General features: G+C 39.0%; 11 protein-coding genes across 22 annotated transcripts in view; 7 read left to right on the top strand and 4 right to left on the bottom strand.

Annotated features, from left to right (window-relative positions):
* Nucleotides 1–1585: 1585 nt before the first annotated feature.
* Nucleotides 1586–8751, top strand: LOC113568294 (heat shock cognate 71 kDa protein-like). Of its 4 annotated transcripts, XM_026996477.2 has the most exons (11): nt 1586–1746; nt 1965–2003; nt 3036–3245; nt 3602–3670; nt 3964–4169; nt 5249–5401; nt 5658–6213; nt 6349–6551; nt 6725–6923; nt 7005–7237; nt 7655–8751. In XM_026996477.2, exons 3-11 carry the CDS (start codon nt 3041–3043, stop codon nt 7838–7840), a joined length of 2010 nt encoding a protein of 669 aa, XP_026852278.1. In that variant the 5' UTR covers nt 1586–1746; nt 1965–2003; nt 3036–3040; the 3' UTR covers nt 7841–8751. The 4 variants fall into 4 exon arrangements, with proteins under 4 accessions (XP_026852278.1, XP_035389927.1, XP_026852279.1 ...); XM_035534034.1 differs by lacking the exon at nt 1965–2003 and having other exon boundaries at nt 1586–1745; nt 3034–3245; XM_026996478.2 differs by lacking the exons at nt 1965–2003; nt 3602–3670 and having other exon boundaries at nt 1588–1746.
* Nucleotides 8752–9458: 707 nt separating this feature from the next.
* On the top strand, nt 9459–11912 carry LOC113568296 (chymotrypsin-like protease CTRL-1). The gene is made up of 6 exons (XM_026996480.2): nt 9459–9870; nt 10088–10167; nt 10260–10341; nt 10656–10836; nt 11326–11456; nt 11594–11912. Exons 1-6 carry the CDS (start codon nt 9712–9714, stop codon nt 11756–11758), a joined length of 798 nt encoding a protein of 265 aa, XP_026852281.1. The 5' UTR covers nt 9459–9711; the 3' UTR covers nt 11759–11912.
* On the top strand, nt 11762–16963 carry LOC113569077 (C3a anaphylatoxin chemotactic receptor-like). The gene is made up of 3 exons (XM_035534035.1): nt 11762–11840; nt 13089–14681; nt 15503–16963. The coding sequence occupies exons 2-3, from the start codon at nt 14678–14680 to the stop codon at nt 16594–16596; spliced, it is 1098 nt and encodes a 365-aa protein (XP_035389928.1). The 5' UTR covers nt 11762–11840; nt 13089–14677; the 3' UTR covers nt 16597–16963.
* A 546-nt stretch (nt 16964–17509) lies between these two features.
* lin37 (lin-37 DREAM MuvB core complex component) lies at nt 17510–25887 on the bottom strand. Its single transcript, XM_035534036.1, has 10 exons — nt 25579–25887; nt 24826–24934; nt 24622–24697; nt 22795–22845; nt 22461–22490; nt 21975–22060; nt 20994–21154; nt 18995–19126; nt 18730–18794; nt 17510–18566 (listed from the first exon to the last, which is right to left on the bottom strand). Exons 2-10 carry the CDS (start codon nt 24857–24859, stop codon nt 18488–18490), a joined length of 714 nt encoding a protein of 237 aa, XP_035389929.1. The 5' UTR covers nt 24860–24934; nt 25579–25887; the 3' UTR covers nt 17510–18487.
* Nucleotides 25888–26028: 141 nt separating this feature from the next.
* proser3 (proline and serine rich 3) lies at nt 26029–35393 on the top strand. 4 transcript variants are annotated; one of them, XM_027024493.2, is made up of 13 exons: nt 26029–26550; nt 26648–26753; nt 26888–27171; nt 27378–27532; nt 28061–28164; nt 29153–29238; nt 29772–29911; nt 32047–32252; nt 32407–32885; nt 33715–33913; nt 34419–34569; nt 34925–35006; nt 35216–35393. In XM_027024493.2, the coding sequence occupies exons 1-13, from the start codon at nt 26540–26542 to the stop codon at nt 35253–35255; spliced, it is 2043 nt and encodes a 680-aa protein (XP_026880294.2). In that variant the 5' UTR covers nt 26029–26539; the 3' UTR covers nt 35256–35393. The 4 variants fall into 4 exon arrangements, with proteins under 4 accessions (XP_026880294.2, XP_026880293.2, XP_035390359.1 ...); XM_027024492.2 differs by having other exon boundaries at nt 34419–34593; XM_035534466.1 differs by lacking the exon at nt 35216–35393 and adding an exon at nt 34181–34212.
* A 57-nt stretch (nt 35394–35450) lies between these two features.
* On the bottom strand, nt 35451–38378 carry hspb6 (heat shock protein, alpha-crystallin-related, b6). 4 transcript variants are annotated; one of them, XM_027024501.2, is made up of 5 exons: nt 38036–38378; nt 37803–37872; nt 36463–36639; nt 36236–36358; nt 35451–36098 (listed from the first exon to the last, which is right to left on the bottom strand). In XM_027024501.2, the coding sequence occupies exons 3-5, from the start codon at nt 36619–36621 to the stop codon at nt 35931–35933; spliced, it is 450 nt and encodes a 149-aa protein (XP_026880302.1). In that variant the 5' UTR covers nt 36622–36639; nt 37803–37872; nt 38036–38378; the 3' UTR covers nt 35451–35930. The 4 variants fall into 4 exon arrangements, with proteins under 4 accessions (XP_026880302.1, XP_026880304.1, XP_026880305.1 ...); XM_027024503.2 differs by lacking the exon at nt 37803–37872; XM_027024504.2 differs by lacking the exons at nt 37803–37872; nt 38036–38378 and adding an exon at nt 36887–37420.
* A 99-nt stretch (nt 38379–38477) lies between these two features.
* psenen (presenilin enhancer, gamma-secretase subunit) lies at nt 38478–40448 on the bottom strand. 2 transcript variants are annotated; one of them, XM_027024507.2, is made up of 4 exons: nt 40328–40420; nt 39696–39762; nt 39053–39157; nt 38478–38843 (listed from the first exon to the last, which is right to left on the bottom strand). In XM_027024507.2, exons 2-4 carry the CDS (start codon nt 39754–39756, stop codon nt 38704–38706), a joined length of 306 nt encoding a protein of 101 aa, XP_026880308.1. In that variant the 5' UTR covers nt 39757–39762; nt 40328–40420; the 3' UTR covers nt 38478–38703. The 2 variants fall into 2 exon arrangements, with proteins under 2 accessions (XP_026880308.1, XP_026880307.1); XM_027024506.1 differs by lacking the exon at nt 39696–39762 and having other exon boundaries at nt 40328–40448.
* Nucleotides 40449–41111: 663 nt separating this feature from the next.
* Nucleotides 41112–72090, top strand: kmt2bb (lysine (K)-specific methyltransferase 2Bb). Of its 2 annotated transcripts, XM_027024468.2 has the most exons (38): nt 41112–41417; nt 43278–43356; nt 44130–45419; nt 46254–48215; nt 48324–48535; nt 49035–49139; nt 49414–49570; nt 49687–49900; nt 50115–50179; nt 50288–50548; nt 50673–50779; nt 50904–51014; nt 51569–51682; nt 53932–54078; nt 54377–54469; nt 54860–54977; nt 56869–56982; nt 57440–57651; nt 57854–57964; nt 58146–58256; nt 58571–58647; nt 58872–59095; nt 59336–59439; nt 59681–59818; nt 60513–60671; nt 60772–60889; nt 61009–61087; nt 61438–61598; nt 61687–61839; nt 62374–65527; nt 66197–66295; nt 66479–66588; nt 66750–66887; nt 67591–67843; nt 68008–68115; nt 68553–68636; nt 68943–69072; nt 69294–72090. In XM_027024468.2, the coding sequence occupies exons 1-38, from the start codon at nt 41112–41114 to the stop codon at nt 69567–69569; spliced, it is 11454 nt and encodes a 3817-aa protein (XP_026880269.2). In that variant the 3' UTR covers nt 69570–72090. The 2 variants fall into 2 exon arrangements, with proteins under 2 accessions (XP_026880269.2, XP_035389807.1); XM_035533914.1 differs by lacking the exons at nt 41112–41417; nt 43278–43356; nt 44130–45419 and having other exon boundaries at nt 46541–48215; nt 66200–66295.
* Nucleotides 72091–72376: 286 nt separating this feature from the next.
* Nucleotides 72377–76772, bottom strand: igflr1 (IGF-like family receptor 1). The gene is made up of 7 exons (XM_027024481.2): nt 76460–76772; nt 76185–76374; nt 75864–75927; nt 75020–75101; nt 74828–74920; nt 74346–74471; nt 72377–74064 (listed from the first exon to the last, which is right to left on the bottom strand). The coding sequence occupies exons 1-7, from the start codon at nt 76542–76544 to the stop codon at nt 73739–73741; spliced, it is 966 nt and encodes a 321-aa protein (XP_026880282.2). The 5' UTR covers nt 76545–76772; the 3' UTR covers nt 72377–73738.
* A 30898-nt stretch (nt 76773–107670) lies between these two features.
* Nucleotides 107671–112778, top strand: lta (lymphotoxin alpha (TNF superfamily, member 1)). Its single transcript, XM_035534317.1, has 6 exons — nt 107671–107693; nt 108961–109083; nt 109263–109293; nt 109565–109597; nt 109748–109792; nt 111219–112778. Exons 2-6 carry the CDS (start codon nt 108967–108969, stop codon nt 111596–111598), a joined length of 606 nt encoding a protein of 201 aa, XP_035390210.1. The 5' UTR covers nt 107671–107693; nt 108961–108966; the 3' UTR covers nt 111599–112778.
* An 8658-nt stretch (nt 112779–121436) lies between these two features.
* tnfb (tumor necrosis factor b (TNF superfamily, member 2)) overlaps nt 121437–121896 on the top strand; it is a 2320-nt gene continuing 1860 nt past the window's right edge. The window contains exons 1-2 of the mRNA XM_027024484.2: nt 121437–121778; nt 121895–121896. The exon at nt 121895–121896 is cut by the window's right edge and continues 53 nt beyond it. Of these exons, the coding sequence (XP_026880285.1) occupies nt 121617–121778; nt 121895–121896 (164 nt within the window). The 5' untranslated portion in view covers nt 121437–121616. The remainder of the gene's footprint in view (nt 121779–121894) is intronic.

Here is a 121896-nt window from a genome sequence, read left to right as displayed (position 1 = left end):
GCAAAATTATATTCTACATATGAAAAAGAATTTCACACTTTGGCACTACCTACCATACAAGAGAGAAGAAGCTCACGGTAAGGAGATTACTTTTAGCGTTTTAAATTCCCCCTTTCAAAGAATGGCTACCACCCTCTGGGGCTCAGACACCTGATCAGCAAAAAAGGAATTAAAAAATAAATTGAAGATCCCAAAAATGATATCATAAATCACCCATCCCATTCTAAACAAAAGCAGTTACTACACATTATATATACTTAGAGGAGGTATTTCTTTGTATATTAGATTTTAATTATTCATTTTAAGATAATTTTGTAAATACTCAGTTTCAGTTTTGTAAAACTTCTATGTGAGTCTAATATAATAAATCCAAATCCAGTCTGCGGAAGTTTGTGCTGAAGCACTTCTGTGCCTGAAAATCTGATGCGGGCTGCCCTCTGAGTAAGATTAGAACACTGTGTAATAATAGAAACACACACGCAGCTTGGGCTCATAGTTCTAAGAAAGCTTGTGTGTAAGAGGAGCATAAAATTGCTCCTTCTAGAAGAGACTCTGCAGTGTTGTGCTCAAGTATCAGTGGGTTGGAAATAGCCTTGCATGTGGAGACCCCAGTGGAGCTCCTTCCATTTCGGAGCAGTTGTCCTGCTCAAAGCCTGCTGAAACTCAGCTGGAGGTTATGTAAAGAAAATAAAAAGCAAATAAAGAGGAGTGTTTAGAAAATAAATAAGTATTTATAAAATGAATATTTATATATTTATAAATAAAATAGTTTATTTTTTGGAAAAGTTGAGGGGAAATCTTGATTGTGTGTGTGTGTGTGTGTGTGTGTGTGTGTGTGTGTGTGTGTGTGTGTGTTTGTGTGTGTGCACGTGTGCATGCACACGTGTGTGCGTGCGTGCGTGTGTGTATTGAGAGACAAAGGGACTGTCATTTGGGTTTTATTTTAAGATTACTGTGTGACATTTAAGCAACCTTTCCTTCAGGTGACCTCTAGAAGAACAGGCCAGAGAGTGCATATGCCTGCACTGCTTCTGTCGTGACCTGGATATGGAGATGATGTTCACATGAAAACAGGTGGTGGTATGCCTTTCTTTTCTGGAACTCTCCCTTTTCATGCTGGTCAGAACTGATTGGCCTTCTATTAGTCCCTATCATTTTGCATACAATGTAAATGGAGAGTAATTTATATGTATATCCTTTTTCTCTGTGAATCCCAGACACCTTCTGAGTTTCAGTGGCTAGTTCTGCTTGTCACATTTGTGCATGTGGTTATCTAACCTACAGCAGCCAAGGGTGTCTGCTCAGTCAATACCTTTCAAAGAACTCATATTTTAATATATTCAGTCCAGACCCATTATTAAGAACTATGGACATACTATATTTGTGCAAAGAAAAAAAAAAGTGACTCTATGTAGTGTCCCTGTCTTAGTATTAGCAGTGGACTGTTAACTGCACTTGTGTTCAGACAGAGCACTAGGCCAAGCCAAAGCACATGAGCAAAGCAGTCTGGAACTTTCTCTGGGAGGGAGGGTCAGGTGACTGCCTGAAGGAATCTCTCTGGCTGCTGTGGGTATATACACAGCAGAGTCTGGAGGCTCTGCCTCTGATGTCCAGTGGAGCAGAAAGGCGAGAGGTGCAAGCTAAACTCCAGCACATCTTAAGCCAGGACCACACTAGTGCTGTTCGTGGGCTGGGGACGACATACGCAAGTTCTGTGCAGTGCAACTTGGCTAAACAGAAAAAAAGGTAAAAGGTTCTCGTGGAGGTTTTGCAAGAGGCCTGCAGAAGTGGCTTGTGTCTGCTTGTCCCATTTATAGTCTGTTATGTCCACTTATGTTTCTCTCTTTCTCTCTCTCTCTCTCTCTCTCTCTCTCTCTTTTTTTTTTGTTGTTTTTTTGTTTGTTTATATGGGTTTTTTGTCTTGGTTTTCTTTCTATTTTGGCTGTTGACTTTTGCTTTGCCAGCTGAATCTGTATTGTTCTGTGGTGTTACCAAATTGTACAGTATGTGCTTGTATGCATCACAACAAATAAAGGAAATTATGTGAAAGTAATGCTTATAGCTAATCTTAGAAAAATGTACCTCATGATTGAATTAATGTAGTTAGTCATGCGATAGAATTGTAGTATCTGTGGGAGGCATGACTATTCCCTTAGTAAAAATGCGATCAAATATAGTTTGACGTTAGATAATTTATGGTTAGAAAAGACGGAAAAGGCTGAACACTGAGCCTATATCTGTATATCAAAAGTCAAGACGTTTCCCTAGCTATGTTTTCGACCTTACATGTACTAGTATCTAACATTCTCTCTCTTTCTCTGTCCTCCTCCACTCCTCTTTCTTTCTCTCTCTCAATTTTACTGTTCCACACCCATTTGCTTTGCGCTGTCTTACATTTGCTGGGTAAACAAGATCCTGTAGCTTATCTCAGCTAACATATACAAAACATTGTGCACTCTAGAAACACAGGGTTAAGCTCACAGAAAGGCAGTTTTAATAATTTTATGTTACACACTGTCGGATCATGTGTATAATTCAAATCACATGATCACACTGGCTAAGGAGAAGGAACATTCTGTTTGCTTCCAGCAATGTGGTCATGTCTCATTAGATTGCTTTAGAGAAAAAAGCCTGCAGCTTAAAGACAGCTTCATTTCTCCTGAAAATGTGACAGTTCATCTGATTGTCAAAGCTTTTTTGAGAAGTACTGAATGCAGTGGATTATGAATGACAGTCTGTTAGGGAGTTCACGGGGTGGGTTTAGAGGCTGGCAGATTCTTTAGTGGAAATGTATGTTTGCTATTTCAAGAGTCACAGATACACACACGCACACATACTGACACATACCCACACCCATATATCTGGCCTGTAGCCAAGCAGATGCTCACACTAGGGCTTTCTAGAGCAGTTGAGAGCTGGCCGGGGGGTGGGGGTTGGGGGGGTTGGGTGAAGGGTTGGAGAGGAGGTGGAGGGGGTGAAGGGGAGCAAGAGAACCATCTCTCCCTCTCTCTGAATTTCCACTTTTTCCATCTTAGACAAAATGTCTAAAGGTCCAGCAGTAGGCATTGACCTGGGCACCACCTACTCATGCGTTGGCATCTTTCAGCATGGCAAGGTGGAGATCATTGCCAATGACCAGGGGAACAGGACCACGCCGAGCTACGTAGCCTTCACAGACACAGAGAGGCTTATTGGCGATGCTGCAAAGAACCAGGTGGCCATGAACCCTAACAACACTGTGTTTGGTAAGACAGTGTACACTTTGGGGAGCTTGGTGCTTATGTCTCTTAATCAGCCTCTGATGCTCATGTGAGGGGCTTTGTTGGTAAAGTGCCTAGACCTTGCAAGACCTCCTCATACAAGGGCATTAGAAAGTAAACCTGCTGTCTACATATGTGGACATCACTTTTTTACACAGATTTCTCCCTCTGCATAGAAATTGATTGATTTTCATCTAGGCAGAATGGAAGGGGGGGGGAAAAAACTGCACAAAACAACATTCTGGGTATCAGGAGAATATGTGTTGCAAACAAGTTATGCATATTAGGTGAAAGATCTTTCTGTGGAGAAAGAGCTATCAGTTTTTGTTTTTTTCATGTAGTAAACATTCTAATCCACTGGATGGCATTGCAAACACCTAGAGGACTACTGCTGAACAAACATAAACTGGGTGACCAAACATTTTGTCCACTGCAGTGAACATGTAGCAGCATGGTAGTGAGTGTTAGACTAGTCTGAATTTCTGGATATGTCAATGTTACAGCTGAGCTGAGAGTAGTTATGAGCTAGGTGTTTATAATAATTAAATATATTTATTTATAGAGACAGTATAAAATGCAATGTAGTACACAGGGTTTCCAGAACAACAGGACATTTCAATCAGAGGTCTTTCATCAGCTTATACATATGTCTCATAATTTAGAGACCATTTTAAGTATAATATAATATTGTTTTTTTGCCAAGATGCCAAGCGCCTGATTGGCCGGCGGTTTGATGACCCTGTGGTACAGTCAGACATGAAACACTGGCCATTCAAGGTGATTAGTGATGGAGGCAAGCCAAAGGTGGAGGTGGAGTACAAGGGAGACATGAAGACTTTTTATCCTGAGGAGGTGTCCTCCATGGTCCTCACAAAGATGAAGGAGATCGCTGAAGCTTATCTGGGCAAGGTAAGAGATGTGGCCAGGCAAATGTTCTGATAACTAAAAGCTTCACTACTGTGGTTCAACATTAGCAAGATCACTAGAATGGTTTTCAAACCACATAGCTTGCCCACAAAAACAACAGAATATTATCACTGCATCCTAAGTTACAGTACAACCCAAGACACAAAGAAAACCAGTTGTGTTTAAACAATTATTACTATTATTATTATTTGCATTTGCATTTGCATTTGCATTTACATTTATATAGTGCCTTTCTCAGACTCAAGGACTCTTTATAGACAGTTTTTTAAGATCACACACACACACACACACACACACACACACACACACACACACCGATGAGAACCGGCAGCAAATTTGCGCACAGCCCCCTGGGGGACTGCACAGGATACAGGGAAAGGTGAGGAGGTTAATATACCAGGACAGAGCACCAACCATCACTGGACATACATGCACACATTCACACATTCACACACACACACACACACACACATATATATGTATATACACACAGGTCGTAGTCACACAGGACAATTTAGAGTATCCAATTAAACTAACCTCCATGTTTTTGGACTGTGGGAGGAAACTGGAGACCCCGGAGGAAATCCATGCAGGCACAGGGAGAACATGGAAACTCCACCCAGAAAGTTAGAAAACAGTGCTTCATGACATCCCTTCAGCCTTACAGAAAATGCTGTAAAAGCACCATTAAATAGATTTAATATATAAATTAGTATTTATATATTAGGGCATTTCCACATAGCAAACCACAGAAACTGGTTCTTGTTGTTGTTAGACAGTTCACCACAGATGCTTATCAGGTGTCAAGTACGTTTCCATGAGTGCAAAGGTTTTCCTGTTTAAAAAGAAATGTAAGCATGATTTCTGATACATACAAGGGCCTTTTTTTCTTAAGATCTGCTTAAATTTGACCAGATTTACCAGAACCAGGATTTAATTTCATAGATGTCAGTCCACAGTCTGAAAGTTAATAGTTTCAATTATTAGTTTGAAAACCCATGTTGCACCAAGAGTGTGCTGAGCATAAAGTTTGGTTTTGTACTTGTTTTCTTTCTCTTCAGTCTGTAACAAATGCAGTCATCACTGTACCTGCCTACTTCAATGACTCCCAGCGGCAAGCTACCAAAGATGCTGGCACTATTTCTGGCCTGAATGTTCTCCGCATTATCAATGAGCCAACAGCAGCAGCCATTGCCTATGGACTGGACAAAAAGGTTATTTTCACTAAAACCAAATGTGAAGAGAAACATGATGTAATGATTGATGATGTGTAAAATTCAGTATGCTGACATGAATCTGGTATCTCCAACAAGTAGCAGGCAGTATCTGGACTACAAGTTACTTGCACTTGTTTCTGATTATATCAAATGCATGTAATCTGACTATAACAGAAGAAGTAATTATTTTTGGCTAAATGAGGGCAATCTTTCCCATATTTGCAAAGCTCAAAGTGTAATCTCCTTGTCTTAGGTCGGCAGTGAGCGCAATGTCCTCATCTTTGACTTGGGGGGTGGCACCTTTGATGTATCCATTCTGACCATTGAAGATGGCATCTTTGAAGTGAAGGCCACAGCTGGAGACACTCACCTTGGGGGCGAGGATTTTGACAATCGCATGGTCAACCACTTTGTTGCTGAGTTTAAACGTAAATACAAGAAGGACATCACGGGAAATAAGCGTGCGGTGCGTCGTCTGAGGACAGCTTGCGAGCGGGCCAAGCGTACTCTTTCCTCTAGCACGCAGGCCAGCATCGAGATCGATTCACTCTACGAGGGTGCTGACTTCTACACCTCCATTACGAGGGCCCGCTTCGAGGAGCTCAATGCCGACCTCTTCCGTGGAACACTTGAGCCTGTGGAGAAGGCCCTGCGTGATGCCAAGATGGACAAGACCCAGATCCATGACATTGTGCTTGTTGGAGGCTCCACTCGTATTCCAAAGATCCAGAAATTACTGCAAGATTTTTTCAATGGTCGTGATCTCAATAAGAGTATTAACCCTGATGAAGCAGTAGCTTATGGGGCAGGTTGGTGATTTCATACGGTTTCCAATTTGTTTCTATAATAATTTTTATAACATTTTTATAAAATTGTAAAATAGATTTATTTATATATCCCACATTAAATATATGTGCACAGCGACACTCTAATCAACTTTACAGCTGTCCAAGCAGCCATCCTGTCAGGTGACAAGTCAGAAAATGTCCAGGACCTCCTGCTCTTGGATGTTACACCTTTATCTCTGGGCATTGAGACAGCTGGAGGTGTCATGACAGTGCTCATAAAGAGAAACACCACTATCCCCACCAAGCAGACCCAGACCTTCACCACCTACTCAGACAACCAGCCTGGAGTACTAATTCAGGTACACCTTACTGAAGATATACAAATTAATTAGAGGTATTAATAAGTCCATTACAAGAATAGGTGCTACTTCTTTTTAGGCTTTTTTGATGTTAGCTTTCATGTGGCTACGCCAAGGCTGAGTGCTTTGTTTTGTAGAATGCTACAGTAAAACCTTTTTCATCCGTCCATCAGGTTTATGAAGGGGAGAGAGCCATGACAAAGGATAACAATATTCTAGGAAAGTTCGAACTGACAGGCATCCCCCCTGCCCCCCGAGGTGTGCCACAGATTGAAGTGACCTTTGACATTGATGCCAATGGAATTCTCAATGTTTCCGCAGTGGACAAGAGCACTGGCAAGGAGAACAAGATCACCATCACTAACGACAAAGGTACCAACACAAATGAAGCCTGGAGCTTGTGAAATAGGCTTTGTTCTTCTGTGGCTCTCTTTTCATCTCTGCCTGTTTCAGGACGGCTGTCTAAGGAGGATATTGAACGCATGGTGCAGGAGGCTGACAGGTACCGTTCAGAGGATGAAGCACAGAGGGAAAAGGTCACAGCCAAGAACACTCTGGAGTCGCTGGCCTTCAACATGAAGAGCACAGTAGAGGATGAGAAGCTCAAGGACAAACTCAGTGCAGATGATAAAAAGGCAATCGTGGACAAGTGCAATGAGGTCATTGCATGGCTGGACAGGAACCAGGTAAAGACACTGAGACCTAAATCCAGTTTTACAGGTCTGAAAGTCTTTCCTGTTAAAGTTCTTTAACTTAAGGGGCTGTGCAAGACTTAAATAGAAGAAGGAGGTTAGAAGATTCTCATGATTTGCTAATGATAATATTTGTAATGTTCTCACTTTGGGAAAATACATAGTGCATACAGGTGTAATAGTGTGAAAACTAACAGGAATAGAAAGAGTAGTTATTAGGACCCAACAATCCATTGATCAATATTATCATGAATGTGATAATACAAAACTAAATCCATGACATCTCTACTTGGCCTGCTTTGCCATTCTGAGAATTAAAAGAGTATTTCTGAGAATTAAGGACACAAAAGCTTGAAAAATGTTGAACTTCTCATCCATAAGTTCATCACTGTTGTTCACACTGTGCCACAGACTGCTGAAAAGGATGAATATGAACACCAGCAGAAGGAGCTGGAGAAAGTCTGCAACCCCATTATCACCAAGCTGTACCAGGGTGCTGGGGGCATGCCAGGAGGAATGCCTGGGGGTCCGGGAGGTTTCCCCGGAGGAGCAGGTGGTGGTGCCTCCTCTGGCCCCACCATTGAGGAGGTCGACTAAACCTAAACCACGAGACAATTCGAGCAAGACGTCCATACACCAATGGCAACATCCAAGAGCCCTGTTCTTCAGCACATCTCTCACAACGTCTTTCAGGAAATTTCACAGAATTTGTTAATGACAGCCAAGTGCCACCTGAGACCAACATAGAGCTAGTGACCAAATCAGTGGGGCACAACCAGAATTTATACACGCATTAGCTTGTTGGTATTTTGTAAGTTTGTTTGTTTGGTTTTTTAAGCCAACTCTTATCCATTTTGTAATAAATGTAAGGTTCTGTAACCTCTTGCCTTGCTCCAGTGCAGCCCCAGTGCAGAGGCCACTCCTCTCTGTCCAGTCCATTCTCTCTACAAGCTCAGACCCCAAATCAAGAGGCCAGAGTGGATGTAATCAGAGACGCTCTAGTTTATTAGCAGCAAAGTATTTGTAGGACTGAGTCGTGCAAGGAGGAGGGAAGTAGTGCGGGGGCGAGAAAGCAGAGTGTAGGTGTCTATGTGTGATCAGAGGTGTGATAAGAAGTAGAGTTCGTTGAATGTAGCTGTAGATTAGTCAACTGCTACCAGTTATCATAAGATAACAGTACTTACCAAAAATAACATAACTCTTTTCATCCTAGACTGAGTGATTTTATTCTTGCAGTCACACTGTGTTTTAGGAACTGGAAACATTTAGCTTGTGCCCTGACTTCTTATTTTGTAGCTGTACACTTCTTATGTGACTTCCTGCTGTGTATACTCAGCTCTCACCTCAAGCTTAACAGTTCTGTGGTAAACATTACTCCAGTCACTTGAATAAAATAAGATCGATTCTCGTCATCTGCTTGTCTTGTGATGGGTGCGACCAATACAGTTATCACCAAATATGCATGTAATGACATATTACCAAATAATCACCAGTCTGTCATGATTCAATGCTGTTTCTTGGTTGTTTTATTTATTTATTCACACCATTTATATATATATTATATATATATATATATATATTTATTTTTATAAAAAAGGCAAACTTTACAAAATCAGTTTTTGGCTTTGCATTTGCATTTCTACTATATGGAAAGAAATTTAGCACCTGTAAATAAGCCAGATCCACAGAGCTATTCAAAAATAAGACAGATGTTGCTTGGGGTCAAAGTTCAAGTGACTTCTTTAAAATGTTTGTGTATCAATATTCTCATAGTTGTCAAAAAATGTATAATAAAAGGGCAATTAACAGGGCACCTAAGATGACTGCACCATACCCTGCCATACCCTGTAATCCTATTGCAGAGACATTTGTAATTTGTATGTTACTGTATAACATTCCAGTAAAATATAATGAAAAGTATTATTCAAATGCATAAATTTTAAGCATTTAATTTTTGCTTTTTGAGAAAAGGCCATGTGGTTGGTCTAAGGTATTACACTTTTAATTCCACTACCACTCTTACAGCGAAACCAATTTAAGAATTACAATGTATTGATACACCACACATACAATGAAACACAAAACCTTAATACATGTAAAGTAAACACATAGTTTCATTGCAATGTTACGCAATGTTGTTATTCAGTATTACATCTGTGCAGTAGTCACCCAGAATATATCTGACAGATATAAATTTTCAGGAGTGATATGAATTTTCCAGAGTTGTGGGATTCTTCCAGGTGTTCTACAACACCTTGTTGTTTTCCCAGCTGTATCAGATTGCGGGAGGTCTATAAAGCAGGGCCTGGCATTCTAGGTGCAACCAAGTAACTTGTCACAATGCTCTGGCTCATTAGCTGTCTTGCCCTGGTGGCATCCACAGTGGGTAAGTGGTCTGTAGGCTCATGTCCAGCTAGGGTTCCATATTATCGTGATAACTTTGCATGCCTTTATGAAACACGGACTATATGCCCAATTTACAAATTTATTACTTCTGTACAAATATTTTGTTATTTTTTACAGGTTGTGGTGTACCTGCCCTAAAACCACAGATTAGTGGCTACAACAGGATTGTGAATGGAGAGAATGCAGTGTCTGGATCGTGGCCCTGGCAGGTGTCCCTCCAGGTAACACATGCAATTTCAAGAAGTACTAACATTATTAATTTGCCAACTTAATACTTTTATTACTTAATTTTCACTGACACAGAACATTCTTTCAGAAAATATTAATCCTGTTTAAATTCGTTGTTGACAATTAGGATCAGTGCTTGTTATTATATGTTATTCTATTAAACTCCCAGATGATTATCTTTGATAGTGGTTTCATTTATCCTCAAACTAGGACACAACTGGCTTCCATTTCTGTGGAGGATCCCTCATCAGCCAGTACTGGGTTGTCACTGCTGCCCACTGTCGTGTCATGTATAATCACACTACATCAGCACTGTGATGCCGAATGGTATCTGACTGTGGGACTTGGCTCACTTTAACCTCAACTCCATTCTGTTCTGCAGACCTGGACGCCACCGTGCCGTCCTTGGAGAGCACGATCGCGGCTCCAGTGCTGAGCCTCTTCAGATCTTGAACATTGCTAAGGTATCAGTCCTACATCTGTGACTTTCTTACTGCTAGTTATGTTAATGTCTAGAATGGAGAAACACGTGTGAAACAGAAAATGTTTGATGCCACCAATAGCATGCATTCATGCATTCTATTGAATTCCATAACCCAGCTGGCACATAGTTTGACCTCTTACAATGGGTCAACATTTGATGACTCTCGTTCAGCTGCCCAACACTAAAGCCAAAATACTACAGAAAACTTTTACATTTAGGCTCAGATTTCCACTGCTCAACAGATTTCCACTGGTCATCAGCTAATGCATGTATTCTCATTTGCCTTATTCTTAGGCTATTAGCCACCGTTATTACAACAGTCAAACCTTCAACAATGACATCACACTCTTGAGGCTAGTCTCTCCAGCTCAGATGACCAATCGTGTGTCCCCTGTGTGTTTGGCCACTTCTACCATCAGTGTACCTGCAGGCACTCGCTGTGTCACCACTGGCTGGGGCAAAACTCAAACTACCTGTGAATGCATTCACTGTGTGATTCTGTTTCATAAATTACTAGAGAACTTCAGGACACAGAGATCTGACAAATGTCAGATAATACAGTCTGATTTATTAACACCTTTCAAGATACCCAAGGACACTGAGAATAGACACTTATTCAGAGGAGAAACAAATCAGCCATTAGTTAACATATAGCAATACAGGTTAAAGTAGGCCTGATTTTATAGAATGTCATTACTATTTTTTAACAAACCTTGCAGGAGGATTATAGACCCATATGATCACTCTCATAGTTAGTCAATGCATGTTTGTTCCTGCAAAATTACAGCACAAAATCTCTGGAAGACCCTAAACATTTACACTCATTTTCCAAAGATGTTTTTAATAGCATTCTTGGATTTGTTAGTGATAACACCAGTGGCCCTTAAAATATATTCCACTCTTTGCTCTGTACCAAGCACTCTGATCATGTGTTTCTCTTTTCTCATGTCTATTTTTTGGTTAGCAACCCCCCGTATTCTGCAGCAGACTGCTCTGCCCATCCTGAGCCAAGCTCAGTGCAGGCAGTACTGGGGCCAGAACAGGATTACAGAAGCTATGATCTGTGCCGGAGCTTCTGGAGTGTCCTCGTGTCAGGTCTGTGGATGGATTGGCATGCACACACTCACTGAGAGAAAGAGAGACAGAGAGAGATAGAGAGAGACTGGATGGGTTTTGTGTTGTGGAGTAATTATTTCCTCATTCTCCTAATTCCTTGTATGGCTTTTCTATAGGGTGACTCTGGTGGCCCTCTGGTCTGTGAGAACAGTAATCATGTCTGGATTCAGGTGGGCATTGTGTCCTGGGGTACCACCAACTGCAATGTCCGAGCACCTGCTGTCTACGCCCGCATCTCTTACCTGCGTGGCTGGATCGACCAGACCATCGCCTCCAACTAGAGACTCCATTCAGCAGCAGTAATAGTGATCGGGGAACCTTGCCACCTCTACAGAATGCATTACAAGTACACAGAGGGCTGAGGTTATATTATTTTAATTTTCCCCCTGTTTGAATATTGTAAGTGTATTAAGAATAAAGGCCTAAGAGGCAATACACTCAGAGTTTGTGTTATAATGAAGCCTCAGGATTGGGTGATATATATCAGTCTGCTAACAGAGAAATTATTTGACACTTAGATGCCAAAAAATCCCCAGTATCATTTTTCATTTGAGATCTATGAAACCTATATATGATAATACATTCATGACTGTGAGGACAAATTTTGTAAACACAAATGAAAAGTGAGGATAGCAAAATGCTGGTGGAACAGGTATGTGCTCCTGTAGCTCTCCTGGTGGTGCAGGTAGTACCAAATGCTAGCCACACCAAGATTGTGTGTTCAGTTCCCAGGCAGCACATTGTCATTCAGATAAATACATGTAGGTTGCTCTGAATCTGCTAATTGGGAAAATGAATAGTTACACTAAGCTCTTTGGTTTAACCAGAACATCAGCATTTGAGAAAATTAGTTATGAGGCTTCTAATGATTTATGGGGTTTTAAGGTCTAGAAAAAATGTGTTACGGAAATACCCATTGGCAGGCCCCTGGCTGTGGTACATATTGTGAATATATACACTAATATTTTTGTTCATTAACCTGCTGCTCAACTCCAGATTAAAATACAGATATATTTCACAAAATAAATAAAATAAGACCATATATTAGTATATGGATAATTAATTAAGGGATCCTTTAGTAGGTCAATGATGGGCAGTGATTTTTTTTAAACAATGTTCAGTTCTTCTTTTGATTAATGATCAGGGAACTCCAGAGATGAAGTATCGTTGAACAGGGGATTCCAGATATGGGGAGTCATTATTGATTAAGGAACTTGACAGATGAGTTTAGCAAATACTTGCTTGTTTACCATATATTCTAAGAATAGTATATAAAGTAGACTGTACAAATTAATATGGAGCAGATCAATTTATAATAAAAAAAACATGAGACATTGTGAGATTGAAATAACTGAAACATTTGTCATCTTTCCATGTTTTACGTAACCAGGTACATTAGTCAAAAACTATACCCAACCTATATGTAATAGCAATATCTTTGAAGAATATTTCTAATATATATTTACACCAACTTCTCAACTACATTATTTTGCATTTTATCATGGTGCGCCAAGTTGGAAGGACACACCCACTGACACACATGCTGCACCTACCCAGTTCAAAAACTGATCAGTTACCTGTTCCTTGTTTGCTTTTCTTATTTAAACATAGGTTCCTAATTCCAGTGCTGTGCCTTGACTTCAACACATGAAGGAAGACACTAATGTTTGCCTTTTCTGGGATTCAAGCATTTACTGCCAGCGACTTTTCTCTTTCTTTATAGCCAGCCTCACACTGTACTATTGTACTATTTTTTGGGGGAAAAACTCCTTTATCACACTTGTGTCTCGCTCCCTACCGTCATCACAAAATGCACAGCCACAAGTGGGGAACGCACTTGATCAGAGCCCTGTAGCATCTTTGGCAGGGTTCTTGTTTGGTAGTGGACTAATCCATGGAATTCAGGACACTGGCCAATATCACGCTGGAATGAGCCAGCACTTAGTGGACGCCTTTGTGGAAAGTCCACGTGGGGAGCTACAGGTGGAACTTGCCTGTTGTGATGGAAAATATTATTTGATCATGTATTATCGTGTACCACACTGTAAACAGGAGGCTGCGACAATGAATGAGGTGGGGCATCTCACACTCACAATGAACCTACTGGAGGTGCATCTTGAGTTTCAGCACCCTGGCCAGACCCCTGACCCACCTGCTCTGAGGGAAGGCCAACTGCCTGAAGTGGACACCAGAGACTGCTGAAACATTCACGACACCGATGAGGGCCTTCACCAGTGCGCTGGTGCTGCAGCAGCCTGAGCCAAGGCAGCCTTTTGTCATAAAGATTGACACCTCTAATGTGAGTAGAAGCCATGCTGTCTCAACGGGCAAGGACGCCCCAGGAAGCTGATGGCGGCTGAGAGAAACTATGGAGTCGGCGACAGAGAGTTGTTGGCCATGAAGCTGGCCTTCTAGGAATATACAACCTCTGGCTAGAGGGAGAGTGGCACCCCTTCACGGTCATTACAGATCAAAAAAACCTGGAGTACCTACAAACAACAAAGTGGATGAACTCCAGACAAGCCAGGTGGTATGTGTTCCTCTGAACATCACAGTAGGTTGCACATCCATCTACCTTCCCCAGCTAACGGACAGGTTCCTGTAGCTTTACTGCCAGGAGCACCCTGAAATGTGGTGCTCCTACCTGCCCTGGGAAGAATATGCTCAGAACACTCTCTGCCATACAGAGATGAAGCTTACCCCTTTTGAGTGTGCTTTTCGTTTCCAGCCCCCTCTCTACATGTGGACCCAAATTATCCTTTTAACTCAAGGAATATATTTATGATGCTTATTATTATGAAACATGTAAACATTGGATTATCAATATGGCACATGACCAAATTATTTAAAAATGTAAAGAATGTAAAATAACAATATAAGATGAAATCATAGATACACTTGACTGCTGATTAATGTAATTAAATGTTTGGCCTCAAACCTTCTCTCGTCTTCACTGTGTGTTTTTCTTGTTTCCATGTAGCAACAGAACCTCCTATTCACACTACTCTGGTTGGATAAAAAGCCCCACCCTCTGTCATATTAACCCTGCTTTCTTTTCTCCTCCTCGTCTCTGTCAGCGTCTCTCACATGCCCTGAAGACAGCGTCCTGCACCCAGGTCAAACTGCTGGCTCCTGTCAGCAAAGAAATCAAACTTTTGTGGACTAAGACCGTACTCTCTGAAGAGTTAAAAGAAAACTAAATGGGTAAGTGCTGTGTCTTATTCTTGACAATTACTCAAGGAATGTTTTCATAACTGTCATGCCACCAGTAAATGCATTCAAACTGCCTTGTATTTTACAGCATTGTTTTATATCATTTTGTATTTCTTAATGTAGGTTTCAGCACTGACTCTTGTTTCTGGCATTATCTGTTTAAGGGTCATTTACTGTATGTAGTGTCTGAGGACACTTTTCTGAGTAGACATTATGCACTTTTGTAAGCTGCTCAGGATAAGAGTGTATGCTAAATGCTACAAATATAAATGAAAATGTATGTAGGCACCAATTGAACAGGAGATATAAAAGGGTTCTCTAATAAATTCAAATGAAACTGACAAACCCTCCTACAAATTAAAGAACAGCATATTAAATAATAGCAAATTGTCTCATGCAGATTAAATAACAGCAAGTTGTCTGAAGGAGACAGAAGAACTAAATTTTCAGTGCAAATTATTTGTCATCAACTGGTTTGCTCCTCCTTCAATATATAATAAAGCAGCTATACTTTCTCATGCCACATCTTCAGAAAAACTGTTTTTCTGTCTTTAGCTGCTCGTGTACAAGATGTGGCTGGTAGAGATAGGAGAAATAAAGAATATCGATGACAATGTACTTTTTGTTTTGTTCATGAGGACATACCTAACCTTTTGATATTGGAATGATGGTTTAATTGCTTAACCTATTGTTTTTATTGGCTGACTTGACTTCACTGAAATGTACCTGAGACCAGAAAATAATGCAACAAATATTATAACAGTTACAGCTTAATGTAAATATAAATAACTTTTCTCTTCTTCATTATGCAGAGCCAACATTTGCCCCATGTAATGTGACTGCATCTACTCTCATGCAAAGTATAAACATCACCAAAGGAAGTCAAAAACCAGACCCAACATATATAAAGCCCATCAACCTAATCTTGTACACAGCAGTGTTTCTACTTGGCACAGTTGGCAATAGCCTAGTCATTTATGTCACAGGCTACAAGATGAAGACAACAGTCAATTCCATTTGGTTTCTCAACCTGGCTGTGGCAGACCTCCTGTTCACATCTTTTTTAGTACTGAACATTGTGTCTCTCTTTAATAATCATGATTGGCCCTTTGGTTTCTACATGTGCAAATTTCATACCTTGGTATCTGTACTCAACATGTTCACTAGCATTTTCCTGCTGACAGGTATCAGTCTTGACCGCTGCCTGTCTACATGGGTGGTCATTTGGGTCCACAACAAACGTACCCCAAACAAAGCTAGGATCGCATGCTTCCTTATATGGACGGCAGGCATAATGTGCAGCATCCCCTTTGTTAAATACCGCCAATTGTTCCCATACACTCATGCTACATACTGTGGCACTAATGCCACAGCTGAAGTGAAAAGGAATCTGGCCACATTCCGATTTGTGGCTGGCTTCTTCATTCCATTCATCATCATCATCTGTTCATATATTGCGATTGGAGTGAAGGCTAGACGCCTCAAGAGGCAGAACAGGCTAAAGCCTTTGCGAGTCATCTTGACTGTGATACTCGCCTTCTTTCTGTGCTGGTTTCCATTCCACATCCACCAGTTCTGCATCCTCCGAGGGAACAGCAGTATGGCCACAAGTGTACTTATAACCATGGGACCATTTCTGGTGAGCCTGGCATACTTGAACAGCTGCCTCAATCCCATCCTATACGTGTTCATGTGCAAGGAGTGCAAGACCACATTGAAGACGTCCGTGCTGCTTGTATTGGAGAAGGCGCTCACTGAGGAGCACCTGGCCCTCTTCAGCTCTCGCCGCTCAACCACTTCAAGCTACTCAGAGATCCTGATGAAGAGAAATGATACTGGTACTGTCCTTGTCAGCCAGCTAGACAGAACCACATCTTCAGAGGATAAAAGCAATGTACTTTCATGAATTTAGTTGAATGCATTTCTGAATAAATACATCACACCATTTATATGTTGAAAGTAATATTCAGAGGACACCGAGTAAAAGTATTACTTAGCAGAGCAGTGATGCAATCCACATCTTATGGACTGGTTTGGGTAGTGTGGTTTTATGTTCACAATTAACCCCCCCCCCCCCCCACACACACACACACACACACACACACACACACAAACAATCTTAGCTTTGGCTGTATTTTTCAAGCATTTTATACTATAAAATGGGAATGAAGGTTACCCCACTTTACTGTAATCTTAAAATGCATCTCTGGCCAGTCCTTTGTAAGTTATTGTATACAGTTATATTAGCCTATAAAAATACATTTTATATGTGGCATCTTTTGTGTATTATTATTAGTGGCTTTAAAGAACTTTGGCTACCTGTTGCTTAATAAATAATAATCTTGCTTTTCATATACATCTTTATCTCTTGTTTAGATCTAGGGCAGATAGAATGCCTTTGTCATATAAACACATGTACAGTACAATGAAATGCTTCTTTTCCACATATCCCAGCTTCTTTGGAAGCTGGAGTCCAAGTACAGGGTCAGGCCTGGAGATGCGAGGGCCGCCCAATAGTAGCTGCATGGAACATAAACATTTAAAAACAAATGGATGGATATCATGACATGCTCTCTCTCCATGAAGAGGAGCTCTTTGATTTCTAAAAACTTGGTCAACAGTACAAATGTGCATGTCAAATAATATTTTGAACTGATTTGAGCTATACATAAAATGCAATACCATCCTGATACATCAACTTGTAGGTGACCCTGTACAATTCACTCTTTATTCTGCAGCCATTTTGAGAGTATGATTTTTTTTCTTGGAAATAACTTCTAAATATATAATCTTGATTAACAGAGATGAGTTTTTAGAGGTTTAAGAATTTACGTTTTATACCTTTTTATTTGTGTTTTGACAAGAACCTGCTCTAAGTTTTTAGATATGCATTAGGCTTTTCTTAAACAAAATCTATATAGCACTGGTCTGCTGCAATATTAGCATGGCAATTTAATTCAGAATAATTAAAATATAATACAATTGCATAATATACCCAGTGCTATGGCTAGCTCCGTGGTAGTGCTGTAGGTTCAAACTACTTTGTCATAAGGGCATAATTTATTGTGTGTGACAAATACTGTAACATGGTAACTGTCTAATGTTATTAATGTTTATTGATTCTTTAATGGAGTTTCTTATTTCAAAATGTGTCACTGGGATTTCCAACTGAAGCTTGACTCAGGTTGAGAGGATAAGTATACTTTAAATTCATCATGGTTGAGCAAATGTAGTTGGTAAAGAGTCCCTCTAGGCTTGCTTTGGAAGACTACTAAGCCTTGCTCAGGTTTTAACAATTATGTGATTCTGAAGATTTTGAAACAATTATGACACAATCGTCATAATCCACTATCTTTGTATTTGCGATGAGGTCTTTTTTTATTTCTAATCTGCAAAGGCCCTACGTGTTTATAGGCCAACAAAACAACTATTTAAAACATGCATGGGAATATACACATTCACATCCCCACTCCTTAGTAATTTCTCCGCATTTTACAACCAGAGATCAAATACTTTACTCTGCATTTTCCTACACGACATCGCAACAAATGTTCATTTAAGAACTTAGTCTGATTGAAAATGCATCATGTCTGTGCTTTTGCAACATATACCAACGTCAAATTGCCAATAACCCAAAGATTAACCATTGAACAGACTTTCCTTTATAAAATAACTTCTGGCACTGGCAACAGCGGCACCATTTACTCCATTCCTTCCATCATAACCAAGTCTCCTTTTAACCTCCACTTCTCAAGAGCTCATAGTGGAAATCTCCTGATCAAGATGAAGAATGTCCACTAGCGTTCATACATCTCCTTTAGGATCTTAATGCTCTCACTGTATCTCAGCTGGTTCTTATTAGAAGCTTCTTTCCACCTATGGAAACATTATCTTGTGGTTAACCAATAAATTGTCATTGACATATCTGAATATCCATTTTAAAGCAGCTTCCTAATCCTACAAGGAACAATTCTCAAACAATTCAGAGAAACACTTAAAAAATAAATAAATAAATAATAATAATAAAAAAAAATCTTACTTTCGTCTAATTTTCTTCCAGTGTTTCAACATGAGAGAACCAGCCCCTGATGTCCCATCTGCAGACTACAGAAAAACAATTATGACTGATGAAACTCTGCTTCCCACAAATGAATGGAACATGTACTATTTTGCCCAGATTTGCAACAAAAATAAAACACATGAATGCTTAAAAAAAGCTTAAATAAACACATGACTGCTTAAAGTGTACTTGTGGCCTGTAGGGTTAAAGAGAACTCTTTGTGCATTTAACATTTAGGACTTACCTGGCTAGCCGTGGGTTTCTCAGTGGGTGGAATCCTCAAGCTGACAGGGTCACCTGACTCATTAAGTGGACAAGAAGCAGGTGGTGGAAGGCGATATACATTCTGACCTTTGCCATTTAACATGTCTGCTACCTGAAAGCAAGAAAAATACCTTATTTGCAGTTTCCCTTTGAAACTGAAAAATGAAAACTTTTATAACAGTTCATCATGAATTTAATAGCCCAGCACACTGCAAATTATATAAGGCAAGTGTGCCTTTGAACTCAAACTATTAAATCACTAATTAACTATATTTATATTTGAATTCAACACTCCTCAGGAACATTCAAATAATGATATCTGCATAATCTTTTAGACTGCCATGTGTGCAGGAATGTCACCACACCCACACTTCAGATGTCTTGAGTCACTACATATTTCAACAGTCTTGCAAACTGAGTCTTCATGGGGATTTATGAATAAGTTTTACATGAACAAGGGTGTACCTCTGAACTGGATCAATTTAAGGATCTAACTAGGCTACAGGTCTGAATTATGTAGACTAAAATAAATCAGAACGACTTGTGTAAAAGTGACACCTGGATTAGTCTCTAATGTTTAAAACAATAGCTAAATAATCATAATGCTTTAAAAGGGCAATACAAAAGTTCAATAAACACGGTTCAAAATATACTTGTGTCAGGCACAAAAATAAGATGAAATTGAACTTCCAGGGAAAAGCCAGAATTAGGAACTTGAAGGGAACATATTTAAACATATGTACACTTTAAAAGGTCTAAAATGAAAAGGAAACATCAATGGCAAACATAAGTTGCTGGCCCTTGAAATGCTTCTTCCACTTCACTGGTGTCCAGCTGAGCCTAACCGAATAGACTGAATATAGTTAGAAAAGGCACACACTTATCTATATATGGTTTCACAGATGATGGTGTATGTCAGAGTTAAATCTAAGGCATGAGGCTGGGAGAACTGTCCATAAAACGGTGAGACAGGATTGTGTCAACACTCAAATATAGGGAAGGATACAATTACATTTCTGTAGCACTGAACCTGCCCAAAAGCATGGTAGCCTTAACCATTCTCAAATGAAAGAAGCTTGGAACCACCACAGGTCTTCCTTGGTCTGCCTGGCAAGCCAAACTATGTAATCAAGGACCAAGGGTCTTGGTCAGACAGATAATCAAGAACCCAATGGTCACTATGAATGAGTGAGAGTTCCTTTGTGGAGATTCGAGAACCATCAGTGTAGCACTCCACCCATCAGGCCATTGTGGTACCGTCACCAGATGGGCCTTTTTAAGAGGAATGGCTTCCACTTGGGAGTTTGCCAAAATGTACCTGAACAAAATCAGTCCATAAGAAGCAAGATGCTCAGGTCTGGAACAAATACTGAATTATCTGGCCACACTTCACAGTCCCAGGTACAAAATCAGACAATGAGCAAGACCTCATTGAAGATCATCCCTACACTCAAACATGGTGGTGGCTACATCAGGCTGTGGAGATAGTTATCTGACAATGACTGGGAAACTAATCAAGATAAAGTGGAAAAATGGATGCTGAAAATGTGCAAAGATTCTCCATTTCTAATCTGTCTGAGCTTGAACACTTCTGCCAAAACTAAAGGGAGAAATATCCAAGAGATATGTGTGCCAAGCTTAAAGGATAATTTCCAAAAAGACTTAAAACTGTCCTAGCTACCAAAGGTGCTTCAACCAAGTACTTAATGAATGCTCTGAATACTTATGTCAATGGAATGGATTTTTTCATATTTTCAATAAATTTTTAAAACATCACAAAAACCTGTTTTTGCTGTCATCGTGGAGAAAAACAAATGAGATGAATTCATTTTATCATCTTTATCGTCTGAACAGACCAAAATGTAGAAAGCTTTCCAACACTGTAGATTACAATATAATTCAAATGAATTATGAATTATCATCATCATTACGAGAAAGAGTGAGTGCTCTGAAGGAGCACCAAGCAAGCCTGCTCTGACCTCTTCCTCACCCAGTCTGTGAGGTGGGCTAGCAGCAGCAGTTTTCTCTCGAACAGAAGGGTTGTTCCGCATCCAAGCTCTGCAGATGGGGTAGAGCGAGGTGCTCGTACTGAACTGGGCCAAATCCACACTGCGGTCAAACAGCTTGATGACGTATGCATCTGACAGAAATGAGACAAAAGTGATAAAAGCCCCAGTAAAACCTAAACCTGCTATTGCTTTCCAATCAGGCTAAAGCTGGACTTGCGGGCACCAAGTATGCAGGTACAAAGAATTAATAAATAGTGATTTTCCAACATACAAGTGCATTATCCCAATTCAAAACTGGTGGTGCTGCTTTTGTGTAAATTTCAGTGTGCTTAGCCACAAATCACTTTTCTTTCAAAATAACATGAATGAAACAATAATAATATATTTTTTTAAATTCTCAAAATTAGGAATGGTGGGTTTGTACACGAGGGATTGCATAATCAATATTTTCCTATCCTGTGCCATGATGTTTAGATCTGCTTATGTATTACTGTAGGTTGGTTGTCTTGGACAGAAGGGATACTAGCCATATGCTCATTAGAATGGTCTTTAAAATGTATTGATACAAAGTGCTGTCATTTTCTTTTAAGACATAGCTTTTACCCACATGAAAGAAAAATGCATTGTGGTCAGTGTTAAAGGATATGGCATGTTGCAGAGACTAAAGAAAATTTCTTCATATACATCTTTACCAGGCTGTAAAAAAAAAAAATAAATAAAAATAAATATATATATATATATATATATATATATATATATATATATATATATATATAAATAAATCAGTTTTTAGTCTGAAAAGGAGTCCATCTGAAATTTATACACGTTCCACAAATTTTCTTAATACATTCCTCAACATAAAATGTGCCATTTTAATTTTTACTAACATTAGTAAGAGTACCAGATTAAAGTACATGTTTTATTAGGTGGTTTTATAGTCAAGATGCCTACTTTGCTTGTGCGGGTTTGTCTCAGATAAGCCATCATCCATCTCTTTTCGTTTCTTTCTGCGGTGTTGTGGGAAACGTGATGATGGCCTGTGGTGGAGAAAGTTAACACTACTACTGTAAGGACTACCGAAATCCATAATGTATCCTACATGATTTCACACGCTAATGCACATAAAGAAGTTAGCCTAACAGTGCATGTGTGATCTAGAGTCGTATGCTAAAAATGCACTCTTACCCTTTGTACGTTTTTTTTTATTAGAAGTGCATTTCTACTTGGTATACTACTCTTTGGTCTGATCACCGTTGAGAGTCAAACTTAAAATTAAAAATATATATACACATTTGCTTTAAGTTGTCAGTGGAAAAAGTACCAAAAAGTCAAAGTGAAAAGATTTGGTGACGTACGCTGAGTGCTTAAGAATCACATGCATGTGGGTCTTCCCTAAAATAAATTAGCAAGCCACGAAATCAATGAAACTTTGCATACCTTTTTCCAACAGAGGAAGGAGATAAATCCCTACAAGGAGAAAATTGTCACACATCACTGATATTCCTACTGATACATTTTCTCTGTTGGAGAAATGTTTTAAAACACAGTGTATAAGCCTATATAAGGAAAGAAATGCCACAGAAATCCTGATTAAGACTGCCTTCTTAAAACAAGTTTAGAAAACTGATCACTTTGATCTTATAGGGGAACACAAAATGTTAATCTAAGGGTCTTTAGCTCACATAAATATGCATTATCCATTAGGTATAAATAAATGTTTTACTTAAATTTCTGATCTTGCTTATGTAAAAGAACCAACAGAAGGGCATACTTGCTCAAAGAGTCAGCTGCCATTTTTCCAGAATCATCTTCATTCTGATCTCTTAACAAAAAAGGAAGAGTGAGCATGAATATTTTACAGAAAAATTAACTGCTACAGCCGTTACACACTGCGGTTCCTTTCTGAGGAAACCACATTTCTTGAGAAACAGCTTATTCAGCTAGAAGCAAAGCCATTGCAATTATTACGCTAAACATACACTTGCATTTCCAAACCTGAAGCCCACATCCACACCAAAATGTACACAAAAAATGGATAAGTACATAGTTGCCATCTAATAAAAATAGAAAATAAGTAAACATAAGGAAAGCACTATCCATTAAATTAAGCAAACACTATTATAAATTATAACAAAGATGTGCAAATGATAAAAACACCTCAACAACTTGCTTCAGGAAGTGAGTCCTGAGCAAATAATGTACAATCGTGTTCATCATACCAAAAGACAGCAAAATATATATAAAGAAAGCGAAAGAAAGAAAATGCAAATAAAAGAAATACAATTAAAGGCAGAAACAATGAAAAACAAAGACACAAACCAGTTATTCCCTGAAATCTTCATATATGGTTCTTTGGAAACCTTGTGTATTAGTAGTTTTACATCTTTACCTACAGTAAGATGCATTTTCTTTACTCCCTATAATCTTCAAAGATTACATTACATTCACACACAGCTAAATTGTGTGACCCAGCCAAATTGTTAAATAAGGTTTTGCGGTCAAAATTTTAAATGCTATGTGTGGTGCCAGGGGCAGCTGTTATACTAGTGGGGCGAAGCCCTCCCTGTCTTGCAACTAACAAAGGTATCAGAATAATCTATCAGATTGCCATCTTATTTAGTGTTAAGAAATATCTTTGATTTGATCAAAGCAAATGATGCATGTTGCCAAATACAGCAAGATGCTGCAAAACAACTTGCTTCAACCTTCTAAAGCTTTGGAGAAGCTTGTGGTCCACAAGTGTCATCCAACCAACCCCAAAAACTTGGAGCAAATATGTTGGGATGAATGGGTGAAAATCATTCCCAAAGAGTGTGCAATATTGTATAAATGTGCCCCAAAGAACAAAGCAGGCAAACCTGATGACTAAAGGTGGCTGAATATTTTTGCAAGGTAGTGCAGATATATAGAGACAGACAGACATTATTGTCATCAGTCAATTCTATTGATTTGGAAATGGTGGGGGAAAACCTAAAAAGCCTCATCTTAGCCTCCCCCCTATATTGTCCCCACTAAACGAGATAGATGGTGATTGATTCTGGCCATAAACACTCTCCCCACAGCAATTTCTAGTGTAGAATTGGTATTATAACGAAATACATTTTAAATTAAATATTCATATATGATATAGAGGCTGGTTGATTAAACAACTAAATATTACACTTCTTTGCATACTATTCACTGGTGACAACATTTAAACACCATTATGTGGAGGCCGTTTTGCCTTCTGCCCTAGTAGGGCCCACATTCCATGTTGATTAGGAAAAACCCCACAGCATAAAGCAACAAAGATGCCCATGAAGTTTATAATGTGAACACTAGTGTTTTGGTTACTAACTGTGCTGTGTTTATACCCAATTCACTGATGTATAATTCAGAAAACAAATTAACTTGTTAAAGAATAAAATCCTTTCTCTGCAAGAGAAGTCACTAACAGGAAAAGCTTTTAGGGTAAACTCAATGAACATGTACAGCTCTCATTAGTTGAAACTGATCTGTTACAAAGAAGTATAATGTAAAAATCACTTGTGACCTCCAATTTCCTTCTGTCTGTGCAGAAATGAACTCAGTATCTATGAACTCAAACTGGGATACTGACCTCTCACTGTCACTTTTCTCCACCAGACCTTGCAACACTGCATCAAGACGATTCCGGGCACCTGCACCCTCAGAATCTTATACAAACAAATATATAAATAAAATGTATAAGAAGTCCTTTTTAAGTAACAATGAGACCAAAACACAAAGAGACAAAATAAATCATCATCATCTTTAAAACAAAAATAATTTACACATTCCTCACCATGTTTCTCTGTCTTAATTTTCATGTGAAGCATTTTGATTGCAGATCTATCTTCTCAGCAAAAATATCTTCCTCAAGAAGTCCATTACTCATCACCGCCGATGTTAAACTGGTCAAAACCAATACATACATACACTAAACTTTAAGATCTGTCCGATGTTGGCAACAGACATGCACACTGTTATGACACTCAAAGTGATTGCAATATAGCGAACTGGCGACAGTTTAAGAAAAGTCAGGATTGGAAGAGCCAAATTACAGGTAAACAGCCATAGCTCGCAGAGACCACCCAGAAATATCTGAACCTGTTTAAAACGCGCCCGAAGAACAAAACAGTGTTAGCTGGGACGCTAATTTACTCAGTGAACACTACGTAACACATTTGATAACTAACAAGATATGTTATACCACACATGCCAATGCTAGGTTAGCTAGCTCATTGGTTCCGAAAACGCTGGTTACTGATCACTGGATGGTCACATAAACTAGCCAGGTAGAGGTTTGTGGATAAATAACTGGGTAACTGCATTATCCAAACCTCATCCAAATTATGTAGGTTAGCTAACCTAGCGTTATCTTAGCTAGGATTAACAGTTAAACTGCTCCGTGTGGATATCCAACTCTAGCTAATTAGCCAGCAAGATACCTATAGCTCTCACGTTAACCTAACCATCTTAAATAATATGTTGGACCTATGCTCAAAACGATGAAGGCATATGAAAATGCCAACGGTGGCATAAACAATCAAAGTACCTCTATCTGACTCACAGTTGCTGATCAATGTAGCTGGTTTGACAAAGTGAAGTGTTTTTTGTTTTTTGTTTTTTACCACAGCGAGCTACGTAGGTTAGTACATGTAAACTGATAGCGTTAGCTAAGGTTATGCTACTGAAATCGTTCGAGTTACTTTGTCAACAACATATTTTCATGCCATACCCAGGTACTATGAGCAAGTAATATTATATAACTATATGCGGCCAATATTACGGAAACATGTATGTAAGCCTTTTAGCGCATAGCTAGGCTAGCAAGTTGTTCAGTCTTAACTCGACTTTCCTCTTCCGCGCGCAACTGCATTTCTGCTTCCTCATTGGTCCGCGCTTATACACGTTTTTCAATATTATTGGGTAAAATATCTGTCTGTCAGAAGCTACAAAACCGTATTGGTTGTTAGCGGTCCACTTAATTATGATAAACAAAATTCATGTAGCCAGGAGAGTCGTTTGTGTTTAGGGGATCCATTTTAACTTATTCCTAAGGCAGATTGGTAGTATGTACAGCTGTCTTTGTGATTTCCTACTTTGATGTTTTAGAATTTGAACTTTGTAGCTACACATTCACAATGTGTTAGCTGTTTAATTGAAGGTAATCAGAATTGCTAGCTAGCTAACTTATCACGTTAACCGTTAGCTAACTAGCCTAGCTAGGTTATTTGTTTGTTTTTTTTTGTTTTTATCAAATCTTGCTAGTTAAGTAGATAGGCGTATGACATGAAATTTGCAGGTTTTTTTTTTTAAAAAATTAGGTTAGCTAGCTAAGTTTCAACAGTATAATAACAACTACTAGAGGTAGATTCAATTCTCACTAGACAAAACACCAAGGCTTCTAGCGTTATCTAACAAATCTACCTGTGAAGCAATATGGTCAAGAGATATAGCTAGAATAGCTAACTTCGCTAGGCCTGGAAGTTGACACTTGACAGTCGGGTGTCATCATGAACTCCAGGTAACATAAAAGCTGAATCAATTTGGTTGTGATGATTTGAGATGAATATCAAACCTACGATGTAGCTAGCAATTAATATCCATATCTCCTCTTTTAGTAGTGCTGTTTTCACGAGACAGAATCCCTTTCCTCCAGAATCTCACGTGGCCAGAGTCCATTACAATCCGTCTCGAGCAAAGATTTCCAAGCCACAGAAAAAGCTGGTGAGAGAAAAAAACTCGTGCCTGTTGGGGTAGATTGTATTTATTTGAATTCACATGATGGATACACACACCTGCTTTTTGGGATGGGGGGCACTAAATTATGTAATGTCATATTTTCTTTCGACTCTCTCCAGGCACTGAGCCCTGTCAGGTTCTCTAGCCTGACAAGTCCTTCTGATGCTCCTCCTCAAAATACATCTCTGAGCCCTGAGGACCAGAATTTTCTTGAAGGGTCACACCGTGTTGTTTTCACTCCTCCATCTTTAAAAGAGGGCAAAACCTGTTCTGAGTACTGGCCCTCTGTTGACCTGGGTCCTTCGGTGCCTGTTGGCAGCTCCCCAGAGTCTCAGGCGTCACGATCACAACTACCTATAAACATGCCGATCAATGGAATTCAGGAGCCTTCAGTTCTGTCAAAGTATGTGACTTGAGTGTAGAGAATAACACTGCAAATATTTCTTTATTAAGGCTACTCTGTTTATGCCAGTGGATAAGCTGTTCTCTGAGTGGAGGCAACAATAATATGTTGTTTACCGATGAATGCTTTGCTCCCTCCCTATTCTCTGTGGTACTGAAGGTTTGCTGTTTTGAAAGATCAACCCTTTGTTTTAAAATCTCTCCCAGGTACATTGAGCGTTTCCGTTATGGGAGGCCACAAAGCCGGGAGGAAAGGCAGAGGTCAACAGCAGATGGAGTAGATGGCCAGACATTTTGGTGGATGTCCTCATCACCTCCATCTAGCTCCACTCCCACCCAGCCATCTGTGGAATGCCTTAGGGGTGTGTTACTTGTAAACAGCACAGCCTTAGGTGGCAAGCACATACAACAATTAAAACCAGTTTTCATTTGCTTTTTGCAGATGCTTTTTTTTTTTGTCATGAAGATTGTTTCCTTTTGGGCTTGTGTGTGTGTGTGTGTGTGTGTGTGTGTATAAATAAATAAATTTAAAAAGAGTATTAAATGCATACATTAGTACATTTAAAGGAACTGGAGAGGGCGTGAACAAGAGCACATTCAAGCTCAGCTAAAAGCATGTTCAGTCCACAGGAATCTAATTACATTGGCAGTTGGCTTTAGTGGAAGGAAAAATAACACTCCATAAATGTCCCAAGTGGAATTAGTTAGATACTGAAATCCTGTCTTATCTCCACACAACACTCAGGATTTACCCAAGCGTTTCGGTCAGGGTTGTTTCATCTCATTGCATAGACTAGTGGAAGACTGATGCTAGTGAGGTGAAGAAGGCAAACAAGAAGAAAACTTCCAGTTCTGAATTGGCTTTCTGGTTTTGTTCACTGTCTTGACAGGAACATTGGACAGGATTGATGACACTGGCAGCATTCACAGCCCAGTTGGACTTCCTCGGTCCTGCACTTTGCTCTCCCCGACCAGAGGCCTGTTTGATCTGAGTGTGCGTGTGAGACCTTTACTTTTTACTGTTATGCAATCTCGCGTGCTCTCTCTCTCTCTCTCTCTCTCTCTCTCTCTCTCTCTCTCTCTCTCTCTCTCTCTCTCTCTCTCTCTCTCTCTCTCTCTCTCTCTCTCTCTCTCTCTCTCTACCCCCCCAAAAAAAACTTGTGTAAGTTTTTGTAGTAATGCTACTGTTTGCACTTTTCATTTGTTACTTCCTACTCTATGTCTTGTTGCAAGAACATGCAAACATTTCTATGTTTTTGTTTGTTTGTTTGATGAACACAGTTATCACAAGATTTCCTTCTGTTTGTATCAGCGAATGTGGCACTGTTTACATGTGTAGGCTGAATGTTGCCTTTCTGTAAGCAGAAAGACCTCTCCCATAAATGGCCTTTGTTTGGAACCTGAGTTAAACAGATTGGCAGAGAAAGTGTTGGACGGTATTTGTTGTACAGTGCTCTGTGTTCTACTGGCATTTCCAGCCTTTGAATACCTTGACTTTAAAGGAAGAAGAGGAGCCTCTTGCCTCACTTCGCTGCACTAGCAGCTTATGGTGTATGGCTATGTTGGTGTTTCTTTCTAAATTCATGGACCTCACTGACCTGTTGGGCAGTCCTTGGTGTGGTTTTGGATTGTTGTTACAGCAATTGCATGTGATGCTAAAGAAATAGGCTCTGAAGTCTAACAGGGCCAAAGTCGTTTGTGAATGTCAAAATTTAAGCTATTATACTTGAGCATGTCATATCCTTATTACATACATGGTATTTTACCACTGAATGACTTCGGGCGGTTTTTGAGCTTGTTTGCCATGTTTATCCTAAGCCATTGGATTCTTGCGTTTTAGATGCCCGGCAGTACTGATGGTGCTCACTAAAAGGTTCATGATGGTATTCGGGCAACACACAGGAACTTCTAAGCAAACAGCTTAGTAAAGGTTTCAGGTGTATCTGTGTAAGTGGCTTGTTGGACTGCTACCTGTTTTCCAGGCCTTATCTGAGTCTTCTCACTGTGAGCCAGGAGAGTCCGAAGCCCTGCAGCTGCAGGAGCGAGCACGCAGGCTTCTGCAGAAGAGGTAATGTAATCATGGTGCTCTGACTGATATAAAAACAACAGCCTTCTGTATGGCACAGCAGTGCCCAACGGACCATATATCATCAGAGGTTTGAGGGCATCTTTTTTTAATCAGAAGAAAACTCTGAAATTGGTATGAAGACAAGTAATTGATCGCTAAAGTCTTTGTCATTATTCCATTATCTTAATAGTGACCAGAATATTATCAGAACAGTCGAAACACTGGAGAGTGCCTGTAAGAAGTATTTGAGAGTGGCACTTTTGAGCTTTGATAATACTAACAGAAAGTAAAGCAAACTAGTAAAGCAAACTAATAATTACAAAATGTGTTTGCATGGTGCATTTTAGATGGTTTGTAATAGCAGAGTTGTATGACTACACTGCTATGCTAGATTGCTAGATGTTCATAGCTTAAAAACTGCATTTGTTTTCTGTTTTGGTTGATTATATAACCTTTGCCAACTACATAATGTCTGATCATAGTTGTTTAACTCATTGTAGTAGCGTCTGCATAAGGTCTGTCATGTATTACAGTGAGCAGTCCATAAGCTGTGGATCTAGTGCAGTACCCATCAGCTCTGTGGGTCTGGGCTGCTCTGATTTCTCTTCCCCTGTAACTGTTGATGAGCCTATCCGACGGCCCATAACACCTGGATTTATGGACTCGGCCAATCGTAAGTTGTATGTGCCACACACAAAAATGTCAGCACTTATTGTTGCAAAATTTCCTCTTTTCCTATTTCTTCTTCCTCTGCATTTCTTAGTACAGTTCTTTGATGATTTCACCTTGCACCATATCCGCTGCATTGTGTAAGTTCTGCAGAGAATGAAGCAATAAGGCCTTACAGATAATTTGGATTAGTCAGCTAAACTTTTTGCAAGGCCAGCACCATTATTACTCCAGCACTTTAGTGCTCCTGTTGGTGGTGGTGGTGGTGGTGTTAATAATAATATTATTATTGTTGTTGTTGTTGTTACTTCTATAACTACTACTGCTATTCTATTACTGTTACTATTATTGTTACTGTTACTACTACTATTATTACTTCTACTACTATTTCTAACATATTTATAGAATTAATTCAGCTTTAGGCACTTAACACAGGCTCTGTGGAGCTTTTTATAGATCATTTTAGTGCTATTAACTTGAAGTTTGAAATCATTCTACTGAAATGAAGATTCATACTAGTAGTTTTCTACTAGTCAATCGTATGTAAGACCAAACAGCTTACCCCACACACACACAACCCCTGATGGTCTTCATCTGTGTTGCTTTTGTGTTTTGTGTTTTCTGTACCCCAATTCTCTTCTCCAACCTATAGTTTTTAACCAAAACAAAACTGCTCTTCATGCTGATGACACTCATGTCTGCTCTGCTGCTTCTTTCATCTCTTCGTTTTCACTAAGCCCAATGATTTTGATACTTGTTGAAATTCTCAGCTACTGCCATTGAACTTGGTATAAAGACTCAACTGCTTATCCAAAGCATAAAACTGCTTTTCATTTCATACTGATAACACTCATCATTTTAACCCTTATATTCTTTCTTCACCTGTTCCATGTAAGCTACCAGCTAAATTCCACCAACAAATGTTTAATTAGGCACTGATTATTTGAGCCAGGTGTGCTAGTAGTAAAATATTTAAGTGTGTGTTGAATGATAATTATAAATACAGAAGAGAGACTAAAGGATAAGTTTGAAAATTACTAATCTGACAGCCATAAACATAAGTTGTCAGAAAGGTTATAGTCAGTAAGCATTAGCCCACCAAACCCAAGGAGCATTGTCAAACCAACAAAGCAGTCTGCATCTGTTATCACCTCTGATGTGGTTTAAGGTCGCTTCCTTAAGGGATTGGAGAGAAATATTGTGTAGCATGTGGCAGTCATGTAGCATCAAAGTACATTACTCAACTGCAAACATAAGAATAAGATAATGTCTCATAGGGCATAATTCATGGGGAAAAGTATTGAGCAGAAGAGATTCCAATATGAGGAAGACCATAAAGCCTTGACTGCCAAACAGTGGTAGAAATTCTTATGGTATGATGAGTACAATTCTAAACATTTTTGGTTCACAAAGAAGCCAGTATGTCAGAAGAAGAAGAAATTATGAAAAATGCAATGGAACCTGTCTGTAGACCCTCCTGAAACATGGTAGAGGCATTTGCATTCCAGCCAGTGGTACAGGAGATCTAGTTAAACTTGATGGAATGATGAATACAGGGACATAAAACACACATTAAAATCATCATGATTGGCAAGCACTTTATCTTTAAGTCACATAGTGACAAAACACACTGCAATCACAGTTAAAGACAGCATTAGTTTGGGCAGCTCAGAACTACAGCTGTGTGGGATCACTTGGACAGGGAAAAGGACAACATGCAGCCAAAGTCAACAGCTTGGGAGACTTTACAACAAAACTTTTTAATTTTGCCTTTTTCACTGTAGAACCAAACGGTTCTGAGTACAGACAGTAACTATTCCAATCTCATTTCCTTAATGATGTAGGGATTCGCTGATTGGTTCTACACAGACAGTCCAATCAACACCAAATTACTCATCTCGTCAGACAAATGCAGCAACTGGAATTTTTACACCACAAATACCTCCTGGCCCTGATTTCTAGCATAACACTTGTAGAAAAATAAATCATAGCCGATCTCGGGAGTCCAAAATGGTGCAGAATGGTTTAACGTGGTCTTTGTAACTGTTTATTACCACATTCGAAAAGAGGCATTAATTGTGGTTTATAGCTTGAGGTTTTTACAGAGCACTGCATAATTCTCACATTTTCCTCCTCTAGTGCTGACAGTGCTCAAGCCATCTGAAGGAAGTCCCCTTTCTGCTCAGCCTGCTCTAGGGACTGAGGAGCAATGCTATCGCCCTGAGGGTGACATTTTGTTTCAGTGGCGTCTGAGGAGGAAGATGGAGCAGGCCAGAGAGTGGAGTCAGACCCCCTCCTATAGTTCACTTCTTCACAAGCCCTTACTGAGCAGACTGCCAGAGCAAGTAAATCCACAAGACAAATTCATTTGTGCTAGCACTTTAAAATACTCTCCATCCATTTTTAATTTAGCTGTATAAATACATGTGAGCAAAATAGCCAGCACTATAGCCAGTGCCATAGATGCTCATCTTGGCACGCTCTTTTGTGTCTCCACAGAAGACACAGCTGAGCCCTGTGTTTGCTGATCTGACCCAAAGAGCAAGCCTGTCTTTCACAGCTTCACCCAAAGAGGCGTCTTGCCCCCTGAGCACCCCAGTTACCCAAGAACCAGCACTCCACGTCTCCAACGCTGCTGTCCCTAAGCAAAGCCCTGAGTCCTGCAAGCAGACCTACCATGATTCTGTCACGTACAGTCACTCAGTTCCCCAGACCACTAAGGAAAGGGTCACTTGGCATCCACAGGCCCACTGCACTGTCCCACGACCCCACACAAGAGGACAGAACAACTCCTTGGAGAGTTCAGCAGAGCCTCGCAGCAAGCACCAGTCGCCCTGCTCACCACTGCTCCAGCACTCTCAGAGCACAGAAGGGAAGGAATATGGGCTTCAACATACAGGAGGGGTGGAGAGCACAGGTGTGGCACAGGTGAAAAGGGGCAGGAGAAAGACTGCACCATCCATCCAAAAGAAAAAAATGTATGTGACCTCATTCCTGGTGGTGGTAGTGGTGGTGTACTTGTGTGTGTTTTGTTTATCCCCTTATGGTTAAAACAAACAGGATAAGTCTGCTTTTTAGTTTAGTGTTCTCTTTAAGTAACAATGTCTAAATGCTGTCATAAATTGTGTTAAGTAAACACAATAATGCACAGAAATGAATGTTGGGGTCCTGAGCCAATCTGGGCTGGGTTTGAGAGGTTAAGGACATGGCTTAAGAGATGTGGAAGCGGCGGTGGACTGGGGCGCCATGTTGCAACGCTGCTGTAACAGCTTGATCTTAAATTCCACACTCAAAGGCACACTGGGAAAGGTCAGACAAAGGACCCTTGAACTTGAATCCATCCAATACTATCTTAACATCCTCTAGTGGGCAAAAAAGGCATGCAAAGCCCTTTGCCACAGATCTAATTCCATTGCACTGTAACCTTTAGTTCCCTTTTCCTATTCAGTGCGAATACATTTATACGTATAGACAACATTTACAACATGATAAACTTTTCTGCTGGTCTGAAGTCACAAAGCATTCAATAAGTAGATGGAGCACACAAATTAACAAGCGAAAGATCAAACTAATTGACCAGTATTATGTAATGCATGAAATTGCAGTACATCAGTCAAGGCAAAGGACAGTGTTATATAATAAACAACAAGGAACATGATGTAACTATTTTGTCAGTCAGTCCAGTAATGCACAGCAGTAGTTACGGAGTGGGACTGTACTAAATGTACTCTGTAGTTCATAGCAAATATACCTTTTTTATCTTTTCTGTTTATACTGTACAAGCTGATGGACAGTTTGTGTATGCAGACATGTTGGGGTTCAAGGTGGAATTCAGAGCAGCTGTCACAATGCCAAGGCCGGCCACAAGTGTGAAGGGGTCAGCCGTAAGACCAAAGAACCCAACCGCAAGAATGAGCGCCACAGTAGATGTCAAAGGTCAACAGAAGATGTTTGTTCAAGAGATCTTGCTCTGCCCCCCTCACCAATAAGCAACACACTAGGACAGGTCAGTGTGGTGGTGTGTTTTTGGTTTTTTTTGTTGTTGTTATTACATTACATTGCAGTGATTTCTGTGGATGTTTTTTAAAGAACTTGGTAAAAGTAAGAAGTTAAACTCTAGCCTGTTCCTGATTAAATTAACTTTTATGATGGTCCCACTTAGACTTAATGGCCATTGATGCGCGCACAGAGTCATTATCTTTGTTTAACCAAATAAACTAAATGAAAATATATAATCTTTGACAAAATCAATGGGACATAATTATGTGTACAGGAAATTTCATTGGGTTGGTTCCAGACTATAAGGCAAGTATGTTGTGTATTCCAGGCCAAACATCCTTGCATACATTCTTTCCCAAAAATTACAGGATTCACCCTTAAAACTATGGTTCATAATAAAAACAAATAATAAATTGACTGCAATTTTAGTTTTTCAGTAGTTTATTTATTTGTTTGTTTGTTTTTTACATGTATTTTGCACCAACCTACTGGATCTTGTATTGCTGTTACAGGTTGTGTCTGAGGTGCTGTTTCCTGGCCCTGATTCCCCAGCCCAGGCTAGGACCTCCTGTCCCTCATACACTCCCAGATATAGCTCCCCAACATCTCCACAGTCTCCTACCTTGCCCCCTCAAAGCATACCGCAGCCATGCGATGTCATAGGTGAGCTCATGCAGGAAGCACAAGGTACGGCATTTAGAAATGACTTGGCTTGGCTCTTTTTGGTGATATAATTTGACTTGTATCTAAGGTCATCTGACAGCAAAGTTAAACTGGTGTAGCCTTAAATAAAATTGAGAGTTGTCTAATATAACCTGTGACTTACTGTAATTTTATATTTACATTTAACATTTTACATGTAAATGTAAGTTTACACTATGTATAGCATGATACAAATTGTGAGTAACTTTAAATGTATACATAAAATCTTTATTCTGAATAACACTGCGCTATTTAAAGCATCAGTAGTTGTATCCTTTTGAACTTAGTTTCCTGTTTTATAATCTCCCCAATACAGACTCAGATGGGTTGGAATTTGAAGATGATCCCTTACTTTTAGTTCTCCGACAGCAGAGAAAATGGGTGAAAGAGCAAATTTGGTAAGAAAATCCATAATATTTGCGCTAAGAGCACACCAGAACTGTATAAGGTTATAATGATTACAACCCTTGTGATATGGAACATATAATCAGTAGATCTAGATCTCCACTTTGTCTTGCTAGTTTAAGAGGATTTTATGTAGTGGCTTTGAGAACTGATTTCTTGTGATTGTTGAATTCTAAAAAAAATGACTTATTTTCCCCTCCAGTGAGGTTGACGAGATGCTGGATGAACTCCATGAAGATTGACATATACTGTGAACTCAAGTAAGACAAGTGCACTTAAACAATCATGTGTATCCTTACAAATCAGTAGTTGTAGGTTGTATGTATTTTTTATCTGCAAAATTTGTGAATGCAATTACATTGTAAATAAAAATTGTAAATCAAAAATATTTGTCAAGATTTTATTTAAAGAATTTCACAATGCGTTATGTGCACACACACACACACACACACACACACACACACACACACACACACATATATAAAAATCTCACCCACTTAAAACAAACTATTTAGGAATATGTACAACAAGGAATCACTCATCAATCACAAATGGTTGGTGTTAACTGAGAAGTCCAGCCCTGATGTGTGCAAACATCAGTAGTAAATGGCAGCTACTATAAGTATTCCTGGAAATTCTGAGATGGGCTTGGATCTGGAGTCTTCAACATTCCAGAAAGCCTAAACCTGATGCAATACCAGATTAAAAGGATGACATGACATGTTTGACTTGCTACCAAATATGTTTGGGATAGGCATATTTGAATTGGACTCTCCAGCTTCAGTGTAGAGAAAAATTGGTCTGTTTTTTTTATCATGTTCACCTTTTTTAGTGAGTGAAACATCTCATGAAAGAATTCTAACAGTAGTGGAAGGTGTTGGCTTGTGTCACCATTGATGCCTGTGTTAGTCTATGCATCATGGTGCAGAGTGCACAAGTGATGAGGAGTTCTTGTCTTGTAACATGGGTGCAGAAATCACCAGCATTCCTTCTGGAGACACTGCAGACTCCAGGGCCATGGTATCCACACCATCTGGGATGCGGTACCTTCGGTTAAACTGTCGGGTCACCAGCCCTGATCCATCCTTTAAACAAATTATACCAGTGCGTAATTTTAAAGTAGTGTTTTATTTGGATGTCGTTATGTTTCTAAATGACTGGTTTTAATACATGCTTAAAGTTCACACGGAACAGGTCGCAATACTTAAAGGGAATTACTGACCTTTCTCTGTTCATGTTTTCCTTCTACCACAATGTAGTCCCCTGTGACTTTGACCAGGAGTTCCTCAGGGTTGAAGTGTCTTACGTCAAGTTGCACAGTAAATCCACTCTGGTCACAAACAACCTATATACGAATTGAACATATTACCCTCTAGCGATCATGATCTCATAAACTGTTAAAGGTCGGAGGCGTTCGGGATCGACTCATCGGCTGGATGTTCTACCAACCTGTGCCGCCCCTGCATGTTCAGAAACTGGAATGAGAAGATCGGACGGAGTCCATGAGTAAGGTCCTACGGTCCCGCTCAGACGAGGCAATAAGGGACGCAGAACCCGATCCCAAGGGATACCGCATACGGGCAAGTTAGGAAGCAAGTCGAAATCCATTCCTGCTCTGCGACTGAACTGCACAAATAAGAAAGAGAAATAAACGTGAGGTTTGTTCCACCGACTATTACAAAAAGCACACAGCGTTGCCTTCGTGCATGTATAGTTTAAAATCGCTTTCAACCCCCACCCGTTCGCAATGAAGTCAACTGCGATAAATAACGACTGGTCAGAGATCAGGAATCTTTATCCCAGGTGTCGTGGACAAGTTTAAGGTTTAAAATGTAGACTAAGTCTTAATCAACGCAGCTGCGTTCTAACTTACCAATATATTTATACAAATATAAATAATTTCTAAGGGGAAGACGCGTTGCTCTTATTCTGGCGAATCGTTCTCCCGGCTGGACGTTTTGCGCCCCTTTTATGTTTGAGGCTTCTGTTATGTAAAATGGTACCGCGGAACCTGTCCAAAGACTCCTTGATTGGTCATCAACTGTTTATTTTCCTAGGAAACATTTTTCTGCAGGGATGATTCCCCAGTTAATCTGTATACACTGCGTAATCCTATGCCTTTATGTTTATATTCTGATGGATCACCTAAAGATATAATTTTTACCCCGTGGCTATATTATCCGCTTAGTTAAGTAAAATGTGTTTGTCAGTGTCACTGTGACCTGTGTAACCGCCGGTATCACGTAATTGTGGGGTTCTTATGTGGAATGCAATAAGTTATTTTGTCGGCTTGAACCGTATCTAGTGGGCTATAAATAAGATAATAGCGTTATTAAGCGTGCTTGTCCCACATAGTGCAACACGTGAGGGGGAAAGCACCGTGCCCATCTTTTTAACCTCTGGGGATGTTCTGACAAATGAAAACTTCTGATGATTAAGGGCACCTTGTTGTGTCAGTTCAGTACAGGAAAGGATACTAACTTCAGAATTACATTTCATCTATTTTAGGCAGAAATGTCCACGCGTAATAATATTGCGTAATGTTTCTCTCCAGAACGTTTAAACGTTTCTTTTTTCCTACCAAAAACGCCCGGTTATTTAACGACATATAACTTTAATTATCCGGCTAATTAATTCAAGATACAAATAAAATTTATTCAAGTCTGGTGACGTCACACCTCTCTTTGGAAGTCTAGTTGGTTTTTTTTTTTAAACATAAAAACAAGTAGACACTGGTAATAAAAAATAAACACAAAAGTTTTTTTTTTTTTTTTAAAAGATGGCCTTACCTGAAGACACCTAACAGGAGCTGTACTGAGAGAACATGAGGTTTCAAGTCACCAAATCATGACCAATGATCTGACAAAGGAATGAACGCACTGACATTACTCTAGATTCTCAGTTACACTGGCATTATCACGTCATACCCTGAGTGTACAAAGCCCAAGCATACACACTTACAATGTGAGAGCACACTGACTTAATTCACAGCACCGTCAACTGCCATTTTATGATTACTTACTTGTCATAACTTGAAAAATACATCAAAGTCCATAGGCTTGCATGTAAAAGTCATCAATCTGTTACATTTACTTGCAGGAGTGCCAAGCAGTGACAAAGGGAAACATGTTCTGTCTGCTGTCAACACTCTGACTGCAGACTACTAAAAACAGCATCCACTAAGACCCTGGGGAGTGGGGGGGACTTAGAAATAGCCTTAAAGTAAGATTGAGTTTCAGAATAGGTGCCTGTAAAGAGTTATACATGAAAGAGGGGTTTCAGTGGATATTGCAGAGTCTGGTATTCTTGTCTGACTGTGGAGATTATGAGATTATGGTCTTCTATGTAAATTAGGGGACAGAGTAGAAATGGTACTCGTCATTCACATCTTATCCTATTCATAAGCCTCACTCACATCGTTTTATGCTTCATTGTTTTGCCTTCAGAAAAAATCAGTAAAGTTGAACATGATACATCCTGTGTTTATTTCTCAATACATTATTTATGAGGTAAAAAAAACTCGCCAGATCAAGTTACTTCAATCCCATACCACAATCATGATTACCAATGTCCCCCAAAAACGTTCTTATAAAGTATATAACATTGCCTAATCCATAAAATATCTATAATATAGCATTAGGAGAAGAGAAAAGGAAAACAGAAGGTTGTTGTATAGGTAGCTGAATCTCTTCATGGCATGCCAAGGGGAATGGTGAAGGAGAGGTAGTCAGCTACCTCTCCCCACTGGGCTCTGAAATGCTGAAAAATGGAAATCCATGTTGTCAGCACAGCTACCCATAGCAATAACCCCAGCGCAGACCTCTTGACATCTGTTAGGAGCACATTACACAGCACACCTTCAAATGTTAGGTAAACAAATGTTTTGATTTGACATACTATTACAGAGCAAGATGTTACCAATTATATCTTAACAAGTAAAGACACCTTCAGTTTGGTATGTGACAGTATAGTTTAGTATGAAGAATATGATGTTCAATGTCAACTAAACATACAGTGATATTTGTTGTAAAATACTCACATGTTTTGATCTGTGGCTGTTCTGTGTATGCAGGCTTTACAAAGGCCTCTTTGAAGAACCACACTACATTAACCAGCCACAGGAAAGGAAGAAATGCAAAACCACCTGTCAGAGATGCAATAAGGAGACAAGAAATGTACAACATTTAATTAACAATGTAAATTTGTTATTTTATGTATGTTTTTCAGCATTGTATGAATTATACATTTTAAGGAATTACATAAATTTGCATTCTGCATCTGCACATCAGTCTGCTCAGTGGTTAAGGTAGTTGACTTGTAATAGGAAGGTTGCTCATTCAAGCCCCACCACTGCCAAGTTGCCACTGTTGGGCCCCTGAGCAAGGCCCTTAACCCTCAAGTGCTCAAGTTGTACTCATTCATAACTGTAAGTAACTTTAGATAAAAGCGTCAGCTAAATGCCGTAAACGTAAATAACTCTAGCAAAGACACCTGTACTAAATTCTTAAGTGACTGTACCTTATGAGTGCAGTATTTTTGAATGACATTTCACAGAGGATTTCATTAAACTATCATTAATTTATTATACATATAGTAGAATGTACAAATATGAATAATTTAAAGTCAGGCCTTGTGCATTTAAATAAATTGTCATATAAATCAAATGTTTCAAAAAGACATACCCAGATAGTATTTCCTACAAAGACTTAATTTCTCCTCATTGGGAATGCGTTCCAGATTCATTATGTCCTGCAAAATATTGCAAATTAGACTTTTATTTGGGAATATGGGGAATAATAAACTCAATTTTAAGCAATTTAACTGTAACTTTGCTGCCACCTCTCTGTTGAACGGCAGTACTACCAAAATATAATAGCAAGCGCTAATAACCAAGGCTACACAGATGATGGGTAGGTTAGCTACGTTACCTAGCCAGCTAGATTTAGAAGTAATAATTCGCAAAACGTTTACTATTCCAATCTATTCATTCTTAGACGTATGCTGAAAATAATGAAAACCTCGGGAATGACAAAAAAATCCAACAAAATTTCCACTTGTGAAGAATGATGTGAAAATTGTTTAATTCAATTATCATTTTAAGCAAACATAACAGCTATTCCAACAAACTGATCTGGGTAGTGGCTAATAGTCTTTGTATTAAACAGAAGAATGTAAGCAAAGCGAGGACAGCAGGCTTCCTAATGGAGGGCTTATAGCGTGCGTGGCTAGCTAACTACATCCAAGCGGTTTTCTGAATATTTCCGTTGTGATCAAAAATCTTTAACCATAATGTGTGATCAATGAAAATAAGTACCTTTTACGCCGAACGCGAACCAGGGAGAAATTCGCAAGAAAAGGTATATTTGAGGACGAAAATGGCTTTGCAACAGAGAAATAACTAACATCCGCTTCCCCGTGAATGGCATGATATGACGTCATTATTTTGGTTTGCATCTTGGGAGATGAAGTCCCTTGAAAGTTGTAGGACGCCATAGCTGCTGGTTTTAAAGTGCTGTGGTCTTTTAAATGCGAGTGTTTATTACAAAGTATTTTAAAAGTAATTGCTTTCTTTTTAAGTAACTGAAGGGTAGATTATGCTTTGCCTATGACGAAAATATTTGACACTGGAAATTATATTTTGATTGTGGTCTTGTATCCAGGTAGCCTAAAATCCAGGCAAAGTAAAATGAACTAACATTTGCTATACTACACTCTTAAGGACTCTGATCTTGACTCTAGGCTGGATTAATATAAATGTAAGTTATCTAACTTCTGACGTTGGCCTACCTTACTTCTGTTTGAGAAGAAATATTTTGTTACAGCCCCGCTTGACTATAAAAAATAACTTGATTACTTGTTGGCAAAGTACGTTGACACCTCGTTTTAGACTAAGTAACCACGTTTTTATTGACAAATTGATTGTGGTTTTCCTAAGGCATAATTTCTTATTCTCATTAATTTTATGCAGCATCAGTACGACTGCAGCACTTCGTCTATGCCTCAATTTCCCAGAGAGCATCGCTACCTCCCCCTCCCATCTGGCGCTTTCCCTCTTCGCGCAACCCAAGTTGCTATCTATCGGTGTTGTTGTTGAAGCTATGATGGCGGCAGCGGGATGCGGATCAGCAACCGCGGCTGCCGTAGGAAGCGCAGGCGGTGTGGGTGCGGCGCGGGGTCGCTTTCCGGCTCGGCCTTGGTCGTCGCGCAGCCGTTTGCGCTCGGAGAAGCGATGGCAGCTTGGTCGCTCCGGAACAGAGCAAGACGAAATTTCCAACGGAGGCCCGAGGCCCACCTGCCTGGTCTTTGCGTGTAACGAGGACCAGTCTCACTTGCGCTTACTCGGGATAGAGGCAAGCTACAGGAGCCTCGGGGAAGCGGGCTACAGCTCGAGTGGAAGTGAAGAGGTGAGGGTCGAGAAACTACCGCACGCCGCCCAGCAAATGAAATATGAATGACTTTGCTTTGTATTTTAGTGTTTCAAAGTGCAACAACATTATGGGCCTGCTAACGTCACCGCTAGGCGCTAACTGGAACTTTAGTTTGGTGAAGCTTGTTATTAACCATGTAAGCGAGCTGGCATCACTTAAACAAAATGGACATTGGAGGAGTAGATATTGCAATCTAAAAACTAACTGGCTCACTGACGTTGCCAGCTCCGAAATACAGGCAGGGAATATAGACCAAGGTTCATTATAAAGGTCGTGATTGTAACAAGTTAGTAGGCTGTGCACAATCGCCGTGTACAGTAACATACGCTATGTATGCCTGTGCGGTTAGAAACATTGTTTCTGCGAGCGTAGTGGTTACAACAGGCTATTGCCCTGCATATCATCGTGGAGGGGGAGGGGGCAAACTGTTGTAGCATTGTAGCTAAAGAAGGTGTGCAATGCACAGGACTAACTCTCCACATATGCATCAGTTGTTATTAACAGTTCTAAGAGCTAGCATTCGCATTACGTTGTTAGTGTGAAGGCGCTTTCGATCTGGAAGTTTGGCATGAGTTTTGCAAAGGCTGTGCTCTCACGTGCGTGGCCCGAGGGGAGAAAAGGGCATTGCTACGCAGAGCGTGCCACTGAAGCACTCGCACCCGCTGACAGAGATTGTTGATAAGGGCAGGATAACCTGCAGTGCAGAACAATGATGCGATTTCGATAGTTGCTCGTAGACGAGCCTGGTTTGGTCACTTAAGTTTTCCGTGCCCGTTGCCCGGTGGCTGAAGTTTAGTGCTCCTGCTATTGTGGGGACTGTGACATCGCATATCTGCTGCGCTTCATTTGCAAGTCTGCTAGCCAGACTTTTTAAATGGTGAATTTTAACGTGCTTATCAAGAAGATCTGTTTAAGTGGGGTTTTTTTTTTCGAACTTGTGTTGCATATAATTTGTATTGTTTCTGCTTGTAGTGCTTTTTGTGTCAATGTTTAAACATTTAACCTACAGCATATTTATAAAATGAAAAGGATTGGGCTGTTTAAGCCACAGAGCCATATATACATACAAAAATATGTATGACACTGGCCTAAGTAGCTTAATCTTTATCTTTGCTCGTGTTTTTTTTTTTTTGGTGGTGGTGGTGGTCATAATATATAGTTTGTAGGCTAACATGTTAAACATGCTCTTGAAAAAGCTGTCGATAATTGAAGAAATGAATGACCATATTCAAATTACGTCTTGTTGCAATAATGAGAATTTCTCTTTCACTCTTGCAGTATTGGTTATGGTCACACTGGATGGTGGGTATTAGGAGTGATGGAGATAAGTTGTGGGCTGACAGTGTGTCTAGTAATCGGTGTCTCTGGGTTTTATTTATCAGTTCAGCATTTTGAAAGTCATTGTATCAGACAAATCCTGTTATGAATCAGAGATGACTGGACTACAGATCCTCATGATTACACCCTCATGATTCTTATCCAAGATTACAATTTATTAGCAGTTTGATACCTGATTGTAAAGTGTTCTTATGTATGAGAGAGGTACTTTAATAATAATAAATAAAAATTGGTGACTTACGATGGCTGTAAAACTTGCCACATATGTCTTAAAATGCGCACACTGGGCCAAAATGCAGTATATGTTTAATGCAAGAATATGTTGAATACAAAGTTTAAGAACCATGTATGTAATCGTTTTATTTTTAAAAGTATTGTGCTTGAAAAGTATTTTTTACAAATTCAATTATTTATTTATTTTTGTTTGTTTTATTTATTATAAAAACCTGATTAAAAACACTTGAACAGTGAAGTGTGTCCCCTCTGTGTATATTGCAGGGAGCTGAATTCAGAGGCTTTGAAGCTGAAAATGATTGCAGCAGTGTTCCTGAGCAATTGAGACGGAATCCTCCCAAACGTAAGTAATAATCACATACCTAACAAGTTTGCTCTTGATGGAAAACATTTTTCCTAAATTATTCTATTAACTGGTCAGTAACTGGTGATATTAAATTCCTTTCACAGAATTATTAATTTTGTCAATATTCTGTTCTTATAATTACTCGAGAACTACTGTTTTAATCAGTGTTTTTGCTTATACAATAAATGATTGATTGTTACATATGCGGCTAACATGCTAGTCAAATGACTATTTTTTATTTGCTTTAAGTGGCACCTTCATGATATGTTCAGTATTCTTATTATAAAAGATGCTTTGCACCTACCCTCACTGGGCATTTTATTAGCTACACCTTTCATATGGAGGTAGTCTATTGGTGTACTGTTACAAATTGTAGCCCTTCTGTTGCCATGTCAGCCACAATATACCATGGTCATTACTGGTTAGCATCACTGCTCACTTGATATTAATATAAGCATTGAATCCCTAAAAAATTCCATGGCCTTCTCAGCATAGCAGTGACACTGATATAATAGAGGTTGTTGTGCTGGTTTGAGTATTGGTTACTAAAGTGTTCCTGGAGATTTGTGTATCAGAGTTACTGCTGGCCTGAGAGTGGTCACCCAAAAAATCCATCCGGCAACTCTCCTCAGAAACTGACCATTGATGATGGAGTATTAACAAGGATTGCACATAGCAACAGATGGCTACAGTCTTAAATGTCACATATACAACGTGTCTGTAATACATAACTGTGTTTACACATTTCTCTGTTTTACATACTCAACTAGGGAATCGTGCGTCAACAAAATCAAAGAGGATACGTCGGAGACCAGTTCCTGCAACAGCCACAGTTGTAGAGAGTGACCAGACACTTCAGAATGAGTTAGGATCTACACAAGAAGCATTCAGTAATGAGGCTTGTATTGCTATGTTATTGGACAACAGTGGTACTAGCTCAGATAAGCTCTCAAGACCCAGACGAAAAAGAGGCTCTGCAAAAGAGGAGATGCCATCAACTCCAAGGATCACCATCAAGTTGATGACTAAAAAGAGAGTGAAGTTGGCCGCATCATTACAGCAGAAACCAGAAAGAAAACAAAAGGGAGGGAAAATCCTATCTGAAGCGGAGGAAGCCCAGTGTGCCATAGTGTCTTGTGCGCATGTAAAATTAAAGAAAGATAGCCAGGCTACAGATAGTACTTCAGGTGAGGTGAAGGAAGAGATTAATACAAGAAGACGGGGAAGGTCTGCCGACAAAAAAATAGCAACCACCCCTAAGGGTGGGGCTGAAACAGAGGCTGATGACCAAAAACCAGAGGAGAAGTTGAGGAAGTCTGCCCGAAGGTCTCAAGCTACATCATCTAGTGTTGCTCTAGAGCCAAAAAGTGATGTAAAGAAAGCAGAACCAACCGACAGTGTGTCTAAAGAGAATGCTGAAGTTCGCAAGCTGGTGATACGGAGACGGCACAGAACAGATTCAAGTCACACTCCAGAATCGGGGGACTATAATAATGAGGCCACCTTAGCGGAGTCATTATTGGAGGTGTCTGCAATTGAGGAATCTAATTCACTTTCCAGGAAGAAAAAGGAAAAAAGAAAGAAGAGGAGTCGTAAAGAGAAGGTTACAGAAAAGGTTGGCGATACCCATGATGTTTTGTCTGAGCAGCCATCTGGTGACTCTCCTGAGATGCAGTCCATTGAGAAAGAGTTTGTAGGAATTCCAGGTTTAAAGCTAACAAGAATACGGAACCCAAAAGCCAGGTCACGTAAAAAACGCAGTAAATTTGTTTGGACCTTAACACTGGTTAAGTGCAAAAACAGAAATATATGTCCACAAAACCAAGAAAATGTCAGCAAAGCACCAGAAGGCCTTAGCAAAGATCCTGGACAGCTGTCAAAATCTGCGGAGAGATTAGATGAATCTACACTAGGCACACCTAAAACTTCAGAAATTAACACTCCACAGGAGTCAGAAAATAAAGAACACACTGTTAATGTTGATGCAGAGACCATCTTAGTTCCGGACAACATTAAAAAAGATGAGGAGACCTCGATGAAGTTTGTTGAGGAGACTTCAAGTGAAGATGTTGAGGAGACATCAAGGAAAGACAGCAAGGTGACGTCAATGACGGGAGACGGTGAGGAGGCGGAGTCAATGACGGGGGACGGCGAGGAGGCGGCGTCAATGACGGGGGACGGCGAGGAGGCGGCGTCAATGACGGGGGACGGCGAGGAGGCGGCGTCAATGACGGGGGAGGGCGAGGAGGCGGCGTCAATGACGGGGGAGGGCGAGGAGGCGGCGTCAAGGACGGGGGAGGGCGAGGAGGCGGCGTCAAGGACGGGGGAGGGCGAGGAGGCGGCGTCAAGGACGGGGGAGGGCGAGGAGGCGGCGTCAAGGACGGGGGAGGGCGAGGAGGCGGCGTCAAGGACGGAGGAGGGCGAGGAGGCGGCGTCAAGGACGGAGGAGGCAGAGTCAAGGACGGGGGAAGGCGAGGAGGCGGCGTCAAGGACGGGGGAAGGCGAGGAGGCGGCGTCAAGGACGGGGGAGGGCGAGGAGGCGGCGTCAAGGACGGGGGAAGGCGAGGAGGCGACGTCAAGGACGGGGGAGGGCGAGGAGGCGACGTCAAGGACGGGGGAGGGCGAGGAGGCGACGTCAAGGACGGGGGAGGGCGAGGAGGCGACGTCAAGGACGGGGGAGGGCGAGGAGGCGACGTCAAGGACGGAGCGCGAGGAAGCAGCGTCAAGGGCTGGGGACGGCAAGGAGGCAGCGTCAAGGGCAGCGTGTGAGGAGGCAACGTCAAGGGCGGCGGGTGAGGAGGCAACATCAAAGGCGGCGCGTGAGGAGGCATCAAGAAAGGTTGGTGAGGAAACTTGTGTGTATGGGAAAGATTATGAGGAGACCTTGGGAAAAGATGGTGAGGAGTCGTCTGTTAGATCTGAAGTTGAAAAACATCCTGAGGAGGCCACACAGACAGATTCAGGTGATCTGATCGAGAAAGCTTTCATTCCTCCACTTCAGATCAAAGTTGTTTCCTCACCAGGAAAACACAACAGTTTAAAGCAGTCATTTTTAATACAGCAAGTCACAAAGGCACCTGGTCTGAAAAAACTTTCTGCGGAACCTGATCAATCCTCAGCAACAAATGATCTGCTGATTCCCAAGGTAAGGCACAGATTGAGTCTAAACACTGCCCGAAAAAAGCGCGCAAGGCATAAGCCTTGGACAGTTTACAAGCGTAAATCAAAAAGTACTTCTGATGATAACTCTCATTCTGAAATCAATGCTGAAATGAAAATTGCAGCCACTGAAACTGAAACCAAGTCAGAGGAATTCCCATCCTATGAGCAGTCGGAACCGGAGGAATTGCTAACATCGTGTGAAAAATCTAAACCAAGGAAGTGTTCTGGTGAAGCTGGTCTCACAAGAAGAAGAAGAAGAAGAAGAAGATCTGCTATGAGATTTGAAACACCTCTGCCTGAGCCAGCAGAACCCACAAGCATCAACTGTGCTACAACACAACCTCTTTCTGTGACAGAAATACAACCAGAGATTAAGACTGAGGAGACACCATCAGTTGAGGATGCTGAAATCTTGGTTTTAGAGCCTCCAATATCTGATCAAGCACTGCCTTCTCATAATGTTCGACGATTTTTCAAAGGGAAAAAAAGGCGTAGAGCTTTAATAGGACAGCGAGTTAAGACTCACAAACAAAAGTTGCCACCAAGGCCCTTGACAGCAGGTGATGCTTCCTCACCCGGAGCTTTCTCTGTGTTATGTATGCCAACTAGTTTTAACCGTGCTGATTCAAAGTACAAGCGGAGGCAGATTTATCCTGGTCTTTCTCAGTCATTAGAAGGCAAAAGAAGGAGGGTGAAGTTTTTAGCTGGACAAGTGGAACAAGACCTTGTGGTTCAGAGTTTCGATCAGGATGAAAAGGTCTCTATGAATGAAAAAACTGATTTAGATTCAGTTGATGTAGTGCCAGGAAAAACAAAGTTTCTTAAAAATATAAAGCATTTTATAATGCCTGTTGTTAGTGCTCGGTCCTCTCGTGTGATCAAAACACCAAAAAGGTTTATGGATGATGCCGACATGTCAGATTTGCCACGGAGGAATTCACAGAAGAAAGGGCACCAGCTGGGATTGCATCCAAAGTCAAAGAAACGAGATAATGGTGACAGAATTGAGCCTGGCTCCCTTCCTGTGCAGGATGAAGAGGATCTTCTCACTGAAGCTCAGTTAGATCTTGATTTGTCTTCTGAAGAATCTAAGCCTGAGCAAATAGATGAGACAGAGAGCTTAGGTGGAGAAAAGTTCCCAGGCAAGAGGCGATCACTGCTCAGAGACCCAAGTTTCAATTGGCAAGTACTCGAACCTGCAGGGGCAGATGTGTACAACTTTGACCAGGACATTGAAAAAGAGTTTGGAGCTCTGTTGTCTTCCAAAGACTTCTCATTTGATTCAGTAATTGATCCTCCACAGCAGAAGAAAAAGACAACAAAATTCAAAAAGCAATCATCAAATCTGAGGATATATAAGAAGCTGAAAGATAAACTAAACTATGCCCCCAGAAGACGGCGAAAAAAGGTTCCAGGAGGTGAAATGGGAAAGAATGTTTTACACCTTGCAGAAGCGCAAAAGGGGCAGTTGGAGGGAGAAGCCAGCTTAATTCAGCCTCTCTCTAACATTAAGAAAGAAAAAGCTAAGCTGAAGATTGAGGATCTTGACACCCCAGGGGTTGTTCGTAAAGTGTCCATCTGCGTTCGCGCTCTCAGCTCCAAGTTACTGACAAAACAGCAGGAAGAACAGGTGGAGGATATGCCAGATGAATTCTCTATCCATACAGACATTTCACTTCCCAACAAATCTATGGGTAAGAGCTTCCAGTGACTGTTAGTAATGTCTTAATATAAATGTAGTGAAACTGGAATCTTTTTCAGCATTAATATTAATGCTTTCTGTTTGTTCACCCAAATATTAGACATAGAGAGAATGCTTAGAGCTGAATCAAGAGACCAGAAAACAGGAGGTCCGGATCAGAAGATTACAGGGGATGCCATTGACTCAGGGGAGAGAAGTGCCACTCAGCGTCCCCATCTCACAGGTGCCAACAAGCGCATGTTCAACCTTCTCAAGAAAGCCAAGGTTCAGCTCATCAAGATTGATCAACAGAAACAGCTCAAGTCATCAGGGGTAAGACTGAAATAAAACAAATGACTTGTTACCTTGTGGGTGTTGTATAACTGGATGTTGGAATACACGGACGTGTTAAATGTGGCACATTTTTTATAGACACAAGATAGCATGAATTTGCATAGTCTGTGTGCAGCAGATCAACCATAACCGTTCTGCTATTTTGTATTCTATACATATTTTTGGCACGTTTACACTTGTGTAAAGCTTTGGTTTGTACCAATTATCTTTTTTAATAAATTGATGTTAGAATTTCTATGCTACTTTTTGTCTAATCTAGAGCCTAGTTATATAAAGCTATTCAACAATTTGCAGGCGATATGTTCCATGTAAACCATTTACAATTTAAATTCCATTTGAAAGTTTCAGAGATTACAGACATATTTTATGGACAGCTGCATGGTGGTGTCAGTCAACTGCGTAAAATTATTGTGACTTTGCGGTATGTCTGCACTGCTGTGCTTGTGTGCTGATGCTTAAAGCATGCTTTGTTTTGCAGCTCCTCTCAGAAGGCGGAATCGCAGCTACGAAGAGACGGCGGAGGAAACTGAAGGAGCGTCCCCAGAGTGCGTGCCCCAGCAAGACTGAGGCCACTGTTGAACAGGTAATGTGACTCCTGATAGCATGTCCATAACACATGTGAATTTACTGTGTTTATTGTATGGTTTGGTGGGTTTTTTGTTTTCTGTGAATATCTTTATGCAGGGAGAATAGAGAGGAGCAAGGTCCTTTTGAACTTGAAGTCTCACAGATCCCTGGCAAAATGTCTGTGTCTCATAGTACTCGGTGGAAATTGAGCCTGTGGTCCTCTAGTTGCTAGTGAGGAGAACGAAAGGTGGCAAGCCTGTCTGTCTTTTTGACCCTGTTGTGTTGTTCAGGAGCCTAGCAGAGGGGGGCCGCGCATCAAGCACGTATGCAGAGCGGCGGCTGTGGTCCTGGGGCAGCCTCGGGCCACGGTCCCAGATGACATCCCCAGGCTCAGTGCTCTACCACTGCATGAGCGTTCTGGCATATCGCCATCACCTGCTGCCAAGGGTAAGACCTGGACATGCTTATTGCTTTATTTTCATTAATTCATATATCTTCAGCTTCTCATCACAAATGAGATTTCTGTCATGTGGGGCGTATCATGCGTTTTGCTGCATTTCCAGATGTGGAATCACACTCTGACCCAGACAGCCCAGTTCTGCAAGAGCAGAGGACACCCAGATTTCGCAGAGGGGGTAGAGCCAATTTATTTGGGATCCGGTCTCGGAGGTGTGGGGAATGTAAGGGCTGCCTTCATGAAGAGGACTGCGGCAAGTGCATCAATTGCCTCGACAAGCCTAAGTTTGGTGGGCCCAACACCAAGAGACAGTGCTGTGTGTAAGTGAAAGCAGGACGCTTATTGGAGTAGGCTCATTTAATCCTTCCCCACCCCCATGTCATTATGTATAATAATCAGTGGATTTTATGGTCAATTTGAAAAATCCAGCCAGTCTCGTATCATGGGCTACACTCCAAAGTAGGCTCTAAGCAACTCTTCAGGTCATGCATATTTTTATATCATCACAATGCCAAATTTATTTTAATTTTAAAGGTACAAAAGGTGTGATCAGATTGAAGAAAGGAAGGCCATGAGACTCAGTGGCAAGCTCTATAAAGGTAAGTGTGTACCTTTTCCCTGTCTGTGAGACTTGTCAGCCAATTGATCGGTTTGTTTTCCTTTGTGCAGTGCCTGAATCCCCCTGTTGACTCTCGGTGTCCTTGCAGGGCACATGAAAAGGCGACGCTGGTCATTCAGCGCTGGGCAGTCGAGTAACGAAGAGGGGGAGGGGCAGGAGGGGCCCGACCGCTCCTCACCCACCTCTATGGGTGATAGCCAGAGCCCATCTTTGCGGAAGCAGCCCCGACGTCACGTTAAACCGCGCTCCTATTGTGATTTGCTGGATTACGACTCGGACCTTGATTGCAACCGAACGCCTCACTCCACCTCCCCAGCTCGGAGGAGAGCTCCTGGTCCTCGCAATGCAGGTAAAATGACTTGAAACAAAAACCTTCTTCTGCTTCAAGTTATTGCAGGTAGTAGATAGGTGGCTGAGTTGGTTTTGGTGGTCTGGATTTATTTATTTATTTATTTTTGCATGTCCGGTCACAGACTTCGTGTCCCTGGATGACTTCCTTGGAGATGGTCTTGAAGAAGGTATACGACACCGTAGGCCTGGATTCCACAGGGTTCCACCCATCAGACGGAAAGCCGAGAAGGTAACAAACTTCAGCGCATGCTGAAACCCATCATAATGGTGCTTCGTGGTCATGGTTTGTCAAGTTGTCCAATAAAAATCAAGAGCAGGAGAATCCTTGAACCCTAAATGTTCCATCTTTCCAGAGCCCGCAGGAGGAAACCCCACCCAGTGTCCTGGCAGCCTTGGCTAATGGCTTTGCCCAGAGAGAGAATGAGCCCTCTGAGCCCACATACAAGATCCGGGTTGATTTTAAAGTAAGTGTGGCAAAATTGGTGCGGATGTTACGGCTGGGTAAAAATGCTGATATTCCAATTAATCGTGATTTTTGTTTTTGTACAGTTGATTCAATAATGATTCTTAATCTCGGGAATGATTTATATAATTATAGATTTTCTTAGTCAGCATGTGTACATTTAGAAGAAATGTTATTGTAGCATTCATTTCTTTGTTGCTATTAATATGCTTTGTTTGGCTGAGTTGATGGTAGCTACAGATGCCGCTGGGCCTGCTTTTGACCGATATATTGTATTATCAGACCCAGTTTCCACCATTAAACCACATGATGGCAGCACTTCTTCACCTTACTCTCACTTTACACTGAGTTGTCTGAGTTTTTCTCTAAGAAATGGGTTGTCCTTAAATGCATGAAATCATGTTGTGCATGCTTTATACAAAAATAACTTTGCTGAATTCTCCTGTGGCTCATCCTGTTACACCTGCAAGTTTAAAGTGAGGATTTTTTTTTTCTCCTCCAGATGTGCAACTATTGGAATCTCTGCCACATAACATGTTGTGTTTTGTTTTGTAGGAGGACTGTAGCCTACAAAGTGTGTGGTCTGCAGGAGGCATGAGCGTTCTGGCCTCTGTGCCTCTCATGCCTCAGTGTGTGTGCTTGCTCTGTGCCAGTAAAGGACAACATGAGGTACATGCCCAGATTATCGCCATGGGGGTTCTCGGTTCTTGGCATGTTCAAGCATAAGATCAAGTACATTGTTTCAGAGCAGTTTCATTTTTCTGTGCCTGTGTGTTTTTTGAGATGTCCCGGTTTGTGATTTCTAATCTATAGGACCCAGCACGTTTGCATTAAAAAAGGACCCCGTTCAGAACTAGGTTGTGCTTAGCATTTTAACTCCGTTTGTCAGAGTGCAGATAGCACTTGACAACAACAAAAATGCTTCTGAGTTAATAAGGTGCAATTCTTAATGATTTCAACGTCCTAAACGTGGATATAACCATAAATTTGTTATTGGCTCTCGTTTTAACGATAACTCCATGTGATCCATAAGAGACATTGTATTAGGTCCAGCTATAAGATGAAAATGTTTAATATTTCAAAATACTAAGAAATATTGCATCATATTGTATCAGATCATTGTGATCATACCCAGCAAGGTCCATTACATCACTGTCTGACGAAAGATTACACAATCGCCGACGTAAGATTACACAATAGAAGAAGGCATAACAAGTCCTGGGCCCCACACATATGTTGTGATATGTGTGCAAAAAATGTCACAGTGGATGAATGGAAAAAGAAAGTCGATGCCTCTTTGCTGTTCTGATGGTTTGGAGGGAGCCAAGCAATTACATAACTGACTGCTGCTTCTGCATGGTGCCTCCTGTTTCTGGAGGCATTACAAAGAAGAGGAAGTGGGCAATAGCGTATCCAAATATACTTTCTGCTATCCGACCTGTTCCACATGGTGAAGGACTTCCTGTTCCTGAACCTCAGACAGAAGTTTCTAATGATCCTTCAGATGATAACGAAGTGACTCTGGAATTTCCTAGACCTTCGACGTCAGATGATCATCAAGAAACTGATCCTGACTTCAGTCAAGGTGCATTAACTGCACCACACAGAATAACGCAGGAAGAACTGAACGATCTTGTTCGTGATCTGGAGCTGTCAAAGAGCAAAGCAGACTTACTAGGCTCAAGACTTCAGCAATGGAATCTTTTTCAGGAAAATGTACGATTGACATTGTATCGAAAGTGGCATCTGTAGTTAGAGCCATTCTTCAGAAAGGTAGATAAGCTTGTTCTGCTCTGACGTCAACGGCTTATTGAATGCCCTTGGAATCCAACATGACCCACAAGAATGGCGATTGTTTATAGACACTTCAAAAATGACTCTCAAGGCAGTATTGCTGCATTATGGAAATCGTCTTCCATCTATTCCAGTCGGATACGTTGTGGATATGAGAAATATATGACAACATGAAGCAGCTGCTGAATTGTCTTGAATACAGTAAGTATGGCTGGCATATCTGTTCTGACCTTAAGGTAGTCACTCTGTTGATGGGTCTGCAGCTGGGATATACACAGTACTGCTGTGTCCTATGTGAATGGGACAGCAGAGCATGTTCTTTGCACTATGTGAAGAAAGACTGGTCCCTGAGGAAGTCTCTGAAGATTGGAGAGAAGAATGTGCAGCATTCAGCACTGGCAGAACCGGACAAAATACTTCTACCACCCCTACACATCAAACTCGGTTTGATGAAAAACTTGGTAAAAGCTATGGATCAGAATGGATCAGCGTTTAAATACCTGTTTCAGAAATTCCCTCGGATCAGCAGAGCAGAAATTAAAGAGGGATCCTGAGCAGGTCCTCAGATCCGTCAACTCTTCATAGACGAGAAGTTCGACTACCTGCTTAAGGTTGCTTGGGATGCATTTCCTCTGGTGTCAACTAACTTCCTCAGGAATGTCAGGGCTGGAAACTACAAGGAATTGGTTAAAGACCAACTTTCATCAGGACATTTCAGCATTTGAGAAAAGAGCAGGGGAAGTGGTCCACTTCTTTGTTGGCTGATTACTGTTGGACGCTAGTCAGAGAGGATCCTGAGCAGGTTCACAAACGACAGGCAAAGCAAAGTCACAAATAGACAGGACTTCTGTTACAGTATCTGTTATTTCATAATTTTTTCCAGTGCCTAAAAAAACTGAATTTCTAAGAAACAGTAGCCAACTCAGCATTTCTATTGTCAAATTCGTGCTCAGCACCTTCAACTTAATTAAAATGGGCTAATTTTGTCCCGGAAGCATGCCTTTAGTAAAGATTTGTTGTCCAGTGTAATTAGAATTGTGTCCTTTCCTTACTAGCTGTGCTGATATTTTAAAATCATTGTCTGCTTGACTCCCACCACTTTCTTTATTGAATGTCTACTTCAGATGCTGTTCTGTCAAGTGTGTTGTGAGCCTTTCCATCACTTCTGCTTGGAGCCATCAGAGCGCCCTCAGGAGGAGAATAAGGAGAACTGGTGCTGTCGTCGCTGCAGATTCTGCCGTGTGTGTGGTCGCAAGAACAAGCCCTCCAAAGTTGGTTGGACTAATACCTCTTAATGCATTGTATTGCAAGTCTTTGTATGGCATGTTATTATTATGAGCTCTCTGTAGCAATTTTACATTTTTAATTTAGACCCTATAAGATTTCATTATACAGTTTAGAAAATAGAAATTAGTAGCAGTTCTGTATGTCTTTGAGCACTTTTAAGTTCCTGAATGTGTTGGTGCTGCTATGCTGTTTAAAGACATCCAAAAATAAAGCAACAAATTTATAACTTTAACAAAAGTCAATTTTTCTTTTTGTTGTTTTCTCTTATACTTGACTCCATAGCCCCTGCTTGAATGTGAGCGATGTCAGAACAGTTATCACCCCGCCTGTCTTGGCCCCAACTACCCCAAACCCAACAAGCGCAAGAGGGCGTGGGTGAGTACCCCACAACCAACATGAAACAAAATACCAGGCTTGGGTATTGCATTTCCATACTGTTATGAGTATGGCAAAATCTTCCATTAAATGATTTGCCAAAAGTTTTGGTGTGTGGTGTTGTGAGCTTTTGTCTGTAATGCACTTTGTTTCACCCAACACTGTGAAAAATAACAGGCAAGATAAAATAGATACATTAATTCCCTCTGAGTTCAGTAGCCCCTGATATACCCAGCATATTATAACAGACTCCATCAAAAACATAAAGTACATATCTAACATGCATGCCTGTTTTGAGTGAAGCAACTTGCTGCAATATTTCTGAAATGCCCAACTTCTGTTTCCTACTGTTTTTTTTTCTACTGTTCTTTTTGTCGTGCACGGTCACAGGTGTGTATGACATGCATCAGATGCAAGAGCTGTGGCGTGACCCCGGGAAAAAGCTGGGACACGGAATGGAACCACGATAAGGGCTTCTGCCCTGACTGCACCAGGCTCTATGACAAGGGTGAGAATGCAAGAAGAACCACAGCCAAATCGATTCGATTTGCACTTTTGGCAATTACTAAAACATACTGAATGGATTTGGAATCTGCATTCACTGATCACTTTTTTAGAAATGGGTACAATGTACCTTTACCCACTGAGCAGTTTATCTAGCTGACTGTGACCTTGGAATCAGAAACTGGCATTTGAAGAAAGGCTAGAAGATATCTAACACAGACTGAATATGGCAGAAATAGTCTATAGGCTCTAATAACATGCCTTGTGGGTGTACAGTTAAAGTGGCTGATGAATGTTTGTGGATAAAATTAAGCAAATCCAACTTATTATAAATGTTTTTAGTTATGATAGCTTTATTTTTTAAATGGAGAGGAATATAATTATATGTTAAGTATTCCAATTAAAACAAATCCAGAGTACAAAAACTATATAATAAGAAAAGTAAATATAGAGTACATTTTTAAAAAAATATTGAAAAATATATTACTAATAGTTTCACATATTTGGCAATGTTCAAGTTCAAGGTCGGGTAATTCTTCACATACATAGTCATACACAGTATAACTCGCAGTGAAATGGTGGAATCACCATTTGGTGGTCTAAGAAATGTCAGTGGCTGGAGGGTTTAAGTGAAAAAAAATGCTCTCCTGTTCTTTTGATTTTGTCTTTTCATCACAAAGTATTTTCAATGTCTAGGTTGCCTCAAACCACCACTTCTCACATGCCCACGTTGAAGTGGATAAAGATGTAGCAGTTTTGTGAAGTCAGATTAAAGTTCTCAAAGCTTCATATTTAGCAACTGCTTTAATCTGCTAGCTTCTTTTTCCTCTGTATATTTATATCTTTATGGTCAAATGTGTTTTCTGTAAATCCTGTGTAATTTTACACGATTTTTACTAAGTGTTTATATTGCAGGGGGACCTGTTTGTGTTTATTCATGTAAATTGACTCCAATGCTCTCACAGCTAAAACTGTCTGTTAATTGTTCACAGTACATAACCTATCAAAAATATATGGACATGGAGTTTTGTACAGTGCTTGTGTCACAAGGCGAATAAGAAAGTCGAATTCATCATTCTGCTCATTTTAGGTTCTAGTGTGAACTGAAGGGCTTCTCAGTCATGCACATAACCCTTTCTCTCTTCTGCTTCCTGCTATGTAAATTAAAGTTAATAAGTCGGATAGAATAACAGCCTCTAAAGTAGTTAGTTGATGATCAGAATGTGTAATGGCCAGTGAAAAAGAAGCAACAAATGAATGATGTATAGAAAGAGAATGCTCAGATGAAATGGTAAAGGATATTGTTGTTTAACTGTTATGGTTTAACAGTTGCTTTGATATCAACAATTGTATTCCTATAACCATATGTAAAATTTTTATGTTTATCCATATTCCAGAGGGAAAGGGCATAAAGGTTTTCGAGTGAGTGCGTGTGTATGTAAACCCATGCATGGTCAGCCCAGCGTCCTTTAGTTTTGAATCATGTGTATGTAAACCCATACATGGTCAGCCCAGCGTCCTTTAGTTTTGAATCATGTGTATGTAAACCCATACATGGTCAGCCCAGCGTCCTTTAGTTTTGAATCATGTGTATGTAAACCCATACATGGTCAGCCCAGCGTCCTTTAGTTTTGAATCATGTTTTGCATCTTTGCAAGCTCATGGAAATTCAACTTTTTGCCATTACTATTTGCCTTCGCTACTTGTGGAGCAGGATTGGGTTACTCATATACCATGTCTCCCATGAAACTGGTGAACCAGTGGGCATAAAACAAATATGTACGGCGAATTCCTACCTGATGTCCATACTTTGATTTCTGAAGTCCAGTCTTGACTAAGGAATGCACAAATGCATTTGAATAATCTGTACTAATTGTTGCTGCTTACTTTCTTAGGCAATTACTGCACAATGTGCTTCAAGTGCTATGAGGACAACGACTATGAGAGTCAAATGATGCAGTGTTCGACGTGTAACCACTGGGTCCATGCCAAGTGTGAAGGGCTGACGGGTGAGCACAGCCTCTGCGAATTACCCTAGCTCCAACTCCTGGAATAGAGCCCCATGTGCACATATGGGTTAGGAACAGATAAACGGGAAACCAAACCCATTTCCTGTGCCTTGTGTTTGGTTCAAAGTTAAGGAAAGTTAAGTTTTGTTTTTTTTGGGGTGGAGGTGGGGGTTGGGGTGGGGTGCGGGGGGGGGGGGGGGGGGGCTTGACTGTATGAACTTCTCCAAACGAGAGATTAAAAATGATGAGCATGTATCTGTCAGATATCAGATTTGCTGTTAGCAGCTGTTTCAGATGTACTTTGCGAGCGCTTGTTTTTCTCCCCCCCCCATCTCACCGTGTTATTGTTGAAAACAATCAAATAAAAAGGAACCCTGTGTGCACTGCCTGCACAAAAATCGCAATTGTATATCAACGTTGCAATTTCAATGGTCTGCAATCCCTTGTCCCTCTGCAGATGATCTGTATGAGATCCTTTCGAGCTTGCCTGAGAGTGTGGTGTACTCATGCCAGCCCTGCACTCGAGTGCAGCCTTGCGGAGGCCAGGGGAGCGAGGAGACGGGAGGGTGGAGGGAGCTCCTGCTCTTGGAGCTTAGGGCTGGTGTAGAGAAGGTGCTCGCCTGCCTCCTCAGCTCCACTCTCACTCAGCATCTGGTGACCTGCAAGGAGGTGAGGCTCACATCTTTAACGAGATTTATGTTCTCGCGTATTATTAATCAGAACTTTTTCTTTTTTGGGGGGGGGCTGTTGGTTTAAGAATGAAAATGCATAGGCTTCTCTGGAGGCATTATGTTTGTTTCTCCTCAAAACCAAGCATGTTGTATACATGAGAATTTATTCATCCATGTATCTCATTTGTCTTTGCTTGTAGTGTGCAATGCTTGATGATACTGATGGTGGAGATGATGGAGAGGATGGGCTGCACGTTTGTGATTTTCGTGCTGTGGGAAAAAAGTTTGACAAAGGCCTTTATACAACACTGGTGTGTATTTGGGCGATTCGGGGTTTCAGCTACCACTGTCGGGGCTTTTTCATGCTAAAAATATTGTTTTTACATGCTAACTAAGTATTGGTTTCAGGTAGCATTTGTTCATGTTCAAAAAAAGTGCGATATGTTTAAACGGTGGTAAAAGCCTTGCATCTGTGATTATTTGTTTATGCAGAAAGCTTTCCATGAAGATGTAGTAAAAGTGATTCGCAGAAAGCTGGAGGAAGAGGAAGCCCTCCCAGAGCCCCAGAGACCAACAGCTCTTGCTCGCTCTTATTATTTGAAGGTCAGGTTCTATTACTTGGTTTTGCCACCGGATTTCCGTTTTTTCTTATTTGTGGGTCTTCTGGCACCAGCTGTTAGTCAGACTTTCTTGCTCAGCATATACCAGAACAAAAAATATTATGATATCTTTGTGCAGACAGTTACATGTTCTGGCTTTTTGCTCAAGAGTTGACAGTGAAGCCTTACATCTTTTAAATTAACTATTGGTCAATATGTTCACTGTTTGGATGAATTATAGATTTTGAAACTTTAGTTTAAAGGTTACTTTATTCTTTCTCTCAATATTGTTCATGTCCTTTCATCCACATTGTTAAGCTGATGGAGGAGGTTTTCAGCTGGTTCAACAGTCAAGATGCTAAAGTCTGGGATCCACCTTCCAAACACTTGCCACCGTATGTACCTGTTATATACCTTTTTTCCTCATTATTATTATTAATAAACATATTATTAACATGTTTAAAATGTCTAGAAAGGACAATGGGTCGTCTTGTTTATTTTATACCTGATGTTTCATAATTCAAGAAGTATACTTAAGGTTTTACAGTTGAATATTTATCGCATAATATTTTGTTGAAATCTTGCTCACTCATTTTTGCACTCTCCTGTTCTGTTGTAGTGGGATGCTCTCTCATGCTGTGGTGCCCCCCACAAATGAGCATATATATGCACAGTGGCAGGAGCGAGAAGAGAAGAACAGGCCAGTGACCAGTGGCAAGCAATCATTAGGAGGGTACTCTGAGGTCAAAGGGGAAGATGGGACAGATCTCTCGACCCCTCTGTCCCACAAGCCTCTCAGCAGCCAATACAGTCACTTGAGGAGTATAAGGATCAAGCTAAAAGGTATTTGCACATTATAAATATCAGTCTGTGGTGTAGGACACCCATTTGACAAGGGAATATAAGGTGGGGGAAAATCTTATGATGGGCATCTTTGAGATGTTTTAAATTAATGGTTTATTAAATTACAGTTTTAAATGATTTACGGTTATTTACAACCTGGTTATCAAACCCTTTCAAGATCATCAAAGTCATTTGCAACACTAGGTTTGTGCAAAAATATTTCTTGGTGGTGTGACACAGGGAAAAAAGGACGACCATCTAAAGCTGATCTGGACACCGGATGGTCGAAAGAGGATGAGCGGCAGTGTGCTTTGTGTCAGAAGTACGGAGATGCAAAACCCAGTGTAAGAACAACAATGGCCACAATCCCACTCAAAGGCCATTCATTTTTAATCCTGTATGATTACATGTAAAAGAAATCCATCTACGGCACAATTTGTTTAATGATTTAGCTATAGATTAAGTATGAGAATGAGAATCAGGTCTTCTAGTTCAGTCTTTTTTTAAATTTGGTTTCAGCATCATTTCGATGTTAATATGGCCCAGATGACACTTCCTCACTCTAAAGCATTTTTATGTCCTTAGGAGGCAGGTCGACTACTTTACCTTGGCCAGAATGAATGGGCTCACGTCAACTGTTCCATGTGGTCAGCAGAGGTGTTCGAAGAGGATAATGGCTGCCTGATGCATGTGCATAGTGCTGTTGCAAGGGGTCGTCTTATGGTAAGATGGGATGTTCCTTAAACCGTTGTGTTTTGCTTCTTCAAATTACTCAATTAGGACAGACAATTCCACACAAAAAAAAGCAGTGTAGCATCTACAGTACATTGTTGCGCTGTGGAAACCAAACCCATTTCCTGTGCCTTGTGTCTGGTTCAAAGTTCAGGAAACATATTTTTTCATTGGAATGAAAAAAACAAAATCTCATATGTGGATATCGTAACAGTTTTTTTGGGGGGGGGCGGGGGTTGCTTGACTGTATGAATTTTTCCAAACAAGAGATTAAAAATGATGAGCATGTATCTGTCAGATATCAGATTTGCTGTTAGCAGCTGTTTCAGATGTACTTTGCGAGCGCTTGTTTTTCTTCCCCACCCCATCTCACCGTGTTATTGTTGTTGAAGTAGTTCCAATGCCCCAACAGACAGAATAATCTACCCATTTCTTTTCGGTGCATATTTTTTCTCCTTTTCACTTTATCATTCCCTTTTTCATTTTGGTTGAAGAAAACAATCAAATAAAAAGCAAATTAAAAAAGAAAAAGGAACCCTGTGTGCAATACCTGCACAAAAATCAGTGTAGTATCTAAAATAAAAGCAGTATCTATCTGTAGTATCTATAGTACATTGTTGTGCTGTGGTGTCACTTGTATAGTAGTGTATACAGGTGTGTCTTCAAAATTGTAAATTGTCCACAGCGCTGTGAAAGATGTAACCAGACTGGGGCAACAGTGGGCTGCTGCCTCACATCATGCCAGAGCAACTACCACTTCATGTGCGCACGTTCCCGTAACTGTGTCTTCCAGGATGATAAGAGAGTCTTCTGTTACAAGCATCGTGACCTCATCAGTGGAAAAGTATTGTTTTCATCCTGCCAAGTAGATTATGATAAACAAATAAGGTAATTATAAACCTTTTGGGCATTTATAAATATGCTCTCACTTCCTGACCTACCAGATTATTACTGGACAAGGGTTTGAAGTTCTTCGGAGGGTCTTTGTGGACTTTGAGGGTATTAGCCTTCGCCGGAAGTTTTTGACTGGATTGGAACCAGAATATATTAATATGATGATTGGTAAGCATCTCAACACCAGAAAGACACTGATGGTATGACACAACTTTGTCGTTTTCCCTCATTAGATGCCCACTGTTCTGTATGTTACTCTCTTCTGTCTGATCACCTGCTTTTTGTAGGCTCTCTTCAGGTCAAGAAACTCGGCAAGTTGAATGAGTTATCCGCTAGTCTAGGAAAACTTTTCCCTGTGGGTTATGAGTAAGTAACATTTTTATATGCCATAATTTTTGGTTTAAACCAAGATGTTTAAGGATGACTTATTGCACATCTCTACATTTGTGTATTGGAATGTGGAAAATTGGCAAACAGATTTTGCTTTGACAAGCAGTTTATATCCTCTTCCCCATTAAAAATGCTTACAATACATTGTATTTTGTTAATTTTGGTATGGCTTTGTAGAATGTGTAATGTTCTATTATTACTTTGGTACCTTTCTATTATAAGGTTTTTGGTAATAAATAATGCTAATAAATAGTGAAAATACAGTAAGACAAACACTGCACATGTGCAGTTAGCTGTTATTGATTTAGATTTTTTTTTTTCCCCAGATGTTCACGCTGGTACTGGAGCACTGTAAATCCATGTCGGCGCTGCAAGTACACTTGCCGAGTCATGGAGGTACGACCACCGGTTCAGGAAAAACCAGTGGAAGAATTACCCGACCAGGGCGACAATCGCACAATTGCCCACAGCCCATGCCCCCAGTCAGGTGGGTAGTCAGTATACCTCCAAGCTTATTTATTGTGTTTAGATGTGAGTATATGTGTATACTAAAGAACACTCATGCTGTTCACCAGAACTTGATGATATACAGGGCGCCATGACACCAGCAAATCCCAGTTCAGTAACCCCCTTTGCTAAGCCAGAGGTCAGCAGTCGACCCAAAATCTCTACCTACCCTCAGAATAGAAGACCAGCTGGAGGACTGTCTAGACCACTACCATCTCCAGGTAACCCAGGCAGCTGAGTAATTATTGCTCGTCACGTGTGGGTGTGTGCTTGCGTCTCAAATTTGTTGGTTTGGCTGTTTGTTTGGGTATTCTGCACAACAAGGAATATGAGTTTAAAGTGTAGAATTCCCATGTTCTCTTCAGGACTTGAGGCTTAAATAATATCATGAACCTTTGTTAGCGCTGTTGTGCATGGACTAATCAACAACACTGGGCAAAGAAATGAGTAGCCAGCTGACCTGTTTATGGTCGGCTGAAGTTGGGGTAACTTTAAAAAAACAAAAACAACCAAAAAACTCTTAGAATTCTTTGTTGACTCTTAAAACATAGTATAACTTTATGGTTATAGTTTCATTTCCAATCCAGTGTTCTAGAGTACAAAAATGAAATTTTAAAATAAATGTAAAAAATTTGTCATTGCCCAGTTACTAACAGACTAATCCATGTATTCAGAATATCACATGCCTAAACCTGATTTTGCCTGAAGAAATTTGTCCAGCGAGAATTAACAGGTTTCCTTTTTATCCTTGATAGGAGCTGCCCCTTCCAAGTCCCATCACATTTTGACCATTAGTGATCTAGACGAAACTCGCAGACCACGGAGGCACAGCCCACACTCACAGAATACTGGGATTCGTGGACACATAACCTGCCCTACCTTGGGATCTTCCACTGGCTCCATTAGCCTTCGAGCTGGAGTCTCCCACCACTCTAAATCCACCCAGCCTACCTCCCCAGTTTTCCCCCTTGGTGCTACTGAAAACCTGTTAACCTCCTCATCAGCCCGGCCCGTGGGTCGAAGTGCTTCCTCTGCCCGGGGTTCCGGATTACTAGTACCCCATTCTACCTCAGGACTGTTTCCACAGCCCACATGGCAAGGTGGCATTGGCAGCACCCCTTCCTCTAACCGATCTCTGTCCTCACCTACAAGACCGAGGCTGCCTTTTGAGCTTAATCAGTTAGACTCGGCAGAACTGCCACATAATTTCATGGCATCTCCGCAAGAATTTCCTGCAGAAAATGGAACATCACCCTTAGGAGACACTGTGGACTCACAGAGGGGTAGTCACCTGGTCACTGATAAGGACTTCCCATATAACCCTTTCCACCTAGGACCAGATCTGACTGAGGTATCAGAACTGAAAACTGAGCTTGAGATTGAGGAAGCGGTACTCAATGAGGGAGTGGTCATGAACTGTAGTGAGCAGATTGTTGTTGAAGGTGAAGAAAACCAAGAGGAGTTTTGGGACAGGGAGGCAGATGATATCAAGGAAAAGGTATCAGCCAGACGATTACCTTGTGCTACGGACCCCTGTATAGAGGATTGGGTAAACAGTTCTTCTGATGATGAGGATATGGGAAATTATTTTGACTTTTCCCGCACAATAGTTGCATGCAAGACGCCAAGAGATCCATCACACACTTCTTCATCTGTAAGATCAATTTCACAGTTGGATGGTATCGATGATGGGACTGAGAGTGATGCAAGTGTCACCAGCAGTAATACTCAGAATTTGAAGAACCCAGGTCAGGTTCAAAAACCACCCCAGTCTCTTGATGTTCAGCATCACAAACAGTGGACCAGTAATGGGCTATGTGTGGACTTGCCAAGTCCCGTCTTTCATTCTTCATCGATTAGTAGTCAAACGCAACCTCCAGCCAAACCTTTTGGGTCGCTATCTTTTGTTGGCACTGCTGATAAAAGCTCCCCTAGTGAAACTCTTTCTAATGAAATCCCACATCAGACTAAGGACACTGTTGAATTAACTGTATCCACATCCTCCTCAAATTACAGGAAAACAGGGTTCCAGGACACATACCAGAGCACCAATTTTGTCAGTCAGAACTTTCAGTCAGGTTCCCTGACAACCCCCCAAGAGACAAGTTTTGTTGTGCCAAAGGAGACAGATACAACATATTCCACTTTCACCGATGGCTTTCAAGCACCTGGTTTAGTTATAGACTCTGGGATACCCTTAGTTCTGGAGAGATGTGACCCTCCCTCGCCCAATGCCTGTTTTACAGAGTTGGTTCCAGTCCGGGAAGATACTCAAGGTGACGCACAGGAATCCGAAGACTCAAAGGAAATCTACTTGGATCATAATAGTGGGCACTTTGTTTCTTCTGCAGATGGCTCCATGATTTACCCAAATAGCTGTGTGACAGAAGCCACTGTCACAGATCCAATAAATGGAGGCCAAACTCAAGTGCCAGATGTGAAGCACCCAACTTCTACAGTCTCTACAGAAACGACCAGGTTTACATCCTCAGTTCAGTCTTTGCAAACCACTCTGTCCTTGCAGCCTTCCTTTGTGTCATTTTCAAATTCTGCACCTTCTCCAAATATTTCTTTTTACCCTGTTCAAACCCCTGAAGGAAAAACAGTCCTCCCACCAATGGAAAGCTTTAGAACCAAGTTGCTTTTACCTTCAGACATAAGTCAGAAAGCTCCTTCAGCCCCTAGTGGAGTAATGCCTTATGTGCCTGCTGACTTGTCTCCCCAGCCAGAGTCATTGCTTCCTGCACCATCAGGCGCTGGAATTCCTATTGCATCTCTTGGGCCAGTTTCAGGAACATTGTCTGCTCCTGTGTACCCTACTTACGCGCAATCTGTAGGCTCAGCAACAGTTACTGTAGTCCCCTCTGCAGCATCCCAGCCTGCTCAGTGCCAGTCAGTGCCCTCTGTTATTCAACCAACCTCTGGCCCTGTTGTTGTTAATGGCTATAGTTCAATGCCTATGCAAAGGGAAGCCACCCCAGGACGTACAATTTCCATAAACTTTTCAACTCCAAGACCAATGCTTGAGCCTCAACAGCAGGTAGCTCAACCATTACCAGGTCATGCAATTCTCACTGTGAAGGAGGTTGGGGGACCCAATGTGGATCCTACACCTCATGTTTTACTTGTTAATCGTCTTGGCCAAATCTTTGTCAAAAACCCCGAAAGCAACACCTTCCAGCTGCCCACTCCCAACTCACCCTCCTACAACTGTGTTACACAGATTGCCAACCTTCTGCAAAGTAATGCTCTTTCTGCTACCCTGGCAGCAGCAGGCAACTTGCCCATTGTTTCTGGAGCTGCCATCCCAGCCCAAGTTTCCAGAATGGTGACACCTGTGATTCAGAATTCCAATACTATCACCCAGCTCCTCACTGCTAATAGCAATGGAACAGCAGCCCCAAAGGATATTAAAAAGTCAAGGCGAAATGCAAAATCATCTGCTGATGGCACTGTACCAGGAATGAAGAAGCCACGGAAAAAGAAGGAACCCTTGACGCCTTGGAAATTGAAGTCTAGTACGGTGCCCATTTCATCTGGCAAGCCAGCAGACAATCATGCAGAGAGTGCTCAAGCCATTATCAACCAAGCTATGGCCAGCTATTATGATCCCAATCGAAGTGGTGCCCGAATTCTGAGCCCTTCCTCCCCTCATAATCCCAGTGTTGTAGGCAGAGCTCAGTCACTGAATTCTGTAGTTCTACCTCCAGGCCTCCTCATTGAACCAGAGTCCACAACCTCACCACCAGCTACCCCACAGTCAGTATCTTCTAGACCAAAGCAAGTTCGAATGAAGAGGGTGTCATCTCTTTCTGACCGCATTGCCACCAAGAAGTCAAAATCTGACTTTTTAGAGCCAGAGGTGTCCAGTGGTCCAGAGGATCAACGCAAATTAAGTTCAGCTGCTAGGTAAGGATGATTTAAGGGAAGAGAAGTAAATCGGGCATTGTTTTTAAATGTAAGGTTTTTCTTCTTCATGCCTTTGCACTATGAAGCACTGGATAGTCAGTGATTCCCTAACGTACTTTGCAGAAGGTCTTGTAAGTGTCTGTCGTTTTGAGTGCTTGCGATTAGTTTAGAGTTGAAGTATTGTTTTTCTGTTACACTAATGTGGAGTTATAGTTTAAAATGAATATTTACTGGATACCGAGCTGCTTTTGCCAAAGTAGACTGTATTGTTCATCTTGGTGTCTGCAGCTTAAACTCTACAGAACTGTTTCTCAGTTCCAGAGCAGTAAAATCATCTCTGACAACATATGTTTAGTATAAGTTTTCTAGTCATAATAATAATAATTAACATGCATGGATGTTCCACAAGGCATAAACCTCAGGAATTTCTATGCTAGGCAGCTTTAACTGGATTACTAATACCTCTTTAAGTAAAATTATTTCTAAGAAACCATACAGATGCAGATATTCAAAAATAAGTTGATTGTGACTGTATGCTGTATGGGCCCTGTTTTTAATTGCGTATTTGATTTGGTATGTGTCCGCTATTATGATCCAAATCAGAGTGGTCTTAAGCCTTTTTAAGTAGTGAAGTATTTGGTGTTTAAGTGTTTTCTTTTTTCTGTATAGCAGATGTGGGGGAGTTCGCATCAAAACTCCAACTGTTAAAGGGATCCTAGACTTGGATAAGCTCAATGAGGAGCGAAGTAGTGACTCTGAGAATGCAAGGTATGCCATCGTTTTATGCAGTTTCTTTCTCGTTGTTTGCACTTTAGAGAATGATTGATTGATTTACTGATACATTGCTTGTTAATTTTATTTATTTGTGCCCACTCTTTCATGGTTCTATAGGTTGTGTGCTTTAAGGTTATATGTCTTTTTAAGACTCATTTTTCTCTTCATGCACTGAAGGCCAGGGCCCTGGGATAATTACTCAGTGTCCCGAGGTGTTGATAGCAGTAAACCACAGGCCTGGGACACTACAGGGCGCAGTTCACTGTCTGACTGGAACAAGTACTCAGGTATACAGTAGCACATTGTACAACTGAAGTTAATTAAATTAATTAGTGTATGCTTTTGGCCTAACCTTTTTTTTCATCCTCTTGATCTGACATTCTCCAGCAACTTTTTGGTTTCCATTTTCCTGTGATTTCATGTAAATAAACCCTGACTCTCCTATTAGGGATGATGTCATGCTCGGATGATGAAATGCCTCCCTCAGATGGTGAAGACTATTTTCCACTTAGAGGAGACCAGCCCCACCTACGCTTTGAGATCTCCAGTGATGATGGCTTCAGTGTAGAGTCAGACAGCATTGAGGGTAATGTGGCCTTCTGTGAAATTCATTTTTATTTCATGGAAGATTTTTGTTTGAGTTCTGCTATTTTATTGAGACTTGCTATGTAATCACAGACAGATCCCTTATATATACAAACATACTTGGCCGTTCAATTCTGTGTGAGAATATCTTGGCTCGGGGAGGGAGGAAAGATACAGGAGACCAAGATGGAATTTTCGTTGTTGTTTTTGTTTTTATAAAATAATAATAATTTAAAAACCAAAACAGGAAATGGGTCCAGTCTGCCATTCTCTTCTTTTTTTGGTACTTTTCAGTAAAGTCTTAATGGCTTTTCAGCAGGAGACTTATAAAATTCTTCTGCATCTGGTAACCTATTGAAAAAAAGTCAGCGTTAACCAGGCTACCAGGATATGCTCAAATACACACGTGTAGCCAGTTTTTACCACCCACTGGTTCACAGAAAAACACTTGCAATGTAAATGCATACCCTTATTATGTCTAATTTGAAACACCCAAACATGTCATGTGATTACTCAAATTAGTGGTTTTTTCCCCAAGAAAATTTCTTGGTTGACTTAATATTTCAGGAAGTATTACTCCAAAACCCCCATTTGCATCACACTGGCGTGTTTCACATCCTTTCTGATAAGTAATGCTGTGTTTTTCATTGTGTCTTCATCTCCTTGTCCCCCCATGTGCCTCCAATTCTGTCTCCCCCTCCCAGTGGCCTGGAGGGCAGTGACGGATGGGGTACAGGAGGCCCGGGCGGCTGCCAGGCTGCGGCAGCTCTCGTTCACTGGTATAACCGGTACGCGTATGATGGGGTTGTTGCACGATGCTGTGGTGTACCTAGTGGAACAGCTCCAGGGGGCAAAGTGTTGCCAGCGTCACACTTTCCGCTTCCATAAGCAGGCCAGCCAAGAGGAGGACCTGCCCATTAACCCTAGTGGTTGTGCTCGCTCTGAGATTTACTTGAGGTCAGTACAGATTCTATAAACCCTTTTTTTTTTTTTTTATTACTGTTACACAAGTAGCAGTAGAGAGGGTGAAAATAAATAACCTTTCTACAGCTTTAGATAAAATGTGTCTGTGTACCACATCTAAAAAAAAAAACACCCTCAAATCTTTGTGTGCATCACAGGAAGTCTACCTTCGACATGTTCAACTTCCTAGCTTCCCAGCACAGACAGCTTCCTGACACTGACCTGTATGATGAAGAGGAGGATGAAGTTCTTCTAAAATCCAGCAGGTTAGTTTAACATAAGACTATAGAAGTTGTTTTTACTGGAACTCATTCACACCTCAGTTAGTCAATGAAGTCCTGGAAACATTTTTAGTGCATCAGTATATAAGTATCATGCAAGGATGATGACATTAAATTGTTTTGAAGCAGTCTAAACTTCTTATTGCATTAGCGCCTTTAATGAGGCAGGCTCTTTGCTATAGGCTTAGCAGTGAGAAATTAGTTTTTGTATAGAGTCCATTCTGTGCACTTAAGGACATTGTGGACTGTTTCCTTTGAATTTAAGGATTTATAGCTATTTATTATCTCTGTTGTTTAGCTTGGCTTTAGCAGGCATTTCACTGAACTGCAGTCAGATTGTTCTAAGGGGATGCTAAATGTTTTTACAAAAAAAAAAAAAGAAGAAATGGACCGTTTTATCATAAGTGATTTTTACCTAACAGACGAGCCACAAGTTTGGAACTTCCAATGGCAATGCGCTTCAGACACCTAGAAAGGACATCAAAAGAAGCTGTTGGTGTTTATAGGTGGGTTAGAAAGAATTTCACAGGAAGTTGGTCATAGTTTCAGTTCTTTTTTTTTAAATCGTGCTTCACAAAATTAATTAAAAAAAAGTGTCAACATGTCACCATCAGATATAACAAATGAAAAATTAGGTAATACTTTAAAGAGTTCTGTCTTAGAATATTAGCAGTACTTAATATTTAGCTACGGAGCTTTTTGTGGCAAGTTTAAAAGTTCAAATGAGCACACCAGCACTCAGGAGAGTAGTACCAAATATATTGTTCATGTTTCCACAAGCATTTAAAGAATAATGTTTTGCAAAATTTCAGGTCTGCCATTCATGGACGAGGGCTGTTCTGCAAGAGAAACATTGAAGCAGGTGAAATGGTCATCGAGTACTCTGGCATAGTCATTCGCTCTGTTCTGACAGACAAACGAGAGAAATATTATGATGGAAAGGTAGGCAAAAGTTAAGACTCCCACGCATTTCCGTTGTGCTGTAGTACCAGTTCTCGCAGGCAGTTTCTATTTATGATGAGTAATTTATCATAAATCCATTTTGTTTTTGACCTGTGGTTGTGTCCAATCATGATGCATATTTCTGCTAGTGATAAAGAATAGACTCAAGTCCTTCTGTGTGTGTATACAAATGTATACAAATTTACCCTATTTTCCTACAGGGCATTGGCTGCTACATGTTTCGAATTGACGACTTTGAAGTGGTGGACGCGACCATGCATGGCAATGCAGCACGTTTCATCAACCACTCGTGCGAGCCCAACTGCTACTCACGGGTGATCAACGTGGAGGGCCAGAAGCATATCGTAATTTTTGCGCTGCGCAAGATTTACCGTGGGGAGGAGCTCACCTATGACTACAAATTCCCCATCGAGGACGCCAGCAACAAGCTCAGCTGTAACTGTGGAGCCAGGCGGTGTCGACGTTTCTTAAACTGAGAGGAAATCGCAGAGGAGTATGGGGGCGGATGCAAGGGTGACGAGTACACAGGCAATAAAATGGAGGTGGTCATTAAAGGCAGCAGAGATTCCCCGCAGAGACACTTTAAGGTGGGGTCTTTGCTAAAAAGTGCTGCAGGTTACCAGAAAGCTGCTGGGATGATCCAGGGATAGCCATGGTGCTGTCTAAACAGGGCACGAGCATGTCAGCAGGAATAGGGGATGTCGCAGCACCCAGCTACCCATCCACTGTAATGTACGGTTCCTCATCAGAGCATGCCAGGGTGTATTGCACAATCATAATGTGCATGGAACAGCAAATGTGGTCACAGTTTCTGAGAGAACAATTGATTTCCTGTGTGATTATAATGTATTTCTCTTTAAAGGTTGTGCTTAGGCATGCCTTCATGTTCTGACCCCTTCTCTACTCCCACGTAGCATTTAAGGCCATATCATAAAGTAGGGACTTGGTGAAAGTGGCCATCTCTTCTATTACTAATAATCTCAAATTGCACATCCAGACAATACAAATTTGGCATTGAGCCAGTTTAAGCATTCTATTTCTGTGTTGAAATTAAAACCTACTCTCTTTGGGGTTGTGCAGAAAGAGCCGATATCTCTTGTCTGATAAAACTTTCAAAGGGTCTGTGCATCTTTAAACACGCTGCAACTGCACTCAGTAAAATAGTGTCAGTACCAGCAGATGGACCACTAAAGTGTTGGACTCTCGAGCTCTTCAAAGAGACTTCTGCAGCCCGTAACCTGTTTAAATATACTCCAATACTGCAAAAGTGCAAATTGATGTAGTTTTGTGGCAGTGAGAATATTCTGTAATGAATATATAACTAATCAAGATATAAACACACACTGAGATGTTTGTGTGATACTCATGCTATAACATAGAATAGAATAGATGTTTAGGAGAAAAAAAGGCTTTATACTGCTCAGGAAGATGCTGTGAACCCCTGCAATACACCATGTTGATCCATTCCGTTCAGAAAGCATTCAGCAAGACATTTTCCATGGAACGCATTGAATCAGCCTGTAAAGTCTTTTAAGGCCTCTTTGAGAAGCCATTGGTGTAATTGTTTGTTAGAAACTCTTTATGAAAGGCCTTGGGGTTTTTTTTTGTTTTGTTTTGTTTTGTTTTTTTTATCTTTCCCCATTTGTTTCCAATTCATGAGATGACTGAACTTTTCTCTTGTGGAAATATTTGTCTCCCATCTTGGGGCCCTGCTGCTGTATAATGCCAGCTAAACATTTCTACCCATATTTACCCTTTCTCTTTGGTCTTCATGGTGCTAGATGTAACAAATTATTGGGGGGGAAAATCAATCATTTCATTAGTCTTTCATTCCTTGCAGTGTAAGAAACGTCGTTATTTGTGAATTACATATGTACTTGACGGTTAATGGGTAGAGAGCCCTGTAATGTTTTGCATTTTTTGCAAGCAAATTCAGGTATGGAGAAAGAAAAATACCTTTTTTTTTTCTCTGCTATAATATCAGACACTACTTGAGCTCAGTTCACTTTGCATCTCCGCTTTTACATATTTTGACAGGTTTGGATGACTTTTTTTTTTTTTTTTTTTTCCCCTAATTTCTCCGTGCTGTGGTTGCACGTATTATGTACCGCTCTTAGAGATTCTGACCCCTTACAATCGCCCAAGAAAAATCTTTTCCAACCACAGGTTTTAAGAGGCAAAGTTTATTGCTAGGACAAATTCTGCTAAATGCATCTTGGCCACAAATGACGGATCTTTACCTTTCAGCCATCAGCCACCTAGCACTCAGCACCTTGATGTCCCTTTATATTAGGACATACGACAGCTCTGTTGCTTTCCATCATGAGGAAAAACAGATAAACTGATGCCATTGTGTGTGTCTCGGACATTGCTCAAGCTTTATGGCTGTCATATTTATTCCTGTTTGTATTTAGATTATGGGAGTGTTTGTGCTTTCTACGCGGCCAAGGTCTCGTCAGATCTTTCTTTTGTTTACATCGTTCCCTCTTTCTCTCATCTTTTTGACTTGAACATTCATTGAGGGTGAGTTCTTGCAGTGCAGCCTATTTTAAGGTGGTGTGTTGAACCCGATATCCCTTTTTATTATGCTTTTAGTTCTTGTTTTAACTTGTAAACTGTGGCCACATTAAACTCTTTTTCATGACTAACTGCAAGTAATTGCTTTCAGCGCTTGCTGGAATACTAGCTAGTATATAATAAACCTTTATAAAGGAGCAGCAATGGAGAGGGAAGCCTACACGCTGATGTATGATAGCCCTCTTAGCCAATCTGTGTGGTCAGTCCCTTTCCACTTTTTTTTTTTTTTTTTTTTTTTGGACGTCTAGATCATGAAACGAGCTGATTTCATCCTCCCCCCCCCCCTGAACTTGCAAGGATTCTACCTCAGGCTGTTCAGAATGACTGTCAAAGAATACTAATGCAAATCCTAGAAGAAAATACAATATTGCTTGGTCTTAAACGTCCTGAATAGTTGGCCTGTGTGCAATGAAGGATACAAAGCACTAGTCAAGACCTTCTGTGCCGATCTGTCGCCCAGAGTTGTGTGGAAAAACTGTATGTTCATACGTAGGGTTATTTTAAAAAAAAAATATCGTGTTGAAAAAAGACTTAAAAAAGAGAACGTGTGTCTTTACTACGTTGTACAAAAGTACCCTAAGTTTGTAAATAATTGTATACATATTTCTAAACCTGTTTAATTTTTCTATGCACTTTTTTTATTTATAATGTTATTTGCTTAATAAAGATGTTACAATGTTTGAACAAAAACTGATATTCAAGCAGATTTTCATTTTGCTTACAAATTTTATTGATAAATATGAAAGTTATGTAGATCATTTGGAAGTATTGTTGGGGGAAAAATGTCTAGTTCAAGGGAATCTAATCTACACTGATCAGATCAAAATTGATCAAAATTGGAGAACACCACAATTTCCTATATGTCAAGGTTGTCCTATGCGAATTTATCCTAACAGGAATAAAAGAGCAGTATTTTAAGCTTATTTCATGAGTTGTATATATTCTAAAAGCACAGTATAAAAAAACTTAAATGAGAGAACTGAAAACACTGGATCAAATTTAGAGAACACAGATACCTGCAAGTTATTGGTGTTAATCTGGCACCTGGTGCTAATTTCCTTAATTATCTAACAAACCCTATTTAACTGGCAGCCTAACTTTCCAGTTTTCACTGACTTTGCAAGATGGGGGGCTGTTCCAAAGTGACACAGCAGTGGCCCTCTGTCACACAGCAAAATGGGTAAAGCACTTCCTTGAAACTGAAAACATTGAAACAGCTCCAAGTCCTGATTTAAAGCCAATAGAAAACCTCTGGAAGTCCTTGGTGACAAAGGTATGGCCAAGAAACCCACAACAGTCACTGAATTGTGGAAGAGACTGCAAGAAGAGTGGACCAAAATCACACCAGAGTGTGAGAGGCTTGATGTCCTGTGGCCACAGATGTGCTGAAGTCATTCCAAGCAACGGCCTTTACACTTCCTACTGATTGGTGACTGTTGTAACCTTCCTCTGTGATAGTCATTGCTGTTCTCTAATTTTGTTTATTGTGTTTTCTGCAGAATAAAGGTTTTATGTTGAAATATCTTGGTTATTTTGTAAAACACTGTTCTTGTGGCATGGTATACCCCTAACAAAAAATTCTTCAAATGTTGGTCAATAAAAATTACATTATTTCTGAAAAAATTGCGTGTTCATAAGTTGTTCTCTAATTTTGATCTCCAGTGTATATTTGGAAAACCCAGATTTACACACACATATATATATATATATATATATATATTAAAGATTTTGCTTTTTATCCCAAGAACACTGATTAGTCCAATAGAACAAAATAGAAACAGAATAATGTTAGTACCTGTTAATAGAACAAATAAAATATTGAGATTGTCAATCAAATCTACAGAAAAAAAGGCATATGATAGACATGACTTCAACAAAGCTAAGAATGGGCATCTACAAAAGGTCTAAATATTTTAAGATTTATATTTTGGTTATTGTATTACTCAATTAGTAAACTACACTTAAACTTTAATGGAAAAACTCAGCCATAAAGTATGACCACTCAATGTAAATACTACTCCAAATTTACACTAGAGCACATTAGGTCCCATATGACGACAAATTAAACCTAAACTACCATGGTACTTAAAGTAAGCTTCCTGAGCACGAGCACTGCGTCATTGCGCCCAATGTGGCTTAGCAGGCCAGCAAAGTGCCCCACGTTCCAGTGGGGGTGGTTGGCAATTACTCGTTCCAACAGCGCAATAAGAGGACTCTTACTGTCCTTCATTGAATAGGCATAGTTGATCCAGATGAAGGGGATGGAGCAGTTTGCAGCAAGGTGACGAGTGCTCTTCACTCCAGGGGTGTCTGGGTCCAGCAGGAAGACAAGCTCATCCACCACGTCCAGATCGTTCAGCATTGTTTGAAGAGAAGCAGCCTGGATATCAGGGGCTGGTGGAATGCAAAACAGTGAGATGTAGTGAAGGACATCCCCACCACCACCACCTTTTAACTCCTTATAGAATAAGGCTGTTTACTGAAGATCAGTTTTGAAACTTTACTTCAAATGGATTGGATTTTAGTTCAAAATTATTCCAGCTTGAATATATTTAGGAACGTTTCTATACAGCAAATGAAACAGAGTAGCGATGTGTCAAAACTGTGTGCTGAAGCGTCTACTGTGTTACTCACTCTTCAGTATTCAGTCCTTTTAGTATGTTTTGTGTACTCACACAGTAGGTCATTTATAGCCATGTTGAACTCAACATTGTCTTGTCTGGATGTATATGTTATACATCTATTGCCATCTTCCAGGATAACATTATTTTTCAAGCTTCTTCCAATGATCCATTTTTTCTCTTTAGAACATGAAAAAAGTCTTTGGTAAATGTGCATTGTTCAAAGCTACAGTGGCTTTACACATAGCATAGCACAAAGAACAGGTTACACAAAAATGTACACAAACATACTATGTGCTTTCAGCAAAGTGAAAACAGCTTTCATGCATACTGATCTGAAGCATAAATTACACATAAATTAATATTCAATTAAGAAACGACAAAGAAGTTATTTGCTTACATGTAGGATGTACTTTTAGAAGCTTACAGTTGGCATTGCAAACACACAATTGTTAATTTCACTTTTCATACTGTTTAGACAACTCAATTTTTCTCTTCCATAAGTAGGCTGCAGGACTTCCCCCCTTTACACATACCTCTGAAGCCAGGATGTTTCCTCTTCTTAATAATGTACAGCATATAGATAATAACACAAATTATGATGAAAAACACTGCCCCTAAACAAATCCCTGAAAATAAGCATAAAAACGTTGTCAAGCAAGAGCACAAGCCAGTCATGAATAAAGATATAGAGATGAATCACTATTTTTTTTAAAAATCAAACATACAAGTAGTAGAATCGGATATGCTCGGAGTGTCGATATGTGCTTTAACTGTCTTGTATACGGTTGTATGATCCATTGTAACTGCCTAAAAACAGAGATAAGTGTATAAATTCAGCATGGGTCATAATATCTTTAAGCGGAATGATATTCATACTAATTGCTGAGTAGTAAAGGTAATGCACCCCATGCAAGAAGCAATTGTACGAACAGAGTCGTTATTAAAATTGCTCGTACTTGAAATTTACAAGAAACAGTTTTCTTAAATTTAGTACTTTCTCTTAGACACACAAATTGCAAATTTCACGTAGGTCATATCGTTTTTAATGACGATAAGAAACGGAAGTTGAGCACTTACCAGTTTTCCAACCATTCATCTAAAGGCTTGTAACTTTAATCTATAAAACTACGAAATCACATTGGCTTTTTATGAGTGACACTTAAGGACAAATGGGCTTAAAGTTTTGGGTCTTCAAATATTCTATTTTTTCAGTTGTTATGAACGGGCGCACTTGTACAAGCAAAGCTGTTTGGTCATTTGAAACGCTTTGATGTGGTTAGGTTTGATCGATTTTACCCGTCACAACTGAATAAATAGACTTCATAAAAAGGACGAGGATTCTAACGTAACACAAATGTTCTTGCGTGAGGCACATAGTTCAGCAGTTTATGCATTTATATAGTTCACATTAATGTTTTCAAGGAACTCAACTGCAACATTATATATGAGATAGAAATGTTTACAGTTTAACTCATTCATTATTTGACCAATCTTTTAGCTATACTTTAATTACTTATGAACAAACTGAGCCGACTCTTCCAAAGAGTGTATTTGTGGTTGTCCCAATACCGATGTGATGGACTCCGTACTCGCTGTTCTTCTCTCTGTAGTGAGTTCTCTGCATTCCCATTGTCTGCATAAAAACGTGTAAGCAATAACTGGAATTACAAATACACATGCACATATGTCAAGACCTACATTTTTATGTGTGTATGGTTGCGAATTTAAATCAACCGAAGATAACCAATGATTCCGAATCGGTTGTGCTTAGCATGTGTTCACTTTAGTTTAGGCTTCTGGTGGAAATACTGGTACCCTATATGAACATCATAATATAAAGAACCATTTTATTTAACTGCTGAAATACAACAGACGTCGGGTTATACTTACCCGTCTTCACAACAGCGGGCATCAGAGGTATTTGTACACGGCGAAAGTAATTTCCCATTTGTGCATGTGGAACACAAACGGCAGTTTAAAAATGACCCGTTGTTAAATTTTCCGTTGTCGCAGGTTTTGTATGCTGTCGAAATGTGTCCTCCATCATCTTGTCGTCCACAATGTCGATTAAATTCATAACCTACGGTGAAATTGTGGCAGTTTGTTGAGAACTTCAAAGTGTCTTATACGCTTATATAACGCTTGTATCTTAACCGTATACTTACCCGCTGTAATTGGATATACTTGCTCACATGGAACACATTCACTCCCATTCCAGAAATACTCAGAAACACAATAATAAGATGACATGGCTGTAGACAAGAGACTGCCTCGCCTCGGTAAGCACACTTGCCTGAAACGAGAACACACTACTAACTGTAGTGTGTAACTCGAGCCCCTGACTGTGTATACAAGTGTCAGTTGTCACGGTATTATTGATGTTACGGCTATACTTGTATATCTGATGATACAGAGGAGTGTGTGATACAACAGCTGCTCGACACAATCCACTGTGTGCATCTAAGGCATAAAAGGGGCATAACCAAAGCACAGACGTCAGTGAAATGTCCCCTTTACTTAAGCGTGAACACATGCATCCATCAGTTTATCCATACATCATATAACCAATATACCTCTGCATAGTAATATGAAAAATATAAGGTAACTGCCTATTATTACGACATATTCTCACATAAAAACAGCTGCATAAGCAGAACTAGTACAAAGACTTAAATCCGTATTACAGTTAATAGTTTATGTACAATAATTAGTGAAAACTCAGATTATTCAAAACGATAGTCATGTCATTATTGTTACAAAGTTTAAAAAAAGTAATGTTTAAAACTGATTGAAAGCAAGTAAGTACGCTTCAGCAAAATAAAACCATAGGCATTGCTGTCAGTGGGTGCGTCATGGCAGTGTTCGTGGGCGGCAGACCGTAGACTTCCTAACTGATACTTTTACATGGTCTTCCCCAGGTCCACCAATCTTCCTTCTTCTTCTAAATTTTCCAAACCAGTATTGTTTACTCTATTTATACTTGATAAGGTACAGACAGCTAAGATAACTATTCACAAACATAGAACAACCATTAAATAAAGTTGTATACAAATTGTTTGCACAATAACATGGACATACATTATTTTTTCGAAAAGAAAGATGAAGAAGAGGGTGTGGTAAAGCTTTTACACTTTTCAGCTTCTTGAAGGACAAGCAATACAGCTAATTTAAAGATGGATAACTTAGCTAAAAATGACTTTTTACTGTTAGTGAACCAATAGTTACAGTGCTGTCCACCTTTACTTATGTTAATTAGGAACAACTGACATGTGTTCTCAATTTATGAGGATAATGTGATTCATCATAAGAACAAAGATGTGAAGAATTCAGAACATGCCATGAATCTGATGCAAACCTTTTCTTAGGACCTTTCTCAAGAACAAATTAATCTATGACAATCCAGAGAGGAGGACAAACAGCAGACAAAGAGGCTAAATCAGCCGTCTGCTGATTGCTACTAGATGTCACCCCAGGTTCATCATACTGACACTATGTCTATTCTCCAAGCTAAGCAGAAACACAGAAATCAAAGAAAACATCTTAATAACCTATTTAGTATTAAAGTAACTGATTTACAAAACATTTCCTGCACCTTTCATCTAAAACTGGGTTTACTCAATGTTAGATCCCTAACATCTAAAGCCTTGGCTTCCTTCTGGCTCTATTCTTGTAGCTATGCTGCTATAGCTACATCTGCTGGAGTCCATCATTGCACATTATAGATCCCACAAACCCTCGTACCTGGACAGGCGAAATAAACTATTCTCTCTTTCTGCCGAGATACCACAATCCCCGATGCCATGATGTTACTGTGCCTCAACCTGAGCCTGTCAGCTGTCATGGCTGCTCCGTGATGTCCCCTGCTGTGTCCCACCACACCTCCACACCAGCCAACTACTTCTCAATTGCCTTTGATGGACATTCTCGTATGGGATGGGTTTTGGATACGCACACACCATCAAGACTTGACTAGGACTTCTAGAAAACCAGACTATACATTAATTGCTTATTTTTTTCATTTTATTATTATTATTATTTAATTTTTCTCTTTAACTATTTATTCTGCTCCTTATTGTTTATATTGTTACTATTGTAGTGTCCATTGTCAGGCAGAGGAGGATGCCCCCCTTTGAGTCTTGGTTCCTTTTTTCCTCACGCTCTAGGGAATTTTTTCTTGCTACTGTCATCCTTAGCTTGTTCACTGGGGGCTTGAACTTGGACATTTCTAAAGCTGCTTATTGACAACTGTTGTAAAATGCGCTATATAAATAAATTTGACTTTGACTTTGACATTACCTATAGTTTGCACATTTTACTGAAGAGGGGAGACAGTCAGGTGTCCACGATCTGTATTCTGAATAAGCATGAACAATGAATAGAGAACAAGATAGAGCCCCGGTTGTGATCAAGTCACAGATACCCAGTGTCTTCATGCTCAAATTAACCTTGAATTATATCTTTTGTGCATAAAAGAGCCATATGAAAGCATTCTCTTTAATGCATAACTATAACTGACACTGTTCTTACTGTGATAGGTAATGAGAAAAAAGAAATGTCTAGAAGCTTTTCATTTAGAAGTTTTATGAGCATTACTCTTATTTTCTGGGGTAATATATATTTCTTACAAATATTTCCCAGATAGTGATGACTATATCAGTGACTGCTCACCATTTCCCAAATATGAAAATGCGATTGTATCTTTTGAACTAAGATGGCAGTACCAAGACAAAATACAGTGAGTAATGGCTCAGGCAGGAAATAGCCTTTTTTGCAGATGTCATTGTAAAGCAGTTTTTTTTTGCTATGTGGCCAGCAAATACCAGCACCATGACAGTAAAAGTGGCCTTGATGGCAAAATAAACAGTACAACTTATTGCTGAAAATGGATCACAGTCAGATTATTTACAGATATATTTAAAGTGATCTAATAGATTACATATATGTGGACACAATGCAGTACATGCCCAAGAAAATACTTAGTAAAGACTCCTCTCACACACACACACACACACACACACACACACACACACACACACACGCACACACACAGTTACTGTGCGCTTTGATTTCCCTGTGTAGCTCAAATGTAGTTTCAGGATGTATTCCATGCAACTTTGAAAGCATTTTATTTTCAAGACCATTTTGATATGTCATTTATTCTCCCCCAGAGGTGAACCCATATCCGCATGAGGGCGATACCCCACCTGATGTGTGGAGTGACAGGATGCTCCTCCTTCCAGTGGATAATATGGTGAGTGTGAGCTGCATACACCCATGTGCTGCTACAAGAGAACCAGGTCTGCAGTGTGTCTTGCAGTGTATTCTGCTGTGCATCCTGTAGTTTGTCCTGTACTGCGTCCTGCAGTGTATTCTGCTCTGTGTCCAGCAGTGTGTCCTCCAGGGTGGCCGGAAGCATGGCTGGCAGTGCATGCCAAGGCCTGGCCTCTGCACCCCCACCATTGAGCTGGCTCTGCCTCCAGAGTGATCAACATGGGTGGCCCAAACACCAGTCCTGCATCTCCCCCCTCCAACAGGGACTGGAGAGCAAAGCCAAGGCATGCAGTAAGGTGGTGGAGAGGGGGCAGTCATTGGACACCCACCCACTAACTGGAGGTGTCCCAGATATGGTCCACCCAGCTTCCCAGACCTGGTCCACCCGGGCGTTTCTCCAGTAAGTGTATATGACATCTTGCTGGGAGTCAACATGTGTTACATCAGGGTGGACAGATTTGTTATTATTTTAATTTAAAAATCCTTAAAAAATAACATGCTTTCTAATGAGTTACGGGTTTTATATTCAAGTGTGTGGGAGGGTTATCAGTGAACCTTCTGTTTTGCTTATCCTGCTCTCTCTGGTAGATTTATACTCTTGTCTACAAATCTGTTGTAGAGGAGAGTTACTTTTTCTATGTTAATGTTAAACATAATCATCCGTCTGACCAGTGAGTCAGTCTGACTGGAACAATCCAGATGTGAATCCTAGTGCAATTTGTAATAAAAAATATTTTGATTTAATAAGAAATATGTGACCTTTGCTCTTGTCTTGACCAGTCTGCAAGAAAGGCGAATTGATGGAGTATGCCAGTTATCGCTTATCTGTTGCTGGGCAGGGTGTGCAGCAGCAGGGAGTAACAACGTTTTTAGCAGGAAAGAATGTTCAAGGATGGTTGAGATGCCTGGCACAGGGAGTCACGAGATTAGCTCATGAGAGAATAACAGGAAATGGTGGGAGGTATAGGGCCTCATGTAAGAGGGAAGTTTGAGGCTTTTCTCCCTTGATGCATAAGGGACAGAACCAAAAAAGGTCACTCATCTGCACATCTGGCTCAAGTCCTATTGATTTTTCCTCCAGACCCTACAAAGCACTGAAAGGTCTTGCCCCCCCAGTTCCTTAGAAAACTCTCAGTGTATTATGATCTTTCTGCTGAGGTACACCTACCCTTGATGCTGTGATGTTACTGAGCCTCAACCCGTCTCAGCTGCCATGGCTACTCATACCACCCCCCTGATTGTATTCCACCACATCTCTACCCAAAATTAAGATAAAAATTAATCAATTGTTATTATTATAGCTAATAAGCATTTGGTAAGAAGCAATAATTATAATGCTTCTTAAGCGCAGGTCCATTATTAGTGTTGCCCAAATGATTCTACACTCCAGGTGTATATATATAATATTGTGTGTGTACCCCAGAAAAGCTATTATATCAATTATATATGTTAATAATTTAATGGTTCGCAGTTGTATTTAAAAACAAACAAACAAAAAAACAAAACAAAACAAAAAAACAATTACCTTAATATTTGCATGGTAATGAAAATGTTTTTGTTGACTCTGAATGACCTATTTAGCTACTTTACCAACAGATGGCACCAAAACTCACTTTGAAATGAAATGATCAAACTTTCTTTTAAAAGTCTTGTCTACTCATTTTGATGATTATCTTCTATTATCTAGAACTTTTGTGTGTAATTTACTATAAACAGGCAGTCAAAGATTGATGTTTGACTTTTCTGTTGAGAAATTTTTTTTAATGCTTTTTCTGCCAAGCTGTATTGACCCCAGCTCATCATGTGTCACTTTTTAGGAGAAAACTGTCGAAAAATGATTTGGTATATAAACCTGAGATTCGAGAGTGCACACAAGTCTGTACAATACATTTTGCTCACATTTGGAGATATATTGTTTTTTGTTTTCTTTCAAAAGATGAACATACCCTTTATAAACATACAGGTTAAACAAAACAGTCAACAGTGCATTTAAAGAACTATAAATTCACCAATTCAAACAGCCTTCTCCACATATTAAAGTTTGAATTTCCCCAAAAATAAAATTGTTTTAACTAAAATTATGATTGGCTGATCTTTTAATTATTCTATAATTTCTCAATATTTTGCATTTTATACTCTGCTTGTGTCTGCTGTAGTAATATTTGTCTGGTGGGCTTGTTCCCTTTTTGATTTCTCTTTGAGGTTGTATCATTTCTGTCCCAATGTTGAACTTCAAGACTGTTGTCCAGTGCTGTTCTCAGATGTTTCCTGTTCCTTCGTAGAATGGTTTTGAACCATTGTATTATCTATTGGTCACTTTGTCCATCGCTGCCTTGGTCTACACTCTCATTCTGTCCCTTCCCTTTAGGTCTGAGGGACCCCTTGTTATAGTAATATATTTCTCTGGTTAGTTGTCATTACATCTTGCTGGAACAGAGTTCCACAAGGTTGCCAAAGTATTTTAGTTCTCCTGATCATGAGTCTTTGGACTGGGTTAGCATCTAATGCTTGTGATAGGGAATTTCTGTGGTCAAGAATGACAAGGTAGAGGTCTGACATTCACAGTTATCTTGATGGAATTTAGCTGATGCTTTTATCCAAAGCAATTTACTATTATGACTGAGTACAACTTGAACAATTGAGGATTAAGGGCCTTGCTCAGGGGCAACTTGGCAGTGGTGGGACTTAAACCAGCAACCTTCCGATTACAAGACAAGTACCATAACCACTGAGCTACCACTGCCCACTGCTCACTGACTATGCCCGTTTTGCTTTTTCCATGAGATTGTTTGCTGTTTTAACTGCAGACTCTTCTTTGTTGTTGCTTTGAAGATAAGAGGGTGACATGTTCAGTCTTCATGCTTCAATCTTTGCTAAACTTTCTTTAAATTCCTGGCAGCAGTACTGTGGACCATTATCTGAAACCACAACCTCTGGAATGCCAAACTATGCAAAGTGGGATTTCATCTTATGGATGACAGTTGCTAAACTGGTATATGGCAGTTGGTCAGCTTCCGAAAAATAATGAACTGTGATCAGATTCCTTGTGTTGAATATAAATCAGTTTGTTTCAGCATTTGCCCATGGTTTCATTGGAATGTCGTGGGCACAATGTTTCATTCTCTGGTTATGTCTAAAGCTCTGAACACTGCACAATTTCCTATATATATTCTGAAGGCCTCTGTCATCCCTGGCATATAGACACATTTTCTGTTCCTGCACAGACAGCTTTCAATGCCCAAATATGAAGAATAGATTCTTTCCATGCCTTTATGTCCCATATAGACTGGGATTACTGCTTGCTTTCCAATGAATATTACACTATGCTGCACACTAAGCACGAAGTCAGCAACCTGTTGCAACCTTGTTGTATGATCTGTTCCAGGGACTGGAGTGTTTTGTCTTTCTGTTTAAGCCTTTTCCCCAGTCCTTCCTCCAATATGATTATGAATTTCAGCGTCAACGGAATCTTGCAGGTAAGCTCTGCTGAGTGTGTCTGCTAGATGCATTAAGCCTCCTGCCGCATATTTAACACTGTCATGTTTCTATAATTTCAACAGAATTCTTTGTAACATTTTTAGTGCACTAAGCATTTCTCAAAATGGTTTCCAAAGATTTATGATTTGAATGAACCTCCACTGTCCTGTCATATGTATACTTATTACATTTCTCCATGCCAAACAGAATGGCCAGACAATCTTTTCCTATCTGTCCATAACTCCTTTCAGTGAGCGTCTGCCATAGTCTGCCTGCATGAATGCACCTCCCAACCCAGTCTGGGATAATTCACATTGGACAGTAAAGCTTTGTTTTGAGGTAAAATATTTTAGAACTCGTGCTGTGTTGATCATGTGTTTTAGCATTTCAAATGCATGCACATACTCCAGTCCCACATGGTATCTTTGATCATCATTTGTCTCAAGACATCAGAGTCTTCAGCTCAATGCTCACAGAATTTGCTGAGATAGTTCACAATGTCAAGCAGCCATTGCAGACTTTAGTCTTGTCATTTCTGGTTTTTTTTCAGGATTTATTTTCAACCATTCTGATGTCAGTCTGTGACCAATGTATCCTCTTTTGGCGCTTAGTTTGAATTAGTCAGTGTTCTGTATTCTAGTAACCTTCTCAGCTTAATGCCATGATCTCTCATCATGCTTCATTTGCACCTTCCCGAATGGTGTCATCTGCCATAGCGTGTGCTCCTCAGCATGTCTGTCAGCTGCTCATAGTGGAATCTGTGCATCACATCACATATGCTGAAAACTCTAGCTTTGGTCAGGTATAGTAAGACCTCATTGAGAAAGAATTTAACATTAAGACTATGAAACTGAGATGGAAATGTACAAATATATATGTAAGTGTTTATGTAGCAATAGGTTTCCTGTTATTCTGTACTGTCTGTTCCTTCCAGGATTATCACAGGATGTCAAGAAAGCGTACAGTGAGCTGAAGTAGCAATAATATATTAAGCCTTAACAGAAACTGGATACAATTAATAGAAACCTGCTGTGACTGTCTAGAGTGCAGGATGAAGAAAGTGTGATTTCAACACATTGTTATATTTGAGGGACTATAAGAGGAAGAGAGAAGAGAGCCTTGGGGATCCTCTCAGAAAACTCTGTGTGGGAGTATTTCTGCAGAAACAAATGTGCTTTACTTGCAAGTGGTGAATGATAAACATTTTTCAAGCATTTATGCAAAATAGGCTATATTACCCCCACGGTGGCACCTGTATAGACATAGGCCTGGTGCACACACACACATACAGTATACACTGATCGTATATACCTTTAAAAGCACCTGCCTAATATAGTGTTGCCCACCCATGCATCCTCCACTCCACCCATGCATCAAGCAGCCTTGGGCACCCATGACTTTGTCTTTCAATGGATCACATTTGTTAGGTAGTAATCACCACCACACCAACTTCAAGAACGGACTATTCACTTTCTGCCTTACAGCCATGTTAGTGTGCTTCCAGTGTGCTTCAGTGATCAGCCTACCCAGTCTATTAACCACCGCCATGCTCTCTTGTTAGATACCTGCGGACTATTACCTGGACTCCTTATAAGCTTACCTGTCAGTAGGCTGTGTGAAGTCTCTGTCTTGTGCCTCTAGCCAAGTTATTGACTCAAATATCCTATTTTTTTTCCCTTCCTCCCTTATTGAATTGGACTGTATTTTTTCTTTTGCCTCTCTGCTTGATCTTTTCTATTCTTGTTTGCTCCTGTGTGACCTTCGACTCCGCCTTAGTCTGCCTTTCCTGTCTGTTTGCCCCGTGAGACATTGGACTTTTTACATCCTACTACTGCCTGCACATATAATGATCTAACCTCAAGACTATGACCCCTATTTGCTATTCAATGCCAAATAAAATATCAGCTGACCATTCAGCAGTTCAAAGTAAACAACACAGATACTGATTTAAGAATAAGCCATTATGACCTGCTGTAAACATGGGGTTTTAATTTTATTTTATATGTATTTATCAATCTGTAATTCTCTCCATACATACTGGCACAGAGAATGCAAACATATTTTAATTGATAAACTGATATTTTTTTGTGTGTGCTGAAACTCCTTGGTTTAAAGATGATTTAAATAGATGACTTAAAAAGAGGAATTCTCTTTTTATTCAAATCAAGTATTCAAATCACTTGCTGATCTTTTACTGACATTTCTGTGTAAATTTTTGATTACACACTTCAAACATGACAGCAAAGTTTAAAATCAAGAACATCTAGTTACAGCTCAGTTATGTATACTCACAAGCCAACATTAAGTGCTGAAACATTTAAACTGCTAAATATAATTGAAAAGATTGAATGAATGGATATTTCAGTTAAGATCTTAAATTAATTGGTTTTAACTATTCTTTATCTTAATTTTACAGAAGCACAGTTAGCCTGCATGTAAGAAGAGCTGTTGAAAATGATTCCATTTAAAACACGGCACGTTTTTACAAATTTGGCGTGCGTCAAATACTCAACCAAGGGTTTATAATAAGGGTTTATTTTATATATATATATATATATATATATATATATATATATATATATATATATATATATATATAAAGTATATAATATATATATATATATATATATAAAGTATATAAAATATATATAAATATATATATAAATATATAAAGTATATTTTATATATATATATATATATATATATATATATATATATATATTATATATATATATATATATATATATATATATATATATATTATAAGTCTGCCCTTGGTGAACGTAAAATTCATCAGGGTGAATGAACCTTTAAATGTATTTAAAGTCAACCTGACCCCTGAAACTGTGTCAGTTGGAGATCAAGGGAGCAGACTTTCACTTGGGGTCCTCTCTGGACTGAAAATATGCTTAGTTTAGTATTGGGTTTAATTTATGCAGTTGCACAGGTTCTAGTGCCATGCCTTCCTCCGATTCCCCTTTCCAACAGAGTGCTAACAACTAAGCAGGTAAGACATGATTGGTGAGTTTCCCATAAGTGCCATGTAGCAGCAGATTATGAAATAAATACACGTTGAACACTTGTAATACGTTGAACACTTGTTTCTGTAATAATACTAAGAGTTCAAGTTTCTGTAATTCTACAGTGCTTTGGAAAGACTCAACCAGCAAGACAATCTCTACATTGACTATCCTTTAGCTTATATGTTGTCTGCTCTTTAGTAACTGATCTTATCAGCTGTAGTTTTGTTTGTTTTTTTTGTTTGTTTGTTTATTATGTTAAAATAAAAATTTTAATTTTAAAATATAATAGCATCAGTATAATGACTTGAGGATCTCTTAATATTGACATTAGCTGTGGGCCATATGATGTATTTGTATTCAATGTTTGTATAGTTTAAATATCTCAAAGAAAGTTGCATTTGAAATATAAATGACAGTACTATGTTCTGTGCTATGCAGTATTTGGGAAAGTGGTATTATGTTGGAGTAGCAGAGCAGATGACTGTAAAACCACAGCCTGGAACTACAAAATGGACCCAGAATTGAATTCAGTCATGGAAGAAGGCGGTAAGGGTGATGCATCTACTTTAAGCACAGAAGGCCACACTGATACTACCAGTTATAGCATTTTCTGTTTGATTTCAGTTCAGCCTAGACCTTTACAACTGTTTGAGATTATATAATTTTGTTATTGTAAGATTAGATGTAGGGAATGTTCACAATTATAAGGTGCAGCTTCAAATTAGCAATGTAATGTATTAGGTTAGCAGCCTTAGAAAAGATATCAGCTTGGTCATGTTCCTAGATGTGGAGGCCTTGTGGATAGCTTGTACTTTTTTCAGCTATCATGTTTAGTCTTGTGTCATCTTATGACCTAAGAAAAGTACTTTCATGTCTAAATCTACACTTTGTGATTATTGTAATGATTTTGCTGTCACAGATTACAAGCAAAAATTGTGTAGGAATTTTCTGGTCATCAGGTAAAATCTGGTCTTTTAGTGTGTCATATGTTATTTTCTATAGTACTCGATTTACTGTCTCTGTGACTAAAGACAGTCTATAATAATCTTCTGACAATGTCACATCACACAGAATCATGCCTCATGACCTCATTTCTACAACTCCTTTCTAAAAATAAACAATAGAGAGTGGCCATTAATTATGCACAACTTTCCAACTTCAACTTGATGGCAGCATGTTGAAATGAAAACAAAGTACATGGTGCACAAAAGAAGAATGTTTTCTAGAATTGCAGCAGCAGAGAGCAGTCTACTCATATAATTTGCAAATGGATGACAAAAGCAGAATTTCCTTCCTCTCCAGAGTCCACTTCACCTTCTCCTTTTAAAAGATGAACTATTTTTCAACCTGCCAGGTCCTATTTCAGAAGGGTCTTGTTCTACATGAACCCTTCTGTGACATGCTTAAAGTGGCCACTTTTGCCACACCTGTGACATTGATTGCTTCATTGTTAAATGAAGTCCCTTGTACCTATGGCACACCAAATCTTTCTTGTGATCAGGCATCATGTGAAGATTTAATGCTTATTGCATAAATTCCCTGATTTTTTGTAGAAATGCTCCTGTAAGTCTTTTACATGTGGACTGTGTTCAAAGCTTTCTCAAAAGTCAAGTAAAATTCACCCAGTAATCTTCTGTTGATGGAGCTATCATTAACTGTACAAACTAGACTCTTTCTTATCATCTGTGGTAATGACTCACCATACAGTCTAGCCATTGTTCCATATATTAGATATTGCTGTATTCATAAATATTTGCATAAACAGTACCAGTGGGTTTGCAATAGTATTGTACATGAAAGGCATCAAATAACAACTGCTCTCTGTGGAAAAACCAAATCATTTATGAATGAGGCCAGTGAAGGGTAACAACAAATACAGACTACAGGATGTATTTGACATAACTGTACATTAATGGGGCCAGGCTTGGTGCATTAAGCCTTACAATTTAGTAGGTGTACCCAATAAAATGATTACTCAGTGTATTATCTGATATTTATAGTTACTATTATGTTCTTTGCTCTCACAGAAAATTATGGAGAGTGGATAAATTGCCCCTCATGTCTGATACTGGGAAAACTTCACCCAAATGATGCCTTTATCCGGTTCATGTTGTTTGGTTAGTAACATCAGTCTTAAACACAACTTTAGACACTTTTACAGATACTTTTGTTCATTAAAGTACTCCAGTACTAATTGTAGTTTTAGTTTGGAAGTTTAAATTAATTGTAAATGTATGAAATGTTGCAGCACATACCAAGAAAACACCATCTGAAGTGGTGGAAAGATTTAAGGCAAAAATGGGATGCTTTGGGGTCATCACTGAAATTATTTTAGCCCCTCAGACAAAAGGTATGACAATTTCTTTAAGTATATTTTCCTTTCTATTGTTTGACACAATATTGTTAAAGTGACACAAATTGTTAAAACAGCACAGACTACATAGAGTATAGAAAGGTACTGCTTCTTAAAGTGACCATTATAGCTTTAGAAATCTCTAGTGCTATTTCTGCACATCCTTGAGACATTCGTAATCATATCAAAATGTTTACTCTTTTGCAGAGTTTTGTAAACTGGAAGGAACTGACTGAGGGGTAATTGAGTTGTGTGGAGACAGAATTACCTCTGCCCATACTGGTGAGATATTCGAACTAATTAACTTAGAGCTCTTTGTTCTGCAGATTGTTCTGTCAGTTTGTCAATCAAATAAAGTGAATTCTATGGCAACCCAAAGATGTCATATTGAGTGAGGCGTTTTTAATATCCATCATTCAGGTCAATGACATTTCACTTCAATTTGGATCATTTGTAACTGCTTTGACATTAATTCTTACACACAATATGTGAGATCAGGTGACCCTTTTTTTTTTTTTTTTTTTTACCTACCAAAATGATCCTGAAACTAATAATCAACTTGAGATTTTTTAAAACTTCTGTAGCACAATGATATGCATTTATTATTGTCAAAGCAACATTAATTATTGACATAAATTGTTGTCAAAGCAAGCGAGCCATTAGCATTAGAGGGGAAATACAGAGACTAGGTCACAATCATACAGTTAACCGCAATGAGGAATGTTACCTTACCTGTTTTTAAAGGTGGATGGAATGGCAGTTTTCATATACAACAACACTTCTGTCTCTACTGCCCTCTCTCCTGGTTTCTCTTTCCCCTCCCATGCAAATGAAAAAGGAGAAACTCTTATCTGTTCTGAGACTTTCCCCCATACAAATACTTTCCACCCACATGTTAAATTTGCTTTTCACTTTCAACTTTTAATTACTGTTACTTTTGTCTTGATTACTGGTGGTTGTGCAGCCAGTGAAATGCATGCTACTGCACTTTCTTTAGTGATGATGAAAAAAATTCAGAAAGTCAGAAAATCCAACCTGATGTGTGTTGCTACTTATTTTAGCATAATTTAGTCTAAGATTACATATCTAATTAAATCTATTATATTTTGAAAATATCCATTCCTTTGTGAGTCAAATCTGAAATGATAGAATCCATTTTATAACATATAATCATAGTGTCTGCACAAGTGAAGAAAATAACTAATAACATGAACAGCATAGTTTGATACCAGAAGAGTGGCCAACTCTAAATAGATAAATGTCTAAAAGTTCATTACAAAAAAAAAAAAAAAAGTTAAAAAAGATTCATTGTTCATAACAATGGAATCAATATATGTTGCATTTTGAAAGTAAACTTGCTGGAGATTTCAACCTTACCAGCAGTAGGAGACAAAACTCTTTTTTTTTTTTTTTTTTTTGGTGCAGAAGGAGAAGCATGCATGATGTGATGTTTCACAGCAGGACTCTCTGTATTCCATTGTTTACCTATATGTGTAGGCTCCCTCAAAAAAAACCTGCTTATTATGTATTTTTGCATGCTGAATCCAAATATGTTTTCAGAATATTTCTATCAACCATAGAAACATTGCTCCAGTATACTCATATGTCATTATGTATAGTGTGGAAAAACACTACCAAGGAAAGTATATCACTTCTGTGTTGGCAGACTAATGCTGGACACTGAAGAGGGATGTTCCTGATGCCAAATATAGGCAAAACCCATACACTGTACATGTTAGAAATATGTTTGTACAACTTTTAAGTGTAATAACAACCTTATAAATAAGTAATATATAATTTATATAAGATTTACACACAAAAACTATATGTGAAAAATCTAAAAACAGATTTGAATTCTACATGAAACATTCTACCAGGTCCGCCAATTTTAGTTTTCAACTTTTGTTGAACTTGTATAGTTGTAAAATATCTTGATGGATGTAAATGAAGACAGAACTGTCTACAGTTGCCCAAGAGCTTGGAAATTTGATGAAAAATATTAAATAAGAATTAAATAAGGTTTTAGCTACCACATTTGTGAAGTAAATCTATAAATATATACATGGAAATGAACTGTGTTCTGTCTCTTTTGTAGAATTATATTACTCTGCCAAAAATGACATAATGTAATGTAATACTTCAGTTTTATTCAAATTGTACATGCAAGTAATACATTCAAATTAAAATGCATATTCTGTAGATGAATCAAGGTAAATATCGATAGTTCGGTTTGATTAGTTCGATGTTGTAGTGTTCTCCAATCTTGGCATTTCGGTTGCAAATGTTTCATCACCAGATGAGGTTACATCTTCAGTGCAAGCGTCATAATATCGTAATATCTGTGTGTTCATGGGCCTTGTTCGATCCATGAATGTCATTGGTTGTTTTTCTGGACGTTGATTGGCTGATCAACTGGGCTTAAAGCCAGGTCTGGGTCGCAGGTTGTAGGTTGGTCTTTGATTGGTTACTTGATTTGATGTAGTGCCCTGATCTGGTCCATCATCTTCAGGCGGCGCACTGGTTGGTGGGCTGGCTAAATGCTGGTTGTCGTGTAGGGGAATGGGCTGCCTTTCTCTCATTAGGCTGAGTATTGGTTGGTTGATTGATTGAGCATTGCGCTCTGACCCACGTGTCGATGTTTGTTCTGATTCTTGTGTCCAACCTTGATTAATAGGTTGGGTTGCCATCCTGACTTTCTCATGGTCTTCTGGTTGGGTTTCCTGGTTGGCCCTCTTTTGGCCACTCATGTCCCTCTTCCGTATTGGGAAATATGCACGGTCTAGTTCAATGTGCTTGTACACCGACTTATCCATAGAGTACCATGCTTCCAAGAATTCTCTTGTGTGTCTTGTGTTTGCTTGAGATATGACTTTGACTGTAATTGAAAATTGAATTTGTGTCCTTTGTTGTCTTCGTGAATAAACATCAGTGAGTGGAGATCGTGTCGATTAATGGCTGACTGGTGTTCCTGTAAGCAGGTGGAGAGCTTTCTGCCAGTCTGTCCAATGTAGTGTCTGTCACAGTTGTTACAGTGAATTTGGTAAATAACATTGGTCTTCTGTTTGATTTGGAGTTCTTCTTTAGGTCTTGAAACCATACTTCTCAATGTTGTGTTTGGTTTGTGTGCAACTTTGATGCCATGGGGCTGGAGTAATCTTGCTGTCATCTCTGAGATGTTCTTCATATAGGGTAACGTTATTTGTTTGGTTGTTGTTTGTGTGTTATGTGTGTTAATTCTGTAGATGAAAATTCCCAGAGAAAAATCACAGTATCTAAAATGATGAAATCATTTTTTAAAAATTTGTTTCCTTGATTTTTGTACTGTACTGATTTAGATAAGACTATTGCATTTAAGATATTAAAAGAAATGTAGGCTGTCAATGTTCTGTTTTGCAAATCTTGGAGAGTTTGATGGCTACTGTTAATATTATTGTTAATAATGAACTTAGCTATCATACATTGATTCGCCAGTTTTTATTTTTCTCTCTGGATCTGGAGGTCACACAGGATCCTAGCTTTGCTGTTCTCCACCATTCTCTGTGGTTCCTCCCTTAGGGGTGACCAGCTCATAATGCCTTGCATATGCTCCTGTATAAGATCCTTGCCACATAGTTTTTTTTGCTATGCTTTCCCTTCCAGAATCTTGCATATATTTCCTGCCTCACCTTCCAATGGTTATCATATCTTTTCCTCATGCATATTTTGCTGTTCTTAGGGTTGCACTCTTCTGGACTGAGATTGATTCCTGGGATCTGCTGGAACCAGACTAAGGGTCAGCGCCCCAAGTTCCCCTATCACCACTGGGATAGCTTTCATAACCTTCCATATTCTCTCTATTTCATCTTTCATAGTCTGAAGGATTTTATTCACAAATAACTATGAATATAACTTATTCTACTTGTTCAATCAATTACAGACTGTACTTGTCAGTCAGCATGTGCCCCCTTTATCAGTGGGTCATCTCTGACTGCAGGAATATTGTTCACTGGATATTGCCTGGATGTAGACCACCCTCAATATACCCATGACACTGCAATAGGCATGTTATGGTAGTTGGAGTGGGTGTTATGATGGTAGGAGAAAGACAAGAATCAGCAGTATTGCTAGATTTTTATGCTTTCTTGTGTTTCTGAGAGTGGCCTGCCTCCCAAAAATAAGAATAGAATATCTCTGTTCCTTATACAGTGATACCAGTCCACATCCACTACAGCACATCTACCTTTGCAGAGTCACTGATGTCCTGAGAGTGGTCTGCCAACCAGATGGTATCCAGTCCATTGTGAGTCAGGCATCAAAGACTGATCAGTGTGTATACGCATGTATATAATCAATGCTTAAAGTTTAAAAGATGAGGCAATGGAACACAAATTGTGAGGTGTCCCAGCAAAATTAAAGAAACCATAAGATCATGTTTGCTAGCAAGCTATCCCAGTTTAAACAGTTAGGCAGGTAACATTGCAAAAATGGAAGTTCTACTTTGAACAGAGAAACTATAAAAATCATGATGATCACAAGAATGTTAGATTGAGGTTATTTTACATCCACAATTATACAACGTTACTGGGTGGTGATGTGAGATACAAACAAAGTAGGCATAGTTAGCTTATAGTTTTCCAAACAAAAGCAATAAAATACAAATATATTGTACAAACCTCTCCACATACATCCAGAATATTCATTGGTGTCCTTTAATTTCACCAACAAATCCTGCCTTGTAGTGTGATTGTAACGTGTGTGGCCCGAGTGCCAAAGGGCGAGGGGCAGGATGCACAGGCTCCAGCAACGTGGACAAACATTTATTAATACATAAAGACAACGGCATTCACATCCATTACAAACGATGAACATGAACACAATACGGTTAACGTTAAACAAACACGATAAACACAGATCCATTTTAACAATGACGAGAAGAACATTTAACTTTAACATTAACACTAACATGCTACCTCAACAATGACCGAAAACACTGCACACAATGACAAGAGTTTAAATACACAAAGACTAACACAATACAGGTGTGTGCAGGTGTGCTTACAAACAAGATCCTCCCACTGCACGTGGCGGGCCAAAGCACGTGACACGCGGAGGCGAGCGTTCCGTGACAATGATCAAGCATCAATGCTTTTGTAGGCTTTGAGTAGTGTATTTTCCCACTGTGGAAATAAAAATCAGGTAACGTTACATATATATCAGGAATCCTGGTGAGTGGATGTTCTTGATCCACTGGTTCTTTGGTAATTTGGATGGATTACTGTAAAGTCCAACTGCCTTAAATTCAAGCAAATAATTGCTTGTTTCTTTTTTTTTTTAAACTTAATTAACCACCACAGAGGTGCTGAAATCACATAAGGTGCTCCAAATATGAGAGGTACCATGAGAGGGATCTTGTTTTGGCAGGATCCGGCCCAAATTAAGCACTGTATATAACATACTTGTATGATCCCTTCAAAAAGGGTCTTAATATAGACAGTGTTTACCAGTGCAAGGTAGGTGTATGCATGTTTATAAGTAAGTAAATTTTAATCAAAATTATTTTTAATTTTTATATAACACCTCATTGATTACAGACCTATAGCTCTTCTGTTATTATGAGGGTTTTTGAAAGATTGATTTGTAGACCTTTCCTTTGGTCACAGTGCGCCGGGCACCCAGCCAGACAGACACGTTCACTGATCCTCACACAAACAAATAGACAACACACACATACACCCCCACAAACAAACACACCACATACCTCATTCACAATCACAATTTATTGATTATCTGGACCTTATTTGTGTTTCTCCCTATTTAAAGCTCACAGGCACCTACCTCCAGTGTTGTGCGTCGCTCTGAGACAAACGTTTCTTCCTCGCCCAAGCCTGCAGCTGCTGAGTCTGGGCTGAGAGAGATTACTGCCATTCACTTCTGCCATTCACTTCTGCTTTCCTTTTATTCCTTTTATTCCTTTTATTCCTTTTATTCATTTTTTCCTCACTCAACGCTGAGCTACTTTACTTTGTTCTGGAGAATAAAGAAACTCCGTTGCAGAACGCGTGCCTCGCTCCCACCCTGCCCACACTGTCACACCTTTGTCATGTTCTCTCTATATCACTGAGTGTATATCAAATTCAGATTGTCAAATTGTACAAATTTGCAACACTGATGTCTAATGATGAGGAAACAGCATGCAGAGAGGAATATTTAGTGGAATGGAGCAGGGTGAATAATTTAACATTGATAAAACAAAGGAACTTGTGGATGACTTTGGGAAAAGGAGGGTGTACCTGTCATCTTTGGCCATTAATGCTCAGGAGTTGGAGATGGTCTATTACGTTCCTGCGGACAGCCGTCATTACGTCACTTAAGTTGGAGCACAACACTGCTGTCTTGCTGGGAAAAGCTCATCAAAGGCTTTTCCATGTAAAGCTTTGGAACTTTGGTGTGACTACAAACCTGGGGTGGAAAGTGTACTTTTCAGTATGTGTCTGGTATGGTAATACAATGGCATACACCTCTATATACATCAGTAGATTGGAAAAGAAGGCATTCAAAATTTATGCAGATAGTTCACACACAGCACAATACATTTTTATACTGCCCCCTTCCAGTTAAAGGTTAAAGAGCATCTTATATAGAACATCTCTGAAGAAAATCACTTACCCTTCTGCCATCGGACTGGTAAACCCCACCCCACAGTCTAAACAGTGTTATTATATAATAATGTAATTAATTTTCTTTTTGTTTTATTAATGTTTTAATATATGTTTTTCTACTGAGACAATGTATTGAAACAAATTCCTCGGTGCTGAAAAGAAAGTCAAGCACTAACCAATAGGCACTGATTGGCAATAAAGTTATGAAACCTGACACTTTTCTATCTTTTCTAAAAAGATTCTTTTTTTCTGTAAGTATTCAAATCACTTGCTGATCTTAAAGTGACTTTTCTTTGTGTATTTGGTTATGGACTTTAAACACAAGAGCAAAGTTTAAAATCAAGAACACACAATTACAGATCAGTTATGTGTACTCAGTCAATGCAACAGTCAATTATGTGTACTCAGTCAAATCAACAAACAAAGCATCCAAACTATTTAAACTGCTGAATATGATTTTTAAAAAGTCCAAATATATGAACAATATATAATAAGATCACCATAAGATAATATTGTTTTTATTAACATTTTTTAGTCTTTATAGGTATCTATCTATCTATCTATCTATCTATCTATCTATCTATCTATCTATCTATCTATCTATCTATCTATCTATCTATCTATCTATCTATCTATCTATCTATCTATCTATCTATCTATCTATCTAAATTCCCCACTGGGAATTCCCCTAACCAACACGTAACTCTTTCATATATTGTAAGATCAGTACAGTTACCTATTTAGTAATAACACACCGAATAATAAAAGGATCTGTTATGTATGTTTGAACTGTACCTCAGTGCAGACACAATTTTAGATTTGGCTGATACTGTGCAGTTTGGTTTGAACTTTATCTATCAATATGTTCATGGTTTTAACATATGTATCTTGAGCAACATTGATAACACTGCATATCAAACTGCCCTCATTTTCTTTAAAAATATTACTTTACATTCACTTTGAAAGACACTGACAAATTATATTTGATTAAAACTAGACTAAACATTTTTGTCCATATCACTGTAAATATTAATTATTTATACTTATAGCTTGAAGTTGTCTGATAACTTCATTATGAGACATAGTCGTTATCATGTAAAAATGTTTAGCTAACTGTGGTGCACTTAAGTTGTGCAGGGGGACCATTCATATCTTGCCGAAACAACAATGAACAATGTAATTCAGCACTGCTGATGACAAAAAATTGAGTTGAACTCATATAATGCAACTAAACAGAGATGAGCATTTTGAAAAGTTCATTAACCACTGAAGAATTACAAATTAAAGAATAGGTAGGCAGAAAACTGGTAAAACAAACACACACACAAACAAAGTGGTGCAACAGAACTGCTTATTATTAAATCTGTTTAAATAAACATATCAGCAATTATTAACTTTGTTAAGGGCTTTCTGCCACTGCTATCAGGGTGAATGAACCTTCAAGATGATTTAAAGTGGACCTGGCCTGTCAGACTGTCAGTTAGTACCAGGAGCTCAGTCTTGATCAGTTTTCTTGTTTGGCTGCATACTGGTCTTCTTTGGGCTGCAGATATGTTCAGTTCAGTACTGGCTTTAATTTATGCAGTTGCACAGGTTCTAATGCCATGTCTTCCTCCAGTTCCTCTCTCCAGAGATGTCCTAGCCACCGACCAGGTAAGACATTAGGGGTGATGAACACAAGCCCAGAACTTATGATTAGTTTAACACTGGAGTGCGTTTCAGATGCTGGTCAATATCACTTTAACTGGGGGATGTCTCTATACTGACTGTCCTTGAGCAAACATGGGAAGATATTTTGTCTTTTTGTTAAATGTATTTCATTTCATTTCATATTATTTCATATAAATAATATGTGGTTAAAAATATTAAATCTCTTAACAACATATTGCATACTGGCAATAATGTTGCGCCTTATGATCTTAAACAGTGTGTACAATTTTAAGTATCTAAGAAAAAAAGACAAATATAAATAACAGTACTATGTTCTGTGCTGTGCAGTATTTGGGAAAGTGGTATTATGTTGGAGTAGCTTCATGGAAAGAAGAGGACATTGAAGCATTCCAGGCAGTAGACAGCTCAGTAGTTGAACTGAAGAGTGTAAATGGCACTCTAATTATGACTGGAGCCATGAGAGAGTGAGTGACCTCACAAACCAACAAATGTACTCAACATACAGGCAGACAGACATGCAGACAGATAAACACAAACAAACATGATAATTAAAAATAATCACTGACACATTTCACCTGTACTAATTCATCATTCATGCTGAGTAGTTTTTATATCACCTATGATTGTTATTCATACTATTAAAAATATGCATGTTTGTGTAATATACTTCAAATATACAAACTGTCAGTAATAATCTATGCTGTTTCACAAATGATTCACTTTCTGCTGGGTTTTTATAACTGTACTAAACAGGACATATGAAAAAGTCTTTACTTTTTCATCACATTGCAGCATTTCAGCTGCAGCGCTATAAAGACATGCACTCCTGTTTTAAATGTCTCTACACATGCTTGCAGTGTGATGCTTGCAATGTTTTTTTTTGTTTTAAACTTGTGCTCCTGGACCATCCAAGGTGCCTTCTTCAGTGCATTGCTTCATGTAACTAACACAACCTGTAACATGGGCTGTCACTGAACTACCATCTTGTTACAGAGGAGATGATTGTATCACCAGGGACTGGACCTACAGGCCAGAGCCAGAGATAGATTATGTCATGGATGAGAATGGTATGAATGATACTTTTACAACCTAACTTACAATAAACATAGTCAAGAAGGCCATGAATAGTTATACTCCCTATTACATACCATTTTGTTTTTGTTTTTAAAAAAAGGGCAGTTTGTGTCTGAATGCCTGCATTAATTTGTATAGGTAGCACCTGTCCTTTGGTCAAAACCAAGTCACTTGTGAAAGAAGCCAATAAAAGTTGACACCATGTACACAAACTATAGGTCTTGGTAATGTCCTGCAGAATTCTACAATAATGGTTCCAGATTTCAACTTGCATTTGATTGTAGAACATGTGGCAGCCTATTAGGCACAGCTATAGGTAGGCATACCTAATAATGTGATCGTTCACTGTATTGGTCATGTATTTATATTGTTATTGCTATGATTTTTATTATAAAAGGACATGTTGGAATAGTATGGGATGGAAAGTGGATAAAATGTCCCTCCTGTCTGGTATTTGGAAAACTTCATACGGATAATGACTATATTCGGTTCATGCTATTTGGTAAGTAATGTCAAGCCTATCACTCAGTACTCTTTCAGATGTACTCACTCATTCAAATACTCAGATGTTACACTAATTTTAGTGTAACCTTTAAATAGATTAGAAGTCATATTATATTTTGAAACCACTACATGTGATATTCATGTGCGATACTTTATGTAAAATCACACTTATTTTTAAAGTAGATATGTTTGTTCATTTATAAGCAAATACATTTTCTTTGTAAAATGTTGCACCTGCATATGTAAATACTGGCAGTTTGTCCTTACAGCACGTAATGAGAAATCTACCGAATTGGTGGAAAGATTTAAGGAAAAAATGGGATGCTTTCAGATTGACAAATTTATTATAGCCCCTCAGACAAAAGGTATGACAAAAGTTCCTTAAGCATATTGTAACTTTCCATTATTTCATACAACTAATACAGCTAACAAAGTGTAGAAATGTACTTATTCTTAAAATGACAGAATAACACTTTTAATCTTCTCACCAATGCTGTTCACCTAAGAGATATTTCCAGACTGATTAAAATTGTCTCTCTGTTGTTTCAGAATTTTGTAAACTGGAAGGAACAGACTAAGCAGGTAAAAAGATGCTGAATTGTGTAGAGACAGCATTAGCTCTGCTTTTACTGGCTATTTAAATTATACAAAGTAATTAAGGCCTCTGAGTTGGACTGGCAACATAAATGAATACCTTTATCTAATTTCCAATTAAATAATGTCAGCACTTTAATAGTATTCAAATTAATCCACAGAAATGTCTTATTTAGTCAAAGCTTACACCCAATTCGTTATTAATGGCCCAACAGCAATGAAAAGAGACTGTGTTGGAGTCATGACAGATGAAAATCTCCAGTTGCAGCACCTGAACTATTTTCCACATTTATTTGGACTGTGTGGTCCTTTCCACTGTGTGGTATGTTAATCAAATAAATTGACACCAGTGTCAAACAAAATATGTTTATGTCTGTGGTTTTTGGTAGTTAAAAATACTTCATTCATCATGCAGGCCATTTTCTATATGTCTGTAATTGATAATTCTTATTTCTGTTTGAAATGAATTTATTCTTGCATAAACAATCTACTGAAATAGATCATAGGAACCTTTATTTATAGTACATTTCAAGATGATCCTGAAACTAAGATCATCTCAAGGTTTCTTTTGGGGCACAAGGGGGTGAGCTTATTCCAATTCAATGTGTTGTGCATTCAGAGATACTCTTCTGCATACCTCAGTTGTATTGGCCTTTCTATCAGGCCAATCCCCTCTGACCTCTGGAATCCACAAGACAGCCATTCACAGGATATTTTCTCTTGTTTGGACTACTCCCTGTAAACCATAGAGATGGTTGGACATGAATATCCGAGTTGATCAGCAGTTTCTGAAATACTCAGACCAGCCCGTCTATCATCAACAACCATGAATTACCTTTCTTCCCCATTCTGATGCTTGGTTTGAACTTCAACAGGTCATCTTTACTATGTCTGCATGCTTAAATGCATTGAGTTGCTGCCAGGTTGTTTTATATTTAAGTTAATTAGCAGGTGCACTTAATAAAGTAGAATAGTGTAGATCCAGTGATATTGGAGCTACCTTTTTACAGATTGCCAATAGTTAAAGAAAAAAACAAGACTATGGTTGCTAGCAAGACAAACCCAGTTTAGACAGCTAGCCACATAACTTTATAAATTTGAAAGTTATACTTGGAATGGAGAAACATTAAAATCAAAATGACCACAAAAAGGTTAAGTGATGTTGTTTTACAACCACAAGTATATAATGTTACTGAGTGGCACTGTTAGCTATGAATAGCTATCTTACAGTTTTATAAACCTATCCAAATACAACTAAAATATCGATTGCTGTCCTGGTCACCTGGTCAGGCATCCAGTTAATTTCTCCAACAAATACTGTGTTGTATTATGACCAAGTGGCAGTGCTTTTGTAGGCTTTGAATAGTGTATTTTCCTGGTGTTGAAAACAAAATCAGATAACGTTATACATGTATGTCAGGAAACCAAGCCACATGTCACTGTCGGCCAGGCGGTTTGCTGAAGGCAGTGGTGGCACACTGGTTAAGGTAATTGACTTATAAGCAGATGGTTGCCAGTTCAAGCCCTGCCCCTGTTAACTTATCACTGTTGGGCCCCTGAGCAAGGCCCTTAACCCTCAATTGCTCAAAGTTGTACTCAGCCATGATTGTAAGTTGCTTTGGATAAAAAATATCAGCTAAAACTCTATAAATATCAAATATGGGAGGTACTACATCTAGTTCTGGCATGATCCTGCCCAAATTAAGCACTGTACAGTAAGATACCAGTAGCAAATAATGTAGTCAGTGGCTACCAGTGAGAGGTAGGTAAGTAACTTCTGTGATTATGAGGGTGTTTCAAAGATTGATTTATACACATGTGTCCTTTGTTATAGTCTCTGTATACCAGTGACTATATATCAAATTCAGATGAGTCAATACTGTGCAAATTTGAAGATGATACAACATTAATGGTATTTATATCAAATGGTGATGAAATAGCATACAGGGACATGGTCAGACATATAGTGGAGCTGCAAATGGAATTTAATACTTATAAAACAAACTTGTGGGTGACATCAGTTCCATTAATGGTCAGGGGGTTGATAGGTTGGACTCTAAATTGCTGGGGACAATCAAAGCATTGCACAGGCATTAGCCTATAGGACCTCCCCTTACAGATCACTCACCACCACACTCAACTACCTACTAAATCATAATTCTCACACTAAGAAACCTCCACTACATGTACTTGCACTACAACCACTATTAAGGGAAAAACCGAACCTTAACAGGGGTCTGTTTAACCACCCACAGGCCTACTCATTTCCCCTTATGTAACTCCTACACGCATTAAAGCTACATATATACCAAGGACAGTTTTTTAAAAACATGTACTTAACAGGGATTTAGCTTACAGCAGCGAGCCAGAACAGTGCACGGCAAGTGTCCAGAACTGGTGTTCTGTTTATCAGTAATAATTTCTAACATATTCATTAATAATAATAATCCACTCTTCATTTCATTTTTTGCTTTTGAGAAGGAGCTGAACTATTGCGTCTTTAAGGTAAAAAGGAACAGAATCAGATGACAACCTGTTATTTATAATAAATAAAATACTAAGGCCTGTTATATCTAATGCCTCTTTTTAAAAAATTAACAGAGTGTGGTTTTAAGAAATTGGTTAAAACCTGCTGTATATGTTGTGTTGGGTGGAATGTTAGTGGAGGGGTAATATGTAATCTGATATTATTAATCTTGTTTATAATGAATTGGAGAAACTAGCACCCTAGGTACCAGTATCTTGAGTAACACTGATAATACTGCATGTCAAACTGCCTTTCATTTTCTTCAAAAATGTTACTTTGAATTTACCTTGAAACTCAGTCACAAGTAATATTGGATCAATACTGGAATATTAGTTATTTGTATTTGTAGGCTGAAGTCGCCTGAAAATAACTTTATTAGGAGGCATAGTCGTTATCCTGTAAAAATGTTGAAGCTAATTGTTCATGCATATCTAGCAGAAAGCTGCTTCCATTTCTTCTTTCTAGGGTAAAGATCAAACCCCAACACTGTGGAAAAGCAAAAGAGTCCAAAGTGACATTCTGAACAATGTCATTCAACACTGCTGTTGACAAATAGTTGAGTTGTGCTCATGTAGCAATGTAGCAAAACAGCATTTTGAGCATTTTGATAAGATAATTAGGAAGTGAAGAATTAAAAATGAAAGATTAGTTAGGTAGAAAACTGTAAAAACAAACACACAAAGTGGTGTAACACTAAGTACTTATATGTACAAGTAGTTATTGTCAAATCTGCATAAATAAACATATCAGCATTTATTAATTTAGTTATGTGACTTCCTGCTACTGCCACATAACCAAGTTAATATATGTGCATAATATATGTGTAATGCTTATGCACTTACAAAATGTAAGACCCATCAGGGTATATGGACAATTAAGCATATTTAAAGTCAACCTGACCCCAGAAGCTGTGTCATTTGAAGATCAAGGGAGCAGCGTTTCACTTGGGGTCCTCTCTGGGCTGCATATATGCTTAGTTTAGTATTGGGTTTAATTTATGCAGTTCCACAGGTTCTAGTGCCATGCCTTCCTCTGATTCCCCTTTCCAACAAAGTGCTATCAACTGAGCAAGTAAGAGATTAGCGGAGATGAACGCACAAGCCCAAAATGTATGAGTATAACACTGAGGAAGAAGCCTTTAGAGGAACCAAGACCTATGGGTAGGCCTATCTTCCTCTAGCTGACAATGGACACTACAATAGCAGCAATTTAAACAATAAAGAGCAAAATAAGTATTTAAAGAAAAGGATAATAAAAATAAAGAAATAAACAATGAATATCTATTCCGGTTTTCTAGACGTCCTAGTCTAGGTTTGACAGTGTACTTGTGTCTGAAACCCATCGCGCTTGAGAACATCAACAGGTCAACAAAGAAATAGTTAGCTGGGGTGGAGGGGTGGTGCACTCCAGCAGGGAAAATCAGCAGAGACGGGTTTAGGCTTAATAATAACAAGACATCTGGAGTAGGTGAACCTCAGTAGAAAGATAGGATACATTATTGTGGGTGTAAATCAGGGAACTATAATGTGTAAAGATGGATTCTGGCAAATCTTACTATGGCAGCACAGATAAAAGGATAGAGCCAGAAGGAAACAGACATTACTGGTCCCTGTAAATTCAGCACTTCACTGCTCTCAGTCAACAAACAACAAAAATGATATGAAGTGACAGCATCATAACATCTCAGTTTACTATAACTCTCAATGCCCATGGACTCCCAGATCTACACCTTTATCTAAGATGGGAAGTATTTAATAAAATGCCTGGCTGTACAGCTAGAGTTTCAGCCTAGCCTTTAAATATTGATAATGTGCCTGGGTCTCGAACATTTACAGGAAGGCTATACAGGAAGGCATATTATGGAAGCTTTATAGGAAAAGGCTCTGCCCCTGCTGTAGATTTTCTTATTCTTGGTACTAGTAAAGAGCCTGCACCTTTTGATCTAAGGAGACATGGTGGGTAATATTGCAATAGGAGTTTGCTAAGGTACTTGGGGCAAGACCATTCAGTGCTTTCAGAGCCACTCAGAGGTAGCATATATAAAGAAAAAGCAGGGGCCCTAGAACAGATGTTTGTGGGATACCATAGTTAACCTTGGTGTATGCTGAAAAGTCTTCATTTATGTTGACAAACTGGTAATGATTGGCTAAACAAGATTTAACCAGGAAAAGGGCTATTCCCCTGATCCCAACATTTCCGAGTCTATCTAGTAAGATGTGGTTATCAATGGTGTCAAATGCTACACTTAGACCAAGCAATAAAAGCAAAGGTCGGAAACCAACAACGAATCATTGACTGCTTTAATTAGCTCTGTCTTTTATGTCTATCATGAGGCCTAAACCCTAACTGACAGTCTTCATATACCTGTTTCTGATTCGGGTATGAGTTTAACTGCTGTGCTACAGCTTTTTCTAGGATCTTGGAGATAAAAGGAAGGTTTGAGATCAGCCTGTAGTTTAACAATTCAAGGTTCAAGGTAAGATTTTTTGATAAGTGATCTGATTACTGCTAATTTTAATGGTTTAGGTACGTAGCCAATGTTCAAGGAGAAGTTTACTAAATTTAGTAAGGGTTCAATCACTTCAGGTTGAATTTCTTTAAGAAAGTGCATGGGAATCTAGTAAGCAGGTGGAAGATTTTGAGTGGGACAACAGAAATGTTAATTCACACTCTTGGATTAAAGGATTCTGGAATCTTCTTTGGCATGGTTGTTCTGATCTCTAAGTAACGGCATGACGTCATAGTAATACTCTTATGTTCTTAATTTTCTCAATTAAAAATTCATAAACTCATATTGTATGATGTAATCAGAGTTTTGAGGTCAGTTTTAATCTTAATTAGATATGCAGTTGTACGAACTAAAAACCAGGACTATTTTTGTTTTTTTCTTTTAGGGTAAAGAGATAAGATGTTCGAGTGGTAATATGTGCCTTTCTATACTTGCGAAGGCTGCGAGCTGGAAGACTACAAGTTTAGTATGGAGCCATTTACTTTCTATCTTTTTAGTGTTTTAGATTACAAATGTGATCATTATATCATGGTACTAATTTTGTAGAACATGCGGCAGCCTATTAGGTAAAGCTATAGGTAGGTATACCAACTAAAGTGATCAGTCAGAGTATTGTTTGTTTTATTTATGTTGTTACTGCTATGACCTTTACTCTGAAAGGATGGTGGAATAGCATGGGGTTGAAAGTGGATAAATTGCTCCTCCTGACTGATATTGGCTAAACTTCATCCGGAGGATGCGTTTATCCAATTCTTGCTAGTCAGTTAGTAACATCAAGCCTATCACTCCATTTTCAACACTTTTTCAGATGTACTTATTCATTAAAATATTCAGATATTACACTAATTGTAGTGTTAGCCTTTTGTAGTTTAGAAGTCATTGTATTTTGAAGCAACTACATGTGATATTCATGTGCGATACTTTGTGTAAAATCACCCATATTGTTGAGGCGGCTATGTTTGTTCATTTAAAACCAAATACATTTTCTTTGTAAAATGATGCACATACATATGTCAATACTGGCAGGTTGTCCTTACAGCACATAGTGAGACACACCTAACGAAGTTGTGGAAAGATTTAAGGCAAAAATGGAATTCTTTTGGGTTGACAAATTTATTATGCCCCCCTCAAACAAAAGGTAAGACAAAGTTTCCTTAAGCATATAGTAACTTTCATTATTTCAAAACAACTAATACAACTAATCTTCAACCACTATAAATTACAGAGTGTATAAATGTGCATATTCTTAAAATAACAGAATAATCTTCTCCCCAGCACTGTTCCTATGCATCTACGACACGTCTTTCTAACTGGAAGGAAAAGATTTAGCAGGTAAAAAGATGCTGAAATGTGTAGAGACAGCATTAGCTCTGAAGACCTTAGCGCTTAGCTCTTAAGACAAATTACTTAAGACCTGTCAACATACATATATATCTTATCTAATATCCAGTTAAATGATGGCAGCACATTAGTGGCATTAAAATATATATGCAGAACATTTTTTTAATCAAAGCTTACACCTTTATTTTAGTATTTGCCCAACTGCAATGAAGAGAAACTGTTCTTGCTGGGGCAGATGAACTTCATAACAGATGAAGAGCGATTTTCAACACTTGATTGAACTCTTTGGTCCTTTCAAATTCAGTTTGTTAATAATGACACCAGTGTCAACACAAAGATGTTATGGTTTGTATTGTGTTTGGTGTTTTAAAAATACTTCATTTATCACACAAACCATTTTCAACATGTGTGTAGTTGGTCTTTCTCATTTAATTCTCAAGGTTTTTTCTGGAGTCTGAATGGCATGGTAAATCCAAAAGATTGTTGTCAAAGCAAGTGAGTGACAAAAGTGGGCCACCAACAATTAGAGGGGAAATACAGAGACTAGGTCACAATCATGCAGTAAACCGCAGTGAGGAATGTCACCTCACCCGTTTTTTGAGGTGGATGGAATGGCAGTTTTCATATACAACAACACTTCTGTCTCTACTGCCCTCTCTCCTGGTTTCTCTTTCCCCTCCCATGCAAATGAAAAAGGAGAAACTCTTACCTGCACTGTGAAACACAGATCTAAAAAAAAGTGCATAGCTTCGCAAAAAGAATTTCCCACACAAACACTCAACCCACGTGCTGTTTTTTTTACTTTCAGATTTCATTACTGGCTCCTGGTTTTTATCTGTTTTTGACTTGGCAACTGGGGGATGTTTAGGCTAAAATGGGCATATTTGTCCTGCTTTCTCTTTCTTTAGTCATGAGAGGTAAAGGTTCACGAAAAGAGGATTTGTGAGTCAGCTGGAAGAATACCATTATATGTATTGTTATTCCTTTTCTGTATCCATTTGTCCAAAGGAAAATCTATGAGATTTTATACATCAAATATCTGCATTTACTGCTTGAATCCCCTGAATTACTACAACATTTTAGTCCAGGATTAACGACTAACATTCTGACCAGAAGAGTTTGTCAGCGGAAGGGGCTTCTGCCAATCTGCCATTGAATCTATATCTTTTGTTGTTGTTTATGGCTATCGCGATGACTTTTGTGATCAGCACAGTAAGGGGACAGCACCAATGTGTGTTCTGTGTACAAGCATGTGTGTGTGGGAGGAATGAGTTGGTGTGCAACTGTCTGTATGGCCTGACAGGAAAGTACAAGTGGCTTCAGTGGGGATGTCCCATAAAAACAGTCATATCCCAGACAAGCAACACTTTATCACTCAAGTGGAATGTGATGGAATTCCATTCCTTTCATATTTACCTACATATATTGCAGGTCTTACTTTTCTCATAATGAGATCCAGCACACCCTGATTTTGTAGGGGTGTGGTAGTGGTGGTGGATGGGGTTTAAGTTTAATAGTTAGTTACTAGTCTTGCTTTGTAAAGATAATCCATTTTCCTTGTGCTTTAAGGCTTTATCAGTATAGACATATTATCAGCACATGAATAGAATCAGCACATGAATAAATGAATCAGAAAAAAATAACATGAGATTTGTTTCATTTCAAAATGACAATTGAGGGAATTTTACCCCAAACACATTACTACATATACATGTACGATATTTAGCAGACAATCTTAGCCACAATGACTTCTAAAAGTGCTTTATCATCTACCCAGGAATGCATCATAGCCAGTACAATAGGTTAAAGTCCAAATACCTTTGAACTAAGATACTAATAGATACAGGAGTCAATTCTGATACCTAGAAAGAAAGAATTACAAAATCAACATATCATAAGTGCAATACCAAACAGCATTACTATTGCAAAAGATGCTGGTAAGTTCAGTATATGCAGATATTCTAAATTAGTGAAAAAGAGATAGTGTATAGTGATAGAATATAGTGACAGGAATTACCAGAAAACTTAAATGTACAAAGGGAAATGTGAAAAATGTTCGTGCTTTTATACTTTAAAAAAGGATTTTGTCACAATTGTTTAGTCAGAATCATTGGGGGAAGACTATAAAAGCACAGTTTTGTCATTGGCTCTATTGGACTCTTGGAAATGGTAACATTTCACACCGTATCTATAAATCTACAACATGTATATGATGCCCATGGTGCTTCAACTGCTTTTCCTTTCCAACCACAACATACATAGGCAGAGAGAACATCTGCTAGAGAGAGAGCGAGAGAGAGGTCAGCTCTCTAAAACGAGAGAAAGACAGAGGGGAAATCCTGTGGGCTGAGTTGAAGTGTGGTACTGGAACATACACACATTGATTCACTGGTCTTTACACTACAGTCCAAACTGAGGTGAGTGCAGTCTATTATCTGACTTTAGTATTGGGAATTGTCATATTTGTTAATCAGTTTAAAACTACAGAGAGATTGCTTAAAAACTGCCTCATCTCGTGCTTCCTAATTTATTGAGTTGGTGAGTAATTGAGATGATTAGGGTCTTCAAGCATTTCATCTCTCAGTTGTTTATATTATTCAGACATCGTGGCAGAGCATAGGAAAAACTGACATGAAATTATTATTATTTGCAGTATTTCTTAATTCCTATATCACTAATTAAGTATAATGGGCACTCAGTTAAATGCAACTGAATGGAATAGGATGAAACAAAAAGGATAAAAAAGTAAAGTAATGCAAATATTAAATCTAGGTACATAACACAGGATCTGTATGACAGTGTATTTACTTTTGCAATGCTTACGTCCAAAAATACAAAGTTCAGAATTCTGTTTCCTTAATGAAGACATTTTACTTTATGTCAGTGGTGAATTCCACTAACAGCCTTAGTTCCATTAACAGCCTTAGTTCAGTATGTTTCAGTATGTGTTAGTTCAGGATGTTCACTTGACTAGACTGGGATTTAACAGTAGAAGACGGTGTGCTAGGAGATTAGGTATCTGCTAATTGATGACCTCTGAACAGAAGATTTTTGTAAATCTTTGTCTCATCTAATGTAATGGTTCTTGCCACTGGTTGTCTTTTACAATGCAATGGCACTCTTTTGTTGAGAAGTGCATGTATGAGGAATATGTTTCATTAAAGCAACATAGCTCCTGCCCTTTACAAAACAGTTGTCTCATGAAACTGGATATGACACCCACACTGTAAAGAAAACAAGAACTCTGTTAAGAATTTGTTAAATCCTAAGAAGCCTAAAGATATTTTAAATGCTGGTGCTGTGTAATCAACTGTAGGATGTTTCAGACACCTGTGGGTGAATTCTATGTGTGGCTCAAAGGGGGAACCACCTTTCAAAAGGTAAAAACCAGAGGTGGCGAAGGCCTTGTCTTTATGTGACTCTGCAAATAACAGTAGTGCTTCAGTGCAATCTGACACAGTGGAGAAGTTTGCATTGCCCATTAATAATCTCAGCATTCCATGGGCTATTAGCTTCTCACTCACCAGGACTGTAAGAATCTTTAACATTTCTCCTTGACAAGGAAACTCCCAGTGATAATAGGATAAGTGTGTATCTTATCTATGCTATATTTTCATTGAAAAGGAAAATGTTGTGATTTAATCTTCATTTCTTACAGCTGTTTGTTTTTCTGTTGCCTCATAGTCAGGGATGTCTTATCAAGGCAACATCAGGTTCAGCCTCTTGCTCGGCTGGTGCAGCCTTTTGACGTTCGCTATGGTGATTATAGCTGTGGTGCTTGCCACGGGCACCACCTTCCGAGGCCAGGTACAGTTCAAGCTAAAGGAAAACTACTAAAAAAAAATAAAAAATCTAAAACTACCCTGTAAATTCATGGTAAATTTGGTCACAAGTTTTTCTCAGAATAAGCAACTTGTGCAACGGAATGCGCAAGGGGAACTCAACCGATTATTTGATTTTGTTTTTATTTTGTTTTGTTTTTTCAGCAGAGAAGCATGGGGGAGGATAACCTTACAGGTATGCTTGAATCTAATGCTGGTTTAACAGTACTCCATCTAAAAGTCCCTCCTGTTCAATGCTATCATGCTTAATGCAATATATTATTGCAAAATTGTTAGCTTTATCTGGGATTAGGAATCATGGTTAATATTACATAGTAATAATTATTTACATCATAAAAGCGGCTCACTTTTTTGTTTGTTTTTACTTCTATGAAGTAACCGTTAGCCTGTGTTGTTCTGATGTATAGAATGTAATATAAAATAACTACTCAATGTCTTTCATTCAGAAAATATTTTACCTTCAACGGCTTCCTTCAGAGGTGAGAATCTAGTGCCCTCACTCCTTTACACATTTACATATGTACATTATATTAGATACAAACCTGATAAGCAAAGCATAACTTACATTCAATGTCCACATGTAGAAGTGCAAGCTGAAATTATTTTGTCTGTTTTGTCTTTGCTTTAAGGTTCCCCCACTGGGCAGCCTCTTACTGATCACATCCATCTTATATGTAAGACACGTTTTTGTTACCTTTTCCCTTTTTTCTTGACAAAACAAAACTCAAACAGGGACTTTTGGTTGCTGGATGATCTAATTATTTCGTTCCTTTTCTCTGTTTAGTGGAGGAAGTCCCACACATGCACATAGATCTGCTAAGATGAGGTCTATAAGGCAAGCTAAAGGCATTTAGATGCAAAGACTGAATTCTTTAGGCATTAATTACAAAAAGGACAGTATAGACCTGGAGTGAAAATCAGAAGTGTTTAAAATGTGCAAGTTACAGTACACCATGTCTAAAACTGAAACCGCCTTCCACTCCAATACTGTGACCACAAAATGTCCAAGTAGAAGTATTTTTATAGTTTAATAACAGCAGGGCTGCTTTGATGGCTACTAGCTAGTGTAAATCATATATAGCATATACTGATACTGAGTACTGATCATCTTTTTACCAAATGCCTACTGCAAACATCAGTGTGACTTTAAGGTAAATTAATGAAATGCCTTCATAGTTTTCTGTAATGTGACTATATGAACACAGCACACTATTTTACAAACACAGTGTCTTCACAGTCCATGGGTCTGAGAGACTGTATCAGTTTTTATCTTTTAAGCGTAACTGGAGTTATCTGCCAAGAATTGGTTTTGACCACAAAGAAAAAAAAGGTACATCAAAGTTGTAGGGGTGTTGTGAATCATGGAAAAGGTGACAGCTGTGTGTATGTGTGTTTGTGTGTGTGTTTGTGAGATGTGGGGGAGGGGCTATTCCTTTAATGGTTTATCATCCCCTAATACATCCTCTGATACTGCTCTGAAGTGGGTGTTCACAGAACAGCTATGGTTAGGTTTATAGAGAGGGCCTACACAAATGGAACAAACATATTCAAATGAAGTGTAACGTTGCTATGTGAGTTAGTTTCCAGCATTATTTATGCAGCAGATCTGTGTGGAGTTTGTTTTTCTGGTGTAGATTAATGCAGATTATTTTTATTAAAAAAAAAAATAATAATAAAATAAAATTCCTAACTATTTATTTAACATTTACCTGATGCTTTTATCTAAAGACACTTACAATCATGGCTGAGTACAACTTTGAGCAATTGAAGGTTAAGGGCTTTGCTCAGGGGCCCAATAGTGGCAACTTGAACTAGCAACCTTCTGCCATACATGCCATGAAGCTGAACATGACAAGCAAAAACCTGCACACACTCCCATTCTGAGAGAGTATTATAAGCCTACAAAGCTACATATCTTGTTTTTTAAAAGGACAGGTTTCTTAGAGTTTCTTACAGTAGATAAATCGCAATTATCTATCTATTTATTTATTTATTTATTTATTTTTTGAGATTTGGAATTCAGATTTTGGCTAGCATAATCGTAACATTATGATTAGGTTTAATTCAAGTTCATTATATGCATATGCTTCTATTTAACAGATGATGTCAAGAACACCTGGAAACCCTCCAGTTTTCTGTCTGACAAGAGCAGTTTCATCACCTTCCAGAATAACTTGGTGAAAGTCAAAGCTGCAGGAATATACTATGCCTACGCCCAGGTCACCTTCTTACACAGGAAGGCAGACGGTGAGGAGACAGTTGCTTTGGTTATGAATGAGAATATTCCAGACGTAAAACCTCGGAAACTCATGGAGGCCCAAAAGCATGGCATTGGCACTGTGTCCATGTCAAAAGTGATGAAACTGATGGAGAATGACTGCGTGAATCTGATTGTCAGTAATACATCAATGATCTTCTCACATGAGATTTCAAACACATATTGGGGTCTCTTCATGCTTGCTAAGATGGAGGATAAATAGGTAGCAGGCAGTAACACTGCTCTCTCAGTTCACATAATGCTGAAATAGTCCTATCTAATATTTGATTGAACTACTACTATTGCTCAGTAAATCCGGGCATAATATTCCAAAGTTAATTTGCAACCACTTAAAATCATCCGTAAGCACTTAGAAACTTCAGGGAATGTATTAATGCTCTTAGAATGAAGGATGCTAGAAGGAGTGGGTCCAGGGTCCATTACAATGCGACAGTGGGTTGTATACTTATAGCACATCTAATCATACATTCATCAGCCAAGTTGTGATGAACTACTGTGTCTGCAAAATATGAAAAAGCATCAGCAAAAGAACCACTCTATAATTTTTCTCTTTTTATGTATGTTTGTATGTATTTGTTTGTGTGTGTGTGTGTGTGTGTGTGTGCATGCGTTTGAGTGTGTGTGACTGAATGATTTTATTATATGGATGGTTGAATGTTCTCAGGCCTTGCTGGTATCATATGGTCTACACCATTTAATGATGCTGCAAGCTTTTGTTTGTTGTGAAAATATAGTGAAATATTTAACATTTTTGATAAGAAATTTAATGTATTCTGACAATTTTCTACTTAATTCCTTATTTATGTGGCTTATTTAACTGTACTTGAATTAACAATCTTAACATTCCTGATTTTTACAGCAAATCCACTAGTGGAAATACTGTGTTAAGTTTATTGAAATGTTATATACTTCGATCTACATGTCATTGTGAAAATGTGATATATCTTTTTGCGGTACACATTATAATATCCTCAAACAGCATATTGTGTATGTGGCAGAAAACTACTGTGCTGTTGACAATAAATGTCTATTCAGAATTATAAATAGAATAGTAATTTTTACTAAATCATATTTCACTTATCCTTATATTAAAGTCCTGGAAAGGCATTATTCAATATAAGGCAAAGCACTGTATTTTTCCTAGTTCTACGTGGCTCATTTCTCACTCAGTTACTAATTCTTACCATATGAGGGCGCTATATGCCAGTGAGCTACCTCTAAACCCGTTTCTATGTTCCTATTATGAATCTTGCTGTTAACCACTATACAGTTGTACATAAACTGACTGATGAATATTTCAGGGGCACCATAAATGTCAACAGGCTGACATCACAGTTTTAGAGAAAGACACATGACAAATGACATATTTATATAAGTGCATATTTAACACACCGAAAGCATAATAAACCATAAAAATAATAATAATAATAATAATAATAATAATAATAATTATTATTATTATTATTGTTATTATTATTATGCTTATTATTATTATTATTATTATTATTTTTGTTGTTCTAATCATATAATCAGGCAATGACACTGTTCAGTTACTTTAATTTAACACTTCAGTCCAGAGGTGGTTATGTTTCTATAGGTGAGGGGCAGAGGTGGGCAGTTAAATCATACAATGTATAAACCTTTTAGAATTTAAGTTGTAAATTCAGATAATAAAAAACAGATTATATCATGAAGTGTTTTGCTTTTCTTTTCTTTTATATGCCTTTCATGACTGATGTTTATAGAATAAAACTTTTAACTTCCTGAATTTTCAGTTGTCTAACGAGGAACTGCTTTATTCTCATGCTGCTATTAATGGACATGATATCTCTTCAAAGTGAGAGCAAACGCAGGAAGTGACTCTAAGAGGAACAAGCACTTTGCATGGGGGGGGGGGTCTGTGCTACCCTTATTACCCAGATCAATATTAGACATGATTAGATCTAGTCTCAGAATTAGAAACAGAAACAGCAACTGAAGAGTTAGACATTGTAGAGCTTACTTACATGAGCGAGGTAATGTCTGGGATCACAGGATTTCATCATGACATTTCTTTGATGTTTGTTTGCATGTTTATTTCGTGCTCCGCTCTAACTTCCTGTGTGTTTGTGGCTTCCATGTGCACAGCTAACTGTGCATGCAGGAGAGGGACACGTGCTCTCATTAGACTGTAGGTCAGATTGGTTGGTTTCCTTCCTCTGTGCAAAGTCTTCTGAACTGGACACATGTCAAATGTCTGCAAGCTCATGTATATGTTGACAGATCTCTGCACTGGCTGTCCAGAATCCTTCATTTCACTTGCAAAGTATTCTCAAATTGTTTATGCTGAGTATCCCTTAACTGGTTACTTAGAAGGCACAAAACTTTGAAAGAAATTACATATTATTTATGAAAAAAATGACCTATTATTTATTTTAATGATCAGGTTTACTTGCAGACCTTCTTATTCATTTACACAAATCTATTTATATTTATATGTAAATGTAAATAAATTTAAAAATATAAATATATTTATCTGCATTCTCAATTATCTTAATAATGTATTCAGGATCGTATTCTCAGGTTAGTTTTATATGCATTCTTTTAGACAGTCAACAGTCTGACAGGAGACATAATAATAACTTGCACATATTACTAATGATAACTGTTGGCAACTGGTCTTTTAGGAAAATGTAATTATCGAACAACTGACCAAACATTTTACAGACTGTTATGTTTTACATTTTAATAAGTATGCTATAATAAAAGCAAGGGCAATGGGAAATGCAAAATACAGATAAAATAGCCTTCATCTAAGGTATCAGAACATCGAAGCTTTGGGTTAAATCAGACTTTGGATGACGATGTGACTTAAAGCTTCCTCCTACTAATCCAAAGAACAGCACCGATGTCTGCTAAGTAAGGCCTAGCGTGCAAACGTGTGTGCAGAGAGGCCTGCCAGCATGTAGAGTTGTTTGAGGATGCACAAAACCTGCGATTTAATGTCACAGGAGCCTGTAGCTAAAATCCCCCGTACTGGAGGCAGTGGGCTTAGCCCCGAAGAGGTAGGGAACAGACAGGTTTCTGGAGCGCAAAAGTATCATCGGAAAGGCGTTGCGAAAGTGTTACGTGTAGGCAAACGCGCACTCCTCTGTGGAGAAGTGAGCCGCGCGTAACCAGAGGAGCCGTGACAAAGAGGACGCTGCGAGGGTGGCGGCACGGAGGAATCCTAAGTCGCGTTGCTCATTAACCACAGAAACATAACCTCAAAGCCTACTCGCACATCTACTTTTAAAGGGTAACCTCAGAACCTCCCTCGGTTTTGTAATTCTTCATTTACATTTAGCTAGGAGCCGTACGCTAAACGTTTGGAAACCATGTAAATGCCACCAGAGCTACGGGTAAAAACACTGATTGTTTTTGTTTGTTAAGCGTGGTTTCGCACACTATTGTCAGCTTTCTTCTTGATTTGTCAATATTTAAAAATGCTGCTTTTAAGGCAGAGGGCGGAAGTGAAATAGCCGAGAGGCTAAAGGATAATCACAGTAATCAATCAATCATCTATTAAAAGAGAGCTAGAGTCAAAACAAACAACATACTTTTTCCACAGGGAATTAATAGTGCACCACCCACGTGTTGGATCCCCAACCGCCAACGGAGACACGTAATGTTGCCATATCAGGTCATAAAAGGAACCCTATACTCTAAGCTTGGGAGATACCATATCTTGGGCAATGAATAAATGAGGTTAGTGACTTTATATGTCGGCAGGATGTTTGGAGGGGAAACAGCATCATGGTAAACAAAAGTGACTTCACAGGACTAGATAATTTCCTTCCTCAGTAAGTAATTTATAGTAATGAGGGCTGTTAAGATCAAGATAATTAACTCAGAAATGTTCACAAATGCAAACCTTTGGTCTATCTTGGGCAAAGTGAAGAAACAGTTAATCTAATCAGTACTAGCACAAAGCAGTCTACCTATTATGGCTAGAAATTATAATTAGCACATTTATTTTAACAACCAAACTGATCATCTAATGATCTGTAAGAGTCCCCCAGTGACTCCAAGACTAGTCTAGCACAGTTCCCTTACAATGTTAAAACTAAATCAGCAGAAATGGCTTATCATTCATTTTCTGGCAATATTAGAAAAGTCCAGCAAATTAAATGTGCATGAAGTCAAAGATATTATACGGTAACTGTATTTTTGAACATATTTCTGCAGTATAAACTCAAGATACATTTGTAATACATTTGTGGAATATGTCAAAAGCAAAACAAGCATATGCCACCAGATACCATGTGACATCTGCTTCTCTGAGATTTTGACATTTTGGTTTTGCCAAAGTTATTCACATACTGCGCTGAAAATTCTTCCAAAAGAAATCACAGTTAAATACGCATTACATTCGTAACTAGGCAGGTCATAGTTTCTAGATGGGCAGCAGTCGCAGCACCCACACACAAGGCTTTGTATATGTCTCATACGCCATACTCCTCTGACTGATAAATGAATTCATTAGTATAAGTGCCAGATTACTGTTTTTTGTTTTTTATGCTGAAATTGAGTGCTTAACTTCAGGTGCAATATACGCCAAAACAATCTACAAAAGCACACAAAACAAAAACACAACACTACCTTTACTGCCTGAGTTGCACAAAAACAAACATAAACTCACTCCCCCAAAAAATGAGGATTACACCCTACACCAAGATTTATATACAAGATTATATACAACTAGATGAACAAAAGCAAGAGAGAGCGATAAGCGACGGAGTTCAGAAAACATCTTGGAGCCGTAAGAAAAAGCCAATTCAAACATAGCAATTCAAATCAATCAGCTTAGTCAGTATGAAGCTATTGAATGAATCTGAATGAGTCTTAATAATCCCAAGGAGGTGATCTCAGCGAAGAGAGACAGGGGAAGTAGAAATAAACTTGAATTCATCTGAACTGAAACCTGGAATGTTGTGAGAATCTGTAAAACATGAAACGGACAAACACAACACACCAAAACACCGGCAGATGTAACAGTGTTAAGAACAGCGTGATTTCTTTATAATTACATGTGTTTTTTATGGCTTGATTTTATCATATAGAGAAAGACTGCCTGACATTTACAATACGCTTGCATGCCGCCTTTATTATGTGTCTCACAGCAGACGCTGTCTTTTGCATTACTTTATAATCTCCATTTTCCAATCATATTCTTATTTAATATAAAAGAAATGGCCATTATAATCTCAGCATTAGAGTGCAGAGTTCACCTCTATTCAGGCACCACTGTGTGGCCTTCCATTCCAGAAAGAACAGTATTCTATACTACATCAGCTGTCATTTACCTCCCCTGAGACATGTACATTAGTTCAAAGGTTCTCATTTTGAGTACCTGATCCACATTATGAACTCTGTCAGAAAAAAAAAAGATTAGTAAAATAATGCACGTTTGGCTTTTTAGATTAGTATTACAATATATAGTTAACTAGCCACTTTGTTAGGAACTTCATTAGCAGGACCACTGTTGCCTGGATATTATTTGGATAGCAGCACCACATTAATGGTGACTGGGGGTTTTACACATTGCAAAGTCACTGCTGGATTAAGAGTCCAGTGGTTAGAAATGAACTACTGTTGAAGGGCGCACAGCAGTAGATGGTATGATCCAGAAAAGCAGGCTGGTTTTTCCCCCCCTTTTTTCTCAGTGAAGTGTGAAGTGTAAAATGATCTTGCATCAGATAGTAAGTGTTTTGTTTTACATCATTCTGAGACAGCACTGACATGAGCACTGCCAGATAAGAGATACTCTTCTTTATCCCTCCACAATCAGCAACAGCCACAAAAATAATGAAATAAATAAGCCTGCCTACATCAACATTATATTAGAATAATATTAACATAATATTAACAATATATTAATGTTATATTTATCAGAATGGAAAAAGTACTGAAAACACACACACACACACACACACACACACATCTCACCATGCAGTTTTTTTTTAATTATTATTATTCAGAGAGAGTCTTTCTAAGAAGGGTTACAGCTGTAGTCAAATAACACAATGCTATCAGGATGGGTAGTGAAATTCATGGTGATCAGGCTGTAAGAATGAATGCCCTGTGCTTGGCCTCAAATAAAATGGCCCAAGTAGAAACTTCAGTGTGGTGATGTCATGGGTAGAAACATTTCCTCTGCCTATCATATTGCTGTGGGACATTTTCAGGTATAAAACAGGTGAAGCCTTTATGCTTCTGTCCCTTAGGTGAATGTAGTCACGGTGTATAGGGTTTCAGATTCCATGAGCAGCATACAGAAGCCGACTTCAGTGGATGTAAAAAGTGACGGCCCACATTATATAAAAAAAAAAAAAAATAAATAAAAAAAATAAAAAAAGGTTTAGTCAATTCGTCATCAAGGTCTAAAAATTTCCATATCAGGGTATTTGGGTGCCTATTCAGGTTGATGGATTCAGTTTAATTTTATGGTCAAACCATGTGGTCTTATAAATATGAGAAAGAGAGAGAAAGAGAGAGAGAGACAGAAAGGCAGAAAAAGTACACAAACATTCTGATAATAAACAGCAAATAATTTTTACCTTTTAAGTCAAAAGGAGAAAGATTTGACTGGGGAATCCCCAAAACTGGACTCTCCAGAGAAAGTTGCATAAGTTAAGGACAGATAAAAAAGTAGTGGTTGCATCACGAATGAAAAGAAAATCCCCAAATAATACTGCTCATTCTCTGTTTATCCACTCATCAATGAATGCATTATTTAGATTTTTTACACATTATTTTTCATACCATCTTTTTCATGACTGCTTAACTGTACCACCTTTTGCTGGAGGCCAAGGATGCCAATGTCATGTAAAACACAAATGTCTGGAGAGTGGGGAGGGTGAGCAGGCATCTAATTCAAATTAGATTGTGATTTTAGACACAAAGTCATAAAAGAAAAACAATGGGAATTTCGAAAACTTGAATCTCCACAGGGAAACCTGTACATGCTGGTATGGGCATGCTAGCAGGTGCTGTCATTACAAGGCAAAAAACAAAGCAAAAATTCTGCTGCTTGTCTTCTGATCGTTTTAGGCTATGACTGATAATTTAAGACTCTCTGCAACTACTGCTCTGTCCAGTTTAAGCTGCAAGATGAACAGAAGGTCTGTTGTGTATAGTATTTTGTATATTGCATCTGCACGCCCCTTCTTTTGCAACCCCAGGTGGTGATAGGGAAGCCCCATGACAGGAGAGGCACTGTTTGTGTGTGGAGACTGAAGTGCTGGATTGCTGACTAATGAATTTGCTGGCTTTTGGCGTGGATCCTGCTAAATCCTCCTAATTGCCTTCCTTCACATTAAACGATTCAGAGACTGAGTTTGCATTTTGTGTGCACATTGTTGTTCTTACTCCTCCATGATTGTTCTACGTTGCACTATATTGGACTGTTTGCACTTGTGTAGCATGTTGTCGGTTGCACTGTTGTTTTGTGTTGCACCATGGTCCTGGAGGAACATTGTCTCGTTTTTGTTGTGTACTTGTATATAGCTGAAATGACAATAAAACTTCTTTTAACTTGAACTTTCGAACTTGAACTTTGAACCTGAACTGATACAATTTAAAGGTTAGCGGCTGGAGCACTGAAGACAACCACATGTTCATTCATTGTGCACTTTTACTTCATTGTGCACTGAAATGTTGTAGGTCATTGTTCACTCACCAGCCATTTTATTAGGAGCAATGACCTTGTAACTACATTTAAAAATCATTTTATTTGGGTACACCAGTCTGTCTTATAGCTACATTTTATAGATGAACAATTACAAACCACAAACTTTGATGCACAGTTCATCAGTCAGCCTCTTTCCTGTTCATCACAAATCTGTTTCTGACAATATCCGTGCAGTATTAACACTTGTGGTATTTTTGTGGTTGCTGAGTTGATTGATTATAGGGCACATCAATGCTGCTGGGAATTTCTCTGCATCTCAGTGTGACCAGGCTGAGTGATTTTGCAAACTACAAATAGTTTTTGAATTAGAAACTAACCACAGACGAAGGGTCAGAGGACAGTTGCAGGTGGATCATAGACCATAACTGTACATCTAGTAAGAGTTGAGGGTTTTTAAGTATGTTCAGCCATACTTACAGTCATTTAAATACTGATGACACATCTTTATAGGGTAAAGACATGAGAATAAGGGAGGTAGGAAAAAGAAGAAGAGATTTCACCCAATTTATCAGACCAAACAAAGGAAAAGCCATCACCACACCTTTAGTACAAAGGTAGAGTCTATGTGCATATGGCTGTGAAGTCATATATAAAAAACCTGAAGAATTGAATTGACCTAAAAATGAAAAAAAAAAAAAACCCACTGAGCAGCAAGGTTTTCTTTTACATGTGAGTATAACATGAACAAAAAGATTATGGGTGATGGAGAAATTCCGAAAACATGGATTCATTTTGCAAAAATACATATTAAACAGGGGTTGGTTTTTTTTGCAGGAAGGAAAACTATTGTTGACCAGTGTAATAATTCTGGAAACATACCCAGAATATACTAATCTAAAAACTAAAAGCCAAAAAGGGAAAGAAAAAAGACAGCTAACGCTTCCTTTTTCTAGACACCTTGTAGCAGTTAAAAAATGAAAGGCAAAAGCCTGCAGTCACCTGCACAAAACCTGCACAAGTCGTAAGAGTGCTATAGACATATAACAACGTTTTTGCTGTTTTCTTTCTATGTAGTCTATCTCTTCTTAGAGCCAGTGGCAATTGGACGACTCAGCTGACAGTAGGCATTCATTGCCTTTAAAACCCAAACTCATAAGCATGCTACAAACAGCGAACTTGTCACCTAAAATTGTCACCTTTGTCAATTATTATCCTATTGGCGGGCCAAACTTCCCTCTCTGTATGTTGCACCTCTGGACTGGGTTCAGTGCAGACAGCTTCACATTTTGTTCCCATGGTGTTGGCTTTCTCTCACTGGTGGAAACTAATGAACATTATTAGATACACTTATCTCTTCAGAATGAAATTATGTGCATTTAAACCACTGAGTAAAACTTTACTGGTGTGATGAAGTGGTCAGTGGTCATTTGGTACTGATCCTTTTAATACTGTCGCCTATATTGACTTGATTACATGTAACATGTAATATGTGCTGTCAAAGTTGTTCAGCTGAGGAACCACAAAGTCTAAAGAAGGAACAAATCTATTTCTTGACATGAAGGGAAAATATGTCAAAGCCTCTATTTTCACACTTCAACAAGCAACCATTGCATTTAATTTTTTGGTGTTCAAATCCAATACGGTTTACACAGAGCCTCATGGAGTTCAAGTTCAAGTTCAAGTTCAAGTTTGGTTTATTTGTCACATACATAGTCATACACAGTATAACTCGCAGTGAAATGGTTTTAGAGCGCTCTGTCCAAACTGAGGAAAAAAAACAGGGGTGCATAGAGAAATATATATTCTATATATATACAAAATATATTAACAATGTATGTACAATATATGTATATTATGTTTATATACACAATGTACAATGTATACATGGATATGTATATATGTATATGTATGTACACAATGTACAGTTCCATCTTACAATTGAGTCAGAGAAGTTTAGCGCATATATATATATATATATATATATATATATATATAGAGAGAGAGAGAGAGAGAGAGAGAGAGAGAGAGAGAGAGAGAGAGAAAGATTCACCTAGAATCATATATATATATATATATATATATATATATATATATATATATATATATATATATATATATATATATATATATAGAGAGAGAGAGAGAGAGAGAGAGAGAGAGAAAGATTCACCTAGAATCATATATATATATATGAAATGAAATAGCAAACTAAAGTATTAAAAGTTTTCCAAAGGTATCATAAACCTGATTATATTTCTGTACATTTACATCTGGGACTTTTAATTTAATGTGTGCGTGGTTAGGGGTGGAGTGGAGGCGTTGTGAGAGAATGTTGGTGTCTGTGTGCAAACGTTCTTTCCCTTTTCAAACCAACCTCTGCTCCCCTTACATCACTGGACTTTCCCGTTCTTTTTCATATATGCCACTGCAGCTCCAATAAAAACACATTCAACACAAGACATCTTTAAACAATAATCTGAGTGAAACACTGAAATACCTGCTGTCAGAGTCATATACAGAGTCACCAACTGTGAAATTAGCGAACCAGCGTGAAATAGAGGTCTACAAAATGACAGCAGCAGATCTTGAAATGGGTATGGAGGATGTTTACCAGAAAACGGTGACGAGCATGAAGCCTTCTTCTGGATCAGAGATGTGGAAGATAGTGGGAGCCATCATCTTGGTAGTCCTCTGTGCCACAGCTGCTGTCTTTTGCACATGGCGTTTCACGGTAAGCCTCAGGTCACATAATAGGAACCTGGTTTACAGCATATCTCTCATACCGATCAGTATGAGAGCAAGATAAAGGACAACAGAGAGTAAGGTTCTCGTGATGATTCTCCACAGAC

Source organism: Electrophorus electricus, chromosome 15 (genome assembly GCF_013358815.1).
Source record: "Electrophorus electricus isolate fEleEle1 chromosome 15, fEleEle1.pri, whole genome shotgun sequence".
Lineage (NCBI taxonomy): Eukaryota > Metazoa > Chordata > Actinopteri > Gymnotiformes > Gymnotidae > Electrophorus > Electrophorus electricus.
This window is presented reverse-complemented; position numbering and strand designations above follow the sequence as displayed.

Bases quoted from the DNA above. Each gene is read 5' to 3' on its own strand.
- lta (XM_035534317.1), top strand. From the start codon at position 108,967: ATGTCTTATCAAGGCAACATCAGGTTCAGCCTCTTGCTCGGCTGGTGC. The intron at 109,598-109,747 runs GTGAGAATCTAG...CTTTGCTTTAAG, and splicing joins TTCAACGGCTTCCTTCAGAG to GTTCCCCCACTGGGCAGCCT. The intron at 109,793-111,218 runs GTAAGACACGTT...TCTATTTAACAG, and splicing joins TGATCACATCCATCTTATAT to ATGATGTCAAGAACACCTGG.
- LOC113568294 (XM_035534034.1), top strand. From the start codon at position 3,041: ATGTCTAAAGGTCCAGCAGTAGGCATTGACCTGGGCACCACCTACTCA. The intron at 3,671-3,963 runs GTGACCAAACAT...TTTTTTGCCAAG, and splicing joins GCTGAACAAACATAAACTGG to ATGCCAAGCGCCTGATTGGC. The intron at 6,924-7,004 runs GTACCAACACAA...TGCCTGTTTCAG, and splicing joins CACCATCACTAACGACAAAG to GACGGCTGTCTAAGGAGGAT.
- psenen (XM_027024506.1), bottom strand. From the start codon at position 40,439: ATGCCATTCACGGGGAAGCGGATGTTAGTTATTTCTCTGTTGCAAAGC. The intron at 39,158-40,327 runs GTACTTATTTTC...CATCTCTGACAG, and splicing joins GTTCGCGTTCGGCGTAAAAG to GTGGTTTTGCATTTCTTCCT. The intron at 38,844-39,052 runs GTGAGTATTTTA...TGCTCCTAACAG, and splicing joins ACAGCCACAGATCAAAACAT to ATGTCAAGAGGTCTGCGCTG.
- lin37 (XM_035534036.1), bottom strand. From the start codon at position 24,859: ATGCTTCACATGAAAATTAAGACAGAGAAACATG. The intron at 24,698-24,825 runs GTGAGGAATGTG...TGTTTGTATAAG, and splicing joins AATTAAGACAGAGAAACATG to ATTCTGAGGGTGCAGGTGCC. The intron at 18,795-18,994 runs GTAAGTCCTAAA...GTTTTTCTGTAG, and splicing joins AGAAACCCACGGCTAGCCAG to TCTGCAGATGGGACATCAGG.
- kmt2bb (XM_027024468.2), top strand. From the start codon at position 41,112: ATGATGGCGGCAGCGGGATGCGGATCAGCAACCGCGGCTGCCGTAGGA. The intron at 56,983-57,439 runs GTGAGCACAGCC...GTCCCTCTGCAG, and splicing joins CAAGTGTGAAGGGCTGACGG to ATGATCTGTATGAGATCCTT. The intron at 60,890-61,008 runs GTAAGCATCTCA...TGCTTTTTGTAG, and splicing joins ATATATTAATATGATGATTG to GCTCTCTTCAGGTCAAGAAA.
- hspb6 (XM_027024501.2), bottom strand. From the start codon at position 36,621: ATGGATTTCGACTTGCTTCCTAACTTGCCCGTATGCGGTATCCCTTGG. The intron at 36,359-36,462 runs GTTGGTAGAACA...ATTCGTATATAG, and splicing joins AACATGCAGGGGCGGCACAG to GTTGTTTGTGACCAGAGTGG. The intron at 36,099-36,235 runs GTCAGTAATTCC...ATTTGTTTAAAG, and splicing joins GAAAACATGAACAGAGAAAG to GATGGATCAGGGCTGGTGAC.
- LOC113568296 (XM_026996480.2), top strand. From the start codon at position 9,712: ATGCCCAATTTACAAATTTATTACTTCTGTACAAATATTTTGTTATTT. The intron at 10,168-10,259 runs GTATAATCACAC...TCTGTTCTGCAG, and splicing joins GCTGCCCACTGTCGTGTCAT to ACCTGGACGCCACCGTGCCG. The intron at 10,837-11,325 runs GTGAATGCATTC...TTTTTTGGTTAG, and splicing joins GGGCAAAACTCAAACTACCT to CAACCCCCCGTATTCTGCAG.
- igflr1 (XM_027024481.2), bottom strand. From the start codon at position 76,544: ATGTCATCTTATTATTGTGTTTCTGAGTATTTCTGGAATGGGAGTGAA. The intron at 76,375-76,459 runs GTAAGTATACGG...ATTTCACCGTAG, and splicing joins AGTATATCCAATTACAGCGG to GTTATGAATTTAATCGACAT. The intron at 75,928-76,184 runs GTAAGTATAACC...GTTTTTATGCAG, and splicing joins GCCCGCTGTTGTGAAGACGG to ACAATGGGAATGCAGAGAAC.
- proser3 (XM_027024492.2), top strand. The intron at 28,165-29,152 runs GTGCGTGTGAGA...CCTGTTTTCCAG, and splicing joins GAGGCCTGTTTGATCTGAGT to GCCTTATCTGAGTCTTCTCA. The intron at 29,239-29,771 runs GTAATGTAATCA...CATGTATTACAG, and splicing joins CGCAGGCTTCTGCAGAAGAG to TGAGCAGTCCATAAGCTGTG.